The sequence below is a fragment of the Cibotium barometz genome, chromosome 51, assembly GCF_041138505.1.
Source record: "Cibotium barometz isolate CiBa-2024 chromosome 51, ASM4113850v1, whole genome shotgun sequence".
Classification (NCBI taxonomy): domain Eukaryota; kingdom Viridiplantae; phylum Streptophyta; class Polypodiopsida; order Cyatheales; family Cibotiaceae; genus Cibotium; species Cibotium barometz.
This window is the reverse complement of record NC_141096.1, coordinates 18,768,247-18,912,425: the sequence shown is the minus strand read 5'-3', so window position 1 is coordinate 18,912,425 and position 144,179 is coordinate 18,768,247. Positions and strand designations below refer to the sequence as shown.

Genomic DNA, 144,179 nt, shown 5'->3' with positions numbered 1-144,179 from the left:
AGATACCAACCCTTTGTGGTTCATGAATGCCCAAACCTTGGACATATTGATTAATCTAGGAAGGGGGGTTTCCCAAGGACTAAACTAGGTCTTAACCACATTTGCACCCACACACGGCCTCAATGACTCATCCAAAAATACGGCCGTATAGATTTTCAAAATCACGGACAAGTACGATGGAACAACTGATCATGTTCAATTCATGCAAATGTTTGAACAGAGATGTGAAGCCTTTGGAAATCCAAACTACCCCACAAATGTACATGTGCTTAGTGGGAAAGGCTAGTTGATGGTTCATCACATTGATGCCTACGATTAAGACAAAATTCAAGACCTTGAAAATAGCCTTTATCCATGGATTTTCAAGACAAGATGATCGATGGAGTGTAACAAGAGAACTCTATTCGATTAAGGCAAAAACAAAACGAAACCATTAGAGATTGTATCTTTCGGATAAAGATCTTAGACTCACAATGTGAGCCATGGGAGAAAGTAAATGATGCTCAATTGAAGAGATGTTTCATAATGGGCATAAAGAAAATAGCTTACACAACTCGATCATTGTATCCAATCTAGAAACATTTGATTAATGTTGTAAAGAAGCAATACGTTTAGATGACAACATGATGGAGGATGATCATGATATGAGATGTTTCTCATTTTACCCGAGTGAAGAAAAGGCTAAAGAAAAATTGATCTTGAAATTGTCATTCCCTGAATTTTATTTTCTACCCACGTTTTGATACCATTAAGATACCTTGATCTTGGCTATCATGGTGGAGTTTTTTTTTGGATGAAGTGGAAGGTTTGGGGGTCTCCTTCACATTGGTTGGCACTGAGGCTGCGGGTTTAAGACTCATGAGCATTGTTGTCGATGAGGTTGGAGTCTTGTGTGGAGTGGTGTCTGCTGATGTTGAGGCTTTTGAGCTTACAACCTTCTCTTGTGGTGATGTTGGTTGATGAGGAGTTGTTGAGGTCAAGGCTTTTCCTTTGAGTTCCTTTCTAGAGATATATGTTGCGCTTGGGAGACTTCTTTAGAAATAGCTATTGATTGTGATGTTTTGGCATTGGAATTTGTTGGTGAGAATGGAGTCGAAGGGGTAGATTCTTTGTGTTATTGGTCATTTGACATAGAAGGTATATTTTCATGTAGAGGGGCTTTCGAAGAAGAGGCTTATAGCTTTTTGTGTTCAGCATCATAGAAATCCCTTAGGGTTGGATCTTCTTCCTTGCAATATGGTATTATCAACTTTGTGTCGTTGACCATCATGATGACCCTATTGCTAGCAAAGCATAGTGGTGCTTGGGTAGCAAAAGCCCATTTATGCCCCATCCAACACATACTCAGCCACAAAAAACTTGCAAGTAAGGGGGTTAGATTCTATATACATTGTTTGTTCAAAGCACCCCAAACATGGCATGTTGATGTCTTTTGTGAATGGAATTTTCTTTGGATTAGATTTTAGTGTTAGTTGACCTAACAAGTCCCATAACTCGAGAGTTATGAGATTGTGTTCTTGTTGTGGATAAAGCTATGCTTGAAGTGTTCACTTAACTACTTCCTAAGCAGTTTCTACCCTTTGAATTGTGTTTGTTTGGGGCACGGGAGATTGAGGTTTTGAGGTAATTGTAGGTAAATAGGGACATTGGGGTGTGTCTTGACCAAAGTTTTTGCAATGTATGCAGTACAAAAGGTTAGACCTAGGGTATGCACATCAGGGATTGGGATGGACGTAGTGATGGCAATGAACAAAAGGCATTTCGCTCATCACTTTGAGAGGCTTGGTTTTGAGGGAGCGCATAATCTCTTTGATAGTTTGGTTCAAGGATTTGAAGTAAGGTTGTAAATCATCTTCCTCAACGCAAAACTCAAAGGCCAAGGAAGAATAAAAGTACCCACGACGTATTCCACAAAAGCCTATGCGAGTTTCTCAAAGAACTCTAGCCACTCAACAAGTGTGGGTACCAAAAAGATTACTGCAAGCTCAAGGGTATTACCAAGTTAATACCAAAGCTTGGATTCCCAAGCACATCAAAAAGTCACCTAAGCCTGCACAAAGAAAGAAACCTCAAAAGCATCAACCAATCAATTCATAATGTTCATCAAAGATGGGTGCCTGTGCATGTGCTGCAAGAACAAGGATATTATGATGAAAAACCCATCATATGGTTGCTAAGATCAAACAAGGTGAAGAAAGCCTCATCGTCGACTTCAATTCCAAAAACTTCACCTAAAGTTTGACAAGAATGGAGGCCCAAGCAACACCAAGCAAGCTACTCAACCCCTCTCGTGCAGAAAACACATACACAAGAGCTTGCATGTTTGGTCACCAATAATAGCAACCAACCAGAAGCTGTACCTCCCGCCTCGATGACAATTAAGCCACAAATTCAAGAACCAATCCCCATGTCTGCAAAACGAAGACTTATGAGCACATCAAGGATAAACTTACAATGCTCTTTTCACCCCTCCTCACACGATGAGAATCATGAGTGCAGAAGCTACACGGTAGACAATGGAACCTACTCTCTCACAGTAGCCACAAGAACCTATTGCTCACAAGGTGGTAACAAAAAAAGAAAAGATAAAAACACAAGGGAGTCACACAAATGGCCTACCTAAAAATGGTAAAATATTACAAGAACCTCTCAACGATCTTCAACTAGCCAATACATTTTTTTAAAGCTTATAGCTTACTATTCTTTTGGCTAAGTTAATGTAGCAATTGCATGAGTACATGTCCATACTCATGCACTGGGATGACATTTGTACAAGAGCCTCACCATCGACAACTTTCCAGGTACATCTCTGGATGGGGAGCTCATGGTGGGCGAAAGCCTGGTCAATGGTACAACCCATTGCTTTGTTTTTGGCAATCATAAGTTAAGAGATGTAAGTTGGGAAACTAAGAGATGTTAATAATGGGGGAGAACAGAAGGAAGGATCCGGAGGAATGTAGACAAAATCATCAGAACGAGATTATGATTCTCAGTTCCTCATTTGATTCATTGAAGCGACGTTCATCACCTGAAGAATTTTGCCTTCGATGATGTCCCTTTTTGTGGCAGGTTTTCAAATAATATTGAGTAGAACCTAATCCTGCATGATTCTTCCCATGTGCTTTTTATACTTTTATGTATATTTAAGTATTCTATGAAATAGATATACATGAAGTACAAAAAGTATTCTTATTGAGCTATTTTGCTTGTTGAAGTAACCACTTATTTTGGTGAGGCATGAAAGAATTACATTGACTTGTAACTTCACTAAGGATTAGAGATCAATGAGTTATGAAAATTTAAGTTTTTGTTTGGAGAGGTTTGCAATTTGAAGGAAGATTTCAGGCGTACCATTGACCAGGCTTTTGCCTACCATGGGCCCCCCATCCAAAGATCTACCTAGAAAGTTGTTGATGTGGTGAGGCTCTGATTCAAATGTCTTCCAGTGCATGAGTATGGATATGTACTCATGGAGCTGCTGCATTAACTTAGCCAAAAGAATAGTAAGCTAGTATTGGCTATTGAAGATTGGTGGGAGGTTCTTGTGATATTTTACCATTTTTAGGTAGACCATTTATGTGACTCCCTTGTGTTTTTGTCTTGTTTTTTTTATATTTGTTACCACCTTGCAAGCAATAGGTTCTTGTGGCTACTCTCCTTTTTGAGAGAATAGGTTCTTATGTCTGCTGCGTAGCTTCTACTCTCATGTTTCTCATCCAGAGGGGTGAAAAGAGCATTATAAGTTTGTCCTTGATGCGCTCATAATTCTCTATTGCAGACGTGGGAATTGATTCTTGAATTTGTGGCTCAATTATTGTCGAGGCAATAGGTATATCTTCTGGTTGGTTGCCATTGGTGGTGACAAAACACACAAGCTCTTGTGTATGCGTTTTCTACACGACAAGGGTTGAGTAGCTTGCTTGGTGTTGCTTGGGCCTCCATTCTTGTCAAACTTTAGGTAAAGTTTTTGAGTCAGAGGTGGTGGTGAAGGTTTCTTTATGTTGTTGGATGTTGGAAACCATATGATGGGATTGTTATCATAATACCCTTGTTGAAGCACGTTCACATGCACCCATCTTTGATGAACATTAGGAGTTAATGGTTGATGCCGTTGAGGCTTCTTTCTTTGATCAAGCTTGGTGCACTTCTTGATGCGCTTGGGAATCCAAGCTTCAGCATTACATTGGTAGTACCCTTGAGCTTGCAATAATCTTTTTGGTACCCACACTTGTTGAGTTGTTGGACTATTTTGAGGAACTCACATAAGATTTTGTACGATGTTATGGAGTACTTTTATTCTTCTTTGGCCTTTGAGTTTTGCATTGAAGAAGAGGCTTTGATGATCGAGACACCCAAATTGGATTGGCGCCTTTGTAGTAGACTTGAGCTATAAGTAGTTATGCTTCTCCACCCACATTTTTATACCATTGAGATATCTTAATCTTGGTTGTTGTGGGATGCATATGATGCATTTGAGAAGTTGAAGGTGGCACTACTACACCTATTTTTTAGTTCACCTGATAGGGGGAGAGAGTTTTGGTATGCATAGATGCTTCCTTGTTTGCATGCAGTTATTGGGAGTAGTTTGAGCAAAAAGTATGATGACCATCCTATTCATTTTGGTAAGTCGACAGCTCATACCAGTAGAAAGAAACATTTTCACACTAAAAGAGAATCTCTTGCTATTATCTTTACTGTGAAGAAATTTCATGATTACCTTTTGAGAAAACAAGCTCATTGTTGTCTTAGTGATCAAAGGGCCTTAAGGCTTATTTTTAATATGCCTAAGCCAACTAGTCTTTTGGATATAGGCCAGGGTCTAAGCATACCAATGAAGATTCTTTATCTTGAGCTAATGAGATATAGGAGATAAATCAAAGGATGGTGATTTTCCTGATGCTAGTCTTATGTCTATACATGCTCCAGAGGGTTTTCAAGAAATTTAGGTTATCTTACAAAGGGAAAAACTCCTAATGATGCAGATAAGAAGAAGAAGCAAAGCATTGCACATAAAAGTTGACCTAGAAGTCAACCTTATATAGTAATTAGAAATAATCTTTATTTCTAAGTTGGTGATGGGATTTTTTGTAAGGTGGTTTCTCATACAGATGGGAAAAATCTCCTTGAGGAGTTTCATGAAGGATTATGTGGAGGCCATTATGTCGGCGAGGTCATTATGCCAACAAGGCTACGCGACAAAATCCTCAAGGTCTTATTGGCCTTCTCATTTTAAGAATGTTTTTGCCTATTGTCATACTTGTGATATTTTTTAGACCTTTGCAAACAGGTCTACACACGGACCACTTCATCCTATCCCTCCTCTTATTCTTTTTAAAAAATGGGGGATAGGCATTGTTGGGCCACTCTTTATTACAGTTAAAAGGAATTAGTTTATTATGATAGAATAACTAAATAATATCTTACCAAATGGGTTGAGGCAAGACCTATCAAGAATGAAACAAGGCAGGAGATTGCATGCATCATGTATGAAAGGATCATTACTCGCCTTGGATGCCCAAAGTTTCTAATCAAGGTAAGAACTTTCTTGGTGATATACTCTTGGTGATGTAGTGGAAGCTTTGACAAATAGGTTTTCTATTAAGCATGGTGTCATCAGAGCTTATAAGCCTAGCATAAATGGATTGTTTGAGAAGACTAATCACACTTATAGAGAATGGTTGCTAAGGATTCTAAGCTCTTAGAAGGTAAAAGCTCATGGGATAAGAAGGTTCATGCTGCATTGTGGTCTTATAGGTGTACTCCTAGCTCTTCTACGAGCTAGGAGTACACCTATAAGTTCAAGGGATGCTTCCTATTAAGTATGATATTAAACTTGGAGGAACTCAACCATAGAGTATTTAGGATAGGAGAAATCTCTTAAGCATTATATTTTGGATTTGCCTTATCTTGATTAATGTTGTTATGTAGCTATGAATAATGTTTTGAAGGCACAAATCAAGAAGAATAAGGCATTTGATGCAAAACTGAAGATAGTTGTTTAAGAAAGTTGACTATGCAAAGGAATTTGATGCCAATTGTCACTCATGAAGAGCAAGTTACTAAGAAGTTTTTACCTCATGGTGGTTTATCTCTTACCTTGTGAAGGAGGCACACTATGAATTGGAGAATCTTGATGGGACATACTCACATTGGGTGAATCAGGATAAGTTGGCATTATTTCATGCATGTGGATCTTAATGGCATATACTTGAACTCTGAGGATAGAGCTCCATTTTGGTCTGGGGGAGATGTAATACAAGAAATTTCTTTTATTGAGGCTTCTTTATTATAATGTAAAATAGATATGTGTGGTGATTATCCATGCGAGACCCAAAATTTGGCATACCAATAATGCTTACCGCCGCGAGAAGGGGCTTGCATAAGAAGCTAAGCTTATGTAAATACTTTGTCACAAGATTTTAATGGCAACTTGGGAAGCTTGTATGAGAAGTTGGCAGCTTGGCGGCTCATCTTCAACGGCTTTATAATGATTCAACTCCAAATATTTTGTTTCACATGAAGGATTCCAAGGATTTCTACGTAATATTATGTATTCAATGTGAGAATGAGTGGAGTGTTCATTGTAAATACCATGCGTATGATTTATAAATACATTATTATGGATTAAATTACTTATAGAATGGATGATGAGTCATAAAATAGGAGTGGCCTTGATGTATATATGGAATGGTAATTCTAATAAAACAAGATGCATAACACATGCCAAGCTTGTGGAGGTGTGTGGAGAGCATGTGGAGGAGTGTGGAAGTATACATAATAGAGAAGAATCCTTCTAGAAGTCCTATGTGAACTAAGGAGGCATTTAATGTATGTACTGGAGCGGCATTTGTGTGGGCTCAAGGTGGGGTTGAGCCTATCTTCCAAGTCATCAAATATTTAAATTAAGAAATCAAGAAGACACATGTCAAGAAGGACATATGATAGTAACATCCGTGCTTAGGCAATCCAAAGTTGAATGCTTCTTCTATCTCTTAATGTAGTTCTTGAGAAGAGGGTAAGAAATCTTATATATAAGGAGCCCTCTTATTCACTTGTAATGCATATTGAGATACATTGGGGATGTGACATATAGTAGGATATTAACATATTAAGCCATAGAGTTTCCCTAGATATTAGAGCTACCCTCACTCTTGTAGTTTATTGCTTTCCTACTTGATGTGTGTGTTAGTAATGGAATTCTAGTTTCTTTGTGTCTTTATGGTGATGTTCTAATTTAGTAAGTTTGTCTACATATATATGTGAAGTGACTCATACTTGTGTTTGTGTTCTCTCTTGTGTCTCCTCATTAACTCTTCTAGTATTTATCCAATTGAGTCTTGTTCCTCACTTCTCATGGCACTTCAACAATTGCTCACCTAACAAGGTCACAAAATGAGGAGCGCTAACATTTAGATTGGTAAGGAGCCCTAGTATTTAGATTGGTGAGAGTGCATAAACACAATCAAGTAGATTAATCTTGGGATTGAATATTTATTTATGGTCTGTAAATCTTTTGTCTACCCCAGCTTTGTAAAGAAAACCAAATAGCTTCTCCCTAGAAATATATCGTCTCTTCAATTAACTCTTCAACATCCTCTAACTGCATCGTGTGTGAAGTAACACAGTAAACCTATGTTTAAACAAATATTATATGTTGTTTATATCTCTTTATTGAAGAAGTGTCTCATCATTCATTGTCTCTAATTTAAAAAGCCAAATCGTGATTAGAGAACAAGAATTGCAATTTAAAAAGTTAAAATCATGAGATCATAATCACAATTTAAAAAGCCAAATCGTGATTAGAGAAGAAGAATCATCATTCACGAAGTGAGATTAATAAAGCCAAATCATGATTTAACAAGTAAAATTGGTGATTTCAAGACGTGCGATCAATAAAGCCAAATCACAATGTAATAAGTACATTCGGTGATTCAAGATGTGCCATCAGTAAAGTTGAATCATGATTTATCAAGTATAATTAGTGGTTCAAGATGTGCAATCGGTAAAGCCAAATCATGATTTAATAAGTAAATTTGATGATTCAAGATGTGCGATTGGTAAAGTTGAACCAAAAATTCAATATGTGCGATTGGTAAAGTTGAATCGGCAATTCAAGTTGAGAGATCAATAAGGGAGAATTGCGATTTAGTAGAATCAACGATCTGAATTGTTTGTCAGGAGTCAAATCACCATGATCCAAGAGTTGGTGAACAAAGAAGTTAAATCGGCAATTCAAGTTGAGAGATCAATAAGGGAGAATTGCGATTTAGTAGAATCAACGATCAAGGAAGCTGAATTGTTTGTCAGGAGTCAAATCACCATGATCCAGGAGTTGGCGAACAAAGAATTTGAATCATTCAGGAGTTGAATTGCCATGATCCATCAAGTTTCACAACGATCAAAGAAGCTGAATCATCTAGAGTCGAATCACCATGATCTAAGAAGTCAAATCATGTTGAATCGTCAAGGATGTGCAATCATATGATCAAGGTTCTTGTTAGATCACAATTATTGATGATGTGGCACCTGGATCAACTCATGCCTCATGCCTCACGCCAAAGAAAATCCAAAGCTAGATCTACATAGAAGTCATGAACCCAAATCTACATCTAGAGATGTGTCGAGAGAGAAAGCTAGGTGTACATGAGGGGATAACCCCTTGGTAGCCTAGGTAGAGACAAAGAGCCAAGGGCGATTGGAGAGGAGTGATCTATGCCTTGGTCTGATTGGCAAGAGCCCAAGTAGATGGCAATGTAAGAGAAGACAACATCCATTAGAGTGATCATAGAGAGAGGAGCGATCTATGCCTTGGCCTTGGGCAAAGCCCAGGCAGATGGAAATGTTAGAGGAGACGAAATCAATCTGCATAGTGTAGAGTGATCATAGAGAGAGGCAAGAGTAGATTATTAGGAGCATATCATTAGTCGTTTGTGCACCATGACCATACAGAGAGGTGAGGGCTACAATCATAGAGAGGAGAGGGTGTTATGGCAATGATTGCAATGAGAGTCAAACCTTGGCACCTACAACAAAGAAGCATAGAGAGTCATGCCCTGGCCACCTGAAGCAAAGAAGAAGACAAGTTGTGTCAGTAGATCGTGGGGCATCTGAAGCAAGAAGTAGACAAAGTTGACCCTTTGGCACTTGGCAAACAAAGAAAGAAAAGGGTAGATTGTGGCCCTTGTGCACCAGCAATAGACTAATCAAAGAAGATAAGGGTAGATTGTGGCCCTTATGTACCAGCAAATCGATCGAAGAAGAGAAGGGAGTGCTTCACATGCATGCAAGGGAAAAGATATGCTTCTCTCCCTACTTGCTAGTGTATAAGCTATCAAGGGCATAACCCTTCTTCCTCTTAGATTGTTGGAGGCGGTCGCAATCTGTTGTGGGCGTAGCCCTTCTCTTCCTTAATTTCTTTGTTGTGTTGGTGTATAAGGGCCACAATCTACCCTTCTCTTCCTCAATCAATCTGCTATTACTGGTGCACAAGGGCCATGATCTACCCTTCTCTTATAAGTGTGTAAGGACCACGATGATTTCTGTTGGTATACAAGGGCCATGATCTAGGAGGAGCAAAGGATAATCAGCTTGTGCTCTCGGCCATGCCTATGTAGAGAGAGTAGGCATGCATGTCCCGCATTGCACTATCTTCAAGCACATCCATAATGGTTTACTAACACCATATTCTTGAGGTCAGTGTGGTGGTCAAGCTTTTACATGTTTAAATAGAGGCCGACTTCTCGATCATCTTTCCTAAATAAACCCTAGTCTCTCTGCCAACTATAGCACACAAACTATTGGCTCTTTCCCTCGGGGATTCACAAGCCATATCTTATGGTATCACATGATTGTAAGGGGGGGATTAAGCCTATAAGTTAGGGGGTGAGGGGGATTTACGATGGCGGGATGGAGGAGACAAGGGAGCAGGGGAAAATGAAAGTAGGGGTTTCGTTTCTTCTTGTAGTTTATAATATGTGATCTAGTGGTGTAGTTTGAAAACTTGATTAGTTTATTACTTTTTTAAGCTAGCCATATATGGAATATTTTTTGCAGAGTACATGTAGGTCTTTGTGCTTCTAGCATTTACATCCATGCTACTTACATGGGCAACAACTTGTCACATGTATAGCTTTAATATCTGCTATTTGATTTTTAAACCTTAAATATGGGGTACTTGACTTTCATAATTGGGACTCGTATGCTTAGAAAGGGGTATATATTATTTTTTAGAGAAACTTAAATAGGGAGTTTTTAAAAGTTTCATGCACGTAGGTGACACCCCCTTTCTATGGAAAGTGAATTCCCTCGGGCTCTTTCTAACCACCGGCCAAGCATCAAGGCCACACTATTATGGGCACAAAGCTATTGGCACACACAAATGCTTTCATTTGATTGCTATTGCCATTGCCATTCTAGCAAGTATGACCAACATAATGCCAGCATCCCAAGTTCTTCCTGAGAAACTAGTAAGTGCAGGTAACCCCTTCACCTTACTTTTACTTTTATTTGCCCACCACTATTGAGCGGGTAGAACGGTCCCCACCACGAAGGTAGAGTGGATAATACTAGTTGTTTATAGAAATTACTCTTCTCAGATAGTCTAAAACACCTCCTCGAACACATGCTCACTACATAACAACTACACACTTACCATTGAGTGGGTACAGTGCTCCCCACATGGAGACAGATTGGATACAACTGGCTATTTACAACCGATACTCTTCCTAGACAGTCTAAAACACCTCCATAAACATGCACTCACTACATAATGACCATGCACTTACCTAAAACCTAAGGGATTACGCACAAAGAAAGTTTGCCCACACATCATGGAACCCAGTTTGCCCACACATCATGGAGGGTTCCACATCCACCTCGTCACCCCTCCATTGCATTAGGAAGCCCTAAAAGCAACCTTTGGATCTTTTGGATCCATTTACCAAGATGTCCCTGACCATTAAGGATAACTCTTGCTCCCTAGACTCGAAAATGCTTTGATCCTCCAAGGTTGCCTCCTCCTTGCCTAGGTCAAAACCCCCTCTGTAACCTTTTTAGGGTTGCCTTCCCCCATCAATCGAGTGCCACCACACCATACTCCAATCACCAGAAGTAGCCCCTTTTCTTAACAAGGTTGACCTCATGGCCTTCAGAAATCTATCCCATGGGGCTCGAATCTCCCTCTTACCCTCCATTACATCGAGTCCTACCACAATACATACAATTTTGGGGAGGTTGAGATGCTAGATGGGTCCCTTTGCTAGATCTTGCTCATCAAGGATCTCATGCATAGACCCCTTTATATCCTAGTCCATGTATGTAAGTTGGAAAGGAGACATGACCGAGGTTTGGCACCTCATCTCACTGAGCACCTAATCACTGAAAATGACTACCTCAATTCAAATGGTGCTAAATTTGATGATATAGTCGTCCCATAATGCGTGCTCCAGGCCTGTGTTCTCACCTTCCTTATTTATCAAAAGACTCAAGATTGCCATAACATGGTGCCCGATGATATGCCTAGATAATACCCTATTGGAAGGCTAGACATGCTTCTCCCATGGGCTATCAACCTCAGCACATTGCCAACCATGAGCCCATCTCCCATGGATACCTTTACCCTCATCAACCACACCCTGACCCTATACTTGTTTTAGTTCAAGATCTTTTTATTGGACCCTATCTCTACCCCCACCTTCTACAACATTTTAGCTTGCATCAATGCCATGCTTCAACCCACCCTCTTTACCTTGTTCTTCTTCGACCAAGCTATCTCCTTCAAGGACACTACATTGCTATACTCCATGGAGTCCCATCCACTTGTATAACCTCGCCACTTGGTGTCATCTATTCATCACTTCCACACTTTTTACTAGGAAGACTATTTCCTTGACCTCATGGCACCACCGGCCTCAACTACCCCATTTATGTAGACTCACTTCACTTGGCCTTATTAACCATGAAAACTCTTATTTGTCAAGGAGTGAAGTCTACCTTCCTCTAGCTATGTAGCATGCCCAACCATCAATATTACCTATATCATCTAGTCTACTCTTACCTCACCCAAGCCCTCATCACCAGTAATACCACCATTCGGACGCTTTGTGTAGCTTACACACAAGACATTTTTGTGGATGAGGCTTGGTAGGCCTTCGTCTTTTTCTGAATCCATATGCATGCAGATGAGTAAAACCTCAATAAGTTCTCACAAGGAACCTAGGGTAGGCATGAGAGTGTAGAAGCCCACCTAGCCACCCAAGCCCCCTATGCCACAAAAACTCCCCTAGAGAAAACCCCAACCACCTCTCTAACCAAACAAACTCCAACTCCTACCCATAACACCCCCCCCCCCTTGTCAATAAGCAATCCACAAATTCTTGGATGGGAGCCTCCTCCTCTTCCACCGCTCAATATTCTCCACCGACTTAACCCCCTTAACCGCATCCATGAGCCCCCAGTCCTTGAATCATGCCATGAGGGACTGGATCTCAATGAGGAACCATCGTAGACTACCTCGGAAGAAGCCAATGAGACAATGGGAAGGACCCATGGGTTTCCTTACCTGTCCATGAACATGGTTGCTAAAACTGTGCAAGATTTCACTTTCCAAAACAAATTCTATAGTCACTTGGATACCCCCTTTAACTTGGTTGTAATCTGCTTGATGAGCCAACGCTTGGATTTCACTTTCCAAAAAAAATTCCATAGTCACCTAGATACCCCTTTAACTTGACCGTACTTTGCTTGATGAATGAACCATCACTTGGATTCGTTATTTGCCTAGTGCAAGATCAACCACCCATGGCACACTAGTGGAGGCTAGCAATTTGTTTACCCTAGGACTACCTAGCCGGATCACATAGGAATCCACAACCCGAGTGGCATACACCCTATCTCCTCGGTGATCACCAAATGTGGTGAGGATACATGGACGCACCTAGAGAAATACACACCCAAAGAAATCTACATTGACCCCATGTTCATGCTAATCAAAAGGTGACCACCAATTGTGGCGAGGATACATGGCCGCACCTAGAGAAATCTGCACCAGAGAAATTCGCATCATTGACCCCAAGTTCATGTTGAAAGCTTAGCTTTAACTTTAAGGAGATAAAGAAGGTAATTAGTACAAGATTATGCCTAAAATTGCATAAGCACACTAAGCTATGGTCCTTTCTTGATCTTCTTCACTCACACCATTACTAAAAGGAGACATGATTGCACACAAAGCTTGGTAGAGAGCAAGAAGAAAGAAAGTGGAAGAGAAGGTGAAAAGAAGAAACATTCCTCCAACCACCCAAACCACCTTTTCTTGATACTTTATTCAATTTTAAAAACATACATCTTTTGCTTCTCCTAAGGTCAAAAATTGAGGCTTTATTTTACTTCTAATACTAAGGTTTCTATGCTACCAAAGAAAGGAGAAAATGTTTAAATGTGTATTGGCTTTACAAATTTGCGGACCCACTATTAAAGCCAATCACTTACAACGTGCTCATAAAATATTACAATGAATTTTTACAGCAACAAAATTTCCATGATAAATGATAAGAATAAATATATTTTCTAATGAAGAACACCTTGTTGATGTAATTTTTGTACCAAAAATAGGGATTATCATTCCTCATTGTGGACAGATGTGAAGTGTCCCCATGGACACAAACTTCGGAGAAACTCCTTTGCCATTGTGAAAGCACATCACATTAATTTTCAAACTCTTAATGCCATTAATACATCCTCTTCTTCTCACACTTCTCACAAACACATTCTTCTTCTATCAAACGCCACACCAACACTATCTCCTGATACACCTCAAAATGATAAGGCAAAATAACAACTCCAAATACAAGCAAGTAAACTCCTTAACCAAGCATAAAAATAAATGCTAACTCCACCATGAAAGCTCATCACCGAAAATGCCACTTTGAAAATCCAAAGTACACTTTAAAAATCCATAAAAGATATGTCTTTGAAAAACTCCTTCACAAAAGATCCATCTTGAAAAACTCCACCCACTTGACTCCCATGTCTTTTTAGTATTTTATTGAAAAAGAAAACTAGCCACTTTGAAGTGCCAAAGTACACTTAAAAAACCCATAAAAGATATGTACATCTTGAAAAACTCCACCCACTTGACTCCCATGTCTTTAGTATTTTATTGAAAACGAAAACTAACTACTGCCTCAAAATTTTATTAAGCATAGTATGTGCGGATTCTGAATGGGTTTGCAGATGCCCGCAGCTCTGCTGCCACTGGCAACATGTGCCATCTCGGCTACACCGACTCGTCTTTTTAACCGTCGTCTGTAACAACCGGGGTTCGAGTCCAGCAGCAGCCAAAACTAGACGTGACTGGTGTCGCGCCTTTGTTGCCACTGGCAACATGTGCTACATCGATTCGCTCCTATTAACGGTGGAATAACTTGAATTGCAGCTTCGGACAGTTGCTTGCAAGGGACATATTCCACCATAATCTTTATAGCTTTTTGAAATAAAGTTTGATGTAAACCTTATCTTCTTCATGATACATTCATTGGCCATTTCGAACCTCTGCACGCAATAGACTAGCGTGGCTATTAAGAAATTGCACACTCAGGCGATGGGGCAACGTGTGGCTTTAGCAGAAAGAGGTCGTTACTAATTGTAAGCTATGTTTGTGCAGAGGTTGTTTTGTTATTATCTAAAGCCACCATCATTTTTCCTCTGTTATTCCCTGAATAAGTCCACTTGTAGCCTCCATGATCTGCAGAGGTTGTTTTGTTACATTCGCTTATCTGCAATGGCCGCCTTTCTTGGTGTGTGAAGGGCTGTGGGAGGCTGACTGCTCGTCCACGCTGGCAATCAAGGTATCTCTCTCTCTTCCTTCACGATCTGCTGGTGATTTTGGACCACATCTAAAGCATTGGCTTTTACAAATTTGTGAAACCACTATTAAAGCCAATAACTTACAAAGTGATCATAAAATATTAAAAATATTTTTTTACAACCGCAAAAATTGCCATGATAAATGATAAAAATAAATATACTTGCAGGTGAAGAACACCTTGTTGATGTAAGTGCTCATAAAATATTAAAAATATTTTTTTACAACGGTAAAATTGCCATGATAAATGATAAAAATAAATATACTTGCAGGTGAAGAACACCTTGTTGATGTAATTTCTATACCAAAAATAGGGATTATTACAATGAAGGTCCCAACTTTCGTGAGCACAACTTGACCTTTATGGCACGGTCAAATACTTCCATGGCCATAGAAAGGTCACCTTCAGAGACATGACAAATACAAGGTTTTGGAAGCCCTTTAAGATCATGCATCGATCCGACCAATGGCTTTTTCGCAAGCCCTTTGTCACGTCTATTTGGTACCAATATGGGTTGGTAAGTATCAACCCAGAGTAAGCCCAGCCCACTTCCTGCTGCCTAATCTTTTATGGGCCCACTTTCAATACAAAACCCTTGTCCAATGATACTAAAAAAAAAGGGGGAAGAAAAAAGAGAAGAGTGTCAAAAAAAGAAGAATGCAAAGTGTCAAAGAAAGCAAAGTGTTGGATTTTTCACCAAAAGAAGCTTCTAGACAAGGCCCACGTTTTGCCTAATGCCCATGCACGCATCTACAATATCCACAAGCTTTGTATGTAATAGACACATAGGCACTATTCTTTCATGGACCTATATTAAGCCTCATCATCAATAGCTATCCACGTATATTTCTAGATGGGGGGACCATGGCAGGCATGCATGCTTGGCCCATAGTATAACACAACGCCTAGACCTTTTTACAATCATCAGCACAACCCTTACGTACCTTCCCAACCATTCAATACATCCTACCTCTATCCCACACAATCTCAATGCCAAGTTCATGGAGGGATAAAGGTCGCCTTGCTCCCTTGTAGTAGCTGATGTGGGCAACACTACTATGCACCTTGCCTCTAACAAGCTACTTATCTTGACTCCTCAAGAAAAGAGATGCCAAGTAAATGTTAAAGCAAAGAGAGTCAAAGAAAGTAGAGTATTGGAGTTTTCACCGGACAAGGCCCATCTTTTATCCAATGCCCATGTGCATCACACTTGCACATCCATGGGCTCTATATATCATAAACACATAGACACTGTTCTTTCATGAACATGCATTGAACCTCATCATCAATAGCCATCCAGGCACATTTCTGAATGGGGGCCAACAGGCGCAAACTCGGACCATGGTATAACCCATTACCTGGACCTTCCTAATCAAGAGGATTTTTCTTGGGCTCATATTTGACCACCCCACTCATTTAATCCACCCTGCCTCTAGCCCAAGCGCTTCGCAAACGGCAAGTCGATCAAGCCACAAAGGTCGACTAGCTCCATTGTTAGCTACGGGCAAAGCCATGTGTAAATCCACTACCATGCCTCTAATAAGCTATTAATCTTGACTCCCCACAAAAAGGGATGTCAAGTAGATGTTAAAGAAAATAGTTGTGTTAGAGAAGTCCTTGTTTTAGAGTAGTGCAACCACATGTGCACCTTTCACCCATTGCCCATGCACATCACGTGCATATTTTACAAGGGCATCATATTTTTTTCACTTTTCATATCTCATGGCGCACATAAACACATGCACTTGCAATTAACCTTGTCAACACTAACCCTCTAAGTACTTCTCTAGATGGGGAGACAATGGCAGGGAAAGATTGGCCCATGGTACGACCCATCACCTAAATCCTCGATTTTATAGGTCCCTCTAATGAGCTTCCACGTCTATATCCTCTTCGACTCCATCACCTAAACCCTCGATTTTATAGGTCCCTCTAATGAGCTTCCACGTCTATATCCTCTAATGAGCTTCCACGTCTATATCCTCTTCGACTCCAATTCACCACCAACAAAACCTCACCTTGGCTAACGTATTCATTAAGAAACAACCCATCTGGGTAGTATACCCTATCATGCCAAGCTATCTCGGACCTCCACCTACCCATGCTCATCATTACATGGGGTCTCGGCACACTAATGTCACTACTCACATAAGGTGTGGATTACTTGTCGCGCAACTACCTCATGTTGAAGGGTCCACACCACTTCCACAACAAATGTTAGCTTGCCACCTCCTTGACAAGCTATCTACCATTAGGGTTGCCCAAAGTTTCCCATCACTTTGCCCTACATTTGGAAGTGATTTGGTCTTGAGCCCATACTCTTAGGGCATAGTAGGCGCCAAGGAGAATAGATATTTTTGGTATTATTTCTAGTCTAGGCCTTATCCTAAATGCAAGTTAGATTGCTCTTCTATAATCGGCCACCACTCCCCACCCCAACCCATATAAGAGAGCTATGGCATCCATGGTTAAGCTCATGTATACACACCAATGCTATGGAAAAGCAACATAGCATGAACTTCCAAATAATCTTTGCTTGCCAATAACTCCATGTTATATCCTGGACATCCACACCATCCACTTCTCGGTAACAGTAGCTCCATCGCCAACTTGTGTGATGCAAGGACACGGTCCACCATTGGGAAGGGAGGTATGTTAACCACTCTGTAGGTTAACATGGTTTCGATCACCCGAGCTACCGTAAGATGCTTTGCCGTCTTACCCATGCTAACGGGCACAAGATGACACTGCAACATATAAAGCAGTCTTACCATGAGCTTAACGTCAAATAGGGAAAGTTACTTAACTTAGTGTACATAATTTCTTAAGACTAGTATTATTTTTAAGAATGGTCGACCTAGTGTGCGCTATTTTTGACAATAAGCAATACATAATCATTCCCTTACAATACTCTACTTGTGATCTACGGACTTAGTGTACATAGTTTCTTAAGATAAGTACTATTTTAAAGAATGGTCGGCCTAGTGTGTGCCATTTTTGACAATAAACAATACACAATCATTCCCTTACAATACTTTACTTGTTGTGATCTCTTCCTCTTCCCTCTTCTTGCTTGTTTGTATGCTTTTGAATCTTACTTGCTTAATGGATACATGCTAGATAGGTTTGATTCTAGGTTGTCTTCTTGCAATAGCTTCTTCTTCTTTCCTTGCCTTTGTGAGAGAGAACCATCGTGAAGGATCAGCTCTTCTTACCTCCATCTAGGAATTGAGAGCTCTTCCCTCACCTCTTTAGCAACAAGGAGCATTCTGGTGTTGTGACAAGGAAGTGATGTTGAGATATCGAACTCAACTAGTGTTACGATGGACATTGATGACCCACCTGGGTGACAGCTTCCACACTTATGCCACTGGCATGGTTGGTGATATTATGGGTGATATACTGCTAGTGGATTACATGTTGTGTAGTAGCCACTTTGGAGTACTAGAGTTATGGCATAGTTATAGTGCCACCTCATATAGTCGGGTTCACACTATAGACTGATTATTTTGTATGTTGTTAGGAGAGTACTTTCCCTTTATGTATGTTGTTAGGAGAGTACTTTCCCTTTATGTATGTACTCTTAGCTTTTAGTTATACGGTTATAGAGAAGAGAAGAAGATAGAAGAAAATTCAGCCATCCATCTCTCTCTTATGTCTTACACTCTCTTGTGTGTGTGTGTGTGTGTTTGCTTACAAGAAACTCAAGCTCTCTCTCTTCCCCAGATTCTCTCCAGGTTCATGTGAGACCTAAGGAGGCAAGCAAGAGGCAAGAACAACCAAGGAAAGAAGCAGTACACAGGTAAGAGCATCATCATCTCTTTCCCTTCTTAGTTTAGGTACAATACCCCTCGGTAGCTCTGGGAGCTACACATCTTCGATTGAGGAGTTGTCTTCGCAGGCTTGGAGGTGCTTGTGTGGTACGTGGCTAGAATCGCGTTTCAGATGCGTTTGGGTCTCCGTTTTATTTTTGGCAATTTCAGGAAGTTCTGGTTGAGAACTGTCTCTGGTCGAAATCTGGTTATTGCAGTGTAGTAGTGCATTTTAGAACTGCAGACAGTGTTTGCACATGTATTGTTGAATTGGGTGTATGTACATGTACTTTGGTCGAATCTAGTGACCTATAGGTTGTGCTAAAGTACTGCTCTAGTAGTCACATAAGATACTACTGTGTTACAAGCTGCATACCGAAATTATCTGTTGTAGTTTTTTTTATTATTGCAAGAAAACATGTCTGGTTACGGAATCAATCAGATTATTAGTGAGAAGCTGGAGAGAAACAACTTTCATCCTTGGAATTTGAGAATGACTAAGTTTCTTATGGGTAAAGGATTTTGGGACTATGTCGAAGGAGATAATAAGGAGCCTCCTGTGTTGTCAAAGAGAGAATGCCACTCTAGCAAACATAAAGGCATTCAAGGATTGGAACCAGGGTGCAAGGAAAGTCATGTATTGGCTTTCAATTAGTGTCACAAACACCATGATAGGACACATACAGGATGCCAACACTCCAGCAGTTGCATGGCAGAATTTGGTGCAGATGTTCTAAACCAACACAAAAGGTAATAAAATTGCAGCTAAAGCAAGAGCTACATACTCTGGTAAAGAAAAGCATGTCAATCAATGAGTATGCTTTAAAGATCAGTTGCATTGTTGAATCCCTTGGGTCTATCAATGTATCAGTGGAAGATGATGACTTGGTAAGTGTATGTTTGAATGGGCTTAGCAAAGAGTACAAGCCATTCAAGACCTCCATTGCAGTCAGGGAGAATATTCCCCAACTTTCGGGACTTGGTGTCTATGCTGATAATAGAGGAAAAGACACTAGGTGAGGAATCTTCTTCACAAAAAGCAAGAACACATCGGAACATGCTTTTTACTCTACTTTAGGTAGAGGCAAAGGTAGAGGTCGTGGTGGAGGCCAAGGTGGTGGCCGACAAGGAAATTAGAATTTTGGACAACAACAGTCTAATAATTCACAGTAGCAATCATACACAGGTCGAAGAGGCCAGTCTAGAGGCAGGGGGGAGCCAAAGAGGCTGAGTTGGTTGGTAAAGAAATCAAAATGCAAATAGCATAGAGTGCTATTATTGTGGCAAACTAGGGCACATGGCAAAAGACTGCTATAAAAAGCAAAATTGATGATACTGCACATCCCATTGCGCATGTTGGTAAAATGTTATTGTCTATGTAGAATGGCAAAATAAAGGACTTTGTAGATATACTTCATGTCACAAATATTACAAAGAACCTTGTTTCTATTGAACAGATGGTTGAGTGGGGTCTGCAAGTGAGGTTTAATCCTCAAGGATGTTTTGTGGAAGATTTTAAAAATCAGTATCGCTTGGTTGCAAAGGGTAACAAAAATGGCACAATGTTTACTTTAGATGTGAACATGCTTGAAGTAAAGGAAACCATGTTTGCACATGGAACAGGCGTCCTTAAAGATTTTGACATATGGCACAAGCACATTGGTCATGTGAATGTACAGCGACTCAAGTCTATGCAAGCCCAAAATATTATTGTAGTTTTGCCAAAGTTTAAGGTTGATGGTATGCACAAAGTATGTGAAGCATGCTAGCTTGGTAAGCAGGGCCAAACATGCTTTCCTACATGAAAAGCATGTCAATGCAAGAGCGACCAAGACTGCAACAATTGCAGGTTGCAGGTATTATGTTACATTCATTGATGACCACAAAGTGTGGGTTTACTTCATGAAGGAGAAAAGTGAGGTGTTTACTCACTTTCAGAGATTTAAAGCCTTGGTCGAGAAGGAAAAAGGCATGCAAATAAAATGTCTGAGGTCAGATGGTGGGGGAGAATATTTCTCCAATGACTTCAATGATTTCCTGAGGAAGCAGGGAATCAAGAGACAGTTTACATGCAGGTACACTCCACAACAAAATGGTGTTGAAGAAAGAAAAAACAAGAAAATTACAGAAGTGGCACATGCCTTGATGGTGGCTAAAAAGAATATACCACATTATTTTTTGCCAGAAGCAGTAGAAACTGATGTGTACATTATGAACAGGACACCCACTGCAGTTGTTCATGGTATGACGCGTGAATAGAAGTTTACAGGCATAAGATCGGATGTGTCTCACTTGAAAGTGTTTGGGTGTATTGCATATGTGGATGTTCCTAATGAAGTGAGAATAAAGTTGGATCCAAAGGTAGAGATCTTTATTGGTTATAGATGTTATAACCCTACCACTTGTGAGATGCCAGTAAGCAAAGATGCTGTCTTTGACGAGATGAGTAGCTAGTATGCACCAGCACAGTGAAGGCAACCGAAGATGAGATGTCAGAAGTGCTAATGCAGCATCCATGCAAAGAAGCGGTACTGCTTAGTGGACCTAGAGAGTCCTCTAGTAGTGGATCCAATGTTAGCCCATGGTCAGGCAGGCTGAGGATAGATGTAGGTACACATGTATCACGCAAAGGGAAGGAAAAGATGGATCAACCTTTTGTGCTTGATCTGTTAGCAAGTCACTCATCTGTGGATGGTGACTCTAGCGGCACTGAGCAAAGCCTTGATGAGGATCTTGGCATTCCATCTGTGGTTACTTCTTGTGTAAGGAGAATGAGGGATGTTTGGAGGACACCTGGCAACAATCTAGCTGTACGCAGGTCTATGAGGGTTAGGCACCCTGTACGCAGGTCTATGAGGGTTAGGCACCCTGTATAACACAGGTCTACGAGGGTTAGGCACCCTGTACGCAGGTCTACGAGGGTTAGGCACCCTGTACGACGCAGGTCTACGAGGGTTAGGCACCCTGTACGCAGGTCTACGAGGGTTAGGCACCCTGTTGATAAGTTGTGATATGTAAGGAGAATGAGGGATGTTTGGAGGACACCTGGCAACAACAATCTAGCTGTACGTAGGTCTACGAGGATAAGGCATCCTGTATGCAGGTCTATGAGGGTTAGGCACCCTGTACGACGCAGGTCTACGAGGGTTAGGCACCCTGTTGATAGGTTGTGATATGATGGATATACCACCCATCATTATGCTTACATGGTTAAAGCAATACAGGAATTGGAGCCCACTTATTTTGAGCAGTCACTTAGAAATAAGAAATTGGAAGGTGCCATGAATGAGGAAATGGAAGCATTGGATTGTTATGGCTCACCCTAACCCTCCTGTGAAACACATCCAAAAAGATATTACCTGGTGAACCGTAATTGTCATGAGAATCTTTCCAATGGCTGAGCTCGTAACCCTTGAGGTCTCCAATCTCTACAACTCCTTGAGAAGCAATTCCACCACGTCTCCTGCGACCGAGCGTTGTGACACCGCCGCGTTGCACTACGGGTCCTCGTTCCTCCTCACCTCACTTCACTCACACACACTCACTAGCTTGCATTAGGGAGAGAGATTAGCAAGAGCAAGACTCAATTACACAATGGGAGAGTATCTTGTATTATGAGAGAAATTCACTTATATACATGGCCATAAGTGTTCACACTCAAACTATGGTCGACCGAGCACTTTAGGCTCATAAGAGGCCTAACGCTATTACAATGACTACTCTCATAATATATCCATGAAGTACATCACTTAGGACTTCATCCTAACTTACTACCACATGCTCTTGAAGTGGGAATCGCCATAAATACTCCGTCACACCATTACAGGTACCCGTCCAAGTTATAGCTTTGGATACTATTGCTTCATATCTTGAATGTATGACCCTTTGGTGTATCTATCGTGACTCCTTGATGTAAGATAACGGCGGTAGCTCTTGTTAATCCTAGAGTTGGATTAACATTTCCCCCTTCCTGATGGCGATTACGTCCTCGTTCGCATTGAAGACCTTTGTGTGGGGAGAATGAACAAGCTTTGGCGATAGCTTTGATGTTGAATGATGTTCAATGGTCTTTGTTCCTCTGGAAGAAATAAGAAAAGCTAGTTAATGAATGAAGAGGTTAGTGGTGTATTGGTAATTCCTAACAGGGTGGGGGGTTGGGGTTTTTTGCGAATGATTACATTCTTTTAAAAATATATTTGTGTGTCCCCTTTTTTTTGCTCAATTTGTTTTTGGCAATCATCAATTTGTTTTTGTGGCAATCATCAACAAGGTTACATGTGATATTTGTTAGTGGGGACACTAAGAGAGGTTAATAAGAGAGAGAAGAGAGAGAAGGATCCGGAGGGACATAGACTTAATCATCAGGAACGAGATGGTGATTCTCAGTTTCATATCACACACATATAATCAAAAGCAAGGGAAACGGAGAAGGGCTACTTGGAATCTCAAAGGTTTGGGGTTTGCAATATGAGACCAATTAGAAGCTGCAAAACAAACAAAAAACCCCAGCATGTTAGCAATGAAGAAAGAGCACACACATACACAAAATCAAAAGCGAGAAAGAGTTGAGGGAGGGCTTAGGTTTAGGGTTTAGGGATGGGGGAGGTGAGAGAAGAGAACTTGCAAAAATTGGTGGATAGAATAGAACTCGTAGAATCTTTGAAAACACTATAAGTGAGGCGCAACGGTTCTGTTAAAAATTTCCCAGAGTTGAAATAGCCGTCGAAATAAGCGTTAAAAAAAACGTTGAAGTTTGGCTTGTGTTTTCGATGATTGTTTCGACGTTTATTTCGATGCTCGCTTTAGTTCACATTTTATTTCGTTGCCCACTTTAGTTCACTTTTTATTTTGTTACCCACTTTAGTTCACTTTTTCATGTAAATTCTCATTCACATTTTGAATTTTTTTGCGACTCGACACATTTCCATAAAAAAAATTAGAATATACTAACTAGGCCATGCATGAACTATAAAAGAAGCTCCACCTCCCCCTCATTTAAACCCAAATTCACATGCGTATTGAACATACATGGAGCCTTGAGTGCTATGAAGCTTTCAAATTTTATCGATTTAGAGGAGAAAACGTTGTGTCCATGGAGTTGTTGTTTTGCAAGTACCAAGTTGTTTTGCATATTGAACATACATGGAGCCTTGAGTGCTATGAACCTTTCAAATTTTATCGATTTAGAGGAGAAAACGTTGTGTCCATGGAGTTGTTGTTTTGCAAGTACCAAGTTGCCCGACGTCAAAGAATTTGCAACGAGCATTCCAAAAAATGGGGCCTATTTCTAGTGGAGCACTTGCAACATCTACTTACTAGCCTCAATGTTCACGCAAACAACAATCAACCGGTTAATCATGTGGATATCCAACCTGAGCAGAGAAGAAGAGCAAGGGCAGAGACAACCTCGATAGGATTGGAACCCGAGCAAGCTTTGATGTACTTGGATGATCAAGTTTGAGAACATGACATGGACAACATGATAGATGCCCTACATGACATAAGCCAGAGAGTAGACGATCATGATTCGGAGCATACAATAGACCAAGAAGTAGAAGATATCAGATGACGTGTGGAGCATGTTTCTTGAGAGGAGAAAGAGCTACGTAGACTTACCCTTCTACCACTTTACCATGGAGCACGTGTTTCAGTTTTGCATACTTGCCTCTCCATATTGAACTTGCAATCAATATATGGGTGGTCTGATACGAGCATTTCAAAACTTATGGGTATGTTTCCCTTCCCATCTCTATGTTTCACATGCTTGCATGAATGTCTTGTCTTTCTCCTTTACTGTTTGTTCTCTTATATCATACAGGTTATTGAAGGATCAAATTTCACTAGAAGACAATGAGATGCCTTCAGACCGTGCATGAGAAAAATCTATAACACACACCATGCTTGTCCGAATAATTGTATTCTCTTTTGGCAAGAGTATGCAACTCTTCACGAATGTCCACAGTGTGGTTCATTGAGATATAGGCAAGATGTCCAAGGACAAAGGGTCCCTGCTAAAGTCTTACAACATTGCCCCATCATTCCACATATTCAAATAATGTTTAGATGCAAATCCATTGCATCTTTGATGACTCGGCATTGGAACATTAGATCCACTGATGACGTTATGCGTGTGTTCGGTGATTCTCCAGCATGGAGGCATATCGAAGAGAAAAGGGTGGACTTTGGGAAAGAGCCTTGTTACATTCGTCTTGGACTGGCAATGGATGGAGTCAATCCATTTGTCTTACGAAGTTCATCATGGAGTATATGGCCTGGCACGATACTCAACATTTTTAAGCAAGGTTGTCTTCGAGGGCCACAAAAAGTATCTCCTCGACAACCATGAGCTACGAGAGAGCTTTCTAGGGAGGCCTCCTCATGTGCTAAAGCCAAGACTTAGTGATCAAGGAGGAGAGCATGGGAAGTGGATCCAAATTATTCACCCCCTTGGAATGACGCGGCTATCCATCTTCCATCTACTCCCATACTGGAGTGATCTTCTGTGTCATCTTCTTCTTAACCCTATGCAGATTTTCAAGAACATAGCCGATATGCTTTGGAAAACCATCACAGGTGTTAAGGAGAGCAAGGCACAAAGGGATAATCTACAAGAGCTGGATCGCACACAATACTTATGTTCATGGAGAAAACCTGATGGGAAGGTGATTCTCCCTAGAGCACCTTGGGTCTTAACCAAACAAAAGCTGCGGCATGTAAAGAATTGCATCAGTGAGTTTTGTACTCCCACTGGTTATATGCATTGCTTGAAGAGAACATTCACAAAGGGTGAAGAGCTTAGTGTCTTGAAGTCTCATGATTGGCACAAAATATTAGAGTTTGTGCTACCAATAGCCATTAAGGATTGCCCCAGTGAGGACATAAGAGCGATAATATACAAGATTAATGTAGTTATATGGTGGATATCAAAGAAGGAGATTAGAAGAAATACGTTGAAGCAGCTCGTCTAAACTCCATTGAAATAGTTACAATGGTGGAGAAATTCTTTCCAACAAGTTTTTTGACCATTCAATTGTACCTACTCGTTCATGTGGTTAACAAGGTTGCTATAGCAGGTGTTGTTCATAGCCGATGGATGTTTTTTCTCGAGAGATTTATGAAGACACTAAAAGGTTTTGTTTGTTAAAAAGCTCGCCCTGAGGGAAGTATGGCAATGGGATGGCTTTTCAAGAATCTCTTGTATACATAACATAATTTCTTAGTACGTAAGACCCAGATATGCCATGACTGTGGACACAAGAAGAGAATGATCGGCGGCTCGTTGGGGAAGAGCCTCAAGGACAAGGCCTTCAAAGAACAATGGATATGGCATTGGGAGAGAAGATTAATAAGTTTTTCATCCTCAACTCATGTGCTAGAGAAATGGATCGAGAGGTATAACCTAACAAAGAGAGAAAGAGACCAAGACCGTTTGAATTTTAGAAAGAGTCGATCAGCGCATTGCCATACCCATATTCACTCACTCAACTTCCATAATTTTCTTCTAGTAGATGGCTTTAACAAACCATACAACAAGCAAAACACAGCACTTGGCGAGGTAATAACGACGAGGAGGAGGAGCTTGTATATGGTTATGATTACCATGTAAGTGAGTTTTTTAATTTACACAAGAAACCGTAAGACATAGTCTTGTATAAGTTTTTATTCTTGATACAATTTCATGATCTTCTTTTGCTTGCATTATCACAAGTTTGGTGCACTTTAGTCACCCGGTTGTCACTTTTGAGTGGAGCGAATAAATAAGAAGAGAACAACATTTGATTGCGGTGTTAAGGTAAATTTCATGCAAGTCGTTCAAGTGCATGTAACCTAAGTAGTGAAGTTGGCATGCTTGATTACTGTGAAACAATACAAGACATTATCAAGGTGGTGAAGTGGTTCAAGGTGGCGGCTCAAGGACCACAAGCAACTATGCATAGAGGTAAGAGCGGATTTGTTCAAGTAGACTCCACAAAGGTATGGACAAACCAAAGGGAGACATTTGTGCTAGCAAATCATTATGAGCAGGTAGTCTTCAAGGTGGACCTGAGAGATCATAGATGGTTGTTAGTAATCCAAATTGATCCATGCAATAAACAAATATTTGAAGATATGGAAATATCAAATGAAGTAGAGATTGAGGAACCCAGCTAAGACGCACAAGAAATAGATATTGATCCAGTTGAACAATTAGAAGAAGGATCAAATGAAGGTATAGTAATTCAACAACTAGAATTTGAACCAGAAGCAAACACAACAACTAATCCGAAATTCGAAGAAGAAATAGAAGAACAACTTTCAACACAACCATCTCTAATACCTGAAATAAAAGAAGACGATATGGATGAACTACCTTCTACTTCAACAAACGAGGCTACACCCATTAACGAAGATGCAGATGGAGAGGTCTTTCTAGAAATAGATGTATTTGGAGCCATGGATCTAGCTGAGGATAACGAGTCAATGATGAGCTATAACATCTTATTTCATTTTTATTTGTCAAGAAATACTTGGTTTTTGTAATAGTTTTCTTGTTTGGGACTATTAATGGGGGCTTTAGCAGACAATTGTCATAACTTTTTATAAATATTGCTACATATATCCTTGTATTTGGGATCATTAGTGCAAGATTTGGCAAATAAATATTGGCTTATTAATTTTTATAAATATTGTTACATATCTTTGTATTTATTTGAAAAATAACTAAAAACTGGGTTGAGAAAGACTATGAGAACTAAAAACTGGGTTGAGAACTAAAAACACTTGAAAATTTTTTAGAAGTCATACAAAAAAAATTAAAAAAATTTTGATATTTTTTCGATGCTTTTTCGGACCCTCATTTCAACTCAAACATAGACGATTTTTTTGATGTTTATTTTGACACTCATTTCGACGACGTGAGAGCACCGTTGAAACTAGACATCTCGGAAATATAGGATCTTGTACTAGTGTGCGCAGGTGTGTGAATGTTTGCGATTAAATACTGGTGATTACATGTTATATACTAAGCTACTGTTATTGATGTTTATGTTTGTGGTGGCGCTAGCATGATCATGGGTTGTTGTGTCGATTCCCATGCTCCACAATCGCTTCTTCAAGTGTGTTCTCGTCCTAGTTGTCTTTTCTTCCAGGGAGTTGAGCCGCTCTCGTAGACCACATGTTCATGATCTATATGCAACAAATAATTAACCGTTAAAGAGATCGGGAACACTAATTAAACCATCATATCAATTATAATCCAAGGTTCTAATCATCAATATTAACGCCTGAAAAGAAAAACACTTGTTTCCTTCCAGGGCTTGCAACTGAACCATAGCTTGCGGGCATGTAGGGGTCGAATGTATGCCGTTATAACTGCCAGGCCCATGATTGTCCTCTTGTGGTGTCCATGAACATCAACACATAGGCCCATTTTCTTCCTTTTTAACTCACCATTACACCCTAAGTAAATATGTTTTTTTAAAACCAATAGTATTTATTTATATTAACTCACAATAGGCTTTTTAAACTCTCAAAGAATAGGTGTGATAGAGAGATTGTGGGGAATATTTTGGATGAGGATGGTAATCCTGTGAATGATATTAAGTAAATATGTTTTATCCACATTCTCTTAACCCTTCTACTTTCTTATCCATGAATTACGAGAGCAAAAATGAATTTCCGAAGGAGGCAAAGAATTCCCAACATCAAGTGACAAAACCCCATACATCAAGATTCTTTTTAACGAAGCTTGACAAACCCAAGGGCAACAACAATGATAACAATGCCTAGAGGGTTGATACATACTTTCACCAAGCCTAACAAAGGGAACTCTAAGCCCCTTGTTATTTGATGTTGCAGGTGTAACAAAGAAGACCATGTTGCAACAGATTATCCAAAGAAAACGTGGCAAAGCTACTCATGGTTGAGGATGATGAGGAAGATGATTCATTCAAGAAAGAGGGTAACAACAATCATGAGTATTCCAACCATGATTCATTCATGAGTATTCCAACTATGAAGATTCTCATTGGCTTTCAAGAGTGAAAGGAACTATTAATGTCGGTAAAGATGTTATTATTCTACATACACACATGACTTCATTTCTGAAAGAACTATTAGATTGCTTAACCTGGAGTCTGTTCCCTCACATTATAAGCTAAAAACTGCTTTCACTAGCACAAAGTATGATTGTACTCATAAGGTAGTGAAAGATGTAGGGATTGCATCAAACCCTATGAGGAGTAAAGGGATTGCTTATGTAGGAGGTAGACATCATATTAGGTATTCCTTGGAGACATAAATATAACCCTAAAATTGACTATGATACACATATTGTGTGGATTACCAACGATGGTAACGGTTTGTGTTGTCAAGGGAGTCAAATGAAGGAATAGCTTAGCCCTTTGCTTAGTAACACCCAAGCTAAGAGAGCTTTGCATATGGTGTTGGTTAACTTTAGGGTCACCAAAAAGATTAACAATCTTGCATATTGATTAGATCTTCCATTACACCACTACTACATTCACAATTTTTTCCACATTAGTTTGTTGAAACCATTTAGAGGACCACTTCCTTCACATCCTACTTTTGAAGAACCACCTCTAATTGTTGATCAAGAGAAAATACTTGAACTTGATAAAATCATTGATCATTAACACACTTCCACACATAAGAGAAACACATACACCAAGTATCTTTTGACTTTCAAGAATTATCCTATAAAAGATACTCGGTGGGATACCTGAGTGATATTTTTTGCACTTGTCTAAACCTCATTCACTCATATAAGCAAACACGTAATTGAGGACAATTACAAACTACAGTAAGAGGAATGTTAGCTAGACCATTCCATGGCAAATTGGAGACACGTGAAATACCATTGCACCATGCTGGTAGTTGGTACCATGGGTGATTCTATAGGAAATACTAATGGGCTAGTGTTATTATTGTATACATATTTGGGGCCATGCTAGTGTTATTGGTATTGCAAGTGATTCCTGTTATATACTAAGCTAGTGTTATTGGTGTTTATGTTTATGCGTAGTATCATATGTTGTCATGTTAGGATTGATTGTGGAGAGTCCAATTGATTGTACACAACTCAACATGCTTGGTTGTTGGCATTGTTGAGTAATAGGTGATAAGCACTACAATGATGGATCCGACTTGGGACGTTGTATGTATGCAACTGAACATGGTTGGTTGGCATTGGTAAATAATAGGTGATGAGCATTACGACGACGATGGAGTCGACTGGGACGTCGTATGGATGCAAGGTTGTGCATAGCGTGTATTTATCGTTTTCGATATTATATAGAGTTACTTTATTTATTCGGTCACTCGGTGATATTTTGATATTATATCGAGAGCCTATTTTCTATAGTGGGTGTGCTATATTTTGTGCACATGTGAGTGCAATTATTTATGGTTGTAACCTTGATTGTTGCAAGGCTTATGGTTATTTTTGTAAAACACAAGCTCAATTTATTTATTTGTAAGAAAAACTTACGATTCAATTTGTAAAAAGCTATTTGGCAAAGTCAATTTGAACGCCAAAGTCTTTACAGTTCCATCTCCCTCGCAACAGAAGTATTGGGAATGCTACGCACTTGATCGACTCTGCAGAACCCTAATTACACCCAATTCAAGCTCTAACTCAGTTCCAATCACAAACCAGAGCTTTACATGGTTTTTCAGGCAAGCGTCCTCTTCACATATCATTTCTGCATAGGATTTTCCCATATCTGCACACCTTTTTTTTCCCTCTTCGCCATCTATGGTGACACATTTTGATCCATCTTCTTGCTATTGATTTGCAGTTTTCGGGGATTGTAGGAGGCGTAAGAGGATAAGACGACGGGTTTTGGCGATGGTTGAAGCCTTGCGCACTTTTTAGCTATGGCGCACAGGCAGATTGTTTTTGCACGGCGAAGAGTTTCCCCATCAGGTACTCGTCACAGGATCCTTCATCATCAATCATCTACAAGCTTAGCTGGCTCTACTAGCCAACATCTGTCGGATAGCAGTGCCAATACTACAGACATCAGTGGCCGTGGTAGCAGGCAACGGGCTTTGTTAGAGCATGGAATCAGGGTTTGGAGAGGGTTCTGTTCTCCTGTCTCAACAGATTTTGCGGTCCAGCATGCATCCGATAGCAGCTGTAGCAGCGAAAACGTTTCCGAATTCAGAGGTCATGGTAGCAGGCATGGGACTTTGTTAAAGCATGGAAGGAGAGGTTTAGGTTCACCTGTTTCAACAGATTTCACCACTTGGTGTGCAGCCGATAGCCGTGAAAATGCTACTGATTCCAGAGGTCATGTTAGCAGGCAAGGGGCTTTGTTAAAACATGGATGTAGGGTCTGGAGAAGGCTAGGTTCACCATTACCTGCGTTGGATAGCTGTGAAAAAACCACAGATTCTAGAGGTATTGGTATCCAAGAGCCTTATATAGATCAAGGACTTAGGGCATGGAGACGATTGGCTTTAAATGATAGCAATACAATCATGGCAAAGGGGGGCTCACACATTCAAAGGATCTCACACTTCCCCATGTTTGCTCGACAATCATCTACGTCTGCTTCAACAGTGCCGAATGCTGTTCAGTATCAGGAGGATGAGACCGACCCTGAACAAGGTAAGAAGTCAAAGAAACTGGAGCCATCTGCTGAAGAATGCGATCAAGCAGTGGTAGGCTTGAGCTCAGCTAAAGCCAAGGCCAAAAAAGTGCAAGAAGAGCAGAGCAAAGGAGTAGGCATTTTGATGAAGGTTTGGAGTGGATTGCTGGGTGTTGGACCAGCTTTGAAGGCTATTGCCGCAATGAGCAGGTATGCTATGTTCCTTGCCCAACGTTGCATCTCGTGTAAAAGCATTTTCTTACATGTCTTGCTTTGCAGGGAGGACTGGGCAAAGAAGTTGGGTCATTGGAAAGAAGAGATACGGGATACTTTGAAGCACTATTGGGTGGGGACGAAGCTTCTCTGGGCAGATGTTAGGATCTCATCCAGGCTGCTTCTCAAGCTTGCAGGTGGGAAGAGTCTTACACGGAGGGAGAGACAGCAGCTCACAAGGACAACTGCAGATATCTTTCGCCTTGTTCCTTTTGCAGTCTTCATAATTGTCCCCTTTATGGAGTTTTTGCTTCCAGTGTTTTTGAAGCTGTTTCCCAACATGCTTCCTTCCACTTTTCAAGACAAGATGAAGGAACAGGTATGCTAACTTTTGTTGTTAAAAGTGATGCCAGCCTGCATCAGTGCCTTTCCAACACCACCCCACTCCCCCTTTTTCGCAAGTCCACCGCAACAACACCACCACCACCACCACCCTCACACCAACCTGTGTAAGGAAATGTGAGAATCTTATTCACTTTGTAATTAAACAGGCAATATACTTTAGGATAGAACGATATATTCACATGCAAAACAAATGGTTTAATTGATTTTAATTCTTTTTCTCTCTATGAAACAAATCAGAGTGCAACTCATTTGTTACGTTCTGTGAGGAATATGTTGTTAATCCCTCATGTTGTGTACTAGTTACTACTTAAGTACTTAACTTAGAACAAGAACCTTCAGGAGAACACTTGAGAGAAGATTGAATTGACTTGTTGTATTAAACTGAGTACAATAGGTCTCTTATATAGGAGATGAAGAGACACATTTGAAGAGGCATGTCCTTTGACGAAAGGACATGACCTTAGACGAAAGGGTACAACTTTAGGCTAAGGGATGTGTCTATTCGATGTAGAGGCACAACCATTCATCAAGGGATACAACCATTCGTTGAAGGGATGTGGCTATTCGATGAAGAGGTATATCCTTTGGCGAAGAGTCGCAACCAGTTGAGGGTAGGGGTTCCCTTTGGTTGGTTACTCTTTGCATCTGCAACAGGAATCAGCAATGAAGAGAGAATCTGATACATAAATACGTCACAATCGTGACATTCCCTTCCATTTAAAATAAAACCCATGTGTCAAATGATAGACATCCGTTTGTCAAAGAACTCCTGAAGAAGGTTAGGGTACTGCTGCATTTCTTCATCTGTTTGCCGAGTGGAATCAGACTCATCCAAGTCCATCCACTTCACAAGAAATTCTGTAGTCAACTTTCTTCTTGTTTCCTTCTGTCGTACGTCAAGTATTACTTCCGGAACAAGGATAATATGGTCATCTTCAATTTCTGGTACATATGAAGATAAGTCTGGAACAGGTGAATCTCCTTGAAAATACTGTTTGAGCCAAGAAATATGAAAAGTCGGATGAATCTTTCCCCATCATGAAGGTGGAAGTTCCAACTTGTAACTGACAATTGAATTTTTCTTAAGAATCTTGAAAGGCCCATAGAAGCGAGGTCGCAACTTTGGAAAAACTGACTCCACTGTTTTGTAGCGGTGAGGTGTCACATATAACAAAACAAAATCTCCTTCTTGAGCGATCAGAAAAGAACAGCAACTCATCCATGATAATGTAGGTTGCAAACATGTTCATTTCTGCAGGTCTGGAATTAGAAGATTTGAGAGCACGGAACACATCTCCAAAATCTCTATCAGTCAAATACTCATTTTTGAAACAAGCAAGGATTTCCATTTGCACATATGTGATGGCAAAATCAATGGCTCGAGGCATGCGGCTCAAAGCATCTGCAACCACATTCTGAAGACCAGGAACATACTGAATAATCATGTGGAAATTAGCCAAGAATTCAACCCATTGGCCTTGTCGAGAGTTCATAACAGTGAAAATGTACGTTAGAGATTGATGATCTGTACGTACAACTGAATGTGCTCCAAGAAGATAATGTCTCCAAGTCCGATAAGCATGCACGATTGCCAAAAACTCCTTATCATACACAGGATACGTGCTTTGAATGGCTGAAAACTTCTTGCTATCAAAAGCAATGACACGATCATTCTGCATCAAAACTCCACCAGAAGCACGATCTGAGGCATCTGTCATTACATCGAAGGGCTGGGTGGGATTTGCAATGGCCAAGACCGGGGTTGTCGTCAAGGCATGCTTGAGATCATTGAAGGATTGCTCAGCTTCCGAAGACCACTGAAGTTTGTTCAACTTTGTCAATTCTGTCAAAGGGGCAGCAATCTCTGAAAATCGATGCACCTTGTTGTGATAAAAGTTAGTAAGTCCCAAGAAAGATCGAACATCTGAAATGGTGAGAGGCAAAGGCCAATCCACAATCGCCTGAATCTTCTTAGGATCTACTGCAATCCCATCAGCAGAAATGATGTGACCAAGATATTCTATATGGTTTTTGAAAAATTCGCTCTTCTTTTTGTTGATGTATAGCACATTGGTGCGTAGTATTTCAAAGACAATCTGTAAATGCTCTTTGTGATCGACCATAGATCGGCTAAAAACCAGAATATCATCGAGATAAACGATCACAAACTTGTCCAAGTACGGCCCAAAAATTGCATTCATCAGGGTCAATAAAGTGGCCGGGGTATTGGTCAATCCAAAAGGTATGTCATAATGGCCATATTTTGTTCGAAAGGCTGTCTTATATTCATCACCATTATGGATACGAATTTGATGATAGCCGGACTTCAAATCAATCTTGGAAAACACCTTAGCACCAAGCACTTGGTCGAACAACTCATCGATGCGAGGAAAAGGGAATTTGTTCTTGATTGTTAGCTTGTTGAGAGCACGGTAATCAATGCAAAGCCGCATTGATCCATCCTTCTTTTTGACAAGCAAAACCGGGGCTCCGAAGGGACTTTTGCTGGGACGGATGTGACCTTTGTCCAGCAACTCCTGTAATTGCTTTTGTATCTCCTGAGATTCAGAGTAAGAAACACGGTATGGAGCTCGGGTTGGAGGAGGTTGACCTGGGATAAGATCAATCGGGTGATCCACAGGACGACGAGGAGGCAATGTCGTCAGAAGATCATTCGGAAACAAATCCTGAAAAGGCCTGAAGAAGGGTTGCTCCAAGTAAGCAGTTGTTGATGACGAGGCTTGAGATTGCTCACTGGTTTCTGCTTCAATCTCCCGTAACATGACCAGGGATGTTGTACAGTCACGTTTGCGGACGAGGCGTTTGACTTGCAGGGCAGAAACAACAGTGATGGGTTTGGCACTGAAAAGGCCATGAAGTTCCAGCTCTCGACCATCATGATATAGTTGGATTGAATGGGAACGAAAGCTGATCACCGGATCATATCGATACAGCCAAGATTGTCCCAATATCATGTCATAATGTGACAACGGCATCACTGAAAAATTAAGGTGATCTTGGTAATCTTGAATCAGGAATTGGAGCTGTTGCACCTTTTGGTTACAATTAAGGAAGGAACCATCAGCAAGCTCGACTTGAAAAGCATCCACAAAATGTCGGGTCTGTAGGCGAAGCTTGTGAACCAAAGAAGTGCCCACAAAATTAGTGGAACAGCCACTGTTCACCAGCACATTGATGGGATGGTCGCCAATGAAGCCAAGAAGACTAAGGACCTACTTGGAAAGATTCACCGGAATAGGGTTGGTACTTTGGCCATTAAGCATCAGGGTACTGACAATCTCAGAAACGCGAACAGAACAAGCTATCTGTTTGTTCTTGTCTTTCACAGGAGGCGGGTCATGATCAGCATGGTGGCAACTGTCCACCTGAGAATTGCGCCGAGTGTTGGGGGGTTTAGGGCGCTGAGGACATTCATACCACCGGTGATCGCCAGAACAAATTGTACAGAGGCTTGGGCGACTAGGTTGGGATGACGTGGCAGTTGATGAAGAGATTTGCTGTCGTGAAGAGGTTTCTCGCTTGAAGTTGCGCCGATCATTGCTGCGATGGTCCTGTCGACGATCTTGGTTTCTGCTCTGCTAGAGGATTCGGTCTGAGAGGATCTTGCATTTGACACGGGAGCTTGCCCGGAAAAGCGCGGCCAGAAGGAGTGGTCACAAACCCCTATATTCTAGGGACATGCGGATGCGTGTCAAGCCTAGAAACATGTGGATGCATGTATGTATCATACCTGGGCATGTGTATGGATCATATGAGTGGATGCATATGAGTCCAAGGACATGGCAGGACATTTGTGGACTTTCGGGCGGTGCCCGTGTGGATTCCGGCCATGCACACATGGTGTGTTATGATGGCAGGCGGAATATTTTCAAGTACAAGAGTGATGATAGGTGGTTCTCCAAGTTTACATGTGCACAATGCATAAATGATGCATGCCATAACTTTATTTTACTTTGTGTGACATTGTCTTGCTGCCTGGACAATGCTTGTTATTTTGGCTTGTGAAGTCCGAGGGACCGGGGACGACCGGGCACCTTGTGGATACGTGTGTGCACTCTTGTTTGGGCCTAAAACTGTGGGCTTATGGGTTTTGCAGGTGGTAAGTGCGTCCACACTCAATTTACAGCTTACTTCATTTATTACTAAGGTATATTGGTTTGCAGGTCCACACTCATTAATAAGTGGCCGGACAACTTATAATGCGTTCGCATTTGGTTGGACCAAAATTAATGAAGTCCGGACAGCTTATGGCCATTTCCCATTTGGTTGGACCTAAACTTATAGAAACAGGACAAATGGAGCACTATGGGCTGGACACCTTATGGGGACACATGTGAGCCAGCATGTGTACCCACCAGGCCCCTGAGGTGGCACCTGAAAAAGGCGCCTCCCTCAAGAGGCCCTTTTGGGCTGTTTTACTCATTATTCAACATATTGGAGAGCTGGTTGGAGCTTTGGGAGTTGCTACAGGGCTGGTTGCTTGCTTCCTGGACTCACACAAGCTTGGACAACGATCCCTACACTCTTCTAAAGGGCTGGTTGGTAAATTTCAGACCTGCAATTTCTGGTTATTGCGAGTTTTGGGCTAGTTACAGGTGTCCAAAGTCAACTTGGACAGTAGAGGACAGCTCTAGGGACCTCCACAGGGCTGTAGGACCCTTTATAGGTGGATTTCTCGCGACAAAAAGTTGCTGTTTTGGACTGGTTATTGCACAAAACAGGCCGGACAACAATGGAATATGTGAGCATGGATGTGTCTCAAGGATTCCTGGTATAGCAGGTGCTTAGGGCAAGCATTGGGGACACTTGCTCGCGGAGAACACAGGTTTCTGGATCAGTTTCTCGCGTGGAAACAGGGCCTAAAGATCCATTTACATCTTGTGCAGGGCGGAGTACCTGTGAAGAGGCTTGTACAGGGCGGATGTACCTGTGAAGAGGCTTGTACAGGGCGGATGTACCTGTGTGTAGGGCGGATGTACCTACAGATTCTCTTGTTTGAAATGTATTCATTCATAATGTATTTGGAAGAATCAGGTGCAGGCTGGTGGTGAATCCCCAGGCACCCGTAATCTTGTACTTTGCAGACTCTTTTGGTAATATAACCTAAAGGGGGGGGGGGGGGGGGTCAGCCTATCATCGGCCCCTTTATGTGGTGTACTGTCATTTTCAGCTTTGTGGTTGTAATGCTCAAGTGTTAAGTGCTCAGAATCTTGTTCACATTTATACAATTCCAATACACGCGTCCGTCTCCCGCTACATTGGTATTAGAGCTCAGTTTTTCCCCTCATTGGAAAACGGTCTGAGGCTTGGAATCATAACTGGTGACCTGATTTGAGTGTCATGGACAGCCACATTTCTGACAGTGTGGAGAACACACAGGACCGTGAATTTCATGGTACAAGGGATGCAAGAGATGCTGCAGGCAATGATGTCTATGGAGATGCAGGTACTCATGACACTATGCATTCTGATTTGGAATCTTTGAGGCGTCAAGTGCGACGCTATAGGGCTGAAACCAAAGAGCTCAGGTCATTGAAAAATGACCCGGATGTACAAAGGGTGTTGGCTGCGAAGGCAAAGGCTTCGGTCCATGAAGTCACTTTTGAAGCAATTGCAAAGGAAATGGATGTTGAGAAACCCCGAGAGCTTGCACTTGCATACCTAATGGTTAAGGGTGATGTATACACCGAAGCAAATGGTAGATTGGCTTTCAAGAAGCCACCCCTCATGGCTGCCCGTGGTGGTGCACATGATGCACAACAAGCAGGAAGAGCACAGCAAGTGCCAAATGCTGAAAGGACAAGAGTCCCTGGTGCTAGGCTTGATGCAGGTCAAGAGAAGAGTAAGGATGAGGGATCCTCTACTCATTCCCGCTTTGCTCCAAGAAGACATATCCGTTCTCGTGTTGAGTTTTCCACTCATTCGGAGAGTGTGGCTCAAGAGAGAACGAAGAGGGATCGTGAATCTTCATCGCGGCATCATCACCATGGAGATGAATAGGATGTACATAGGGATGCACATAGAAGGAAGAAGCCTCGAGAGTTCAAGTCCGGTGACAAGGATGTAAAGTTTGAAAACTTTCAGGGACGGATGGACTCTACCAAAGCACTTGCTTTCATTAGACAGTTTGAGATAGCTTTTTGCAATGAAGACTTTTCGGAAAAGTCTATGCTCAGGCATGTGGGAATGCATCTCAAGGATACGGCAAGTGATTGGTGGCTTGCAAAAATACTTGATGGAAGTGCTGCCCCAACTTGGTCTTCTTTCAAAATTCAGTTTTATGATCAATTCTTACCACCAAACTTTGCAAAGGATGTACGCAAGGAGTGGGATTGGCTGTCCCAAGATGAGGGAGAGTCCGTTGCTTCATACATAGCAAAGTTTTGGAAAGTCCTTCTCAAGGTTACTTCCTTCATGAAGATTGGAGAGGACGAGAAGAAGAGAAAGTTTGAATTGGGGCTCCATCACATCATCCAACAAAGCTTGGGAGTGTACCCAAATAAGACCATACAAGAGCTTATACACTCAGCCATGATTGGGGAGAACTTGCACATGAAAGCACCCACGAATAAGCCATTTGCAGGTCAAAACAAGAGCAAATTCAGGGCTGGTTATGACCAGAAAAAGGGTGGACAGCCACCTAAGAATGCTCCCAAAGATGGCCGAGATGCAAAGGATGACTCCGAAAAGAAGCCGGGGGGTAAACGCCACAATTTTGGGCTCTCAAAACAGCAATTGGAAGAGTACAGGAAGGCTGGAAAATGCTTTAAGTGTGGCAGTAAAGATCATATATATCCTAAATGCCCACAGAATCCTAAGAATGCTGAGCCTAATGTGGAAAAGCCTCTTGTGAATGTTGTACCCGATGTGCAGGGTAATACAGGGCATGAGCCCAAGAGTAGAGTCATATGCAAGGCTTGGGGCAAATTGAAGGATCAGTCCGCTTTGTTTCTTTTTGATGATGCTTCCACAGATAACTTTATATCCGTACAGATGGCTGCCGCCATAGGTCTCAATGTGGAAGATATGGGAATGCAAATGAATGCAGATGCCGCCTTTGAGGGCAAACAGGTTGATGTAACTCCGGTCATTGGTAAGCTCAGTGTACATATACAGGACTATCTCGACCATGAGAGCTTTTTAGTGGCTCCTCTTACAGGTTGTGATGTTTTGTTGGGGATGCCCTGGCATCACCGTTTAGAGCCTATTAAGGCTTACAAAGAGAAGAAAATCAGCTTTGTACATAGAGGCCGTGAGCACTCTATAGATGCTGGTACTACTGGAAGTACCATACCTCTTGTAAGCCATGTACAAATTAATAAGGCAATAAAGAAATCAGCTTGTTCTTACTTGGTTTTTGTACGTGATACCATTGAACATTCTAGTGTTGATGTTAGTACATTAGATCAAGACAAGCTTAACTTTTTGAATGAGTTCAAAGATTGTTTTGCGAATGCTTTGCCAGCAAGGTTGCCACCTGAGAGGCCGGAAGATCATTGCATAGATCTAATTCCCGGTAGCTCTCCACCTAATAGGCCACCATACAGGGTGAGTGCTAGTCAACAAGAAGAGATTATGGCACAGGTGAATGAACTTTTGGAAAAGGGTTTGATTCGGCCTAGTTCCTCGCCTTATTGCTCGCCGGTACTTCGGATGGCACTTACAGGATGTGTGTTGATTACCGTGCCCTCAATAAGATAACCATCAAGAATCGGTTTTCGATTCCACGCATCGATGACATCTTGGACAAGCTTGAAGGTTCGGCATGTTTCAGCCGAATAGACCTCAAGAGTGGGTATCATCAAGTGAGAGTGGCAGCTCAAGATGTACACAAGACTGCATTTAGGACAGCCTTTGGTCTTTATGAGTTTTTGGTGGTGCCTTTTGGCCTTACAAATGCACCCGCTACCTTCAACAGGATGATGGACAGGGTGTTCAGAAAGCATAGAAAGTTCACGGGTATATTCTTTGATGACATTATTGTATTCTCAAAGAATGAAGCCCAACATCGTGAGCACGTGGCTATTGTGTTTAAAGAGCTTAAGGAAAATCAGCTCTACATAAATGCAAAAAAGAGTGAATTCTTCCTCCCAGAGATTCACTATCTTGGTCACATTGTATCAAAGGATGGTGTGTGCATGGATCCCGCAACGAAACAAGCCATGCAAGAATGGCCAGAGCTGAAATCAGTCCACGAAGTGAGGAGCTTCCTTGGTTTATGTGCTTACTACAGGAGGTTCGTCAAGCATTTTGCTTTCATTGTCGCTCCGTTACATGAGTTAACGAAGAAGAAAGCAATCTTTAAATGGACACAAGAAGAGAGAGATGCCTTTCAAAAGTTGAAGAGTGCAATCATCTCGGGACCGGTACTCATTATTCCGGATTTGCAAAAACCTTTTGTGGTGGAATGTGATGCATGTGGGGACTGCATAGGGGCTGTTTTGAACCAAGAAGGACATGCCATTGCCTATGAGAGCAGACGCTTGCAACATGCAGAGCTTCACTTATAGGTTTATGAGAAGGAGTTGTTGGCTGTAATTCATGCCCTTACTATTTGGAAACACTATCTTTTAGGGGCTGATTTTATGGTCAAAATTGCTCATCAAAGTTTGAGATACTTTTTGACTCAAAGTAAGCTCTTAGAGAAGCATATGAGATGGGCAAATTTCCTCTCAATGTTTCATTTTCAGATTTTACACACTCCAGGGAAAAAGAATGTGGTGGCAGATGCCTTATCTAGACGACCACAGGTTCATGCTATTACAGTTGCATACCATAAGAACTTATTAGATATGCGTAATACTTATCATCTGGATGAGGATTTTGCACATGTATGGGTTGATTTGCAAGAGGGTATTGCTATCCCATCTTATGTCATAAGAGATGGATATCTCATGATGCAAAATCGTATGTGTGTGGTAAAGAACCTTCGCCATAAGGTTATGGATGAGTGCCATGCTCCTCCATATGCAGGTCATAGAGGCATTTTGGCCACAGCACAAGCTTTGGAGAGGTATTTCTTTTGGCCAGATATTCGCAAGGATATTGAAGCATATGTACGTGAATGTATGGTATGTCAAAAGTGTCAGAATATGCAGCGGAAATGATAACCAAACTTGGGTAGACAAGAGCAAGTAGACTGCAGAAAATAAACAGCACAAGAAACACAGAGAGAGAGGTGTGTAAACTCTTCTCTATACACAAGATCCCGGAAAAACTGAATGAGGAAGTGGTGGGGGCTGAGGGGCTATATATACATCCCATAGAGGGCAGTTGGCCAGCAGGAAGAGTGCGCACGACTGAAGAAAAAAGTCCCACGACTGCATAAATGCAGTCGGCCAGCATACAGATGCCCACGACTGATGAAAACCAGTCGGCCAGCAGCCCTGTAGCCCACGACTGATGAACATCCAGTCGGCCAGCACTGGGGTGCTCCTGGCATCATCTGGCAGCCCTCCCACCACTAGGAAAAATGGAAAAAAATAGGAAAAAAATACGGGGAGTGTGGAAAAATGATAAAACACCTCATAAGGGCGGGCACACCCACAACAAAGGCCCTGGTGTATCAAAATAGACAGGAGATGACTTCTAACACCCCCTCTCAGCTCCTGGCTGTGAAACCAACCCAAGGGAGCTGGAGTGCCGCCTGAGCGTAGCCTGAGGTAGAGAGTTGGTGAAGAGGTCCGCCGCATTGTCCTCCGTCAAACAATAAAGTAGCAAGATGTCACCCGCCAAGATCTTCTCACGTCAAAGTGATACTGTATCTCTATATGCTTGGTCCGGGCATGGAAAACCGGGTTCCGAGCAATAGCTATACAACTTTGGTTATCGCACTGGATGATTGTGGGCTCCCTCTGTGGAAACCCAATCTCGCCTAGCAGCCTCCGCAGCCATACAACCTCAGAAGCAGCACGACAAGCAGCCCGATACTCTGCCTCTGTCGAAGAAAGAGCAATAGTAGGCTGCCTCTTGCTGCTCCAAGAAACTGCTCGTGAGCCGAGGGTAAAACTGTATCCTGAAGTAGATCTCCTCCCCAATCTGAGTCACTCCAACCTTGGAGCTTGACTCCATTCCCTCCTGTGTAAAAGAGTCCCAGATCCTTCGTACTCTGCAGATACCGCAAGATCCGCAATCCTGCGTCCCAATGAGACTTCAATGGCGTCTGCATAAAAGAGCTCAATAGCCCCACGGAGAAGCTCAAGTCCAATCTGGTGTTCAGCAACCAGATCAATGAACCAACCAACTTCCGGTACTGCGAGGCATCAACTGGCTCACAAGGATTTGTAACGGTTAACTTTGTGTTCGGGTCCATCGGCGACGTAATAGGCTTGCAGTTCTCCATCCCAAAGGCCTCAAGCAACTCATGAACATACCGCGTCTGAGAGACGAAAAACCCCCTCTGGGTCTGCCAGATCTCCAATCCCAAGAAGAAGTGGAGTAAGCCTAAGTCGGTCATCTCAAACTCCTTTGACAAGGCAGCCTTCGTCACTCCAATGTGCTCCACATGACCGCCGGTGAGAATGAGATCATCCACATAAAGGATGATAAGTGTGACCAAGCCGCGTTCCCGAAAGAGATACAGGTTTGGATTTGCAACCGATCTCTGAAACCCAATCCGAATAAAGAAGGAATCAATCTTCTGATTCCAAGCCCTGGGAGCTTGCTTAAGACCATACAAGGCCTTACGTAACCTGTAAACCATCCCTTCCGATCCTGGAACAATAAAGCCTGGAGGTTGCTCAACGTACACCTCCTCCTGCAGGTCACCATTAAGGAACGCAGATTTTACATCCATCTGGTACACGGGCCACCTCTGAGAAGAAGCTAGGGCAAGAACGGTCCGAATCGTGGACATCCGCGCTGTCGGTGCAAAGGTATCCTCGTAGTCGATGCCTGGCCGCTGAGCATAACCTTTAGCCACAAGCCTGGCTTTGTGTTTGTCCACCGACCCATCAGACACGTATTTGGTGTTAAAGACCCATTTGACACCAATGACTGACCACTTCGACGGCCTCGGTACCAACTCCCAAGTGTTGTTCTTCTCGATGGCATCAAGTTCCACCTGCATGGCTTTCCTCCAAGTATCCTGTGAAAGGGCTTCCTTTACGGAAGTGGGCTCTTTATCCCGCATGATACGAGACATCAGAGCATAGTTCACCTGAAGAAGCTCCGCCGTGTTGCTTTTATCTCGGACTCGATGTGATCTTCGAGGGCCGTCGTCTGTGGTCCACTCGGAGGGTAGCTCCGTGACACGTGACTCTCGAAGGGTGTCTAACAACCACCTAGGGATGTTTTTGGCACAGATATTCAAACACCATGGCATGCCTAAATCTATTGTGGGGGATAGAGATCCTAGAACCACAAGCTTATTTTGGCGCGCATTGTTTGACAATATGGGTACAAAGCTGAACTTCTCATCAGCTTACCATCCACAGACAGATGGGCAAAGTGAAATAGCAAATTCAGCCGTCCTCGACTTGCTGAAATCTTATGTATCCGATCGCAAATCGGATTGGGAGAAGTATTTACTACTTGTGGAGTTTGCCTATAACAATACGGTACATACTTCTACGGGCAAGGCGCCCTTTGAGATTATCTACCCATCCTTCGTACAAAGGATGAGATTTTTGCAACAGATGAGTATGTCAGAGACTTGGATACTGCATTTGCATAGGTACGGACAGCCATAGAGAGGTCTCAAACCAAGAATAAAAACGCAGCTGATAAGCATAGAAGGGATGTACAATTCAAACAAGGTGATTGGGTCTTGCTGAAATTTGAAAAGGCACGCCTTCGGAAGAGGCCAGGGAAAGAGGGAAAGTACCCTAAGCTTTCCAACAGGTACTATGGACCTTTTCAGATCTTGGAGAAGATCAATGATGTTGCATTTTGGCTTGTACTTCCAGATCATTGGAACATGCATAATGCTTTTCATGTGAGCCTATTGAGGCCTTATGTGGGACCGACAGCGTTTGAGCCGGTTTTGGAAGACCCACCCGAGGTGGATGAGCTGGAAGAGATTCTTCAACCTGAACAGATTGTTTTTCACAAGGAACGAAAGCTTGCGGGAGGCAAACTTGTTCGTAGGTACCTTGTGAAGTTCAAGAATTATTCAGCTTTGGATGCGAAATGGATGGATGAGGCCTACTTCGAGGATTACCCAGATCTTTTGAAGGCCTATCTGGAGGCTTTTCAGTTGCGGTCAACTGATTAGAAGCCGGGGGGATGTCACAAACCCCTATATTCTAGGGACATGCGGATGCGTGTCAGGCCTAGAAAAATGCGGATGCATGTATGTATTATACCTGGGCATGTGTATGGATCATATGAGTGGATGCATATGAGTCCAAGGACATGGCAGGACATTTGTGGACTTTCGGGCGGTGCCCGTGTGGATTCAGGCCATGCACACATGGTGTGTTATGATGGCAGGCGGAATATTTTCAAGTACAAGAATGATGATAGGTGGTTCTCCAAGTTTACATGTGCACAATGCATAAATGATGCATGCCATAACTTTATTTTACTTTGTGTGACATTCTCTTGCTGCCTGGACAATGCTTGTTATTTTGGCTTGTGAAGTCTGAGGAACCGGGGACGCCCGGGCACCTTGTGGACACGTGTGTGCACTCCTGTTTGGGCCTAAAACTGTGGGCTTATGGGTTTTGCAGGTGGTAAGTGCGTCCACACTCAATTTACAGCTTACTTCATTTACTACTAAGGTTTATTGGTTTGCAGGTCCACACTCATTAATAAGTGGCCGGACAACTTATAATGCGTTCGCATTTGGTTGGACCAAAATTAATGAAGTCCGGATAGCTTATGGCCATTTCCCATTTGGCTGGACCTAAACTTATAGAAACAGGACAAATGGAGCACTATGGGCTGGACACCTTATGGGGACACATGTGAGCCAGCATGTGTACCCACCAGGCCCCTGAGGTGGCACCTGAAAAAGGCGCCTCCCTCAAGAGGCCCTTTTGGGCTGTTTTACTCATTATTCAACATATTGGAGAGCTGGTTGGAGCTTTGGGAGTTGCTACAGGGCTGGTTGCTTGCTTCCCGGACTCACACAAGCTTGGACAACGAGATCCCTACACTCTTCTAAAGGGCTGGTTGGTAAATTTCAGACTTGCAATTTCTGGTTATTGCGAGTTTTGGGCTGGTTACAGGTGTCCAAAGTCAACTTGGACAGCACAGGACAGCTCTAGGGACATCGACAGGGCTGTAGGACCCTTTACAGGTGGATTTCTCGCGACAAAAAGTTGCTGTTTTGGACTGGTTTCTGCACAAAACAGGCCGGATAGCAATGAAATATGTGAGCATGGATGTGTCTCAAGGATTCCTGGTATAGCAGGTGCTTAGGGCAAGCATTGGGGACACTTGCTCGCGGAGAACACAGGTTTCTGGATCAGTTTCTCGCGTGGAAACAGGGCCTAAAGATCCATTTACATCTTGTGCAGGGCGGAGTACCTGTGAGGATTGTGATACTCTTGTGCAAGGCGGATGTACCTGTGAAGAGGCTTGTACAGGGCGGATGTACCTGTGTAGGGCGGATGTACCTACAGATTCTCTTGTTTGAAATGTATTCATTCATAATGTATTTGGAAGAATCAGGTGCAGGCTGGTGGTGAATCCCCAGGCACCCGTAATCTTGTACTTTGCAGACTCTTTTGGTAATATAACCTAAAGGGGGGGGGTCAGCCTATCATCGGCCCCTTTATGTGGTGTACTGTCATTTTCAGCTTTGTGGTTGTAATGCTCAAGTGTTAAGTGCTCAGAATCTTGTTCACATTTATACGATTCCAATGCACGCGTCCGCCTCCCGCTACAACTGTTGTCCAAAATATGGTCGTCGAGAGTTGGGTTGTCCAGAATTGGGACGCTGGGGTTGGCTAGTCCCATTGGGTCGATTCCGTTGGTAAGAACGGGCGCCGGAGGATAAGTTCTTGGGAGGACCCCGGTAATCACTAATGCGCTCGACATACGAGATTGCTTTATCCAGGGTGGCAGGATTGTACTTATGGACTTCGTCTTGGATCGTGGGTTCAAGCCCGTCAATGAAGCTGTGAAGCTGGTCAGAGGGGCTGAGTGTCTCTATCTCCAGAGCATGTTTTTGAAACTCTGAGATGTACGCGGCCACGGAGCCAGTTTGACTCAGGCGGCGGAGAGAAGACCTGGGATGAAAGTTCACATTTGCAGGCTCAAAAGCCTTGCGAAGAGCACGCCGAAATTTATCCCACGTTGGAGTAGACTTGCTATCTGAAATCCTGGATTGTACTTATGGACTTCGTCTTGGATCGTGGGTTCAAGCCCGTCAATGAAGCTGTGAAGCTGGTCAGAGGGGCTGAGCGTCTCTCGCTCTCGAGCCAGTTTTTGAAACTCTGAGATGTACGCGGCCACGGAGCCAGTTTGACTCAGGCGGCAGAGAGAAGACCTGGGATGAAAGTTCACATTTGCAGGCTCAAAAGCCTTGCGAAGAGAACGCCGAAATTTATCCCACGTTGGAGTAGACTTGCCATCTGAAATCCTGTGTCGCCACCAAAGGAAGGCGGTATCTTTCAAGAGGGTACTGGCCAATGCCACCTTTTTATTTTCGGGCAATTCGGTATTTGAGAAATATACCTCCATCTTGTAGAGCCAGTGATCGATTAATCGCTTATCGCGGCGGCCATTGTAGGGCTCAGGTAACTTGATATCCATCTTTCTTGTTTGTGCTGTGGTCATTAATTTATACAAAAATTTAAGTTCAACATTGTCTACCTCGGCAGTCGGATCGGGAGGAGTTAAGGGATCGTCCTGCTGGCCCACCGAGGATGATGATGATGATTGTGGAGAACGCGAACGATGCGCTCGCTGTGACTTCCTGGATCCCTCGCGCTGATGTTGGTGCCGTTGTTGCACATCTTCCATTTGTGATCGCATTGATGCCATATCGTCGAAAAGGACACGTTGCAAGTCTTCCATCTGTTGTTGAAGAGTGGTCATCTGCAAGGCCTCCATCTGAGGATCGGCGGGTGGCACGTTGTCATGCGAAGTCGACATCTGGAGAACTTAGAGAGAGTACTGAGGTGAAGCAGGAAAGGTCCACCCGAAATGTAGGATGGAAGAAATAGCTGCTGGAGAGGCAGTAACAGGATCCCCGTACTCGAAGTCGGGGTCTTCCACTTCCTTGGGATCGTCCTCGGAGGTTACTGCGTCTGCTTCCACTTCTTCGTTTGGTTCCGCCAAAGAATTGGGCACTGGAGATAATGGAGTATAATCGGGGACGGAGATCTCGCAATAGAATGTCACAGGAGGACGCGTGGAGGAGATATTGCGGAGGCCATCCACACTGCACTCTGGAAGAAAGTGTGCCAACTCAGGGTACCGTGACAGAAAGTACTCGAAATGAGTAAGATGCAGTGGCTCGCAGGTGAGGAAAATAGTCCAAATCGCCCAAGTGTCGGGTTCGGTTACATGCGGGCTGCTGACATGTATGCGGTACACCTGAGAGGCCGAGGATACTGGGATAGGAGATATCGAGAGACTTGGAATCCACCCAGCATCGGCGGGAAGTGGCACTGGTTCCAGAGTGGGGGCACGAGGAGGGTTGTGTTCGGGAAGAAAAGCCTCGGGAATCTTGTCGATGTAACTCAGGTAAGAGATGTGCATGTCGGGTTCCTCCGGAAAGTTGTCCATGAAGCATGCAAGTAGAGGGCGAGAGTACACAGATTATGTGGTGTGGGCAAATCCAGGAGAACCCACGAACAGCCGGGAGGGTGGTCGCCGAATCGCTGGGAAGAGGGGGGCGAACAAGAAGAAAGCGACATCCTAACAGCGCCGGGGGGGGGGGGGGGGGGGGGGGGGGGCGGGTGGTGGTTGCCGAATCGCCAAGTGGTGGCGGTTCACACCAGCGCACGCCCGTTGGTTTTTTGTTTAAAAAAAAAAAAAAGAGAGACCCACGTGGCAATGCACGTATTAAAATTTTGTGTTTTTTTTTTGAAGGTGCAAAGGTGACGCGTCGCCGAGTGGAAGGGGTGCGCCGCTTCGAAGGCATGGATCGTGTCACCAATTGGCCGACCATTTGGTCCATCTCCAGTTTTTGCGTCTCGTTCACTTGAGGCCAGGCCGGTGTCTCGTGTGAAGAGGCCAGTATTTTGCTGACATGGACGGGAGCCAGACTGGTGCCACCCGTGTGTTAGCAGGATGGTGTCGTATGGACGAGAGCCAGACTGGTGCCACCCGTGTGTTAGCAGGATGGTGTCGTATGGACGGGAGCCAGACTAGTGCCACCCGCGTATGACCTGGACTGTGTTCGACTCATGGAATTGTCACGCCATGGAAGAGCCAGTATTCGTGCCGTGTTTTGCCTATGGGACTGTCACACCATAGGGAGACTCGTGCCTGGAACTGTGTTTTACCTATGGGACTGTCACTCCATAGGAAGACCAGGTTTTTATGTTTTTATGTCGTGCCAGTTTTGTACCGACAGATATTTTGTACTTGTTCCATGAACGGGAGATATGTCCATGTTACTATTTGCACATGCACACATGATTTGCATGCTTGAAACTGTTTTCGCATGACTTGTATTTTTGTGTTTGCCTGCTTGACGTGTTACTTACTGAGTAGGGACGCCTGCCAGTGAGTCGTGAAGTCTGCTCTGTATTCTGACGAGTTTTGGTGCACGTGAACAGGTGGTAAGTATGTCGCACATGTTGTTTTTAATATTTTATTCCTAACCTTTTGTTTTATAAGGTTAAGTGTTCACATTCATTTAAAAGTGGGCACCCCCTTTGGGCACCCACTTAGGGGCCAAGGTGGGGAGCCCCACTTAAGTGAGTGTGGGGGTGGGCATGGTCACCTACCCACACTAATCACCCACATGCAAGCGTGGAAATCACTAAGGCTAAACCCCACTTTAATTTTATAAAAAAAACCTTCTCCTTAAGCGTGAGGATCACCCGGCGAATCGCTTCTACTATCCTTTGGCGACCATCTGTTGCGCTCGTTCTCCAACCGGCGGCTGTGTACTCTCTTTGCTCCCAGGCGGCTGAAGTTTGCTACGCATGCTCCTCTGGTGGGCTGTGCGTACCATCTGCAGCAAGAATCTGCAGCAAGACTGCTGCGCATGCTGTTTTTCCCACTAAGCATGTTACCTCTCCCACAGGCGCATGCTTTTACCTTTACCATAAGCGACTGCTTCTAAGGCTGCTGGCTGCCCTATCCTCTGCACTACAGGCGGCAGCCAAAGCACCTCCCCATGCTTCTCTACAGGCGACTGGCTACTGTTCATGCTTTTCTACTGTCTATGTAACTGCTGGCTGCGCATGAGCTTCTACAGGCGGCTGGCTGGCAGACAGCAGGCGGTTCTTAGCAGACGGCTGCACTTCTCCCAGGCAACTGCATCCCCACCACCTATAGGCGACTGTGCACAGCATCACCACCTGCAGGTGGCTGTGCACTCCATCTCCAATAAGGCAGGAGGCTGTGTACTCTAACTCCAGCAAGCTGCTCATTCTCCCCACACAGCAGCCAGGTCTCTCTCCTCCCTTGCAAGTGGATGCTTCTTCTCTCACAGTAGGCGGCTGTGCCCTTTGTGGTGATTCACCACGAGGCAACTGTTTCTTCAACAAGGGTGGCTACATCTTCTCCACTGGCGTTCTACAAGGGGACTTTGCATCTCCTAGGTGGCTTCATCATTCCACGAGTATTGGTTTTCTATCAACCATCTACAAGTAAGTGAATTTCAGATTTAAGTAAAGTATTTTATGTTTAAATCTGATTCATCCCGCTCGGCCAACACCCGTTCGGTGCCGGGTTGTCCAAGCTCTATTGGAGAACCTCGGTCCAAAGGTGCTGAGATGGGGAGAGCCAGGCGTTAGTACGAGAGCGCCTGTTTGTGCGTGGTCTCGGAACACCAGTGAGGCGCTCTCCGCGGAGTCCAGTGAAAGCACAGGACCGTAGAGATTGGACCACACTAGTGGTCGTACTGCTTCGAGTTTCTACATCAAGTTTCGACTTCGAGCATATTTGTTTGGTACTGTTTTCATATGTACATGGACATTATCTGGTTCTTGGAACCCATGGAGCATTGTATTCATTAAATACTCCCAATAAATATATCATATATTGAGGGGGGGGGTCGGCCCGTTCGGCCCCAGTGCTGGTGTCCATCTTTCCATTTCATTTCATTTAAATTTCAAGTTGTATTAAGTTGTCCATTTCAAATTTGTGGTTTTAAAGTTGTGCTATTAAGCGTGTGGGTGTCCAACGGAGTCTTTCCCACTTGACGGGATCGGTTTCAGATCGCGTCGCCGACTGGAGGGTGCGTCGCTTTGAAGGGTGCTATTCGGCGGCGAGGGCTCAGGGCCGGCAGCTGCATGTATCAACGAGGGCTCACAGCCTGCAGCACACGAAGCGAGGAGGGGGGCGAGTGTTCCATATTTGGCAGCGAGACGCCATGCTGCGAATGCCTAACACCACCGGGAGCAGGGAGGGAGGGGAGTCCAGGTATGCAGCAAGAGTTCCCTCTCTGCAATACACCCGATGCGTGTGTATGGGTGTGAAACCTTTTTTGTTTTTGTTTACATCACTATGAGCAAGGATTTACGCCAAGTCCACCATCGCTTTGCTTCTTCCATACAACACTGAGAAGAGGGAGTGCCGCGGAGAGGGTGAGGGCTTCACAACCCATGGGTAGGAAAAAAAATTGCTCTGATACCACTGTGAGGATTATGTTGTTAATCCCTCATGTTGTGTACTAGTTACTACTTAAGTACTTAACTTAGAACAAGAACCTTCAGGAGAACACTTGAGAGAAGATTGAATTGACTTGTTGTATTAAACTGAGTACAATAGGTCTCTTATATAGGAGATGAAGAGACACATTTGAAGAGGCATGTCCTTTGACGAAAGGACATGACCTTAGACGAAAGGGTACAACTTTAGGCTAAGGGATGTGTCTATTCGATGTAGAGGCACAACCATTCGTCGAAGGGATGTGGCTATTCGATGAAGAGGTACATCCTTTGGCGAAGAGTCGCATTCAGTCGAGGGTAGGGGTTCCCTTTGGTTGGTTACTCTTTGCATCTGCAGGAATCAGCAATGAAGAGAGAATCTGATACATAAATACGTCACAATCGTGACACGTTCTCCAGCTCAAACTCATACATGCATTGCCATGCTAGGCCTACTAGTTAGGGTTAGGGTTTAGCAAAGGAATTATCAGCCCTAATCTATAAAGGACAAAGAGGCCAAGAGTTTGAGGTGGGGTGCCAAGACTCTAGATCTGGCCACAGCACTACATAGAGTGATGTCCCATACTCTGTGGACCTCACCAGCAACACAGACATCAGACCTAGCTTGAAGAGAACTTGGAGAGGCACAGAGCAGGCACAGAGCCACCTTCCCATGCCCAATGGATCTACGGTTATGGGCCTTCTAGAGGCTTCTCCCATGCTTGATATCCTTGATGGCCCCCTTTTGCTAGCGGGGGGTTAGCTTCATAGGTTGTATGATGATGATGGTCCCATTTTGTATCATATGTTGGATTTTACATTCCCAGCTCATAGCTCTCGTTGTTTTCTTTTGTACCATGATGAGATCACATGGACACTATTGTATCACTTTTGGTCTTATAGACCCATTGGGTCTTTTGAAGACGTTAAATATAACCTTCTTTCACATTGTGAAGTTTTCGTCCGAGTTGCGGCCAGTTGATATTGTGCTAATTCTTTCTATCTTTAGCGGTGCATTTGCTCTATCAACTACTTATTTGCTGTCCTAATTCTTTCTATTTGCTACTTCCCTTAGTGCTAGGCTTCATTATGGGGCCGAGTTTGCCCTGCATCTTCGGAGGTTTGACAGAAACTTAGGACGAAGGGCCGTGTGTGAATATATGCTCGTATGTGTGTGTGTGTGTGTGTGTGTGTGTGTGTGTCCGAGTTGCGGCCAGTTGATATTGTGCTAATTCTTTCTATCTTTAGTGGTGCATTTGCTCTATCAACTACTTATTTGCTATACTAATTCTTTCTATTTGTTACTTCCCTTAGTGCTAGGCTTCATTATGGTTGAGTCTGCCCTGCATCTCCGGAGGTTTGACAGAAACTCAGTACGAAGGACTTTGTGTGAATATATACTCTTATGTGTGTGTGTGTGTGTGTGTGTGTGTGTAGGTGTGGTGTGTGTGTATGAGAGCATATCTTGATACAGAGTTCTACACCCACTATTGGGCACTGATGACGTTAGTGGGGATGTCGTAGTATCTAGTCCATACTATGCATAATGGAGTTGATAGTTATATGGTCTTGTGGGTTGACTACCATGAGTATATAACATGCACGTTCCTAATAGGTGAATTTGGGCATGTTCCTGGATTCATCTAGGTATCTCTCTCTCTCTCTCTCCCTCTCTCTCTCTTTTCGTAATAGAAGATATATTACCAAAAATTACTTTACAAATGACCACATGGCCGATGTACTAGCTTTCCCTCACTAATTACTCCGAACCACAGATGTAGCTTGGAGTACCCTCATCCAATATATAGCCGTGTCATTCTCCACCAAATGAGCTGACCGCAAGGAAGAGACTTGCCACAATAGTAGCCCTTTTATACAACCTATGTGAGCTATAAAACCAACTTTTGCATCAAATATGAAGGCATTCCTAGTTAACCAGATATGTCACAAACCTGTCCACCTGAAAAAATGAATGTTTTGGGTTATCCGACCCATTCGAAATCTTGCTAAAAATCTAGTCTTTAACCTTTACGGGCCTATATGTCAACGGAAGCCATACGCGAGAAAGGAAATCCCACACCTTCTTTGATACCGGACATGAAATGAAAAGATGCGGGCATGCTTCTAAGCATGTAGTACAAAACACACAATTACTATAAGTAATTCACCGCTTTTGCAATTGGGGGCAGTGGAGGCATTGTTCCAGACGATCTCCTTTATATACAGGATGAGGGAGATGCCCACGGAGAGATTATCCCGCCGAGCTTTTGAGGCATCCAGACAGCTGGCCGAGGCTAGACACACTAGATCTTGGTATGCACAGATGCTACAGTGGTTCTCACATCATGGGATAGACATTGAGCGGTTGCCACCTTTTCAGTATGATCAATCTGCTCCACGGGGTTACCTCTCTCTCAATGAGAGGAACAGAGTGATGAGACAGGACATATGGCAGCACTACATACAGGAGACATGGACAGCACCAGAGAGCCCACTACCACTGAAGATGCTGTATTAGAGAGACCACTTTATGAGTATCTCAGGGGATGGGTTTGTACATCGACCGCGGTACATGGATGTATACATGCCACAGAGCTCTCGCGTTGCTATTGGACAGCTACGAGTCTCATCACATCAGCTAGAGATAGAGGTTGGGAGAGCGGCACGGGTTCCTAGAGCTGAGCGGATATGTAGATTGTGCCGCGAGGAGGTGGAGACTGAGGATCACTTTGTATGTAGATGTAGAGTTCACCAGGGGGTCAGAGATAGATATGCAGGATTGTTTGAGGAGCACTCTTCACTACATCAGTTGATGGAGGCCTCGGACCAGCGACAGCTTGGCAGACTACTACTAGAGCTTCATAGTTCTCGAGAGAGACTCCTCCAGACACCCGCTCCCACTAGGGGTGGGAGACAGTCCCAGCTCATAGATTTCTTCCAGAGAGCTATGCCAGTGTCAGCTGATGTACCACGTGGGGTGACCGCACAGAGAGCAGAGGAATTGAGAGCCAGGAGGAGACTTAGACAGACTAGACATAGAGCACCCCGACTCCGTCATCGAGAGATAGCAGCTATCCGAATGAGACACCAGATGGAGACACAGGAGAGGCTAGCTCGCTTTCAGTCAGACTCAGGGTACATGTTCACGCCATTCACAGCCTCAGCATCGGCGATGTATGATATCTTATATCCCTCTTATGGCACTGGATGGAGTTAGACATAGATCTGCATAGCATGCTTGTACTACCCCTTCAGCATATAGAGATGCATCTTGCCTTAGCACTCCATCCACATCCCCACCCCCCCTTATATTGTTTGTATATGGGCTCCACCGATCCATGATGATTCATAGTTGTATCCAGACACATGCACACTTTTTCTTTTCTTTCTTTTCTTCCGATGACCGGAAGAACACAGTTGTATTATTTTTTGTCTCAGAGGCCGACTTTGGCCTCTCGTAGACGTTAATCTCTCTCTCTCTCTCTCTCTCTCTCTCTCTCTCTCTCTCTCTCTGTGTGTGTGTGTGTGTCTATGTGCACACGCACATTGTTACATGATGAGGTAGATCGTAGTAATCACAGCCTTAATTAACTTAATTACTGTAGAGATGAGTTTAGATGAATGCCAATGCAAATATATTACTGATGCAAATGATGCAAATGATTACAACTGAGATGAGATCTGTGAATAGATCTATGCTGTCGATGCTTCATACTAAATGATTGATGGACTGGACTTGAGAATGACTTCATGCTTATATATTAGGTGAGGGTGCTGGTCGGCCAACAACAAATCTTGTTGGCCAGCTACTGGACAAATACTGGAACATAAATTCCCTTTATCTGGCCGCGCTTCACTTCAATGCTGTCCCTTGTTTTGGCCTTCATGCTGATGATAACCGATGCTGCCTAGACTACCTGCTGGCTGCTACTACGACAGGTCCTCCCGACCCTCATGGTGATGAAGATTATGTTAATGATGTTGATGATGATGATGATGTGCTGCTGCTGTTGATGATGATGATGCCAACTTGTCACCGTGCAACCCGAAGGGCGTGGACGTGCCACACAACATTCTCCATAGCTAGGCTTGTACTTGTGCAACCCCTAACCCTTTTTTGAGATGCTTAAGATCTGAGAAATGAGTGAAGATAAAGGGTCCTCTTTATAGGCACAATTTGCCTAGGTTGAGTACCTTTAGGGTGGTCATGGAGGTGATGGGCTGCAAAATATTAAACGTGGGATGGTCGATTGCAATAAATGAGTCGTGAGATTTAATTGTTGATTAGTGCTCTCAATATTAAGGATTTTGCTTCTCGTGTGGGTGCCCAAGGTGAAAGAGTGCACAGAGCGGAAGCAATATGAGCACTAGAGTGTGCTGATATGAGAAGTGCAAGAGAGAGAGATATGAAGCTAATAAGCTGAATATACTGCAATGAAAGCAATCCCGAGCAAGAGACAAACTAGTCTCATAAGTGAAGGATACAAAAGGTGAGAGTGTGTCAACACATGAACCACACAGCAAGTGATCAATGAATGAAAACGATATGAGAAGTGCAAGAGAGAGAGAGATATGAAGCTAATAAGCTGAATATACTGCAATGAAAGCAATTCCGAGCAAGAGACAAACTAGTCTCATAAGTGAAGGATACAAAAGGTGAGAGTGTGTCAACACATGAACCACACACCAAGTGATCAATGAATGAAAACGAGGAGAGACTAGCCCACTTATATATAGGTCATATGGGGCTGGCCGACTGGAGCAAAAGAACCTGGCCGACTGGACATGAAGAGTTGGAAAGCCAAGTTCTCTCAATAATCTCCGTAACCAAATTGCCTTACAGGCAACATAACAACTTCATGATACTCCGCCTTGGTAGAGGAAAGTGCCATAGGAGGCTAACCCCCTCTCAAGGAGGATATAAAGGTTCGAATCTGCATGAGAACGGTGGAGGCCAAGCTTCTGAAAGAACTCATCAATTTGCTGGTGCCAAGGAGGATAACAACTAATCCCCTATAAAGGGTCGAATCTGCAAATGAACAACAAAGGGCTTCTCACCATGGAAAGCCTCATATGGAGTTTTATCTGGAAGAGCAGCAATAGGAGACTTGTTCTGAATATAGACAGCTGTAGAAGCAGTCTCAGCCCAGAAACGTCGAGGTAAAGAGGAGTGCTTAAGCATAGCACATGCCATCTGAAGGCAATGGGTGTTAGGGTTAGGGTTTACAGGAGCTTCAAGCAGGCGTGGAAACCAAGAGAGAGAGAGAGAACACGACTTTAGTCTATTGCTTGATGATCAAAGTGAAGTACAATAGCCACATAATAGTGACCCTAAAGATAAGTGTCCACATGTCCGGCCATAAAATGTGCCGGGTGGACCAAAACACTTATAAACCGCATATAAGTGAAATTGAACTAAACTGGGGGAAAAAACCTCCACTAACTGAAGTAAAAAGTGCCCCAGTAATCTACTGATGATCACTAGCACTCCTCTGGGTGCATACACAGCATAAAACCCAACAAACCCCCCTGGAGTGATATGTGATCACTGTACATCATCCACCAAAAGGAAACAAATTCAAAGCATTGCGGAATGCTTCAAATTTTGGACGTGGTAATGCCTTGGTGAAGATGTCTGCCACATTCTGATCTGTAGGACAGTAGATCAGACTGATATCTCCTGCCTGGAGTCTCTCCCGAACAAAATGATAGTGAATCTCAATGTGTTTCGTGCGAGCATGAAACACAGGATTCCTGGCCACAGCAATGGCACTCTGACTATCAGTATAGATAGGTGTAGGCTCCTCCACTGAAATATCCATATCAGTCATGAGACGACGCAGCCAAACACACTCAACAGTAGTAGTGTAGGCTGCTCTGTACTCTGCCTCACAAGACGAAGTGGCCACTGTGGTCTGTTTCTTGCTTAGCCAAGAAATGCATGAAGAGCCAAGAAAGAAACAATTTCCACTAGTGGAATGTCTGGTATCAAAATCACCAGCCCAATCTGAATCACTGTAAGCGTATAACTGCATGTCACCCCCCTCAGGATAAAACCATCCAAGAGACAAGGTACCCTGCAAATAACGGAATACACGCTTCACAGCTTGCCAATGTGACAACCGCGGGCTGTGCATGAATCTGCTCAACTGAGAGACTGCATATTGAATATCTGGCCTTGTATTACACAAGTAAATAAGGCACCCAACAGCCTGAGCATATGTAGTGGCATCAAAGGAAACACTGTCATCTTGTAGTGACAGTTTCATCCCAGGCTCCATAGGAGTACTAATAGGCTTGCAATCCTGAAATTTAAACTTCTCCAGAAGTTTAGCAACATAACGTGATTGCAACAACCCAATGCCTCTGTTATCCTGCACAAACTGTATGCCCAAATAGTAATGTACAAGCCCCAAGTCAGACATGTCAAATGTCTGTTGCAGTATCTCCTTAAAAGCTGCAATTTTGTCATCATTTGATCCCATGAGCAAGAGATCATCCACATAAAGACTGATGACCAGCAGATCTGTCTCTTCTTTCTTTACATACAGAGTGGCCTCTGATGGACTGTTCACAAATCCCTGAGTGAGTAGAAAAGCATCTATTTTTGCATACCAAGCTCGTGGAGCTTGTTTCAACCATACAAGGCCTTTTTCAGCCTGCAAACTTTCCCCTCATGACCATGTTCTGCAAATCCCATGGGCTGAAATACATAAACTTCCTCCTCGAGGTCCCCATGTAGAAATGCAGTCTTTATGTCCAACTGGTGAACAACCCAACCACGATGTGCAGCCAATGCAATGACACACCTAAGTGTCGACATACGGGATGTAGGAGCAAATGTCTCCTCATAATCAATGCCCTTCTTCTGTGCATAGCCCTTTGCAACTAGATGGGCTTTGTACCTGTCAATGGATCCATCTGCATGTCTTTTCAACTTATAGACCCATTTAGTACCAATTGCTTTCTTGCCTTTGGGCAGATCAACCAAATCCCATGTTTGATTCCTTTTAATAGAATCAAGCTCATCCTGCATGGCTTTGTTCCAATGCACATTATCTCGTGCATCCACAAATGAATCAGGCTCATCATCATCCTGTAAACTGGCTGCCATAACCAGATTCAAATCCATGATGTGTGCATGCTCATTGGTCCTTGTTTCCCTACGAGTACGACCAGCAAGAGGACCCTCTAAATGGCTGTCCTGTAATGTCCTCAAATACCATCTAGGTATATGTCTGACCTGTGGTGCCTGCTGCCCCATATTTGGTTCAGCTTCTGGCTCATTTGGCTGCTGAATTTCTGCACCACCTACATCATTTGCTGGCTGTCCTGTACCCTCATGAGTTGGATCACCAACTGTGGAATGAAACTCCATGGGTAGTAGACCTTCAAACACATCATTTTCAGCCTGATTTGCCTCATAACCAGCCATGGATATTTCTGATTTTTCATCAAAAATCACATCCCGACTAGTGAATATCTTCCTGGATAGTGGGTCATATAACCTGTAGCCCTTGCTCTCACGGCTATACCCAACAAAAATGCATTTTGTGGCTTTATCATCCAGCTTCCTCCTCAACTCTTTGGGTATGTGTGCATATGCAAGACACCCAAAGATACGAAAATGCGATACAGAAGGCTTGCGGCCATGCCAAGCCTCAAAAGGAGTAATAGAAACCAATGCCTTTGTGGGACATCGATTCAAAATATGACAAGCACACATTACTGCTTCCACCCAAAAGATATGTGGTAGCCTTTTTGCCTTTAGCATACATCTGGCCATCTCCATGAGTGACCGATTCTTCCTTTCTGCAACCCCATTCTGCTGTGGAGTGTAAGGAGTAGTATACTGATGTTTTATACCTCTACTCCCAAGAAAGGAATTCAGCATATGTGACATATATTCCCCCCCTCGGTCAGAACGGAGAGTCTTCACCTTGCATCCTGACTCTGTCTCAGCAAGTGCTACAAAGGCCAAAAATGCATCATATACCTGTGATTTCTGTGTCAAAGGATAGACCCAGCATATACGAGAGAAGTCATCAATAAATGTTGCAAAATAGAAGCAACCACCTAATGACTTCGTCTGCATGGGACCACAAAGATTACTGTGTATAAGTTGCAACTTTGCAGTTGCTCTTAGAGCTTGATCACGTGGGAAGGAAAACCTGTGCATTTTTCCCAAAATACATCCTTCACAAATGTGATTTGGAGGCTTCTCCATGAGAGGTAGATCTGTAAACATGTTATGTCGCTGCATAAGCATAAGACTACCAAAATTTACATGCCCCATGCGAGCATGCCATAACTCCGCATCAACCATAGCTGGAGTAAGAGTGAATGCATGATAAGCAGACTGATCCACTGGCTGAAATGCATCCAACTGATAAAGTCCATGACATAATGTACCAGTAAGCATCAAGGTCAAGGCATTAGCTTTGTCTCTGATCATGCATTTATCATCATCAAAGTGGACTTGCATACGACAATGTGCTAAAGAAGAAATGGACAACAAATTCTTCTTTATCCCTGGTACATATAAGGCATCTGTAAGGCGGAGAATGGAGCCATCAATGGCTGTAAGCTGAATCTCCCCAATGCCACGAACTGGATATGAAGCATTGTTGGCACACTGAACAGTTTTGCCAACAGGGGCAGGGCCAACATGACTAAACAAATCCCTGCGAGATGTGATATGCTTTGAGGCACCACTATCAAAATACCAAGTACATGCATGCTCTGTCAAACTGAGTGCCTGTGAAGACCAAGAGGCATCATAGCTGCATGTATAAAAACAGTAATCCCTGTTCTCAACAAAAGAAGCAGTCTCTGGAGGAGCTTTAGAAGCATCATTAACAGACATCCCAGCTTCCTTTGCCTTCTCTTTGGCAATCCTCTTTCTACATTCCGTGATGTAGTGACCTGGCTTCTTACAGTAATGACATTTGCCCTTCTTCTTGGGCTGCCCATCACTTTTCTTGGTATCCTGTGAAGAACCACCATCACCTGAATTTTGATTTGCACTCTTTGGCTGAGTTTTTCCTTTCCCTTTTTGACCTGTAGTAAATGCTTGTTCAACATTTGTGTTCATATTCATATTCTTCCTCATTTGCTCCTCGTAGTAAGAGAGCAACAAGTTCCTGATACTTGAGGGGTTCAACAGCATTCCTCATGCTGAGGTTCAAAGAGGTATGAAAAGCCAAGTAAGATCTTGGCAAAGAGTGCAAGATGGTGGACACAAGCTGTGTCTCAGGAATAATCTCATCCACATTGATGAGTTGCTCTCTCAAATCCTGCAGCTTGTTTAAGTGGCTAGACATATCATCTCCTTCATTCATTTTTTGATTTTCCAGCTCTCTTTTCAAAAATGAGATTCTAGCCTCATTACGAGCAGCATACATCTGCTCCAAAGTCACCCATGCATTCTGTGAAGAGCCAGCTGAACGAATATGAGGTATAATGGACCTGTGTACTGACAATGCAATGAGTGACAATGCTTGTGCATCCCTGGCATCCCATGTCTTTTGAGCATTTGTTCTTTGAACAGGCAATGGCTGTCCTGGAGCCTGTACGTGTTGTCCTCGTCCACGAGCACCCCCTTGGGGAGGAGTCTCTGGAGCCAATGGACCTGGACGTGGTTCATCACCACTAACAAAATCCCAAAGACCTTTTGCCACAAGCACATTTTTCAGCATAAAACTCCACAAGGAGTAGTTCGTGCCATCCAATTTGTCTTCCTTAGACAAATATGTGAATACATCACTTTGCTGTTGATTTGCCATTATGCTTACGCACAATGTTGTACCTGTTTATCAAAAAACCCAATAGCAGAAACCCTGAAAATAACTGTACTCCACTGAATACAGTTCACCCAAATATGCCTGCACTCTCAATCCTCTGAATGTGCAGCTCAATGCACCAATGACTGAGTAGAGCAGCAAATGGCGTACACAATGCCAAAATGCCCCAAAAATGCCCAAATTTGCTGCACCCAAACTGTGCAAAAAACCTGTATAGTTCTTTGCTAGAAAATCTGCCTGTTGTGCCTGTATATTTTCACAGAGAAAATAAAAATGCCCAAAAACTGAATTTTAATGCTTACCATTGAATGACTGAGTAGCTTGTGGTATTTCTGCAGGTACAGTCCACCAATGTGCAAGTACAGTTGACTGTACTTCACAGGACTGATGATGTGGAAGTACTGTGCAGGTACTGTGATCGACGCTTGAAGGTACGGAAGTTTGAAGGCGGCGCTTACTGTACGGGCAGGTACAGTACTTGAAGGCGGGTACTGAACAGGTACAGAACGCCAAATACTGCAGGTCGCCTGTACTGACAGCTGTACGGCTTGTCTACGCAAGTGTGAACAGAAGCGCTGTCTGTGTACGGAGCAGACAGTGCTGTACGGTGCTGGGCGAGCAGGTACACGTCAGCTGCTGAAGGTACAGTACGGTGCTGGGCGAGCACGTACAGTACGGGGGTACTGAATGTGGCGCTGCAACAGTAGTGTACGGCGCACAGATGTACGGCGCACAGGTGTACGGGCAGCAGCAGCAAAAGGTGTAGGTGGTGTACGGGCAAGGCAGGGCAATGCTTCAATGCTCTGATACCAAATGAAGGCAATGGGTGTTAGGGTTAGGGTTTACAGGAGCTTCAAGCAGGCGTGGAAACCAAGAGAGAGAGAACACGACTTTAGTCTATTGCTTGATGATCAAAGTGAAGTACAATAGCCACATAATAGTGACCCTAAAGATAAGTGTTCACATGTCCGGCCATAAAATGTGCCGGGTGGACCAAAACACTTATAAACTGCACATAAGTGAAACTGAACTAAACTGGGGGAAAAAACCTCCACTAACTGAAGTAAAAAGTGCCCCAGTAATCTACTGATGATCACTAGCACTCCTCTGGGTGCATACACAGCATAAAACCCAACACCATCTCCATGATAGTCCAATTCTTCCTCTCTGCAACTCCAATCTGTGATGGAGTATATGCTGTGATCCTTTCAATATTGTTGAAACTTTGGGATGTAAACTCACCCCCTCTGTGAGTCCTGAGAACCTTGACCGAAGAACCGGTACCTTTTTTCCACCTCAATCCTACAATCAAAGAAGTGTTGAAAAGCCTCATCCTTGGACTTCAAAAAGAAAACCCAAGTAAATTTGGAGAAGTCATCCACCATCACGAGCATGTACAAGGCCTTACTCAACTCATAGGACCACATAAGTCTGCATGAACAAGAGCAAGTGATGTTGAAGATTTGTGTGTTGCCTTCTTCAGAAAGGTGGCTCGGTGTTGCTTCCCTTGTAAACAAGAGGAACAAACAGAAGTTGGAGCCTTGATGATCAGTAAACCCTCAACCAACCCATTCTTTGAAGCTCGCCGTAGAAGCCGATAGCTCAAATGGCCAAACCGAGCATGCCAAAGAGCTGAAGAAGAACCAGTAGAGAGCAAAGTGGTCAACTTGTACAAGCCACTACCCTATAGACTCCATGAGCCAAGATGCTATCAGTCTCCTTATCACGAGAGAAGATCACCTCCGCACCTTGAGCTATAAGAGCACTCACTGACAAAAGGCTAAATGCCAAATCTAGAATGTATAGAACGTCAGAGAAGTACCTCTTGTCCTCAGAGGAGCGGAAGATGGGGATGGTGCCACGTCCATGAACTGGCACGGAAGAAGAATCACCCAAAGTGATATTGCTTGTCCTGGCAGTAAAGTCCTTGAACCAATCCCGATGAGGTGTCGTGTGTAGTAGCACCAGTATCCACAATCCAAGACTGAGACTGAGAAGTCACGAGGCAGTATACGACCAGCACCGGCTAATAAAAGAATACCATCATCCTTATTGGTATGGGACACCGCTGTAGAGGTAGAGTCCTTTGCTTCTTCATCCTGCTTCTTCTTGTAACATTGGGGTTGTTTATGACCCTTCTTGCCACAATAGTGACACTCCACGTCCTTGTTTTTAGAAGATTTATTTTTGTCTGTCTTTATCTTTGTTGTTGTCCTTGGAGTTCTTGTCAGAATCCCTTTTCCCTTTCTTTTGTCGATTCTTCCCTTTATCTCGAGCAACCAAAGCTCCATCAAAACCACCAGAGGTGTCAATTTGCTCCTCAAAGTGAGACTCAATCTGCATAATGGAGGGGAGAACTTCCTCCCAAGTGACTGGAACAGGATGAGGAGAAGAAACAAGAGACTAAAAGAAAGCATCAAACCTTTCTAGGAGCTTGGAGAGAAGCCGAATAGCCATATCCTATGTAGAGATATCCTTGCCACATACAGCAAGCTCGTCCTGGAGATCTTTCATCTTCGTAATGAAAGCAGATAAATATGGAAAGGTAGAAACTGAAAGATTCATAAGCTGCTTTTCCAAAGCCAAAATCCGACCCGGAGACTTAATCTCGTAAAGATCTGCAAGTGCCCTCCATACTTCATGTGGAGCATCTACTGCATGCACATGAGAGAGAACATAATCTTGACAATTCAACAAAAATACGACTGTCATTTTGTTACATGCACCGAGGTTGATCGTGATAATGCGCAACAGGGCCTTCTTTATACCTTTATGTGGTGAGAATATGTAGCATCAACTTTAGAGAATAGGGAGAGAGTAGCTAACTGTAGTCGGCTGCCTTCAACAACCTCACGACTTGCAATAAATGCATTTAAAATCTGTCGGTTACTATTAAATTGCTGTTGGCTGGTGCTAACAGCCCTGACTTGATGCTTTAATTGCTCTAAATGCTGATGATGCCTAATGTGCTGATGTTGGTGCTAAACAGCCCCAAACACATGTTTGCATATGCTAAAAAATGCCTGAATAATGCTTACATGTCCTGCTTGATGTTTATGCATGCTTCATGATGCCATGTCACTTGTACACCTGATGGGTGTGCATGTGACATTCCCCTCTGCTAAACGGTTGCCGGGTGGTATACCTAGCAACCTTTCGACTCCTCTGCTGATCCTCCTCCTGAAACCACTGCCCCATTTCCTCTTCTGTCGGGATTGAGGTCGACTGTAGGAGTTGAATCCTTTGAGCCAAAGACTTGTCTACTATGGGAATGTTGGAAATTATTTCATCCCCAGATGGACTTTCCCATGCATATTCATGCTTGTATCTGGCTCCATATGAAGCCTTGCATTGGCATATCTTAGGAGAGATTATTTAGCATTTTTTCTACCATTTTTTGGTATTTTTAAGGCATTTTATAGCATTTTTTTTTGCTAACAGCCATTCTGACGGCCTGCTACAGCTAGCTGAGGCCCTATAAAAGGGCTGGCACCCTTTTCCCTGAGATCATCTCATTTTTCAGCTTCTGCAGTGATAGGCAGCATCTACGAGACCTCCCTCATGCTGCTCCACATGATGTACTACCTTTTCTGGTGATATTCAGCAGTGATCTTCTTTTCTCCTTTATGCTTGCTGTCCATATACAGTGTTGTATAGTTCTTGCAGCATTTCTTTGTGGGTATCATAGCATAGTACCCATTCTTTCATGGTATCAGAGCGGGTAACATCTACAGGGACCTGTCTTTTCTATTCCCATGCTGCTGTTGATTGTTTACAGCATATGGGAGTTGTTCACTTGCTGCGTTTTCTTCATCAGTAACCTGCGTTTTCTTGTGGAGCTGCGTTTTCACTGGGGACTGCCTCAAGTGCTGCAATTTCTTTCTACAGAGCTGCTTTACAACCTTTACCACTAGAGAGTCATTCTATTCTCTTCTCTTTCTGGTTCCCTCCCATGCACCCTCTCTTCTAGTCTATCTAAAGGAGGCTTGGGCTCTTGGAGGTGATGGCTTTTCTTGCTGTCTATGATCCCCTTGTTCTTTCATCTTCACAGGAGCAGGATGAGTCCATCCTGGTGGTCACACAGGAGACTTTTGATTCAGAAGTCAGTGCCCTAGAGGATTATTTACAGGAGTTTCTGACAGAGACCTTATCAGTTCTTCTCATCCCTTTGGATGAGTATCTTCCTTCTCTTGTGATGTTTCATGTTGATGCTATTATTGCAGATTTTCTCTCCTCTCTTTTAGAGGAGGATAATGGTTCTTCTACAGAGCAGGTCGATGATTTTGTTGAGATATCCTCACATATTCTGGAGCTTCCTACTTTGGCAGCTTCTCTCCTTGCAGTTGCTTCTCCTTCTTATGTTTCAGAGGAGGCATCTTCCACTATCTTGGAGCCTATTCCTACTTCGAACCTGGCAAATTTAGCTATCACTGATGATCAGTTTGTTCCAGTGGTTGTTTCATTTCCTCCTTCTTCTTCAGAGGACGATTCTACTTCGGTCCCAATACTTGTTGCAGATGCAGTAGAGGTACCACATTTTTCGGAGCCATCTATGGTTCCATCTCCTGAGGGCTTCTCTCTCCAGATTGATCCTATTGTTTCGTCTTCGATATCTCTCGATCTTCTCGTGGCTTTTTCCGGAGACCTTCTCGGTATTCAGATGTACCATATCTTTGCGAGCTTTGTGCCTCATATGAGGAGGTTGTTCCTTCAGACTCTTTGAAGGATTTTTTGTAGCGTGGTGAAGTTGGTCCACCCATCTGGCGCTGAAGAGGAGGTGTTGGAAATTATTTCATCCCCAGATGGACTTTCCCATGTATATTCATGCTTGTATCTGGCTCCATATGAAGCCCTGCATTGGCATATCTTAGCAGAAATTATTCAGCATTTTTTCTACCAATTTTTGGTTTTTTTAAAGGCATTTTATAGCATTTTTTTGCTACAGCCATGTGAGTCCAACACCCAACATTTGGTATCAGAGCTGGGAGTTGCCTGTGGATTTCTGCCCCAAGAAGAACTACTGCTGACTGTGGAATTCCGTCGTCGAAATTCCGTCGAAAACTGTCGTTCCGTTCGTCGCCTGCGTTTTTCCGTCGCCGGACTGCCTGTTTCCATCGGTGCTCCTCCGTCCGGCCACCAGAAACGGGCGGCACTAGTGGGGAGCCCACCACCGCCGTATACAGCCGGCGTTTTTTCCGTTAGCGCCCCCCCTCCGGCTGCCCAGAGCCGTCGACGGGGAGCACTGTTCCGTTCCGGCCTGCAGGTAGTCGCCACGCCGTCCGTCCTGCTGTTCTGTCCACGCGGCGTCCGTCCGTCCGCTGCTCCGACCTCCGCACTCAGTGCCGCCTCCGCCCAGGTGCGACTCCCACCTGCCGTCCACCCGTCGGTGCTCGGTTCGTAGCGTCGACTACGTTCCGGCCAGAGCCGTCGACGGTCCATACGTCGCCCCTCCCGCTCCGGCCTCCGTCGCTCAGCTTCGACCATGCTCTCGCCGTTCCGTCCCATTTCTCCTGACATCGCCCGTTGTTGTTCCGTCGACTCAAGACTGACGACTGCAGCGCCCTGCGCCCGTCTCTGGGTGACCCGACACCAGCGCCCGCCTCTGCTGGTCCGCCACCGCCCAGAGCGCATCTATCCTCTGCACTCCTCGCTGGCTGCCAGGTACACGCACCCACCTGCAGCTCCGTGTCCTTCTAATTGTTGAGTCTCCGCCTGCAACGACTCCCTATAGACACAGCCAAGTCAGTGCCAAGATGGTTGCTGAAAACTTTGCAAGAAAGCAAACTTGCAGCTCCACTCATAGGTAGAACAAGGGCTAGTTCCAGCCATGCTTTGAATGTACATCGTGGGGAGTTTGCATTCGCAATGGGTGGTCTCTTTGATTCAGAAGAGCCTTCTTCTTATGACGAAGCACATGAGAATGAGCATTGGTTGCAAGCTATGCAAGCTGAAATTTCTTCTATCATGAAGAACAATACATGGGATCTTGTGGAATTGCCTTAAGGCAAGCATGTAATTGGAACAAAGTGGGTGTACAAAGTCAAAAGAAAGTCTGATGGTACTATTGACAGGTACAAAGTAAGACTTGTGGCTAAAGGCTACTCCCAGAAAAAGGGAATAGATTATAAAGAGGCTCCTACTTCGAGAATGACCACAATAAGATTAGTGATTGCATTGGCTGCTTATAAAGGATGGAAAGTGCATCAATTGGACATCAAAACTGCTTTCTTAAATGGGGATTTACAGGAGGAAGTATATGTAAATTAGTCCATTGGTTTTGTAGTTCCTGGTGAGGAACATAAAGTATGCAGGTTGCACAAAGCATTGTATGGGTAAAGCGAGCTCCAAGAGCTTGGTATGATAAGATACATGCTCATCTAACCAGCCAAGGTTATGAGAATAGTCCAGCTGAAAGCACATTGTATGTGAAGAAAACCGATGCCGATATTCTCAGTCATCTTGTATGTAGATGACATGCTCATTACAGGTACAAGGAAAGCACAAATTTCAGATTTCAAAGCTGATTTGAAAGCTGAATTTGATATGTCAGATTTGGGGCCTTTACACTACTATCTCGGCATACAGTTTATGCATACAGATGATGGCATTGTTATGGAGCAAACTAAGTACATAAAAAGTTTGCTGAAAAGGTTTCACATGGATGAAAGGAAGCCTATTTCTACTCCGGTAGAACCAGGTGTACGGCTTACTATGCATGATATTGGAGAGCCTTTTGAGGCCGGCATTTACAGCCAGGCAGTGGGATGCCTCATTTTTCATTTACTTGTGTAACACGAGGCCAGACATATCTTTTGGAGTGTCTTTGTTGAGCAAATTCATGCACAGCCCAGGCACAAAGCATTGGCAAGCAGTCAAACGCATTTTTCGTTATCTTAAGGGTACCCTGGATCTTGGTTTTTTCTATCCCAGGGGGGGCAGCTTGCAGCTTTATGCATACAGTGATTCAGATTGGGCTGGTGATTATGATACCATGCAATCCACTAGTGGGAATTGTTTTTTTCTTGGCAGTTCATGCATATCTTGGTTGAGTAAAAAGCAACCCATTGTTGCTACATCTACTTGTGAGGCTGAGTACAGGGCAGTCTTTACAGCTATTGTAGATTGTGTATGGTTGAGGAGACTATTGGCTGATCTTTGTGAGTGTTAGCAGACACCCACCACCATTCTCACTGATAGCCGGAGTGCTATGGCTGTGGCACGAAATCCAGTATTTCATGCACGTACCAAGCACATAGAGATTCATTATCACTATGTCAGAGAGAGGCTACATGCAGGGGAGATCAGTTTATCTTATTGCCCTACACAGGATAATGTTGCAGATCTATTCACAAAGGCTTTACCTCGAGAAAAGTTTGAAGCTTTCCGCAAAGCTTTGGGCTTACTCTTATACAGCGAGTGATCTGCTACCTTGTACAGGTTCACACTTCCACTACAGGGGGGATTTGTTGGCATATGCTCACTTATGGTAGTGCTATGTGTGAACAGGGCCTAACCAAGGGCACTTTTTCCAATGTGGTTTTTCCCCTTGGACATCAAGTGTGAAAGGACACTCTTAACATAGAATATTTTGTACTTCTATATTATATGGATGTGGCACACATGCAAGTGTTGACTTGCATTTTGTGGATACCACACTTTTGGCTCTCTCTCTCTCTCTCTCTCTCTCTCTCATTTCTGTGTGTGAGCTTCTCTACCGTGCACCTAACCCTAATGTGCAGGTTTGTGTGTGTGAGTGTGTGAGTCCAACACCCAACAAGCCATGCGGTCGGCTTGCTACAGCTGGCCGACTAGCATACTGAGGTACTATAAAAGGGATGGCTCCCTTTTCCCTTAGATCATCTCATTTTTCAGCTTCTGCAGTGGTCGGCAGCATCTACAGGACCTCCCTCATGCTGCTCCACATGATGTACTACCTTTTCTGGTGATATTCAGCAGTGATCTTCTTTTCTCCTTTATGCTTGCTGTCCATATACAGTGTTGTACGTTCTTGCAACATTTCTTTGTGGGTATTTGTCAAATCCCCATAGGATCTCCTCGTAGAACACTCTTGGTACGAGACTCGAAACCTGCAAACAAACCAAACAAACAAGAAGGGGGTGCAGGCTTGACTTACCTCCTAACCACGATAGCCGTGGGCAAGCCTACAGACTTGGCTGTCCCCACACGGAGCCACGCGTTGAGCTAACTAGATGGACGTACCGACCAATCTCTACCTCGTGACGTCCCATACCGCCACGAAGCTACCCTCGTGGGCCTCAAGACTGCTGCTAGATCTAGCCAATCTAGGGCTTTTCTCCGACGCCTGTCCACCCAACCTCAACACTGGATGTGCGTGTAGCACACGGTAGATACACACTGTGCACATGACAGTATCACAGTATAGTACCCATTCTTTCAGGGAATTGAATGGCAAATTTTGCTAAAACTGCTTGGAAAGACCTGAGTCACCCCTAACCTGTCTGTGGAATCCTTTCACACCATCTTCGTCGTTCTTGAACCTCTGAACCTCTTGAGGCGATGTTGGAGAAAACTTTCGTCTTCTTATGTGGAAGAGAACTCCCTGTTGTTGCCATTTGAAGCCCAAAACTCCATTTACTCCTTTGATGATGGATGTCATTCTTCTTTTGTCGGGACTGAGGTCAACTGCAGGAGTTGAATCCTTTGACCCAAAGACCTATCTACTACGGGAATTGAATGGCAAATTTTGCTAAAACTGCTTGGAAATACTTGAGTCACTCCTAACCTGTCTGTGGAATCCGTTCACACACCATCTCCATCGTTCCTGAACCTCCGAACCTCCTAAGGCGATGTTGGAGAAAACTTCCGTCTTCTTATGTGGAAGAGAACTCCCTGTTGTTGCGAGTTGAAGCCCAAAACTCCATTTACTCCTTTGATGATCGATGTCATTCTTCCCCAGAGAACTCATGGGCAAAACCTGTATGCCTTGCAGATGCAAGACACTACACTGACTGCTAGGATATTTACTATGTTGATGCAAGCCTTGTGCAATCCTAGATGTTGTGTAAGAATGGAGATGGATGGGTTACTGATGCATGCCTAAGGGAAAAACTCTAAGGGTGGCCTGCACGATCTTGAGAACTAGATTTAACTGAGCGGAAGCGACTAACTCTAAGGGTGGCCTGCAAGATCTTGAGAACTAGATTTAACTGAGCGGAAGCGACTAACATGATGACTTATTGAATGACATGAAAATTATCCAAGGCTGGTTACCTTGTAACGCTCTGATACCAATGTGAATGTGAGGATAGATCGTAGTAATCACAACCTTAGGCTACACTAAACTTCACTTAATCATGCTTAAGAGAGAAGACAAAGTTGTCAATGCAATGCAATGCAGCTATATTAAAATGAATGGTTACAATGAAGATCTATAAATAGATCTATGATGCTGTCCTAGATGAAGATCCTTCTCGGGATGAGAGGGGTAGGCTGAATGCTGATGATGAGGACTGAATGTTCCTTGCTCCAATGTTGAGGTTCACCACTTGAATGCTGGCTTCCCTCTATGGAGGAGGTAGGAGATGGACTGGATGTTGAATATGCTGTCTATACTGCTGATCTGCTTCTCTCTAGCTCCATGGATGGAAAACGCTGAGGAGAGATGAGATCTGATGCTGCCTGTATGCTGTACTGTACACCTTGTCTCCTAGGAAGGAAAACGCTGAAGAGATCCATATGATCCTGCTGAAGTGATGTGATTGCTTATATATGGGTGACTACTGCTGGTCGAGTAGCTAATTGCAGTCGGCTGCCTTCAACAACCTCAGGACTTGCAATAAATGCATTTAAAGGCTGTCGGCTACTGTTAAATTGGTGTCGGCTGGTGCTAACAGCCCCATTCTGATGCTATAACTGCTCTAAATGCTGATGATGCCTAATGTGCTGGTGTTGGTGCTAAACAGCCCCAAACATATGTTTGCATATGCTAAAAAATGCCTGAATAATGCTTACATGTCTTGCTTGATGTTTATGGATGCTTGATGATGCCATGTCACTTCTACACCTGGTGGGTGTGCAGTTGACATTCCCCTCTGCTAAATTGTTGCCAGGTGGTATACCTGTCAACCTTTCAACTCCTTTGCTGATCCTCCTCCACTGAAACCACTGCTCCTTTTCTTCTTCTATCAGGACTGAGGTCGACTGCAGGAGTTGAATCCTTTGAGCCAAAGACTTGTCTAACATGGGAACTGAATGTAGGCATATGCTCACTTATGGTAGTGCTATGTGTGAACAGGGCTTAACCAAGGGCACTGTTTCCCATGTGGTTTTTCCCCTTGGATATCAAGTGTGAAAGGACACTCTACATATAATATTTTGTACTTCTATATTATATGGATGTGGCACACATGCAAGAGTTGACTTGCATTTTGTGGCTACCACACTTTTGGCTCTCTCTCTCTCTCTCTCTCTCTCTCTCTCTCTCTCTCTCTCTCTCTCATTTCTATGTGTGAGCTTCTCCATCCTGCACCTAACCCTAATGTGCAGGTTTGTGTGTGTGAGTGTGTGAGTTCAACACCAACAATTGGTATCAGAGCTTCAGTCCATGCCCCGCTGGAAGTTCAGACTTGGCCCTGTAGCTAACTGCGGATTTTCGTCGGACAGATCCGTGGCCTGTGGATTTCCGTCGAAAATCCAATTTTCGTCCGTCGCTTGGCTTCCGGCGCCCAACTTTGTCCACCTAGCTGGCGCTCTTAGTGCGCCGCCGCCGCCGTCGCCGCCCGGCCGGCGCTCTAACTACGCAGACAGCCGCCGCTGGCCAGTCCCGCCCACCCAGCCGGCGCTCTTAGTGCGCAGCCAGCCGCCGCCCGGTCGGCGCTCTTACTGCGCCGACAGCCGCCGCCGCGCCGGCTGCGCTACTGGCCAGGTCTCTGCCGCCACCGGGTTCTTGGCGCAGCTGCTCCTGCTAGCGTCGCCTCCGCCTAGCCTGTCGGCTCTGTGCGCTACCGCCTCCCCGCCCGTTGACTCTGTGCTACAGCTCCGGCGGGGCTGCCCTGCCGCTCAGACCACCGTGCCACCGTTGGCAGTGCATGTGGACCTGCACTAGCTTGTCATGACATCTTCACCTGCGCGCCTGGCTGCTGGTACTCAAATGCTGGCCTCTGCATGCCTATGCCACTCTTCTCCACGTCTGTGTGCTCCCCGACTGACACCTGCAATACACGTCTGTACCATCCGTACTGTCCTCGCCTACACGTACTCTTTATACAGATTTTTATTCACATGCAAATACAAATTTTTCAACCATTTCAGGGCAGGTCAGATTCAAACAAAATTCTAGGGGTTTGCCAAAAGTTACCCTTTGCCAGAAAAATTGCAGGTGGTGCCATTCATATTGTTTGGTTTGGAATTTGGGGGTTTTCCAAATTGAGGTCAAAATCAGCAAATTGAGCCTCTTTCAGTTGCAAAAATTTGGGGTTTTTGTGAATATTGGCCAATTAACTGAAATTTGGTGCAAGTGTAAACCTGCACCAAATTGTCCAACTACACATTGTGTAATTGGACAATTTGGTGCAGGTTTACACTTGCTTCAGTTTGCAGGCAAACATTTGCAGAGGACATTTGGTTGCCTGGTAGTGCACATTGGTGTTTGGTTTGCTTGCAGGTATATTTTGTTGACATGGCTCAAAATGCTACAGATGTATTTGGTGTGCTCACCTAGGAGGACAAGTTGGATGGATCTAACTACTCTCTCTGGAGTTTCATGATCCGTAATTTGCTGGTAGCCAAAGGGCTTTGGGGCAGGTGATGACACACCCCCACTTACCATACAGCCAGCCACGCCTCAAAGGGGAGGTGCTCAAAGAGCTCCTGATGTAGAACTTGCTCCCACACACAAGAGCAAAAGAGATGGGACTCTAGGGATGCACAGGCCATGTCATTGATAGCCCTTTCCATGTCAGTGAAAAGGACTATTATTCCGCACATTCGTTCTTGCAAGACATCGAAGCTTGCATGGGACACATTGGAAGCAATGTATCAGGTACGCAACGAGGCAAGAGTTGCCTACTTGAAGAGGCAATTGGATCTTCTTTCTATGGATGAGGGTGACTCCATGGTAGATCATCTCACCAAAGTGTGAGATTTGTAGGAACAATTGCTTAACATTGATGAGGTTATCATGTATGTGGTCCAATGCAGACACTTTCATAGGGGGGCATCTTTACTTCGTCACATTCATTGATGACTACTCCAGGTTTGCTTGGGTTTACCCTTTGAAAGAAGCGAAAGCAGAGGTGTTTCATGCTTTCGACACTTTGTAGCAATGGCTGAAAATATGTGTGGATGTAAAGTCCAAACACTCCGCTCAGATAGAGGTGGAGAAAACATGTCAAATGCATTCAAGGATTATATGTTTCAAAAGGGCATCAAACACCAATGTACTGTCCCTTACACACCGCAGCAGAATGGTGTAGCTGAAAGGAAAAATAGATCTCTCATGGAGATGGCAAGATGCATGGTAAAAGCACAAAAGTTGCCTCACAATTTTTGGATGGAAGCCATAATGTGTGCAACTCATGTGTTGAAGAGTTGTCCAACAAAAGCTTTGAAAACCATAACACCATTTGAGGCTTGTATAGCCGAAAGCCAACAGTGGATTATATGCGTACATTTGGGTGTTTGGCATATGCACATGTGCCAGAACAACTCCGAACAAAGCTAGATGACAAAGCAATGAAATGCATTTTTGTGGGCTACAGCAATGAGAGCAAAGGATACCGTCTTTATAATCCAACTACACGAAGGATTTTTGTCAGTAGAGATGTGGTATTTGCTGAAAATTCAGAACAGCCCATGTACAGCTTGTATTAAAGTAATGATACAGGCATATAGGACATGTTTGATGGACTATTACCCATTGCAATTAGGGGGGATTCAGATCAGCCAGCCCCTACACAAGAAAATCCTCATGTAGAACATGTGGAACAGCCAGCCATTCAGCCCCCTTCTATGGAAGAAGTGGAAGATCTTGTCAGGGAAGAGCAAAGAGCCATAGACACAGCCAAGTTAGTGCCAAGATGGTTGCTGAAAACTTTGAAAGAAAGCAAACTTGCAGCTCCACTCACAGGTAGAACAAGGGCTAGTTCCAGCCATGCTTTGAATATACATCGTGGGGAGTCTGCATTAGCAATGGGTGGTCTCTTTGATTCAGAAGAGCCTTCTTGTTATGAAGAAGCACATGAGAATGAGCATTGGGTGCAAGCTATGCAAGCTGTAATCTCTTCTATCATGAAGAACAATACTTGGGATCTTGTGGAATTGCCTAAAGGCAAGCATGTCATTGGAACAAAGTGGGTGTACAAAGTCAAAAGGAAGTCTGATGGTACTATTGATAGGTACAAAGCAAGACTTGTGGCTAAAGGCTACTCCCAAAAGAAGGGAATAGATTATGAAGAGACTTTTGCTCCTACTTCGAGAATAACCACAATGAGATCAGTGATTGCATTGGTTGCACACAAAGGATGGAAAGTGCATCAATTGGACATCAAAACTGCATTCTTAATGGGGGATTTACAGGAGGAAGTATATGTAAATCAGCCCATTGGTTTTGTAGTTCATGGTGAGGAACATAAAGTATGGAGGTTACACAAAGCATTGTATGGGTTAAAGCAAGCTCCAAGAGCTTGGTATGATAAGATACATGCTCATCTAACCAGCCACGGTTATGTGAATAGTCCAGCTGAAAGCACATTGTATGTGAAGAAAACGGGTGCCGATATTCTCATAGTCATCTTGTATGTCGATGACATGCTCATTACAGGTACTAGCAAAGCGCAAATTTCAGATTTGAAAGTTGATTTGAAAGCTGAATTTGATATGTCAGATTTGGGGCCTTTACACTACTATCTCGGCATACAGTTTATGCATACAGATGATGGCATTGTTATGCAGCAAACTAAGTACATAAAAAGTTTGCCAAAAAGGTTTCACATGGATGAATGTAAGCCCATTTTTACTCCAATAGAACTAGGTGTACGGCTTACTATGCATGATATTGGAGAGCCTTTTGAGGCCGGCATTTATAGCTAGGCAGTGGGATGTCTCATTTACTTGTGTAACACGAGGCCATTTATGTATACAAAAAGATACATTTAACTATATTTTCTCTTAAAAATTAAATAAAAATCTTCATTAATTTCTTTGCACTAGAAATTATACGTTCCTTATTTAAATATTTGAACTTCAATATGGTGGGAATTCCTCTTTCATCATAAAAAATTGTCTATACAAAAAGATAAATTTAACTGAAATCTTTCATAAAATATACATTATTTTAGCATTCTATCTTTTTTTCTCTAAATCATTGAAATACATGGATTTCCAATGTCATGGGGATTACTCTTTTAACATAAAAATAAATTACTAGAAATTTCTCTTTTTCTAAATTTACTAATTATGCATAAACGTAAAAATCAAATTTTTCATGATTATAATGAGAATCATTCAATTAATCTAGGATGATAATTCCTAGAATATGGTAGGAAGTCCTCTTTCCATATCATGAATGAAAATGTTTTGTGTGTTTATTGTACAAAAATTTTGTCATAGCTCCGTTGCTATTATTGATAATTCTCAATTTAATTGAAAGAATGAAGTTTAATATTATTGATATGATTAGAATGACCACTAATTGGATCATTATCCAATTATGGATTGATTCATAATTTCTCTATGAAATAAATATCATAAAAGCATTAAAAAGTCATTATTTTGACCTCCAATTAGACAAGCATAGAAATTACTTTTGGATTAGAGAAATGCTTCATGGTGGGAAGCTTCATTTGGATTGAGAATAGGTCATAGGAATGACCTTTCTTTAGGAGGAGAGAGAGAAATGCTTAAAAACCATTAAAATTAAGCATAAATGAAAATTTATGTGTTTCTTTATTACAATTCATAAAAGAACTTCAATAGTAATCAAAAGCCATTTAAATTAAAGCTTCTCAAGCTTGAGACGGGTTGAGAAGAGAAGCATGTGGAGTTTTAATAAGAAAAAGACAATAATCCACACTTTATCTTCTAATTTACTTGATTCTTTGATCATAGTAGAGGTGCCCAACCAATCAATTGGTTTGGTATGTTGTAGGAGTCACCAAGGAAGATCGAAGAGAGAGAGAAGCTCCAATCTCTTCAATTTTGTAGAAGTTTTTAGAGGATAATAGAAATTAAGCTTAGTTTAGAGTAATACCGACGTAGTTTAGTTCACAGATAATAATACAAAGGAATGAGGGTCTATTTATAGGAGAGGGAGGCCACTAACTGAGTCCAACTGAGTTCTAGAATTTTTTAGCTTCAGTTTGGTTGAATTTGGACAAGATTTGGACCAGTTTGGCTCCTTTTTTGATTTGGTTTGATTTAGGAGAGAGGAGAGATAAAAATATCCTATTATTTTAGAGTTTTAAACTCATCCAAGTATGTGAAGTAGGCGCCTCCTTGAAGGTCTCTCTTTTCCTTACACGTGTCAAAAATGAATGATTACTCCAAAATATCTCATTTTTTTATTAATACTTCATAATTTTTAACTAATAAACTTAGTACTTGGTCAACTCTCATCGTACGTGGGCATTTACTCATTTTTGGGTATTTTCTTTTATTCTTTGGATTTATCTTGTCTCAACACTTGGATTAATCTTATAGGTCCATAAGAACCTTAATTGGACCATAATCAATTTTTTTCGAAAATCTGGACCCTAAGGCTAAGGTCTTCTGAATCAATTGTAATTAATTCCAATTGCACCTTGGAAAATCTATTTTGATTTTTTGTTTCAAGGAAACATTTTTTTGATATTTGTAGAATTTATTTATCCAAAAAATATCTCAATTTTGATTTACCACTCTCTAGAACTTTTTATCTCACTAGGCAAAACAAGGAAAAATGATATTTTCTTGTATTCAGAAACATAGAATGATTACAAGGGATTGAAGTAGAGGCTTATTTGATATTCAGGCTGAGAAGAAAGCTTACACGGGTGATGATGGCTCTAATCCATCGGTAATGAAGCGGCTGTGGACGAGGTCCTGTGGTAAGTGTGGGCGTCTCGCTCGACAAAGTGCTATGGCTCTGTCAAGAAAGGACGTCTATGTTTTGTATGACTCTCTGAGGGAGTAGTGGAGGTCCTAGTCGTATCTATCGGGGTGGTCCTGGCCCTGAAAAAATCTGTCATGGCTTGCTGCCGGCGTGGATCCTGGTGTGCTGTCCTGGCTTGTAGGAGAGCCTCTCGATGGCGTCTGAGCTCCAATAAGGAAAGCCCCAAACACCTCTGATCCTCAAACTCCATCACATGTCGTAATGGTCCAAAACCCTCTCGAAAGAGACACCAGTATCTCCCTCGTATCTCATAGTACACAGTATATCGGCATATGTAGTGCTCCTCTGACTCCATTTCCTGGTGACAGTGTGTCACGTGCATCCGGCATTGGGATGCCACGTAGACATATCTGTACAGAAGGTGCATGACTTGGGATGGTAAACTGGTCGCATGCGAGCCCAGTCCGGGATGAGTCAGCCAAGGATCCATCCGAGTCGTCGGAGGTCAGGTGTGCATTGTCCTGCACATGAGACCAAGGTCAGGTGTGCACTGTCCTGCACATGAAACAGTGCCAGTTCGCGTTGTGAGTCTCCCTCTGGAATGATGTTAGTGATTCTGTGTACTGGATGCTAGATCATTATGTAGGTAGTTAGGGTTTGCTTTTAGGAAAAGGGGCCAGCCCATAGGGCTACCCCGAGTCTTTGTGTGGGCATGGGGATAGTGTAAAACCACCCCCATGAGGGCCAGGAAGGCCTTGGCTGAATCCACTAGCCATGGAGGCTGTAGGATAGCCCTAAGGGCATGCCAGGGGCAGCCGACAGCACATCTAGCATTATCATGGCTGTAGGGCAAGTGTGGGGCAGCCCACACAGGCTGCCCAGCCCTCAAAACAGAAGGGATTCAGTACCCAGATCTGTGGAGAATCATGCGCCTAGTGTCCAGCCATCAAGGGAAATGATGCGCAGATTTTATGTGATTTATTCAGCATTTAATGCTGATTTTACAATCGTGGGACAGAATTAGAACTGGCCGCCTGGATTAATGCTGGCCGACTGCTATTAATTGGGAGTATAAATAGGTGAGCCCACAAGTCATTGTGTTATCTCATAATTCACGCTCAAGCAACCAAAGGGCTAGGACAGCCAAGGGCTTGCTAATGCCAAGGGGTGAAGGACTGCAGGTCAAGGGCAGAGATTTCTCAGCCAAGAAAGGTCAAGATTTTTGTATTGTCTTTTCAGATTTACATCATTCTAATAAAGGAAATACACCATTCGTGGTGGGGGCCCTACAGAGGGCATTTGGGATCCAATACTGTGTCCTCTCCTCTCCCCCCCTCTCTATTTTTTGCACATCTTCATTCAGTTTTGTGCGTTAATTCTGTCGCGAAAAGTGTGCTGATTTCTGAGCATTGAAGTTACCGATCTCCCCCAAAGCTTCTGCACGTTACACATAGATGACAAATGCGGTCTTCTGGCTTCATCCCCTCATATCTGCTAGTCTCTACCCGTAGTTGATGTGATGAAGTGCAGATCTGTCCAATGGCAATGCGAATGCCATGTGAGAGATGGGTGTCCATGTATGTAGACCGTGTCACAAAGCCATCTGGGGAGAGATGTAGAAAATGGTCTTGATAGTGGGCCATCTTCGTGCCTAGTGGTAGGGAGGGGCTGGACCATGTCCTTTCTGTATCTAGCCTCACGATGTCCATCCTGGTCACCCTATTCTGCTCAGAGCGACTAAGGTCCAAGAAGGGGCAATCCAGGCTGTAATCAAATGGAGGGAGTGCATCAATCGTCATGCCATGTAATCTCAGCCAGGTACACGTGGGTGTACCAACATTGTGTATCGTCGTCTGCTGCTAACTGCTTGGAAGAGATAAGTGCTAGGTGTGGGTATCTTGGTCTGGGGAGCTCCCATATCCTCTGCAAAAATGTCACTGATTGGAACAGGGCTTCGGTAACCACTGGTGCGGCTCCTATCTTTGCTCTGACAATCTCATGAGGTACCGATGGTTTGCTCCGAATCATGTGTGTGATCATAGTCACCAGTGGTTTCTCTAGTACATGCCATCCATCATAGAAATCTCTCTCTGGTCCCGACCTGGCCGACAAGTGGCTCCCTCCTCGTGTGGTAAGAGGCTGGTTCTCCATATGGGTGAGCCATATGAGAGTGTAGGTGTGATCAATGTGTCAAACAACCAGAGTTTGGTGGGCGGCTTGAAACCGGCCTTCAGAAAGCAAAGGGCGGTGAAACAAACACTCGCACATAAAACACTTCAACGCCATTGAGGACCTAGAAAAGGAAAACAAACAAAGGGAGCTAGAGTGCTCCTACAAATAGTACACGGACACCGATTGGCCCCAAATCGCAGTGGCGCCTCTTGCGGTATTTCTTTAATTGATTATAAGAGCTTTGACCACAATATAAGGCTGGGAACTCAGCGGTCACAGTAGAACTCCTAAAGCCTGCAAAGAACCTGCATCATGGCTTCTTGTCCACTCGGCATCCACAAACAAGTCCAGCCATTGTTCACATCCCAAAGACTCTCTCACATTGAGTCTGCATACAGAAGCTTTCTCCCATAATCAAGGCTGCCACAACTATCCATAGCCTCTCACACTATGAACAGCATCACACCTTGACACATCCAGTGCTTCTGCATCACAACACAGACTCCCAAACTGTCTCTCAAAAGAGAACTCGTATCACAGCACAACATACCATACAGTCGACACACCTGTACCAACCCTCTCTACCTTCCAAGGGTACTATCCATCTCTGTCATGGATTCCCTGTCCCCTGTCCAATCAGTAGCAAGGCTGTACCAAACATGTGTCCATTCTTGTACCTTCTGCCTGCATGTGACCTCTCTCCTGGAGAAACCCAAATACATGTTTCCTCGAGAAACCTACGACCTGTTTCCACATGAAACCCTTAGGCCTGTTTCCCTTTGAAACTTCTGTCTTGTTTCCATATAGAACCATTCATGGCACCATTCAACAACAGTGCCAACAACGGCATACATCTAGTTACCTGTTCCCTCATGAAACATCTGGAAACATAGAGATGCCCATAACTGTAGGTCCCTCTGTTCCTTTCTAGCAGGAAGAAAACAATCTGCTCCATGAGCACGCAGCCATGCGAGCTTGCATCACTACCATGCCAAGAAACATAACCAAGTGACCTGTACTTGCAGCCATAAACCCAAGCACATAGCTGAATTTGCAGCCAAACAAAAACAGTCCATAAACAGTCCCGAACCCAAAGCAAAGAGAAGCTGAAAGTTCCATCAGTTGAACGCCATCGACATGATGTCTATGTTCATGAAAAACCAGCCCTTGTCCTCCTTTATGTCCAGAGAAACCAGCCCTTGTCCACCTTTATGTCCAGAGAAACCAGCCCCCTGTCTTCTGCAAAAACACGCCCCCTCCAAAAAAGCACCAGTGCTATTGGGCGTTTCATAACAAGCAAGAGAGGGAAAGAAGCGCATCTTCCAAGAGCTAGAGAGAGAGAGAAAAGGAAGGCATGTGTCTCTGTTCTGTAGCACAGCACAGCAGCCAGCCCGTTACTCTCCCAAAAGCATGCCGGTGGAGATATTCAGCTGCGCCTACAACTTCTGAAGCACAGCCTGCCTGCTGCCCTTTCCAACAAGCCAAAGCGATTCAGCTGCTCAGACCCGCCTGTACCTGCTGGACAGAACTGTCCCTGTCCGCCTGCATGTACCTGTTCGTACAGATCTGCATCTGCACAGTAGGCGCCTGAACCTGCAGCACCCGTACCAATCTGTACAAGCCCTTTTCACAGCTACTGTACGGTACCGCTATCCTCCACGCAGCCAACCAGCCTGTTTTCTCTTCTCCTCCACGCAGCCAACTTCTACGACCTCTCCCCAAAAGCCAGAGAGAGAGAGGCGCACTTTTTCCCAAAAGTAGAATAGCCTCTAAATATTACCTAGGGGCCTCCAAAGGTTTGAAAACCTTTATAACATTAATTTTTTGGCCACCAAAGGTTATAAAACCTTTTTATTTAATGTCTCTTTGCCCCCTTTTACACATGGGGTTGTCCACACATGGGCTTACTTTTTGACTCCAACCTGATGCCATTCACACTGACTTTGGTCCTATATCTAGACCCACACCCAAGAGGGAGTGAATGAACAAAACGATGAGCAAACATGCCTATTTATAGGCCTTGAAGTGACCATGTGGAGTGAATGAACAAAACCATGAGCAAACATGCCTATTTATAGGCCTTGAAGTGACCATGTGGAGTGAATGAACAAAACGATGAGCAAACATGCCTATTTATAGGCCTTGAAGTGACCATGTGAACTGGCTGACTGCTGGTCGGCTAGCTCCTGGACATAATTAAACGTATGTTGCAGCCGACTGGATCCTCTTCTTCTGTGTACTAGCCGACAGCCACCATGTCCGCTACTGGTCAACTTTCCTTGCCAAAACAACATACAATGCTCCAAATCTGTGTTTCTAATGAGTCTTTATCATGTTGCCTCCAGGATTAGCCCTGAGATTACCATGTACATGTGTGTGCACTTGACATCCCCCTCTGCTAAACTTGATGACGGGATTCCAATCTGCTTCTTGGATGACTGTCATCATCCCATTCTATTGTTGGAGTCCCTCTGTCATCCTTCCTACCCTGGCAACCTTTTCACTGAATACCCGGCCCGGTCTCCAAATCCACTCTGAAGAAGATCTATGCATCTGTTCCATCCAGTCCCCAATCCGTTCTTGCCCTGTCTCTGAACACCGTCTTGGTCTTCATTCTTGAGAAATGAGTCTGGCACTCTCACTCCACCTCTTGGAGGATCATCCTCCCTTGGAACTGTTGCCCGAAAGCCTTTCCTGGCTCACAGGATTGTCATCCCCTTTGGGCTTTGTGGAACACCACCGACCAAGCTCTTGGGAGTTCTTCCTGGTCTTGTGTTCCTTGCCTTGGGCCTCTTTACCTGTGCACTTTACTGTACCTTGGATTTGTACACCTTCATATGGGACTGGTCACTGAATCAGTGTAGCCTTGCTGAGCCTGATGCTCTGATACCAACGTTACATGCAGAAGCTCTGAGAGTCTGCTTTCAGCCCTAAACACCATCTAGAACATGCTGATGCAAAAACGCAAACAGAAGGGAGAGTAGAGAGAGAGAGAGAGAGATAGCTGGAAATTCAGTATATCATATGATACAAAAAGGTACATAAATCCTTGCAGCCATGGGCTGCCTTCTGGAAAAGGTAGAAAACCCTAACTCTGGTCCTATATCTAGACCCATGGGCTGCCTGGAGCCTCTTGAGTGTGTGCCTAGAATATTGGGTAAGGCAGCAGAATCCGGTGACCATGTCTTCAAAAGTTTGATGCATCTATCAAGGCAAGCATCGACAACGATGATAGTAGTATATCATGACTTCCTCTGTTAGGCCTAAATTCATGTTGAAGCAAAGAATCTGTGTGTCGTAGCCTTGACATGTTTCCTTTCATTGGGTTGATAAGAAATGCTTATATCAGCTGCTTGGTATGGTGCCCAAGCTGCTTAAAACTTGCTTGAGCTTGAAATTAGGGTTTCCAGCCTGATTTGTGTCTTGCAGTTCCTATGACAAACTTGCATCTATGTCTGGTGCACGGTTTTTGGCTTAACAAGCAGTTTGTTTGCTTGGGCTCACAATATGCTCAGTGCTCATCAAAATGCTTATGAACTGTGCATTTTGTAGAAGTATGTCCATGTGGCACCCTAGTTAGTGGGTGCACGTGACAGCTTAAAGAAGCTACAAATAGATAGCATACATGCTGAAGTTTATGACAGGCATGAAAGAATTGCAAATATCAGTAGTCTCGTTTGCAAATATTAGTCTTTTGCGGACAGCATCACTTGGTTACTTGGGGTTTAAATCATGCATCTATTCTTATTCAGCCTATATGTTTTATCCTGCATGCATTTATGTGCATAGATGTGCTTGGCTATATTCCAATCTTTTGAAGGTATATAAACATGCATGAATGTGCTTTTAATCATGTGTGCATCTGTGCATGTATGTATGTGATTGCGCAGCTACATTAAGATTCAGTGCTGATTTTTCTCCTCAATGATTTGTTGAATAGTTGAAACACTAGTGTCACAAACACTCTAATGATTTTCAACAGGAGGCGCTGAAGCGGAGGTTGAATGCAAGAATACAATATGCAAAGTTTTTGCAAGAGACTGTCAAGGAAATGGCCAAGGAGATCAAGACAACGAGAAGTGGGGAGGTTCAGAGAACTGCAGAAGACCTTGACCAGTTCATGAACAAGGCAATACCTTGTCTTGAATGCTTTTAAAAATCCAAAAGGGGCTAAGCCGAACTGCTTTCTGCAGTGTTGTTCTTGTGTACTGACTTCCTATGAACATCCAACAGGTTCGCAGGGGAGAGATTGTGTCCAACGATGAGATTCTAGGTTTTGCTAAGCTGTTCAATGATGAGCTCACGTTGGACAACATAAGCAGGTGCAATCAAGCATTTGAAACTTATTGATGACCTTCCAGATTTCATTTCTTTTATCTGACATACATTGTGTTGTGCAAATGATAGGCCAAGACTTGTTAGTATGTGCAAGTACATGGGAATCAAGGCTTATGGGACTGATGCATACCTTCGCCACATGCTGCGTTCTAAACTATCTTGGTATATTGTTTCACTTGTTTTAAGTTGCACACAACATTACATTAAGAAAAAACAGCAAAGTAGATGTCATATTATTATTCTTCATATTCTTAGTGGGCATGATGTGGAGCTTGCCAATTGTTTGTGTTTTTTTTTCTCTGGAATTTGGATTTATGCAGCTTTTTTTTTGTTCTGTAAGCTTTGAATGCTCCTTGTCTTGTGCTATGGTATCCTAACAGTTTTAGTTAGTGGAGTTCCTCTTGTCTATATACGTAAAAAATGGTGATGCATTCAACTCGAGTGAAAGTCACATGCCCAACTTAGTGGTGCAAATTTTTGTCTGCTTACAGTTGTAAGTCAAAAAGTGCCTTGTGCTCTTTGTAGCGTTTGTTTGTAAGTGGGGACTGCATGCATTTGCTTTAAATGCAGTTTGCATTCACTCAAAGACGCTGTTCCTGTATATACAAACGATGTAATCAATATTTTTCTGTTAAGAGTTAAGAGTGTCTGGACAAAGGTGAGAATTGAGCTTACCATGATTCTCTGATTTGGATCAGGATAAAAAATGATGACAGAATGATCCAGGCTGAAGGTGTCGAGTCTCTTTCAGAAGCAGAGCTGCGGGCAGCATGCAGGGAACGAGGAATGTTGGGTCTTCTTTCGGTGGAACAAATGAGGCAACAGGTGGGTTCAACCCTTTTCTGTGTGGAAGCAGGAAGCATTTCTAGGCGATGATTTATCTGACTCAGATTTTGTCAATAAGTTAGGTTTTAATGCTGTTTTCTGAAATGTTTTTTGCAGTTGAAAGATTGGCTTGATCTTTCATTAAATTATTCTGTTCCTTCCTCCTTGCTGCTTCTCTCGAGGTTTGTCTTTGGACATTCAACTTTTGTCAGTACATAGAAGACAGTTCATTGAAGAGAATTTTGAACAATGAGAAATGTTTGGAGCCTGAACAATCTAGCTGCATTACCTCCTCCTAACACTTTTCAAGTTCTTGTGGGAAATAACCTGAACTTGAGGTTGCAATGAAACAATGTGCAAGGCACAAGTCAGGTTTTGATTGCCTGCAAGTGAAAAAGTAGTGCAAGGATACAAGTGAGGGGGACATGGCAAGTTACTCCCAGCTACTGCTGTGTTATGAGGGCTTTGGTATGGGGAGCAGTCTGCTTAATATTGCACTTAGGAGCTGAGGTTATTTTACCTCTATAGCGGCAGCCAGTTGCTGGCTACTCTTGTCGAGAGCAAACTAGGGATGGTGTAGAGAGTAACCTGCTTTTCAAAGTATAATACATACTGAGGGTGCTCTTCCTTTTTGCTTCATGGGTTAAGTTTGAGCAGGTCAATAACCTGATCCTAATTACAATCATTGGTCTCTTTCTAGCTGTCCTAGAGGGAACTTCCCTCTCTCTTTTTGTTGAGCATTATTTTGTTTCCTTTTCATGATTTACAAACAGACTGCCTTCATGTGGCTGACTTCATATAAATGCTGGAGCAGCTGTAGCTACATGTTTTGGATCCTTAGGATTTTAGTGTGGCATCAGAGCGGTAAGTTCAATGGGAAGTGTAAATCTTTTCTATCGAACTTTTTAAAATTGTGAAGTTAAAACCAAGCACGTCAAGCTGCTTGTGACTCTCAAGAGAAAATAGCCTTAAAGAGGGAAGATTAGCAGATGTTTAGACTTTGAAAAAGCAGAGAAGTAAAAAAAAAAAACATAAAAAGGGCAACCAGTGTAGCTGATATCAAAAGATAGAGTCACGAGTTCGTGAGTAAAGAAAGAGTATTTGAGCAGCTCTTATGGGGTTGTTGTTTTCGCAACACTATAGGAAATGCTCTGACACATGGGTCTCCCTATCCCCATCCCTGATTTTCCATAACTATATAGTTGATCAAAGTAGCCAGATGAAAGATATCCTAATGAGCAGGTTACACATGCATTTTTTTCTGCAATCACCTTGCATTGCTTTTTTCCCCCCCTTTCTCTTTGGATCTTATGAACAAGTCTAGTGGGAGGCCCCGCAAAGTTGTGTACATGGGAAGCTAGCTTTCTAAAGAAGCTATTTATTTTTAAGGTCCCATAGTGTGCTATATTTAAGACAAGATACATGTCAGGGATAGTTGACTGCATCTTGTTTCATTGTACCATAGTGGGTTATATTTAAGAGGCAATGGGAACAAGATACATGCTAGGTATAGTTGACTTCAGCCTATTTCATTTTCTCCCAAAGCCATAAGTTGCAGCATGCGATGCCCATGACCTCAAGAGAGGGAGGGTCAATGTGCCACTTCTGTCCTTGACGGCCCCCACGATGCAGACCCGCTGGAGAGGAGTGGGGCAGTACCGTTGGAGAACTGATGTGAGCAGATGAGGCTGCTACCTCCATGGTGATCAATGGGAGGCCTTGGGACCCTTGGGAGGAGGCCATCCAGGTGTTGTCCGGGGGGTTGACATGAGGAAGAAGCCAGTTGGAGGGGATGGCTGAGTCGATGGCGTGGCACATACTGGAGACACTGTGTAAACCCTAGAGGTGTTGCTGCTGGGTCTGCTCGTGCCTCGGGGAGACGACGGACGTGCCTGCAGGTCCCCAAAGTCTGAGCTGGGCTAGAGCAAAGTCTAACCCAAGAGTAATGAGATTGGGCCTTGGGAGGCTGAAAAGAGGGTTCCAGGCTATGGGCTGGGGATTTCGGTCCTCCTCAGTGGATGGGGGAGACTAGATCAGAGCTGGGTGGAGGGCGCACAAAGTGCGGAAGAGGCTGGCGACTAATCATGAAAGAACGCGGAACAGCAGAGCACCACGTGCAGAGCAGAAGGCCAACAACCGGCGGGGTCTCCCCCCACGTGAAGATCCCGTGAACCACCATAAAGGTGGGGGATGAGGGAAGACCAATGGGCATTTAGCCCTATATAGAGGGATCAAGTTGACCCCAACCCACTATGTGGGATAATACACTACCACATGGCAGCATGAAGAGAAGGAGGGCAAGAATCCATTCCAACACCTCCCCTAGGTACGAAGCCCGATGCCATTTAGGAGCTGACAAGGCTCCGATACCATGAAAGAGCGCGGAACAGCACAGAGAGAGAGAGAGAGAGAGAGAGAGAGAGAGAGAGAGAGAGAGAAAGATTTTATTAACGTCTTCCAAAAGACTGAACTCGGCCTATGAGACAAATCAATGTACTTGTATGGGGTATCCTCTGTCATCCCAACAAAATGAAAAAGTACTGAACTTAAAAAAGCTGAATCTGGGTGTGTAATAAGTACAATGAGTGAGTGGGGGAGGGGATGGAGCTCTACTACTAGGAGAATGCAAAGCTATATGCATGGAGTATACAATCATGATATGCAACCTAGCTAGCTCCATCCTGTACCATACTGAGAGAGAAAGAAAGAAAGAAAGAAAGATATATTAACGTCTACGAGAGGCCAAAGTCGGCCTATGAGACAAAAAATAATACAACTGTGTTCTTTCGGTCATCGGAAGAAACGAAAGAAAAGAAAAAGTGTGCATGTGTTTGGATACAACCATGAATCATCATGGATTGGTGGAGCCCATATACAAACAATATAAGGGGGGGCGGGGATGTGGATGGAGTGCTAAGGCAAGATGCATCTCTATATGCTGAAGGGGTAGTACAAGCATGCTATGCAGATCTATGTCTAACTCCATCCAGTGCCATAAGAGGGATATAAGATATCATACATCGCCGATGCTGAGGCTGTGAATGGCGTGAACATGTACCCTGAGTCTGAATGAAAGCGAGCTAGCCTCTCCTGTGTCTCCATCTGGTGTCTCATTCGGATAGCTGCTTTCTCTCGTATGGGGTCCCGAATTACCCACTGAAGGGCCCCGTATCCCGTTACGGGAATAGTATTTGCTTTTATTACTTTGAAGAGAATGACTTTGGACTGACGATAAGCCAAATGCAAGATCTTAGAGGACCAAGAGTCGGGCTGAACTGTACACGGCTATAGAAGCACCAATAATGACCGATCTGGAGCCTATGCACTCTTCCCAATGGAATGTAGGAAGGCTGCAAATCTGAGGTTGAGATGTGGATTGTTTGGGCTGTTCTAGGCTATGTATGAATGCTGTAAATGAATGAATGCATGTGGGTTACCTTCACCGGAGTGCTGTAGAGCGAAACGATGATGATATGAATGCTGAAAACTGGTTCTATGCAGAGAACGCAAGGTCCCCTGAGGGCTGAATGCTGTTTGCTGCTGCGTTTTACTGTTGGAGTGCTGTAAGCTCAAGCGTTTATGCTCCAATAGCTGAAGGATGAAAACGCTGCTCCAAAACGCTGATGCTGTTGGGATGTATGGGCTGAGTGTTCAATCATTTTATGCTCCTTGTGCTGAAGGCTCAAACGCTTGACTGCTTGATGGCTGAATTATGAGATATATATGAATGATGGAATGGCTGAACTATTTATATGCTCAACATGAGCAAGTCGGCTGGCTGAAACTGGTCGATTGCTTCGTCTTGCCAATAAATGCATAAAGGTGATAATAATATGGAAAAATGCTAAATAAATACTAATAAATGTGGAAAAAATACCAGATAAAGTTCTAATGCTTTTGCAATGGTCTAGATGGTGTAAATGCATATGGGAGGTATGCTATGCAAAAATGCACACATGTCTTGATGCAAACTCTAAGGCTTCTATGACATCTATATGCATGAATGATTCTCTCCAAGTGGGTTAAGGGACTTTAATTGACTGACTGACTCACTATGGCTGAGGAATGACCTACGTAGCTCGTGCCTGACATATCTTGGACTGAGGATTACAATGGGGTCACGACGTACGACAAATATCAATCCTAAAGGGTTCTAATTGTTGGATTTACTTAGTTAGTAAGCTAATCACCAATAGATGTAGTGATAGCTTGTGGCAACACTAAGTTATACAGCAACACATGACTAAGTTAGAGAACACTCAATGATGAGCCAAAATGGTGACAAGAGCCAAAGTTCACAAAGTAACACTAAGCTTGAATTAGACACAAAGTGCATACAACAATGCTGGAGCTCTCACTAGAGAAGGTGTAGAGACCATGCTTTTATAGGCCCTGAGAAGGGAGGTGCCTAGATCAAACCCACTTGCCCACTTGCCCCTCTCATGCCACCTAGATGAGGTGCCTTGAATGATGGTCAATGACCATGGGTTACAAGCTAACTCATGGTTTACACCTTAGTCCATACACTAAGCATAAATGTATCTAAACCATGGATACACAAAGTAATGGATGTAGATCAACATATTCTCAACACCCTCTCTTGATCTACATACATACCACGCAGGGTGTGTAGATTAAGGAACCATATAGGCACTTAGTACCACAAAGAAAAATACTTTCACAAAGAAACTAACTTTCACAAAGGAATTAAAAGGTTCAATCTGAATCAACAACCAGATTAGCTCCCTCTTCAGATTGGACTTTGCCTTTGTCTTTGTCTTTGTCGGTGTTGGTGGAGGTTCGTTTCTCTTCATCCTTTTTCTTTTTCCTACAATCTTTGATCATATGCCCCCATAGTTGTCACGGTACGAAAATACGATACCGTACGGGAATATTCGGTACGATATGAAATTTCGAGATACGGTACGATAAAATACGGTTTTTTAAATTAAAGAACACCTACAAACATAGACATTTTCAATTTGGAAGGGTAGAGTCTAGAGAAGTTGTTTCAAACCAAAATATCATTAAAAACAACTAAACAAGTTTGAAGTGACAAACAAAAGTACATAAAGTATAGAGGTGCGATGCGATCATGCGCGCTAGGCTAGGCGCGAGTACAAAAAGAGAGGCTAGAGCCAAGGCCCAAGGAGAGACTAGACAAAGGCATCACTATCAGAGCTCTTGCTGAAATCAACCTCATGAGAAGAGGATACATCAGTGGCCTTGCCGAAGTCGCCATCGCTAAGAAGGTTTCCCTCATCATCATCGAACTCGGGCTCTCTAAGCTCATGTGAGAAGCCAAAGGGAGCATCCTCATCTGCAAGAGCGAGTGTGGAGCTACCCGATCCACGCTGCACATAGGTATGCACTATGTCCCTGGGAGCACCGCGAACCGTGCATCCACGGCTTCCTACTTGCACTCCTCTGCCACTACCTCCACGCCCACGACGAGTGCGAGTAGGTCGTCGATCAAACGACTCGAGCTCTCGATAGATCTCTGCATAGATCCTCTCCTCCTCCTCATCCTGCACTTTGTTTACACTCTGAAGAGTGTCCCCTGTGAGCTTGAATGCATCCACATTCACCTACATTGTACAATGATCAAGTGACAAGCAATGTATTAGAATTTGGTTCCAAATTTCAATAAACATTGAAGTTTGAAATTTGAATGCTTATAACTTATAACTTATAAGTTGTAACTTATACCTGTCTCGCCGATTCCATCTTTTGCATTGCGCGCAGCATACGCAAGTTAGCACGGCAATACACTAGCCGCTCTAACTGTTGCGTGCTCAAGCGATTACGTAACTTCGTGTGTACAAGTGAGTAGGAACTCCAGCTCCTCTCACATGCACCTGAAGAGCAATCCTGAGCTAGGATTCTCAAAGCCACCTTTTGGAGGCTTGAGAGCGCATACCCAAATGTCTCCCACCAAAAGAGGGGCTTCACAAGGGATTCCGTCTTCCAACAGGTAGTAGATGCAAACGCGGCTCCTCCCCTTTGGTCATTGTAGCTTATGAGCTCCTCAAGGAACTTCCCATGGTGATCCTCCGGCAATGCTTTGGGCAAGTAAGCATCTCGGGCTTCAAGTAGCTCCACGTTGGTGAAGAGGGCGGGTGATTTGTAAGCCGGATGCAATAAAGCGGCAAGACCATGGATAGGTCTTCGCATCCACTTCCATCTCTTCTCCACAATGGCCAACATACCATCGCGCTTCTCCTCGTGGATCGAAGGAGAAACTCGTAACTCTGCTATGGCCTCTCTCATGAAGTGAACAAGAAGGCCCATGGTGGCTCCCTCCATGTCGGTCATCCGCAATACCCTATAGAAGGGCGTGACCGCAATGACAATAGTGCGGACCGACTGCCAAAACTCCTCCTTTAGGCAAAGCCGTTGCATGGCTTTGGCCTCCGTCGATTCTCGCTCATCCCACTCATTCCACATTGTGGAGACCACTGTTTGGCGAAGGGAGGATTTCACATCGTGGAGGCGCTCCAAGAGGAGCCACATGTAGGCGAAGTGTGTAGATGAAGGCTTCTTCAATTCCAACTTGCTATGTTCGCGGAACATGGCAAGCACCTTCACCTTTGTGGTGAAGAAGGTGACAATAGAGATAGCTTCGGTCATTACTTCCTTCATCCACACTAACTTGCCCATATCCTCCATGAGCAAGTCAATGCAATGGGAGGCACAAGGCGTCCATACTATGGAGGGATAGTCCTCCTCGAGCAACTTCCCCATCCGACGGCAATTTGAAGCGTTGTCGGTGATGACTTGCACCACATTCTTCGATCCAACCTACATGTCACAATGCATATGAATGGATGCAATGAGCATATGCGGTATGAGACTTGAGTCATGACTCATGATATAGCCACATATGATCATATCACATATACTAAAGCCTAAACTTTAAAGACTTTAGTGCAATTTGAAAGTTGAAACTTACCTCCATGATGGCTTGCTTGATATGGCGATATATGAATGCACCCGATGTTTTCCTCCCCGCCTTTCCGGAATCCACGCCCCGCACAAAGTATGTGCCAAGAGGGCAAGAGACAAGTATATTGATGATGCCTCTCTTCTTCCGGTCACTCCATCCGTCGGAGAGGATGCTACACCCATACTTGGACCATGCCGCCCGCACCGGATTGAGAGATCTATCGATTCTTTCCCTCTCGTCCACAAGCCTCTTCGTGCGCATGTCATGATAGGAGACGCCGGTCCATCCTTCACATGGGTCCACATTTGCAATGGCTTTCACCATTGACTTCCATTGATCTACCTTGAGCACATGGAATGAGAGATTGCACTCAATAATTGTGCGTGCAATCTCTATATCCGCTAGCCGTTGCCGTTCTTGGAGATGTGATAGAGAAGAAGAGAACCCCCCGGTGGCTTGGGCTAGAGTGGCTTGCCTCATGGGAGACTCAAGCCTTTGTCCCTTTGAGGAGGCGGAGGCGGCACCGATGGAGGCGGCGGGGGAGGATGTATCACAAGGCGGGGAAATGACCTCATCATCCGCCCTTGAGCTTCTACCACTATCATAGTGAGCACCCAATCCACCCTTGATCTTGTTGAAGATCTCATCGGATATAGCAAGGGGGACTTCCTTGCATGGCGCAACTTGCCCCCCCACCTTTCCAACATGTTGGAGAAGCCTAGTAACTCCACTTGTGTATTGTTTGCCACAATACTTACAAGTCCACCTATATGACTTGGACTTTCCATCGGCTTTCTCTACATGGATAGCATGCACATTGAAGGCTTCATTCTTCTCCCTTGTCATTGTAATAGAGAGAGAGAAGTTAGAAGATTCAAGAGATGGATAGGCTTGAGAGAGAGAGAGAGAGAGAGAGAGAGAGAGAGAGAGAGGCTTGAGAAAATGAGAGAGTGAGGCTTGAGTCTTGACTCTTGAGAGAGAGAGAGCCTAAAGGCTTGAGAGAGAGAGAGGCTTGAGAGAGGGCCTATGGGGGAGAGAGTGGCTTGAAAGTTGAGAGTTGAGAGAGAGAGAGAGAGAGAGAGAGAGAGAGAGAGAAGGGGGCTTGATGGTCACTTGAGCAAGACTCAAGAGAGGGGGGGGCTTGATGGTCACGACTCACTTGAGTAATGAGAGGCTAGAGCTTTGAGAGAAGCTTAGGGGGTGGGCATTTTATAAGGGCATGTAGCATGTCCAATGGGCCAAGCAAACACATGGGCCACAAAGCATGCCCAAAACGGCCAGCAAACAGCTACAACAACGGGTATAAACGGCTGCAAAACTGCGTAGTCGGCGGCGGCGCAACGGCTAAAAACGGGCAGATCTTGCATATCATACCGTACGATATCGTACGAATTCGTACGGTATCGTACCGTACGAATCGTGCCGTACGAACAGGTTCGTATGCGTACGAGAAACAACCATGTATGCCCCCTTTTTTGTAGTAGTAGCAGATTCTGGAAGCCTTCTTTTTATCCTGGCCTGCAATCAAAGCCTGTTCACCCAATAGTTGAGGTGCAGTTGAAGACAATGAACTTTCCTCCATTTTTGTTTCCTCTAAGATTAAAGAGGATGCTGCTGAAACAAGTGTAAGGTTAGGTTGATTAGAAATGACTGAAATACATTGATCAAAATTCAGAAGCATACTACATAGAAGCACAAAGACAACTTTTTCTTCTGAGATTGTAACTCTTGCTCCAGAAAGTTGGTCGATGAGACACCTAAGATCATTCATAAGCGTGGCAATGGATGTCTTCTCAGCTTTTTCTAAGCTATAAAGACGTTTCCTGAGAAACAGTCTTGCTGTAGCATTGGTCTGACCAAAAATTATTTTTAGTCGAAACCAACCTTCATGAGCGCTAGATGCTGAGCTGACCTGATGGATTTGATTATCGCTAAAACCACTTATAATGAATGATAGAACTTTCGCTCTCTTCCCATTTCTGTACTACCTCCGGATTTCTTGTTGTGGGTTTCCTTTCAGTCCTACTTGCAACACCCCATAGATCTTTATCTATTAAGGTCATTTGCATTTTGATGGTCCACGTGTGATATTTGGTACCATCAAAGCGGTCATTTCTATCAAAGAACCGACCTTGGTAAGTTGACATTTGGCCACAAAATCCCTCTCTAAGACAAATACCCTTTATAGTTTTAGGGTTATTACAAATATGTTGTTTTTACCCAATTTCACTAAGTACCTTCACCATATAAGTGCATATTTTCAAATAGAAAGGGTGAAAATCCCAAAGTTTTAGCTAAGTAGTAATAGTGAGATTTGTATGATTTTTTGATTTTGGGTTTTTTAATTTTTATCTTTTTGCTTTTGCGGTTCCTTGACTCACTAGAGCTAGGCTTCGCATGAGTCCTTTATAGTGATAGGACTATTACAAAAGATGTTCTCTCACAAAGGAACCCTTCCACTTAGTTTGAACTACGTAGCATAAATGAGGATGTATACAACTGCATGTGCACCTCCCCTTAGTTAGATGTAAAGCCTTTAGTGAAATGTAAAGGTTAATAAAAAAAAAACTTTCAAGGCTTAAATTAGTAGTGTCTTAGCGCTGGTTGAAGAAGGCTGTTGAAGCCGCGTGGAGAAGATTGATGACGGTTGGTGAGGCCACGTAGAGAAGATTTGGCCACTTCTCCAAATTAGCTCTGGTTCTAGCTGGCACAGCAAGGACTTCGGTGACGGCGGCCCACTGAGATGCACCTCAGAGCTGGCAGATAGGATCTCACCTAGACAGAGTCGCCTTCAGTGCAGTGGCGCAGCGCAATACCCTTGGCACCGTGGAGCAGCACCTTCACCACTGTAGCGCGACACCATTAGCACCTTCAAAGCTTGATTGTGTGGAGAAGGAAGCAATAGAGCCGCCACGCTCGTCTTCTCTATAGACAGCACCCTTTGCACTTCAAAGTCGCAGAAGAAGACTGCATAGGTCTACGCCATCACAGCTTTGGATTCTCACACTACCAACAGTTAGGTTACTGTTACACAGCCTTAGGCAGCAGGCCGCAAGCTAAGGATTGCTAGTAGCTCAGGTAAAACTAGTAGTGTAGAGGAGACTTTGCATTATTGATGAGAGAAGGAATAGCTTCAGACTCACTTGAAGCTCTGCTTGCAGATCTCACTTGTCACACAGGAGGAGGTGTCAAGAAACTTCACCTTATGCTTGGGAGTTTCTAGAACACAGTTAGCACTTCTCTCTCATTAGAGCTTTTGATAAGCTAATATGATACCACAGAGTATACTATCTCACTCTCTCTTTCTCACTTAGAATTAATAGAATAATCACAAAGGAGTTGCTTTCCACTCTCTTGTGCAACTCATGTGAGTGAAAAATGGAGAAATCTCTTCACAAAGTGACGTTGCTCCCTCTCTTCACAAAGTTATGTCGTCTTCGCAAACAATGGAAACTATCTCACGCTTTCTCTCTTGCTTGTCACTAGCATTAAGAAATGAAGATAAATCACTCAACCATTAAACTTACTAATGTGATCATCAACACCCACAATGGTGTTTCCCAACAAAACTCTCTCTAATGACTTTGCTACTAGTCAAAGATATAAAAGAGAAATGTTGCTAAGCACAAAACTTATTGCAAAGGTTAGCACCTAGCTATTAACAAGTCTTCTCACCACTCAAGTAAGAATTCCATACTCACAAAGATGCTCCTACTCAACTCACAAGTAAGATGCACTCCCATGGAAAGGAGTTCTGATACCAATTGTTGGATTTACTTAGTTAGCAAGCTAATCACCAATAGATGTAGTTATAGCTTGTGGCAACACTAAGTTATACATCAACACATGACTAAGTTAGGGAACACTCAATGATGAGCCAAAATGGTGACAAGAGCCAAAGTTCACAAAGTAACACTAAGCTTGAATTAGACACAAAGTGCATACAACAATGCTGGAGCTCTCACACACTAGAGAAGGTGTAGAGACCATGCTTTTATAGGCCCTGGGAAGGGAGGCGCCTAGATCAAATCCACTTGCCCCTCTCATGCCACCTAGATGAGGTGCCTTGAATGATGGTCAATGACCATGGGTTACAAGCTAACCCATGGTTTACACCTTAGTCCATACACTAAGCATAAATGTATCTAAACCATGGATACACAAAGTAATGGATGTAGATCAACATATTCTCAACACTAATACTGTACAATGTTGCACTGATGATGATGAGCCATCTTGTCACCATGCACTCCAGTCCAGAGTGCATGTGACAGCCCATCAAGAGGTGATATACCACATGGTGGCGAGGAGGACACGATTGGACACAACAGCCCGGCTGGTGAGGGAAAGGCGGATTGTGCTCCAGTATAGAAATTTCCTCCGAATGCTTACTCCGTCGTGATGTCTAGCCAACCCTATAGGGTACCCAAGGTAGCGTACTGAGGTGCTTGGAGGAATCTACTGAAAACCTGTATATTGGCCTCCAAGCCGGTGTTGGTGCTCTACTGACCTAGAAACCACATGACTTGTATTAGTTGATCCAAGCTCCCGAGGACCGAGGTGAGGCATAAATCCTCGACCGCTGCTATGAAATAACGAAGGTTGCCCTCTGATCCTCAAGGTATGTTGTAGTATCATCAACGAATTCAGAATCAAGGAGCTCCTCGAGAGTGTGAATGGGGAGATGAAGACCCTGGAGTCCCGTATCCTGTGCTTGGAGGTAAAAATGTATGGCCTCTGCTACAAAGAGGAAGAGAAAGGGTGCTAGCGGACAAGCTTGCCGCACCAAACACGAGATGGTGAAGTGGTCCCCTCGCCCGCCCTGTATGAAAACGTGACTGTGAGCATTGGAGTACAAGGCAAAACCCCCCTGAATCCAAGCTGGAAAGAAGCCCAGGGGGAGCACGGTCCCCTCCAAAAAAGCCGAATCCACCCGATCATAAGCCTTCTCAAAGTTGAGAAAGAGCACGGCTAGGTCCTCGCCTTGCATCTTGGCTATTGTTGTGGCCTCCCAAAAGGTGAAGATGTAAGATGCTCCTCGTTGGAAATTTCGGAGTTAGTCTCCAGTCTGGTCAGGTGTTCTTAGTAGGTGTGAACACCCTCTTATTAAGAGTCATGATAAGACCCTTGTGCCTGTAAAAGCATGGTACATGGTGGTTGTTTTATCACTCAATAATACAATCATTGTGTTGCTATGCAATCTCTTGCTTGGATGCTCTCTCTCTCTCTCTCTCTCTCTCTCAGGGAGGAGGCTCTGGGGTTGAGCTATCAGGTATTACTGTCCATGTTATGCTTTATGCTGATGACATCGTCTTGGTATCCGACACGCAGGTTGGGCTTCAAAGACACCTTGTGGCTCTTGATGACTTCTGCGCACAGCAGGGGCTCACAGTGAACCTTGGGAAAACCAAGGTTATGATCTTCCACACTTCACCCGCAGTCAGGAGCCACACTACTCTCACATTAGCAGGAGGGAGGGTCGAGGTGGTGAGCTCTTATGTTTACCTTGGCATCACATTTACTAGCTCAGCTGGACGCTTCTCCATGGCTCAGGCAGTCCGAGACAGAGTGACCCGGGGGTATGCAGCTCTTGCTGGCCTTGAGCGTCAGTGTCATCAGGCACATTTTCAGGAACCCCGCATGAAGGGGTGGCTCTTTGATACATTAGTGACACCAGCCTTGATGTATGCAGCAGGGCTTGCAGCCTCCACATGGGTACAGCTGGAGAGACCACAGATCTTGATGCTCTCGAGGATGATACGCAGCAAACCATCCGTCCCGCACGACATTGTTCGAGCTGCGTTTGCTGCACCACCTGTGGCAGTGGAGGCATTGTTCCAGACGATCTCCTTTATATACAGGATGAGGGAGATGCCCATGGAGAGATTATCCCGCCGAGCTTTTGAGGCATCCAGACAGCTGGCCGAGGCTGGACACACTAGATCTTGGTATGCACAGATGCTACAGTGGTTCTCCCATCATGGTATAGACATTGAGAGGTTGCCACCTTTTCAGTATGATCAGTCTGCTCCACGGGGTTACCTCTCTCTCAATGAGAGGAACAGAGTGATGAGACAGGACATATGGCAGCACTACATACAGGAGACATGGACAGCACCAGAGAGCCCACTACCACCGAAGATGCTGTATTACAGAGACCACTTTATGAGCATCTTAGGGGATGGGTTTATACATCGACCGCGGTACATGGATGTATACATGCCACACAGCTCTCGTGTTGCTATCGGACAGGTACGAGTCTCATCACATCAGCTAGAGATAGAGGCTGGGAGAGTGGCACGGGTTCCTAGAGCTCAGCGGATATACAGATTGTGCCGCGAGGAGGTGGAGACTGAGGATCACTTTGTATGTAGATGTAGAGTTCACCAGGGGGTCAGAGATAGATATGCAGGATTGTTTGAGGAGCACTCTTCACTACATCAGTTGATGGAGGCCTCGGACCAGCGACAGCTTGGCAGACTACTACTAGAGCTTCATAGTTCTCGAGAGAGACTCCTCCAGACACCCGCTCCCACTAGGGGTGAGAGACAGTCCCAGCTCACAGATTTCTTCTAGAGAGCTATGCTAGTGCCAGCTGATGTACCACGTGGGGTGACCGCACAGAGAGCAGAGGAATTGAGAGCCAGGAGGAGATCTAGACAGACTGGACATAGAGCACCCGGACTCCGTCACCGAGAGATAGCAGCTATCGGAATGAGACACCAGATGGAGACACAGGAGAGGCTAGCTCACTTTCATTCAGACTCAGGGTACATGTTCATGCCATTCACAGCCTCAACATCGGCGATGTATGATATCTTATATCCCTCTTATGGCACTGGATGGAGTTAGACATAGATCTGCATAGCATGCTTGTACTACCCCTTCAACATATAGAGATGCATCTTGCCTTAGCACTCCATCCACATCCCCACCCCCCTTATATTGTTTGTATATGGGCCCCACCGATCTATGATGATTCACAGTTGTATCCAGACACATGCACACTTTTTCTTTTGTTTCTTTTCTTCCGATGACCGGAAGAACACAATTGTATTATTTTTTGTCTCATAGGCCGACTTTGGCCTCTCGTAGACGTTAATATATCTTTCTATCTTTCTTTCTTTCTTTCTTTCTCTCTCTCTCTCTCTCTCTCTCTCTCTCTCTCTCTCTCTTTGTCTCTTCCTCTCCATCTCTGCCCATCACCATCATTACCATGGGTTGAGCTTCCATCTCCACCTCCATATCTCTCCATGATCTTGGCACCATGGAAACCAATATGGTTGTAACATGCGCAAGCTTTGGGGGAGATCGGTAACTTCAATGCTCAGAAATCAGCACACTTGTCGTGACGAAAATAACGCACAAAACTGAATGTAGATGTGTAGAAAAATAGAGAGAGAGAGAGGGAGAAGAGGACACAGTATTGGGTCCCGAATACCCTCTGTAGGCCTCCCACTACGAATGGTGTATTTGCTTTTATTAGAATGATGCAAATCTGAAAATAAAAGACTGAACCTGAACCTTCTTGGCTGAGGAGGATCCTCTGCCATCTGGAATCTGGGAAACGGAAGGAGAGGGAGGAGGAGATGGAAAACGTGGAGCTGGAGAACGGGTGCGCTCTTCCAAAGCCAGTATCTGCGCCTTCTGCTCTTCCAACTTTGTACTCTAGTCTGCAATTGCTCGCATCATCTGTTGGAATGTTTCTTTAACACTCATGCCTGATGCCCTAGCTGGGCTGCCTGGTGCACTTAGGTCCCAAGGTTCTTGGCTTGGTCTCTCTCATCGTTGAAGCTCGCCATAGCAGGAAAATGCACCTCCTTTCCAGAGTGCAATCTGACCAACCATCCACTATGTGTGCGGGAGACCTCCGGAGGCTGAAAACCAACCGTCCTTCGAGGGACAGGAGTCACTCCGAAAGGGGTGGTCCACCGGAGTCTGAAAACCAACCACACGAGCGAGAAAAAAATTCTGGTTTCTTGTTGAATCTTTACACTTGAAGTAGGCTCTGATACCACTGTAACATGCGGAAGCTTGGGGGGAGATCGGTAACTTCAATGCTCAGAAATCAGCACACTTGTCGCGATGAAAATAACGCACAAAACTGAATGTGGATGTGCAGAAAAATAGAGAGAGAGAGAAAGGGAGAAGAGGACATAGTATTGGGTCCCGAATACCCTCTGTAGGGCCCCCACCACGTATGGTGTATTTGCTTTTATTAGGGTGATGCAAATCTGAAAATAAAAGACTGAACCTGAACCTTCTTGGCTGAGGAGGATTCCATGCTGCAGTAGTGCATTTTTTTTTTCCCTTTGTGTGTTCTCTCCTCTTTCGCTAGTCATCATGTTGCAGAGGTGCGTTTCATTTCCCTCTCCCACCGTTTCAGTATAACATAGAGGCTTATCATCATTTGGCCATTTATATGGTTTCTCCTAGTTTCTCATGCCCAAATGTGGCCAGTTTCTCGCATTCAAATGTGGCCAGTGTGTGGATCCAAGTGTTATGGTCCCAATTCCGGGCCTTCGGATGTGCTAGATTCGTGCCTGGAAATGCCAGTGATGTACATGTTCCATGACTGGGAGATTTGTCCATAAATCAAGTGTACATGCACGCATGCTCGACATTGTTTTCGCGTGACCTATATTCGTGTGCTTTGCCTTCTATGAATGTCCAGTTCATGGGCCTAGGATGCCTACCCGTGAACCTTGCAAGTGCCTTGTATTTTGTGGCCTGTGAACAGGTGGTAAGTATGCCCGAAACCTTTGTTTATTGTATTGAGCTGTCATAAGGATCTTAAGAGTTCAAGTGTTGCTAGATCACGATACGGTGTCCAATACGAGCTTACACATTGAGGGGTGTATTACATTGGTATCAGAGCACAGTTGATTTCCCTCTCCTTAGTGGGGTAACGATCATGTGGGATTGGACACCGCGTTGATAGCACACTTGATACTGTGGACAGCCAAGCAAGATGTGAAGAAGTGTCCAACTCTAGAGGGTACTCTAGTGCTACACATGCCTCAGATGCATCTCGTGGTCGATATGTGGCAAACCATCGTGATCCGAATGTGGTTTTGGTGGGACAGCCGTCTCGTGGCAAGGAAAAGGTTTATGAAGAGGAGCCCGATGCATTGAGGGCTGAATTGTATCGTGTGAAGGGGCAGTTGTTGCAAGCAAGAGAAGAGGGGTTGAAGCTTCTTCATGAGAACCCGTAGGTTCACAAGCTCATTGAAGCCACCAAAGCTGAATCCATGGTGGACCGTACTTTTGACTCCATGGTTAGGGAATTGGGAGTGAAGCCAAGGGAGTTGGCCCTTCTTATCTTATACGCAATGGAGATGTAATGGAAGGTGAAGTGGGTGTTCTTAAGTTCAAAAAGCCTCCTCGCATAGAGCCGGGTGGTGCCATTTCCCGTTGTCACATGTGGAAGCTCTGGGAGCCTTCTTTCAGCCCTAAACACCATATGGAAACATGCTGATGCAAAACGCATGCAAGAGAGAGAGAGAGAGAGAGAGAGAGAGAGAGAGAGAGCTGAGTATTCAGTATATTCAAAATGTACAAAAAGGTACAAGTGTCTTTGCAGCCATAGGCTGCCTTCTTGAAAAGGCAGAAAACCTAGTTTAAGATCCTATTCTATGACCCAGCCAAGCAAGGGCTGAATGATCAAAACAATGAGCAAACTTTGTCTTTTATAGGCTGGAAATACCCTATGGACTGGCCGACTGCTGGTCGGCCAGGTCCGGGTCCAAATCCATGTGATTCATGTAGCCGACAGGTTCTTCAAGTCTCTCATATTCTGGCCGACAGCAACACCACATGTTCCATCATGTAAATCCTTGCCAAAAAAGCAACTCATGCTCCTAAACTCTAGTCTTCATCTGTCTTTATTTGGTTGCTCTCCTCAGGATTAGCTCTAAGCTCAGCCAATGCATGTCTTGCACATGACATCCTTCTCTGCTAAACTTGATGATGGGATTCCAATTTGTATTCTTGGATGACTGTCATCATCCCATTATCTATTCCTGGAGTCCCTTTGTTATCCTTCCTACTCTAGCAACCTTTTCATTGAAAACCCTACCCGGTCTCCAAATCCACTCTAACTCTGATGACGAACTATGCATTTATTCCATCCAGTCTCCATTCCGTTCTTGCCCTGTCCCTGAACACTTTCTTTGGTCTTCTTTCCTGAGAAATGAGTTTGGCACTCTCACTCTACCCCTTGGAGGATCATCCTCCCCTGGAACCGTTGCGTGAAAGCCTTTCATGGTGTGCACCTGACAGGATTGCCATCCCCTTATGCTGTGGAACACCACCAATCAACCTCCTGGAAATTCTTCCATGTCTTGTGTTCCTTGCCTTGGGCCTCGTACCTGTGCACTTTCTTGTACCTTGGACCTGCACACCTTCATCTGGGACTGAATTAGTGTTTAGCCTTGCTGAGCTTGATGTTGAGACAAAGTTGCCTGATTCCCACACCACCACAAGATCAAGACACAGGCGATGGTTTCATCCATGCACGATCTAGTAAGGGTGGGTGGGACATGGGCGGCAACTATATCTTAGAATCAGCTTGAAGCTCCGATACCAATGTCATGTGTGGAAGCTCTGGGATCCTTCTTTCAGGCCTAAACACCATCTGGGAACATGCTGATGCAAAACACGTGTAGAAGAGAGAGAAGAGAGAGAGAGAGAGAGAGAGATAGCTAAGTAAATTCATAATGTACAAAAAGGTGCAAGTGTCTTTGCAGCCATAGGCTGCCTTCTTGAAAGGGTAGAAAACCTAGTCCAAGATCCTATTCTATGACCCAGCCAAGCAAGGGCTGAATGGTCAAAACAATGAGAAAACTTTGCCTTTATAGGCTGGAAATACCTTGATGGACTGGCCGAAACCTACTTGAACTTCTATAAATTGCTCACTCTATCTATATGGGGAAAACCTAGAACCAATCTTGTTTGAAGAGTTGGTTGGCTTGTTGCTACAGGAGGAGAAGAATCGGAAGAACAAATCTTCTAGCATGCGCGATAGTGATGGGGCTTTTGTTGCCCAAGACAAGGACAAGGGAAAAGCCAAACACAGTTTTCAGCCAAAGGCTTATTCGGGACAGCCTTCACAAAAGGCTAAAAATGATGGAGGCAAGTCCAAGAGAGAGGGCAAATGTCACTACTGCAAGAAGCCAGGTCATTACTTGAATGAGTGCAGAAAAAGGCTTGCAAAGGAGAAGAAAAAGGAAAGCGCAATGGTTGTAGATTCTAATGACAAAAGCGTTTCTCTATTCGAGTGTCAGAACAAGCTTGCTCGCTTCTGACCCTAGCTCCAAAGAAAAAACATGGTTGTGGATTCTTCATCACCTACAGGGAAAGATGATACGTTAGTAAATCTTGTGCAAGATGAGTGGACTTTTCTTACTTGCTGTTATGATGCATCATTGGAGCATATGTCTCTCAGAGTCAATGAAAGACACGACACATGGTATTTTGACAGTGGTGCTTCTAAACACATTAACTCACGGAGGGATTTGTTTAAGAAGCTTATGGCTGCTTCTGAAGGCAAGCGAGTAACATGTGCAAACAATTCTTCTTATCCAGTTCAGGGTGTTGGTGAGGTGATCCTCACAACAACAGATTGTGGAGAATTATGTCTTCCAAATGTATTGTATGTGTCGGGGATTAAGAAGAACTTGTTGTTCGTCTCCTCTTTTGCTAAAAGAGGATATGCAGTGAACTTTGAGGACGACAGATGCACAATGAAAGACTGTGAAGGTGGCTATGCATTGGTCATTTTCGGCACATTGTACCATGGGTTATATCAGCTTGACAGGTTTGACAGGAGAGAGCATGATGCTCATGTGGTTACCACTCTTACACCTACCATGCACGAGGCAGAATTGTGGCATGCTAGGTTTGGGCAGTTTGATGCTATTGCAAAGGCATAAAATGGTACAGGATATGTCTCATGTAGAGCTGCCACCAAAACATGTATGTGAAGGGTGCATATTGGGTAAGATGCACATAAATGCAGATCCTAGAGAGGGTACACGGGAGCCCAGCTTGCAGTTGAGGATCCCAGAGAGGGTACTTGCAGATCCCAGTCTCGCTGAGGACATTGAGAGGATCTGGCATGATAGTCAGTGCTCTGACCAGGATGCAGCGGGCCAGTGTGCCCAGAGACTCATTGATCTTAGCTCTTTTCTACACGCTGCAGCTTTGACACGACTGGGAGAGATTCGCGAGCGGGAGCAACGGCTGAGACGCAGCCTTGCTTCGCTACAGCGCCTTCAGGAGCAGCAGCCTGCATGTGAGTGGGTGGCGTCCCAGCTGAGCCAGGCACGCCAGGAGGTTAGAGAGGTAGAGGAGCAGAGACATGAGTTTTACTATCGTCGTCAGGCCTCTCAGTGGACGCAGCTTGGTGATAGAGTGACTGGGGAGTTTTTTGAGATCACTGGACCCCATCATGCGCGAGCAGAAGTCCGCCAGCTTGGTAGACCGGATGGATCGGTAGCTACTGAGCTCGGGGAGATCAGAGCCATTGCCATTGCTTTTTATAGTGACCTGCTTTCAGCAGAGCCAGCCACTGAGGATCGAGATGTTTGCAGACAGACTGTGTGGGCCCATGTGCAGAGGAGGGTCACAGACCATATGCGTACAGTTCTAGGTGCGCCTCTGTTAGAGATTGAGCTTGCCGAGGCCTTGAGGGTCCTACCGCGACATAGTTGCCCAGGGGAGGACGGACTGACGCCGGCCTTTTTTATGCGCTATTGGGACCTTTTGGGGCCAGGCCTCCGCAGGGGCTTTCAGCATGTTTTGGACACTGGGGTGATGCCGCAGAGCTTTTCAGAGGACTTGATCTATCTTATCCCCAAGGGGGAGGGAGTATCAGATGACATTCGGCATTGGAGGCCTATTACGATCCTCAATACTGTCTACAAGGTCTTAGCAAGGGCCTTGAGTTTGAGGATCCAGCCCTTCCTGGGGGAGTTGATTCATGCTACTCAGACAGGATTTGTCAAGGAGCGCAGTATCCTTGACAACATCTTTACTTTCTGGGAGGCGACGGCCCGAGCTAGGTTTCTTGGCGAGGACTTGGTCGTGATGCTTCTCGATTTTGAGAAGGCATACGATCGAGTTGATTGGGGATTCTTAGAGGGCACTATGCTTCGCCTGGGCTTTGAGCCAGGATGGATCAGAGGGGTGGCAGCTCTGTATTCCACAGCTCGCAGCCAGGTGCTGATTGCAGGAGGTCGGGGGCCGAGTTTTGAGCTGACCAGATCAGTCCGTCGGGGGTGTCCTCTCGCCCCTTTCCTTTTTCTCTTCTTTGCGGAGGCTATGAGTATGTATTTGACGGCAGAGGAGGTTGGTTTGAGAGGACTTCAGCTCCCAGTCCGGGGGGAGGATTTGCTTAATGCTGAGTTTGCAGACGACACGGGCTTATTTTTGCATGGCCATGAGGCCAATCTTATTCGGGCTGAGCAGTCGCTCCAGGTTTTTAGTGCTGCTTCGGGAGCATTGATCAATTGGCGCAAGACAGTGGCCTTTTGAATCAGTAGTGCTCCCACTCCGGCATGGAGCCCGGACCCCGGTTTTAGATGGATTCCTCCAGGCACAACAGTGCGGTATTTGGGGTGCCAGATTGGCCTCGATTTGTCACCTGAGCAGCAGATTGCCCCGCTTCTTCTGAGCATTCGGAAGAAGCTATTGTATTGGAGTACAGCTCGACTATCCTTGGCTGGGAGGGTGGTGGTGGCAAATCAGGTGCTGTTAGCGACCATGTGGTACATTACGTCTTGCTGGATTTTCTCGAGCTCTTGCATCAGCCAGGTACAGAGGCTGATCAGGAACTTTCTGTGGTCTGGACGGGACGGTCAGCCAGCTCGGGCAAAGGTTGCATGGGCAGTTATTACACTTCCGCTGGCTCAGGGCGGTTTGGGCATTATAGATCCAGTCGATCAGAGTAGAGCCTTATTGGGGAAGCTTATTGTTCGGGGGTTGCTTCCAGGCGCTGAGCCTTGGAAAGAGCTCCTCTTGCAGCGACTGCAGGCTCGGGCGCCCCCTGCAGGGGGTACTTGGACACCAGAGATTCGCTGGATCTTCATAGAGATGAGGAGGACAGGCCTCAGTAGAGGATGGGAGGACAGATTTGCTTTGAGTATCCTGAGAGCTTGGGAGCTGCTGAGACCGGGGCTCTCTCAGCGGCCTCCTTCTTGTGTTGAGGAGCGGGCCAGGCAGCGGCTCATCTGGAGCCCAGCGGTTCGTACGGAGCAGGGTCATATGCTGGGTTCTCGGCCTCGTCTAGCTTGGGGACCTTTAGCGGCAGGCCCAGCTCGTAGTTTTGGAGACTGGCAGGCTTTCTGCAGTCTACCAGAGGAGATCCAGGTGGAGAGGCTGAGTCACTTCAGAGGGGGGTTGATTATGAGGGATGATATTCAGGAGGCACTTACAGAGGAGTGGTTCACACCTCTCGAGCCAGTGGCCCCACGGTGGATGGGAGCCTTTACACAGTTGGAGATCCTGATTGCTGTCAGAGCTAGCACTGAGGATGGCAGGTGCCTCTACTATGAGATTCAGGATGAGGGCAGACTCCAGAGAGTGGAGGTGGAGTCGCCTTTGGTTGCAGAGTGCACCTTTCAGAGGATCCGGGTAGTGGCTGCCGCTTCTCGGAAGTGGCATATTGACCCCGACCTTGCTGATGTGCTCCCGGATTGGCGCATATGGGCATATGCAGCGCGCCCCTTGGCCCGGCTACAGTGGGACCCCGGGGAGTACGAGTGGCATGATCCTTATGCATCCCTTGAGGCCACAGAGATCACCTTTTTCCAGTATACTGTTCGGCTGGGACGGCATATTTTGACGGCGAGGAGGACGGTTTCTCCAGCGGCAGCGGGGCATTGGCGATTGCAGGGACTCTCAAAGGAGTTCCTGGAGGATTTCTGGGCTCGGCTCTGGGCTAGTCGACAGGCCCGCAGGATCTCGGCTTTTCAGTGGCTGGTCGCCCACAGGGGCTCAGCAGTTGGCACTTGGCTTGTTTACAGTGGTCTTCCGGCGGCCTGCGTCCGATGCGGCCACCCTATGGAGACACAGAGACATTGCCTTTGGGACTGCCCTCAGGCACAGCAGATTTGGCTGCGGATGCTGCGTATTCTGGCCCCCCTCTCTCCAGAGGGTATGTTTACGTGGGGTGCCGCAGCTTGGTCGACTTCGTCAGGGCCTGCTATGGGCTATGAGATGGAGCAGGGCAGTCAGGCCATCAGATTTATTAGGGGCCAGCCTCGCCTGGTTCCGGCACCGGATTTCTCGTCCGCCAGCTGGACACAGGAGAGGGATTTACGATGGGAGCTCCTCAGCAGCCTCACCATCTGGTTCACCTGGAGGGCCCGGTGCTTTACGGCCTTCGAGGGGATGTCACTATTTGGGCATTCTCTGCGCTTCAGGCCTATGGACGAGTTCTGTAGGATGGACTGGCATCTTATGGTTGGGGACTTATGTCTACACCGAGAGCCAGTAGGCTGGATATATGGGTTGGGATTGTGTATCTGCGCCCAAATCCAGAGTGTGGTACCACGGACTACAAGCTAAATGAATAGGGAGACTGTTCAATGCATCCTTGCATAACATGTTTGCAAGTTAAAAAATCCTGTCTTTGCATGAACTATTTGATTGCATGCAAGATTTGTTTGTGTAGTTCACATGTAGGGGACGCCCTCTTGTGAACCGTGCGAGTGAAACTGTATTCTGACCTCGTTTGTGGGCTGTAGACAGGTGGTAAGTACACCACTTTACTTTTTTTTATGAGTTAAAGCAATGTATTCTTTGTTTTGCAGGTCCACACTTTAATAAGTGTGTCCGCCCAAGTTATAAGTGAGATTGGGCGTCCACACTTCATTAAAGCTCGGGCGGACAAACTATAAGTAAGAATAGACTAGAATTTCCTTCCGGTCGGCTAGGCGAGTGTCCAGGCACCCTTCCCACTAAATTTGTGTGGAAAAGGGATGGTTATGGACTGGGTGGCAGTATGAGGACCTGCCACCATGCTATTACTCATTTTGAAAATTACCTCTCTCTACACTCTCTCTCTAGAAATAGGCGCCCCCCTTCAAGAGAGCCTATTTTTGTTATTCTCTCTAACTTTTTGCTTGGTGAGAGTGCTGATTTTCATTCCCTCTTGCTCCCAGCTCCAATGGAAAGCTTGAGGATTCTTCCTTTCACAGTTAAGCCTCCAGTTGCTCACCTTTTCACTCTATCTCTCTTTTCTAAATGAATATGGAGTCTCCTAACCATTCTACCGCCCCCAAATTCTGCTGAAACCCTAATTTTCAGAAACCCTAATTCTGCAGAAACCCTAATTTCAGAAACCCTAATTTTGGAGGAAACCATACCAAGCTGTGCCCCTTACTCATAGGCATCTAAAGAGCCCAAAATGCCCAATTTTGGACTCATATAACCTGCTTAAAACCCTAAAAATCAGAAACCCTAATTTCAGCCGGAAGTGGAAAACGGTCTCATTCAAGCTGTAGTTCGTCCGCACGGAGGTGGAGCTCGACATTGATCGTCCAATACTTGGTAAGAGCATTTTGCAAGCAATTTTCAATTTGAGATTCGAATGCTTTGTCAATATGGTCTCCTATGTCTCGGTCCTGGCACACACATGTGTATGTGTATGGATGCCAGTGGAGCATAGCTGCGTTTGACAAGCTTCAAGGAATCAAGGAACGAAGCTACTCTCAAGTGAAGCTATGGATTCCATCGTCTACGACAAATTTGTTTGCAATGCTGTTTTCATGATCATGGATGCACTTGAACAGTTTGGCATGTGAATGCCCGTGAGGCTTGTAACAGTTTTCCTTGATAATAAAACCTATTACAAGGGGGGTCGGCCCTTTCCGGCCCTAGTGCAGTGTGCAAAATAAAATTCAGCTTCTTACTCTATTATGTTGCGCCATTTAAAATTGTTTAATTATGTTAATAGCTTAAGTGTTTGCCAAGATTGTGCTCAACCCCGACCGGGGGAATCTCAGGGGAGATTAGAGCCACCAGCAGAGACTGTTCGGGGGATTTGGCAGGAGTTGATCCACACCCTGCGTGGACAATACGACCGCATCCGGGGAGACTCGGATGAGGCGATCTTACGGCGCCAGGCCTTTCACACCACTTGGCGCTGCGGCCCGTTCTACACCCTACACACGGGATCCCCCCGTTGGCACTACAGGCCACCTGTTTGGCTCTCCCCCCCCCCTATTGTATGATTTAGCCGCTCAGTTCTTTATACTGATGCTTGTATTTTGCAGCACCTAGGGAGAGTCTCCCGGGCTGCCATGATGTATTCACTGCTCTTCTCTCTCTCAGGAGCAGGAGAGATCTTTTGTAGCCCTACGGGCGCTTTTATATAACTAATGAAAGGATCTTTTCTCGGAAAAAAAAAAATGCAGATCCTATGCGGACACCATCTATTGGAAAGCATCTATACTTTGTAAACTTTATTCATGACTACTCTAGATTTGCTTGGGTGTATCCCTTGAAGGCAAAATCTGATGTATTTGCATGTTTTCAGCATTTTGTGGTACAAGCTGAAAATCAAACAAGTTGCAAAGTGTAGACCTTGCGTATAGATCGAGGGGGGGAATACATGTCCATTGCTTTCAAAGCATTTATGGCAGAAAAATGGTGTTGCTTAGAGAAAGAACAAGTCTTTGATGGAAATGGCTATTTGCATGGTTAAGGCAAAGGCTTGCCTCAAATTCTAGATGGAGGCAATAATGTGTACTACACATGTGTTGAATAGATGCCCTACCAAAGCATTGAAAACCGTAACGTTGTATGAGGCCTGGCACGAAAGGAAACCTAAAGTTCATCACTTTAGAGTTTTTGGATGTATAGGTTATGCACATGTACCTCAGCAATTGAGAGGTAAGCTTGATGACAAAGTAGCTAAGTGCATATTTGTGGGTTATAGTAGTGGTAGTAAAGGCTACCGTCTCTTTGATCCTTCCACACAAAGGATTTTGGATAGCAGAGATGTTGTATTTGCTGAAAATTCAGACCAGCCATTGGCTGAATTTTTTGGACAGCCACCTTCGGGCCCACTTAACATGTTTGAAGGACTTCTCCCGTTGGGAATTGATGGCTCAACAGATCAACCATCAACTTTGCCTAATGGACAACATTTGGGTGCTCAAAATCAGCCCATGAATGAGCTCATTACACCTCAAAATGTGGGGGAAGCAGTGGAGCAAGAGCGGATAGCAACGAAAGAGGCTAGAGTTGTGCCATGTTGGCTGCTCCGTACTTTATAAGAGAGCAAACTTTCAGCTCCACTTGGTAGCAGGACTCAGGTTGGTTCACGTAATGCAGCAGATGTTGCTTGCATGAGTATACTTTGTGATGCAGATGAGCCAGATTCATTTGAAGAGGCTCATGAGGACGAGCATTGGATGCAAGCCATGCAAAATGAGATGAATCCTGTCCATAAAAACAGCACATGGGATTTGGTAGACTTGCCTGCAGGCAAGAAGCCCATTGGCACAAAGTGGATATACAAGTTGAAAAGAAAGTTTGATGGTACCATTGACAGGTACAAGGCCAGGCTCGTGGCCAAAGGTTATGCCCGGAAAAAGGGCATTGATTATGATGAGACTTTTGCACCTACTTCTCGTATGGCCACAATTAGATGTGTTGTTGCATTGGTTGCCCATCATGGATGGAAAGTGCATTAGTTGGACATAAAATCAGCTTTTCTCAATGGGGATTTGTAGGAAGAAGTGTGTGTAAATCAGCCCATTGGTTTTGTGATGTATGGTCATGAAAACTAAGTATGCAAGCTTTGAAAAGCACTTTATGGTCTCAAACAAGCTCCTCGAGCTTGGTATGAGAAGATACATACTTATTTGACCACGCAGGGATTTCGCAATAGTCCAACGGAGAGCACCCTCTATGTGAAAGAGGATCATGGCACTTTGATTATGCTCATTCTTCATGTGGATGATATGTTGCTAATTGGGAATGATATGGATAAAATTTCGACATTCAAAGCTGAATTGCAAACGTCATTTGAGATGACAGATTTGGGATTGTTGCATTATTATTTGGGCATACAATTTGTGTAGACAGATGTTGGGATTTATGTACACCAATCAAAGTACATTCAAAAGCTGTTGCACAAATTTGGGTTCCAAGATTGTAAGTCCATCTCTACTCCGATGGAGCCATGGCTGAAATTGAGTGTGTATGATGTTGGAGAGCCTTTGATATAAGTGTTTATAGCCAAAAAGTGGACTGTCTCATATACATATGCAACACACGCCCGGATATTTAGTTTGGGACTTCCCAGTGTAGCAAATTTATGCACAGTCTAGGTACAAAGCATTGGCAAGCAGTGAAGTGGATCTTCTGCTATCTTTAGGGCTCCTTGGATCTTGCGTTGGTATATCCTAGGGGGGCAGCTTTTAGTTACATGCTTACAGTGATCTCGACTTGGTTGGTGACTATAATACACGGCAATCCACCCGTGGGAATTGTTTCTTTTTGGGGCATTCATGCATATCAGTCAATTGTTGCCACATCTACTTGTGAGGGCTGAGTACATGGCAGCCTTTACAGCCACAATAGATTGTGTATAACTGGGGAGATTGATGTGATTGATTTTCGTGAGTGTCAACAGACATCCACCACCATACTCATTGACAGTCAAAGTGCTATAGCCATGGCACGAAACCCAGTGTTTCATGCACGTACTAAGCACATAGAGATTCATTATCATTATGTTAGGGAGAGGATTTATGCAGGGGAGATCTCATTATCTTACTGCTCTGATACTGGTGTTAGGGTTAGGGTTGCGGTTCATTTTCTGTGTGTCTTTCTGTGGTGCAGCCCTAACCCTAACATGCTGAAATTCTCTTGCTATATGGGTGATGAATATGATGAAGATCCAGCTTATGGTACTCATGCCAAAGAGTATTCCCATGAGCATGGTGATGCAACAAGAAGAGATGTATCTTTGCATGCAAGTAGGCCATTGTTGCCAAGGCCACCAATTCAGAGGGCGCATGCCACTGTGCCTTATGTATCTTGCCATATATGTAGGATGCCCATGCATCTAGGGTTGCTCCATTGGATAGGGGTAAGAGAAAGAGGGAAGAGCAAGAGCCCAATACAAGAAGGCTCGAGGACTTTAAAGCAAGTGACAAATCCATCAAGTTTGAAGCTTACCACCGGGAGTATGATGCTTTTCATGTAAGCTTGTTGCGGAATTATGTGGGGCCAGTACCGCAAGAGCCTGTTGGAAGAGCTGCTAGAAGTTGATGAACTCGAAGAAATACTTCAACCAGAACAAATAATCTTCCACAAGGAGAGAAAGCTAGCTGGAAGCAAGCTTTCCAGGCAATACCTTGTGAAGTTTAAAAACTATCTTCCCATCGATGCAAAGTGGGTTGACGAGAACTTCTTCACCGACTATCCACAACTTCTACAGGCGTGCCTTGATGTCACATGCACTCTGCACTGTAGTGCATGGTGACAAAATGGCTCATCATCAGTGCATTATTGTACAGTAGTAGGACCCTTTAGGATATGATTTTGTTGAATGCCATGGCCCCATTGTAAGCCTCAACTCCGTAGGTCTTTGCTCAGCCATAGAAGGTGTCACATGCACTCTGCACTGTAGTGCATGGTGACAAACTGGCTCATCATCATCAGTGCAATATTGTAACAATATTAGTATCATTCAGGATGATATTTGTCGTACGCCTGTAATCCTCAGTCCAGGATAAGTCAGGCACGAGCTACGTAGGTCATTCTCAGCTATAGCAAGTCAGTCATTCAGTGTAAGTCCCTTAACCCACTTAAAGAGACGCATTCATGCATATACAGCCAGTAGAAACCTTAAGGTTTGCATCTGAAAGCATTTTGCATATTGCACATCATTCACCCATTGCATCTAGACCATGGCAAACACCCCAGATATCATCTAGTATTTATCAGGATATTTACTAAGATTTTTCTGGTATTTTTCCCATCATTGTCAGCATTTTACACATCATTTAGGCATTTATGGTGGACATGAGCAGTTGGCCAGCTCAGTAGCCAGCCGACTGGCTCATGGTGTCCATATAAATAGATCACTTGCATATTCAGCCATTCATTCATCATAGCATTCAAGCGCTTGTCATCCTCAGCACTAGGAGCATAAGCGATTGCAGTTTCAGGCATCTTCTCTGAGTGTTTTCCTCCTATAGCAATAGGCGCATCAACGCATGAGCATTCAGCCATCTTGCATCAACAAAACGCATCAGTTCAGCATTCAGCCTACAGTCCACCGTGCGTTTTTTGCATCCATACAGTTTTCAGCATTCAACAACTCATCGTTTTGCTCCAGCCACTTGGTGAAGGTAAAATGCAGCATTCATATTCATTTACAGCATTCATACTCAGTCTAGAACAGTCCCAATGTAGCTGTCACACAACCTGTCATCCACTGGCGGCATATCAACCATGATCTCACCAATCATGCCAGTGGCGTAAGTGCGGAAGCTATCACCTAGGCAAGCCATCAATGTCCACCATAGCACTAGTTGAGCTCGATATCTCAACACTCTCTCTCGAACTCAGCTCCACACACTACACTCCAAGTAAGCTTCTAAACCTATGAAGCTTCTTTGTGCCCAATGCCTTTGTAAAGATGTCAGCCACCTAATCCTCTATGCTGACATTTACCAGATCTACATCACCTCTGCGTGCTAGAACCTTCTTCCTCACAAAGTGATAGTGCACCTCAATGTGCTTCGTTCTAGCATGGTATACTATGTTAGTGGCCAACTGTATGCTACCCATGTTGTCACAATAATCTCTCAGCCCTAGCTTTGCATCCCTCCCTCATACCATTGGGAAGAGTGCATAGGCTCGAGATTGGACATCTTTGGTGCTTCTTTAGTAGTGTACAGTTTAGCCCAACACTTGGTCTTCAGAGGTCTTGCGTTTGGCTTATCGTCAGTCTCTTTAAAGATAATAAAGCAAATACTATCTCGGTAACGGGATAGGGAGCCCTTCAATGGGTAATTCGGGACCCCATACGGTGTACAGTTCTCATCTCTCTCTATATCTCTTTAAAGTTTGAAGTCATTAAAGTGGATTGCTGAACTCGCGAAACTCAGGATACAGAAGACGGTGTGAGCATTTGTGTGACAGGATCCTCCAATACGAATACTTCCGCTGCATGTTATAGAAGGTTAGTCAGTCAGTCAAGTCTGTTAACCCACTTGAAGAGAATCATTCATGCATAAAGAAGTCAGCAGAAGCCTCAGGGTTTGCATCAGGTCATGGTCTGCATTGCATAGCGATTTCATCATTCATTCATTCAATTATCTAGCATTCAGGTATTCAGCAATCAGATCATCAAGCATAGAAGGCTGAAGCACATCCTTCTCTGCTCATCTATTGCAGAGAACACATCTTTTACGTTCATCCCTCTGCTCATTGCTTTTGCAGAAAACCCAGCTACCATCTTCATCCCTTCTCCTCCAGAAACACATCATACTCAGCCTACATTCACAGCCAACCATTGCTTGCATATTCAGCATCTCACAGCCATAGAACAGTTCCCAATTCAGCCCTTCTCTCAACCCAAATAGCAGTCCTCCTACAGCCCCTTGGAAGAGTGCATTTGCGTCGAGATTGGTCATCATTGGTGCCTTTACAGCAGTGTAGAGTCAGCCTGACTCTTGGTCTTCCGAAGGTCTTGCGTTTGGCCTATCTACAGCCCCAAAGTCAGTCATACAGTCATTCTCTTCAAAGAAATAAAGCAAACTCCTAGCAATAGGAGGGGCCCTTTAGTGGGTAATTTGGGACCCAATAATGTGTACACTCAAGAGACTTGGATTACACCCAGTCAACCTCTACCGCCGAAGATGCTATACTACAGAGATCAGTTTATGCGTATCTCAGCGAATGGATTCATACAGAGACTTGGATACATGGATGTGTACATACCTCACAGTGCCTGAGTGGTGATTGGCCAGCTCAGAGTGTCATCACACCGGCTTCAGATTGAGGCAGGTAGGGCAGCACGGATCCCCAGAGCAGAGAGGATATGCATACTATGTCAGGAGGGGGTTGAGAGTGAGGAACATTATGTATGCAGATGCAGAGCATATAGTGTCATTAGAGAGAGATACACCACCATCTTCAGTGGACATCCCTCACTCCGCCAAATCATGGAGTTCGCAGACCAGTGCAGATTTGGCCAGTTCTTGCTAGAGACACTGCTATAGACTCATACCACTGGGAGAGGTGGGCGACAGCTCCAGCTCACTGATTTCTTCCATAGATCTATCCCAGTGCCTATCCTGACACAAGAGGGGGTTACACTTCAGCGTGCTGCGGACCTACGAGCCAGATGGAGACCGAGAGCACCAAGCTACCAGACTCCCAGACTACATCAGAGGGAGATCACAGAGATACGGGCTCGACATCAGCACCATATCCACGAGCAGCTAGCTCACTTACACTCACACCCGGAGATCATGCTCCGAGGTATTTTTGCCTCGCCATCGCCTATGTATCACATATTACACCCCCATTATATGGTACTGGTTGGAGCTAGACAGATCTGCATTGCATCTTGTATACCCTGCGCATATAGGTTGCATATTGAACCTCTAGCAGTAGTGCTCCATCCATCACACCCCCCCACTAGCTCAGTACTTTCATAGTTTATTTCATGTTCATTTTGTCCCTTTTTTTTTGTGGACATCTAGAAGACATTGATAGTTGTACATTGATTTGTATCATAGGTCGAGTTCGGCCTCTAGTAGACGTTAATACAGCTTTCTTTCTTTCTTTCTCTCTCTCATCTCTTAAAGTTTGACGTGATAAAGTGGATTGCTAAAGACTCACGAAACTCAGGATACAGAAGGTGGTGTGAGACTTTGTGTGATAGGATCCTTCATCTACGCATAATTCCGCTGCATGTCACATTGGTATTAGATTAAGCTTGTGCACACACACCACATCCTAGCATGGGAGCATCCTTGGATGGTCAACAAACTTCTCTTCGGCACCACCATTGACTTCAGCAAAATGTCTACAGATAAGAGTACACATCATCTGGAAGACGTCTCCTCCAAGGAGACCATACTCTTCCACCAACAGCAAATACCATAGCTCTACTTAGAGCTCAGAACCAACTTCTTATGGAGCGTCTCCAACACTTGGAGACCACCACAACAAAACCCACTCCACCAGCTACCTCCGACTTCATCTCTCTTTTCTTTCAGATGAACAACAAAGACGAGAAGATGAGGCCAGACGGTGGGAAGAAAAAGTTGAAGCAAAAGCAAATAAAGTCCAGGTAGCGGCTCTCCACCTTATAGGTGAGGCAGTCACTTGGTGGCAGCATTAGTGTAGTTCACATACAGATCGAACCACATGTGTCATAACTTTTTACTGGGACACCTTTGTCCATGACCTGAAGACCAGAGTTCTCCCTACCCAGTATATAACCAACCTGGCAGATGAGCTCTATGGACTTAAATAGAATGGGTCACCCGTGCTTCAGTTTTCCGGTAACGTTTATCACTGTGGCACAACAGTTAGGGATATTTGAGCGGGCCAAAATGGATCAATTCATTTGTGGATTGGATTCTAACATTCAGATCACAATTCACAACTTTGAACCCAACATATATGACTGGGCTTTGATTCTCGCTCAAACTGAGGAACGGAGGCAAGCTAAAACAACTGCAGTCTAGTACCAAACCCCAGCAACAACAATCTACTTCGCAGCTAGGAAAGGGTACTCTATCTTCTAAAGATGCTAAGAAGGACAACACGTCTTGCTCTAGTTCAAGGGGTAAGAAGGATAAGGAATCCAAACTTCAATTCTCATCGGATAAATCTGGTCCTCGAAGGCTGCTCCATACATGAAGACTGGTGTGACGAGGGTGTCAAAAAACCAACCCTTCGTCCTGGGCTCCTGGAAATGTGCCTGGAAGCACTACCGCTCAAGTAAGCTCAAGGCTGCATATCCCCGTGTCACTCTGGCATGTGTTGCAGGAAGCATGGTGAAGCGTGGGCCACTGAAAGTGACACCAAGGTAGACATAGGATGAGACAATCTCCACAGGATCCCCTCTGTATGTGAAGCTCAATTTGGGCGTGAAGGGGACGGAAATATTAAAGACCATTACCTTGGTTTTACGGGTTACCAAGGTTAATAGAGAGGTCCCGTTGAGTACAGAAGTGTAAAATCCTACGGATCTCCTCATAGAGCAATCCTGAAACATGACTTGAAACCTGCAAAACAAAGCCAAACAATGAAGGGGGTGCAAGCTTGACTCACCACCCAACCATGACAACCATGGGCAAAACCCACAAGTCTTGGCTGTCCCCACGGAGCCACGAGCTGAGCTAACTAGCAAGATGCACCGAACAATCTCTACTCCATGACTTCCCATACCGCCATGGAGCTATTCTCGCGGGCTTGGAGATTGCTATTGGCCTCGGTTGCATGAAGCAGGTACATGTCTGTACTAGATCCAAGCTCTTGACCATAGAGCTCTCGCAAAGACTCGCGAAACTCTATGGCCAACTGACTAACCTTGGCCACCCTTTTATAGGCTTTTGGCCGGGCACCGGGCATCCACACTTGGGCACCCGCCCGTCCACACTTGGGTGCCTGCCTGTCTATCCCTAGCCCCGCTCGCCAATTAGCCTGCCTAGCTTCAAGCTTCCCCAAGCCTCGAAGTTAGTCTTGTGTGCGTGTTGCACATGGTAGATACACTCTGTGCACATGACATACTATGTTTCCTTTAAGAGCTCACTCTTGAGCTTAGTAAAAACCCAAGGTAGTCCCTCTGAAGGGTAGTCAATGTCTCCCATGTAGCGTCCTCCTCAACACGATCCTTGCACTTGATCTTTGATTCCGTGAGTAGCGTATGCCACAATCGTCTTTCACGAAATGCATGGCGGTATGGGGCCCACGAGGGTAGCTCCATACCGCAGGCCTTGAGACTGCTGCTGGCCTCAGCTGCATGAAGTAGGTGCACGTTTGCACTAGATCCAGGCTCCTGACCGTAGAGCTCTCGCAAAGACTCACGAGACTCTATGACCAACTGACTAAACTCGGCTGCGTGATCCAGGTGCACGTTTGCACTAGATCCAGGCTCTTGGCCGGTCACCGGGCGTCCAAACTTGGGCGCGTGCCCGTCCACACTTGGGTGCTTGTCTGTTAGTCTATCCCTAGCCCAGCTCGCCAATCAGCCTGCCTAGCTCCAAGCTTTCCCAAGCCTCGAAGCTAGTTTTGTGTGCGTGTTGCACACGATAGATACACTCTGTGCACATGACATACATGGTAGATACACTTTGTGCACATGACAAGAAATCCTGTAAGGCATCCAATTGTCTCTGGAGCTCCTCGGCTGAGTCTGCGAGGAGGACGATGTCATCTGCATAAAGTAGTATGGGGATCAATATGACTGCTAGTGTGGGACCACCCCTGCTTAATCCGTCAATGAAGCTTGAGATCTCATCAATGTAGAGGCCAAAAAGAGTGGGTGATAGAGGGCAGCCTTGTTTCACCCCAATAGTGCTAGACATAGTTTTTTTCATACGCGTATGTTTGACCATGCAAACGTATGTATATGTTGACGTATGTTATGTCATAAGATACTCCACCTCGAAAAAAATGGGCGGCCAAAATTCAGGCGACCAAAAAAATTGGGGAAAAGTTTTGAAGGGCTAAAGTTTAGTGACGGGACTGAAATATATGATCATTGATAATGTTCTAATATGTCTTAATCATTGATAAAGTTCTAACTTCTATCTCTCACATTTTTTTTTTCTCCTTGAAAACTGACTTAGACAATTAGGGTTACGTATGTTTCATGCCAGGAGAAAATACCATACTTGAACCATACTTTCATACTCGTAGGCCATATGTTTGCCGTATGAAAAAACTATGGTGCTAGAAATCTCCTGCAGTGTACCTCCTGGGGCTCTCACTTGTCCAGTGACGGACTCATAGAGGGTGATGATGCTCCAAACCATGTCAGATGGGACTCCCATCTCCTGTAGACGGTGTAGGAGGCGGGCTCAGGGTACAATATCAAAAGCTTTGCAGAAATCCACAAAGCAGCAAATCCTATGATGTCGTGCTCTACCCTCCTCGATGATGCCATGGAGGGTAAAGCTGTGTTGAAGGGTGGAGTAGCTCCTCCGAAAGCCTGCTTGTCTTGAGGCTTTGCATCCCTGTCTCTCTTCAAATGGACTGAGCTTCGCCTCTAGCACCGATCCATAGAGTTTGGCCAATGTGTGGCCAATCATGATCATCCTATAATTATTAGGATCAAGTGGATCTCCGGCTTTGAGGATGGTGTTAGAATTAGTGCATCTCTGTGTTATTTGGCCAAACCCTATTTTGCGTATTTTGTGTATTTTTCTCATATTTTAGGAAGCCTATATCAGTTGGCCAGCTCTTCTTGGAATCGGCCTGCCTCCTTGCTTCACTATAAAAGGGGCCTCTCATATTCACTTGTATTCATCCAATCCCTTGCACATTGTTCAACACTTCTGTTGGCTATTGCCATTGTAAAGCTGTTTGCTATTATAAAAGGTGATCTTGTCCCCACGAGCTCTCTCTACTCTCTCTCTTGTTCAGTTTATGCTTCCGCCTGTGTATTCTCCAGCATGGTATCACTCGCTTAGGTTCAGGCTGCTCCATCATTTTTGCAATCTGTTCGCCTTTGTCTTCAACTGTCCTGTGCGTTCTGCTTCCATAGCTTCTCTTGGCTGTAGATTAGTCTCCTGTAGTGGCTGCGTTTCACTACCTTGCTGCGTTTTCTGGTCCAGCCATCATCTTCTTGCTGTAAGCCAGCTTACAGGCTGCTTTTTGCTTCACACAGGCATGTTGAGGTGTTGTGGCTGTGTTTTCTGCTCCAGCATCTGTTGGTGGTGAGTTTCTTGCATGTGGTGTTGCCAGACAAGTGGCTTTACATCTTCTTCTTCCTCCACGAGTCCCTGCCCTTCCGGTAGGAGGTTCCTAGTGGTTCTAGGACTGTTTTGCTATTGTCCAGCCTCTTTCTCTCTCAGATTTGAGAGGGGGCTGATTGGTTTTGGTGCCTTGCTTCGTTGGAAAGCACTTGAGAGGAGTTTTGGAGTGCTGAGATTTGTGTACTTTGTTGTTGTGGATATGGCTCCCCCTTGTACGAACAAGGGTGACAAGTTGAGCGGACCCAACTATGCCCATTGGAAGCTGCAAATGCCTATCTTGTTCATCCACAAGGGTTTGTGGGATATTGTTCAAGGCAGCGAGAAGAAGCCCGAGCGGCCTCAGATCAAGAGGATGAATTTCTTGCGGAATTACAAGACTGGGAGAATCGCGATTCGAAGGCGCATTCAGTGCTTGTGTGAACCATCACACGAGAAGTCTCACCGGCCGTGCAAACTCTCACTAGTGCTCATCAAGTATGGTCTAAATTGGAGGATGTCTTTGCTCGAGATTCGTCACTGAGGGCAGTTACAATGCAAGGATAATTCTACGGTTTGTTATTTCTTGCAAGCAGTTCTATGTAGTCGTTCCTCATGAAGGCCAAGGTTATCCATGACCAGTTATTGGCGATGGGTGCTGCTTTGTGCTCTGCTCAGTTGGCTACACTTATCCTCACCAAGCTTTTCCCAGAGTATGATGTGGTTTCTTGAGCTTTGCGGTGCCAGGTCACAACCACTCAGTTGGATTTTGATGATCTTAGCTCCCTACTCTTGGAGGAAGAGTCCATCCTAGTCTCATAGCTTAATAGTTCTGATTAGGCACTTGCTTCAGTTCAGAAGAAAGGTTGAAGTCGTTGCTTCTCTTGTGGGAAGAGAGGACATCTGTCCAAGGATTGTTTGTCCAAGAAGAAGGACAAGACCAAGGGCAAGTCTTCATCTCAAAAAAAGGGCAAAGACACGACAAACGACAGTAATTCAGATTCCTCTAGTAACACATCTAGGGCTCCCAGGGCGCTTTCGGCTCAGGAGGACCCATCTCTAGTATATATGCAGTTCCCTAATCCCAAAGGGTCAGGTATCCAGTTTGACAGGTTGACATATCGTGACTTTGCTATGCATTACGCATATATGACCTGTTTGGTGAAGCATGTGGAACCTACATTCTATACAGAAGCTATTGGGAAGCATGTATGGGACAAGGCAATGGATGTTGAGATGGATGCATTGGTTCATAAATGAAACTTGGGATTTGGTTACCTTACCACAAGGCAAAAATGTCATTGGTTGCAAATGGGTTTATAAGGTGAAATCTAAGGAGAGGGCAACACTTCAACTGATCAGCATACATGGATCTACCTGATATACATTTTTCAGTATTTTCTACTCAGTATCATCTTGGAGTCTTACAGTTCTGTTCTTATAACTGTAGGACAATCAGTTTATTGTACTTTGTAGTCTCATTTAGTTGTTCTCTTTGATGAGACACCAACTTCAGATGTACTTTTAGTTTTGGTCTCATAGGCCATTATGGCCTCTTAGAGACATTAATATATCATTTCATTTCATTTCTCTCTCCCAGAATTTTCTGATTTCCAGAATTTCTGATTTTCAGAATCTTCGAAATTTCATGCTTTATAATTTCAGAATTTCAGCTTTTCATTGTCATCATTCAAATTTCGTACTACATAGTTCAAAATTCAAGCTATATAATTTATAAAGTTTATAATTTCAGATTTGTAATGCGTGAAGACATCCAGGGTAGGGCTGGTTAGAGGGGGTATGTTTGGGGTGACGAATGATGCCTCAGGCTGAGGGAAATGTTTTCATACCTTTCATTCTTCCAAACACTTGTTTCATTCAAGCGTTTGATTAGAACTATTATCAACAGCATCAGGGCCAAGAACATACGCAGGGGACGCTGCAGCAAGGCTATTGAGGGTACTTTCACCCCTCCAGCCGAGTCTGTTAGCTGCATTTGGACGGATATTATCCACACCGTGCATGAACATTGGGATCGATTTGGCAGGTGATTCCGTCGGCAACGCCTCACAGCATTCCTGCGTACTTGGAGCTTTCCTCACCAGCAGGGATGGTGATATCACTTGGCAATACAGGTCCCCAGTTTATCCCTCCCCCGGCCCCAGGTTGTAGTTTCCCTCTAAGAGGGGCTTCTTTTTTGATCATGTAACCTTATTGTAGTCGACAAGCTGCACCTCCTTTTCCCTTGAAGATCCTCTGCTGTCCCACTTTATGGGTGCTTTTCTAATAATATAATGAATAATAGTTAATTATCTTGTACATACATAATAGTTAATTATCTTGTACATACTAAATACTTGAATTTTTATGAAAATCTTGTAGTAATGTGTGAATCATTGCTTTGTTGTACATCTTCTAAGTGTCCTATCTTGCTGTATCTTACTGCTAATCGCAGAGCTTATGAGGTTTGGTACAGTTTTGACTCTTGCCTCGGTGGGTTTGAATGCAGAGCATTCACAGTCTCAGGAAAAATGAAACCTGAAGAAGCTGTCCAGGCAACTCTCTCATCACTTCCGGATGAGGTGGTGGAGTCGGTGGGATTTACTGCCCTCCCGAGCGAAGATGCACTTGCAGAACGCATGCGCAAGTTGGAGTACTTGCAGAAGCAGGAAGAACTGATCAAGGTTGTGTGACCCCTTATGTCTCTCAAGCCAAGAATCCACGTCTTTGATAGAGCAGCCTGCATCAACAGACATTTAAACCTGTTTTTCGGAGTTGTTTCTGCATTGAAGGTCTTGAATCTGTGTTGCAAGACTACATTTGGAAGCTTGATTTTTGACATATAAGGTTGTCTGTTTGTAGGAAGAGACAGAAAAGGAAGAGGTTCAGCAAGGAAAGATGAAGAAAGAAGTTGAAACTGGTGGAGTAGACCATGCGCTGCAAGATATGAAAGCAGCTACAGCGCGAGAAGCTCAGGAACTGGCCGTTAAGAAGCCTTCCGGAAAGCAGGAAGATCTTTGCAAACTTAGCAGTGCATTAGCAGTTTTGGCATCTGCTTCTGTAAGACCTCCCTTAACAGTCGGTTAGGAAATCCCATTTCTTGTGTTCTTCCTTGCATGTAATCAATGTACTACATCTTTGGGGGCAATGTGTGTTGACTATCCCTGTTTAATACTAGTGCTTATTACTTCTTTATGACAAGTAGGCTTGAAATTTCTTTGTTGGATTTCCAGTCAGTCAGCAAGGAACGGGCGGAGTTTCTGAGGCTTGTCAATAAAGAGGTAAGCCCTTCAGCTCAACTTGGTTCAAGGATGGAGGGTATTATTGTGTGAAAGCAAACTACATCTATGTGACCACAGAGAGATAAAATCCATCAAATTTTCCTGGACAATATAATCCCCTTGTAGTACTCTAACCAGCTTTCCTTGTTGTACGAGTACCTGCACACCTCCCAATATGGAGGGAGGCTAGACCAACTCACATGCAACATAGTTCTTGTACACACACCATTAGCAGGTTGCATGCCTAGTCCAGGAGCACAGCAGGCTGCCCTTGTGAGAAGATGGGTTCCAGACAGCAGTCAGACAGTAGGTTAGGTGGTGAAGTAGTGTGGAGAGCCCTCTTTGATCCCAATAGTACTTCTTGTCTCACCCAAAAGGTTTCCTGATGTGGCCACTCACAGACTTGTATAGTGCCATCACTCCCCATGTCATCTCTGAGCTCTTGCAAATGACCCAAGAGTTGTGATCTTGGAACTGGATCAAAGGCCTTCCAAAAGTTCATAAAGCAGCAATAAACCCGCTGCTTCCATGCTCTTGCCTCCTCAGTGATAGCCCTATGAGTGACGATGTGGTCTAGTGTTGAATAGTTCTTCTCAAAGCTTGGCGGCTACCCAGTGGACAATAACTGAGCCAGTGTGACAGAGGATCAGGAGGAGTACGAAGATGTAGAGCTCTCTGAAAGAAGGGAGAGTTGTAACCATTGTGACACATTGTTAAGTTCCCGATGAAAAGTTGCGTCTTGTTCTTGTTTCTTTGTGAATGAGAGAGTTTTAGAATGGCACATAACATTTTTGGCTTCGTTGTCAAGGAGTACCATTTTGCTTCTATAACCTTGCAATTTAATTTGTTACTCTAGAGCCTTCCATAACACTGTCAAAATTGCCCCAATTTGTCCACATTTGTCCTTGGATCTTGCAAGTGGGAAGCATGTGTTAAGGTACGCACACGACATCCCCTTTTGCTAAACTTGGATCACCGGAACACATGATGCCCCTTTGCTCCATGCTTTTTTGTTTTTTTTTTTTTTTTGTCTTGTCCAACGGCACCTTTTCTTTACTGCGTCCAATAGTGTCTTCTGGAGCTACTACCATAGGAACCAATCATAGTTGTCAGGTACGAAACGAATGGTATGAAAATGGTACCGGTACGGGACTTTTTATTTCGGAAAAATAAGTTTGAAGGGCTAGATACAAACTCGCCTCCATGTATGGGGCGGGGATCAAAGAATCAAAAGGTGGAGAAAGATGCACGTCTCCTCCAGTTGGCTGCTCTATGAGGAGAAGGCTATCTCATACAGGGGGAGGGGGAGGGAATAACCACACAAGTGGTTTGTAATGCCAAGTGGAATCACCACCTCTATTTGTGAGAAAAGGGCCAGGCTGCCAGAGCCTCAAGAAGGCTTCTCACCGCTTTTGCATGCGGTCAAAGCCACCGTGCAACTTTCCCCACTGGCCGTGGAGGGTATGAATGATGTCGAGCCAAATGCTCCCGATGGACTCCGCAGGCGGAGTGTGGTTGTCTTCGATGGCTTCCTTGCATCGAGCTCTCCAGATATGCCAGGCTGCAATGCTGCTACAAATCTCCCATCTCTAGCACGAACCCGGAGATCAATAGATGGGGTTGGGACTGCGAACCTGGAGATTAGTATATGGGACTGGGACTGGTACTGGTACTGCCGAAATGCGAAGGTGAGAGACCTGAAGGGCTAGCCCCCCACCTTCCTCCTCATAAGCCATGATAAACTCAGCCTCTATGGCCCAAGCGACAGTGCCCCATGAAATGATACGAGTTGATGTCTTGTCCATCGTGAAAATGCGGAGAATCCGTTGCCAAACCTGCTGAATGTTACATGCACCGAGGTTGATCGTGGTAACACACAACATGGCCTTCTTTATACCTTTATGTGTTGAGAATCTTTAGCATCCAATTCAGAGAGTAGAGAGAGAAGAGAATGAGAGTGAAGTAGATGACACAGTATTGGGTCCCAAATACCCACTGAAGGGCCTCCCCTGCAAGCAGGAGTATTTGCTCATATTATTCTTTGGAGATTGCTGTACAATGCTTGACTAAACAAGCGATATGATTGGCCAACGCAAGGACGAGGAAGGCCGTTCGTTGGCTGAGTATCGACCAATCCGAGGCACTGCAGAAGAATCTTCGGGCCAGTGATGCAAGTCCAGATAGCTGTAGGACTGCATATATGCTGGCTGAATGTTGAGGAGGATCTTCACTATTTGCCTAGAATGAATAGGATGTGGAACTGCTGCTGTACTTTGTTGAATGATTGAATGAATGATGGGAACTTGAGCGCTTGCTTTTATATGCTCTCAAGGGAGCTGGTCGGTCAAGGAATGCTGTTGGCCAGTTTCTCTTTGACAAAATTAGCATAAAACGCTCATAAAATCAATGCTTTGCTAGATTGACCATGACAGTTGGCTGGCTGGCTGCAGATGGTTCACTTGCTCTGCTGGTGACATAGGGCAGCCTGTTCTGCTGGCCAACAAGGACTGCAACACCCCATATGCTGTAGATAATGCTACTACACTGATGACTAATGATTAGTCAGGGATTAAGACAGTTCCTGCAAAGGATTAGCCATGGCACGAGGGTGCACGTGACGTTCCCTTCTGCTAAACTTGATGACGGGGTGGACACTCTGTCATCCTTCCTCCTTGGACTTCTACTAACTTTTACTTACTGCCACTGACTTTAACTTCTTCGGACTTTGATTTTAACGGACTGATATTTTTGTTTGAACACCTTCACTCTTGAGTTCCACTTCCAAGTCTTGCTGAAGAACTGAGCACCTATTCAACTATTGTCCCCATTCCTGCTTTCCCTTAACCTTGACACAACGGTGGGTCACATGTTGGAACTGATCATGCCTGTTGCTAGGCCTTTGGACTGATTTGAGAACTTAATGATGAGTTATGCATACATACCCTCAGGGAATGCTTCTTGTGGCTTTGCCCATTGTAGACCACTCCATTCGCTACCCTGTTGCATCCTTTGTGCTGGAAACTGTGCACCTTTCTTGGGACAATGCTTGAATGCTCTGATACCAATGTTGCATGTGCGGAAGTCGTGTTGTACTGATCCACAGCCCTAAGCTTGATTAAGAACATTGATGTTGGATTAAGATGATTAAGACAAAGGAGAGAGAAGAAGGGAGATTGACTGTCAGGTTTTTCTTGTATTTATTATGGTACAAAACGGTTGATAAATGCTTGTACATGGTTTGGGCCCTTGGTCAGCCCCAAAGGGGTTGACCTTTGGCCCTACATAACTTCTACTGATGCTATCATAACTGATGAATGAATGAAACACTGAATGCCTTTGCTAAATTATGACTCATGCTTATATACTTGTGTGGGACACTAGTCGGCTAGCTAAACAATTGTTGGCCTGTTGTGTGGACATGATTAATGCCTTAAATCCTTTACTGACTGTTGTGCTTTACTATTTGTATTGCCCACACTCACTGCCCCTTGTTGTAGCCCCTAGCCGCTCGTTGCAAATACGATAACGTACGGAAATTTTTGGTATGATATTAAATTTTGGGATACCGTACGATGAAATACGTTTTAAAAAAAACACTTACAAACTATGGAGCTTCAAGCTTGAATGTTGGGGGGGGCACTTTAAGGAGTTGCTCAAGAGCTCAAGCCTGTAGCGAAGACGAGCCAAAAAAAAACTGTCGAAAAACAGACACAGGGGGGGCAGAAAATGAGCGAAAAAGACACTGTTGCAAACAGACAAAGGGGGGGCAGAAAATGAGCGGAAAAGACACTGTTGCAAACAGTCGAAATTGTGCCCAACGGTCATATTGTACCGTACGATATGGTATGGCACCGTACTGTACGAACCATACGGAATGAATTGGTTCGTATTGGTACGAGAAACAACCATGATGATGATGATGATGGTGATCTGATGTTGTAGAGAATGCTACTACACTGATTATTGATGATTAGTCAGGGATTAAGACAGTCCTTGCACAGGATTAGCCATGACACAGGCGTGCATGTGACATTCCCTTCTGCTAAACTTGATGAGGGGGTGGACACTCTGTCATCCTTCCTCCCTGGACTTCTATTAACTGACTTACTGCTACTGACTTTGTCTTTAATGGATTGATATTTTGGTCTGAGCACCTTCACTCTTGATCTCCACTTCCAAGTCTTGCCGAAGAACCGAGCACTTGTTCAACTGCTCTCCCCATGCCTGCTTTCCCTTAACTTGGACACAACGGTGGTTCACTGTTGGGGTAAAGGCGTTATGCCCACCCTTATAGTGTGTACAAGCCCATAAGTTATAGTACATAGTACACTTAGTACTTTTAATGTACTAAGTGCACTATGTGTACTAGTGCAATATACATGTGTGATAGGGGAGTCACACACTCATGCTTTTCATGAGTTGACTTATCCCCACAACTCTCTCTCTCTCTCTCTCCCTTGCTTCTCTGTGTATGTCTCCCATGAATGAACTCTAAACCCTAATTCAGGTTCCTTCTCCCATCAACTGGTATCAGAGCCATCTTGGTCCCTCCCTCAGTCTGTTCTGGTCGTATTCAGCTTCCATCAACTGGAGCAATTAAACGTGGTGAGCGCTGGCCCTTCAGCGTGAGATGTGTTGTGGCATCAACATTCGCAGCAAGGCCTGGCTGAGGCAGCACACGACCATACTCAGGCCTGGCTGTAGCGTGGCTGGGGCAGCCACTTCTGCATCTGAGCGTGGAGCGAAGGAGCATAGGATTGCTGGCCCTTCAGCGTAAGAGGCGAAGCGTGTGAGCGAAGGTGTTGGCGCTGGGCGTAGAAGGCACTAGGCGAAGGCCCTTCAGCGTATTAGCGTTGGGCGGAGCTCGTCTTGTAGCTGGCGCTAAACGAATACGTGGCAACAAGTAGCGCTGGATCCGACGGAGCCCGTCGACGTGCAACTGACTGCTGGGCGTGAAGCGAAGGAGCCAGCGCTGACTGCTGGGCGTGAAGCAAAGGCGCCAGCATTAAGCTGGTGAAGCGTGGAGTTCCAGTGCACGCACTTGGCGCCAGGCGCTCAGCAGCGAGCGAACCAGGCAAACACCAGGCGGAGCGATGGCGTGGCAGCTGGTAGGCAGGCGAGCATAGAAGAACGCCGTGCATTCAGCTGGTGATCTAAATCTGCAGCGCAGCCAACTCCATCAACACAAGCAGAATCAGTTTTGCCTCCCCCTTTCTGCATCAGTTTCCTGCAACAAAATTCAGAAATCAAGGTATTTGCTTCAATTTTTTTTTGGGGATTTGCAATTGAGCAGGTGCAATCATTAATTGAGCGAATACAGGCGCCGAATTGCTCAATTTTTGAGCAAAATTGGCAAAATTGGGTGACATTGGTCACAATCAGGATCAATTTGCAGGAAATTGGTCAAATCAGGATCAATTTGCAGGAAATTGGATGTCGAAATTTGGGGCTTTTGATGTAATTGTGCAATTAAGCACTCATACATGCTGTATGATGTGAAAAATCGCACATTTGGGCAAAATTGCAGCAAATTGCAATGCAAATCAAGGGGCTTTTGTGCCGATTTGGTTGATTTGCATGCAGGCAATCGCATTTGATGCTGTGGATAATGTGTTGATGCCTTACAAGCACTCAATGTGCCTGTAAATCAAGGGGCTTTCATGTATTTGATGTATATGTGGCCAGGGGGAAGCATCGTGAACACTCTGGATGCCTTCATGTGCGCCAATGTACCATGCATGATCAGAAATTGATCTCAAATCAAGGGGCTTTTCAAGTTTGTATGCTTGTTGAGCTTGGCAAAGCAGCAGGCAAGACATTTATGCCTTGAATCCTCAAAAATCAGCTTGCAGTCAAGGGGCTTTTGCCCAATTTCTGTTCGGGACTGTTTTATGCAGTGTACAGGACTGTAAAAGTCTGATTTTCACTCTTTTGGACAGCCAGGAGAGCATTTATTGCTATTGTACCTGCTGGTACAGATTTGGCACAGCTTTGTGCATGTTTTGGCATGGCTGTACACTGTTTTGAGTGATCAAAAGGTTCAAATTCAGCTGCTGAAATTGCCGGTACAGGTTTGGTACATCATTGGTGAGCACTTAGTACTGCTGTACAGTACTTTGGAAGGGCAAAAGAGCACATTTAAGGTGCTGTCCAAAATCTGCAGCAACCAGATTTTGGTGTTTTCATCACAAAAAGTGGGAGAAAAGTTGCATTCTTGCTTCCGCAGTGGGAGATAAAGCTTGGGAGAACATTTGTGAGCACTTTGTGTGCTTTGGGTGCAGTGTTTGCACATCTTGGGTGCAGTGTTTGCACATTTTGCAGGGAGTCAGGCATTAAAGGTTGCATATTGCTATGGCAACCACAGGTGAGAGCTCTTCATTGCTTCACATCAAGAAGCTTGAAGGCTCGCATAACTATGATATTTGGCAAACCCAGTGCTACAATGTGTTGCTCCAGAAAAAGCAGCACAAGCCTATCAAAGAAAGGGGTGTGATGCCCGCTTCTCTTACAGCTGAAGAGTGGGAAGATATGGATGAGCTGGCAAGATCTACTATCATGTTGTCTGTGTCAGACTCATTACTTTTCAGCATTCGTGAAGAGAAGACAGCTTGGGGAATGTGGCAGAGATTGCAGGACTTGTATGCCCAACAAAGTGCCTCAAGCAAAGTGTATTGGTTGAAGAAACTCATAGGTCTTCAGATGAAGGAAGGGGCTTCTATGACAGCCCATCTCAATGAGTTTAATGGTATTGTCAGCCAGGTCATTAATCAAAAGTTGGCAATGGACGATGAGTTCAAAGCCACCTTTTTGTTATGCACTTTGCCAGAGAGTTGGGACACATTTAGGACAGCCACTAGCAATTCGAATGCTATGCTGTCATATGCAGATGTTGAGGGTGCTCTTCTTCAAGAAGAGATGAACAGGAAAAACAACTCTGTTGGAAAGTCCAATGCAATGAATGCACGTGGGAGATCCCAGCAAAGGGGGAAAAGCCAAGAAAGGGGAAGGAGCAAGTCTCGCTCCAAAAAGGATTTGGAATGCCATTATTGTGGCAAGAAGGGACACATCAAAAAGCAATGCTACAAATGGAAAAATGATCAAAAAGAAAAGGGAAAAGGCAAAGACAAAGAGAAAGATGAAGCCAAAGATGTAAAGCCAAAGGGCAAAAGTGGAGTCAAGATCGAAGAAATCAATGTGTCACATGCAGGTGGCAGTGAGGATGAGGTCCTATTTACTTCTTCACTTGATGCCCATTCACTTCTTACAGGTGGTCATGGTATGCACTCATGGATCATTGATTCAGGTGCCTCCTTTCATGTCACAGGTTGCAGAGACTTGTTTGTCAGGTACACTGCTGGCAATGAAGGAGTGGTTTATTTGGGTGATAACCATGCATGCAAAATTCTTGGCAGAGGTGATGTGAGGCTTGTATTTTCAGATGGCTCACAGCTTATGCTCCATGATGTCAGGCATGTGCCTGAGATCAAGAAGAATCTGCTTTCTACTGGACAGCTTGATGATGCTGATTATGTTACCACATTTGGTAGTGGAAAGTGGAAAATTAGTAAGGGCTCACTGGTTGTTGCCAGAGGCTCTAAGGTGGACACTCTTTACTTTATGCATGCAGGTGTTTGTCACCATGCTAATGTAAATGCAACCGAGCTGCCGGAAATCTCTATGTGGCATAGCCGGTTGGGACACATGAGTGTCAAGGGAATGGAGCAATTGTCTCGTTTGGGTTACTTGCCTTCTCTAAAGTCTTCAAGTTTTCAGTTTTGTGAGCATTGTATATATGGTAGGCAACTACAGTGCCCCCACAAGAAAGCTCTTGGACAGAAAGATGCTCAGTTAGAGCTTGTGCATACAGATGTATGTGAGATGCCTCAGCTTTCTTTGGGAGGGGCAAAATACTTTGTGTCTTTTATAGATGATGCCACACGCAAGGTGTGGGTTTATCCTCTTCGTTTGAAGAGTGATACATTCTCAGTGTTTGAGAAGTTTGTTGCTCTTGTTGAGAATCAAACTGGCAAAACACTGAAGGCTTTGCGTTCCGACAATGGTGGAGAATATATGTCCAAACAGTTTCAGGACTTTTGTGATGCTAAAGGCATCAAGAGGGAGCTCTCTACTCCTTATGATCCTCCACAGAACGGGACAGCAGAGAGGATGAACAGGACCATACAGGAGAAGGTCCGTTCTATGTTGTCACATGCTGCATTACCTCATGGTTTTTGGGCTGAAGCTGTTATGACAGCCATTCACCTTATAAACAGGTCACCTAACACGAGGCTTGGTGGGAAAGTGCCAGAAGAAGTATGGACAGGGAAGCCTCCGTCATACAAGCACTTGAGAGTGTTTGGTTGCGTTGCGTACGTGCACATACGCAGGGAAATGCGCACCAAACTTGATCCCAAGTCTCACAAATGCATATTCCTAGGATATGGTGACAGAGGTGAAATGGGGTATAGACTTTGGGATCCCATGAATAGAAAGATCATACGCAGCAATGATGTCATTTTTGATGAAACATGCATGTATAAGGAGCCTGCAAGGCAACAGGAGCCTGGCAGAGTCATCTTTGATGATGATGGACATCATGGACAACAACAAAGGGCTGTAAATCAGCCATTACAGCAGGAAAACCAGCCCTTAAATGGTGCTGAAAATGGTCCAAATGGACAGCCAGACATGGCAGAAGATATCTCTATGGATATACCACAGTTAGAAGAAATACCGGGCATGATATTTCAGCCTTATGGCATGGAACAGGAGCCACCAATGGGTGATATGCAGGCTGGACAGCAACCTGCAAATGATGGTCATTGGGTACGGAGGTCCACTAGACCCTCCAGAGCCCCTGACAGGTTTGTTCCAGGGGTTGACTACTTGATGCTCACTGACTGTGGGGAGCCCTCATGTTACAAAGAGGCTTTACAGAGGGCAGACAAAGCTCTATGGGAGCGTGCCATGAAGTCAGAGATGGATTCTCTGCACAAAAATGGAACTTGGAAGTTGGTGCCTTTGCCTGCAGGCAAGAAGGTTTTGCCTTGCAAGTGGGTATACAGGCTCAAAGTTGCACCAGATGCAAAGCCAAGATACAAAGCCAGGTTAGTGGCTAAGGGCTTCAAGCAGGAATATGGTGTGGACTTTGATGAGATCTTCTCTCCAGTGGTCAAAATGACCACACTTAGAGCTGTGTTGGCTTTGGTTGCGCATGATGATCTGGACTTGATTCAGATGGATGTGAAGACTGCTTTTCTTCACGGTGATCTCCATGAGGAGATATATATGCAGCAGCCAGAGGGTTATGCAGTAAGTGGAAAGGAGAACCTTGTATGCAAGCTGAAAAAGAGTCTTTATGGGCTCAAACAGGCACCAAGAGAATGGTATCATAAATTTGATACATTCATGAAATCTCAGAAATTCAGGAGAAGTGACATAGATCACTGCTTGTATACCAAGAAAGCTTTGGATGGCAGTCTATTGATTCTCATTTTGTATGTTGATGATATGTTGATTGCTGGGAAATCTCGTAAAGAGATGGATGCTTTGAAGCAGAGGCTGCATCAAACCTTTGATATGAAGGATTTGGGTGATGCTAATCACATCTTGGGTATGCAGATACTTCGGGACAGAAATCAGCATGTGTTGTATTTGTCTCAGAAGGAATACATTGGCAAAGTCTTGCAGAGGTTCAATATGGACGGGGGGAAGAAAGCTAGTACTCCTTTGCCTCCATATGTGAAACTCAGTGCTATGGACAGCCCACAGTCAGATAGAGACAGGGCTGATATGGCCAAGATTCCGTATGCTTCAGCTTGTGGCAGTCTCATGTATGCCATGGTTGCTACTAGGCCGGACATTGCATTTGCAGTGGGAGTGGTTTCTAGATACATGGCCAACCCTGGCAAGAAGCATTGGGAAGCAGTGAAAGGTGTCATGAGATACCTGAAGGGCACACAGGATTTGTGCATTTGCTTTGGCAAACAGGATGCATTAGTGCATGGTTACACGGATTCGGATTATGCCGGTCATCCAGATAACCGAAAGTCTACTACCGGTTATGTATTTACATTCACAGGAGGTGCTGTGTCATGGATATCCAGGATGCAGAAGTGCACTGCCTTATCTACTACAGAGGCCGAGTATATTGCAGCCACAGAGGCTTGCAAGGAGGCATTATGGCTATCTCGGTTAGTGGTTGATTTGGGTTATACAGGGGATATTCCATTGTTGCATTGTGACAGTCAGAGTGCCATTCAGTTGGCAAAGAACCCTGTCTTTCATGCAAAGACGAAGCATGTAAATGTGAAGTATCACTTCATCAGAGAGGTGATAGAGAACAAGCAAATTCAGCTTGTTAAGATTCATACGGATGACAACCCGGCTGATCTGTTGACGAAGAGTTTGCCTCCGGAGCGGTTTGCTCATTGCAGACACTTGATGGGCATTGGATGAGGCCATTTTCAGCCTTGATATGGCCTTGTATATTATCATGTACATGCTGATTTTTTCTTTTCCTTTCCTTAAGGGCACTTTGCCTTTAAGTGGGAGGTTGTTGGGGTAAAGGCGTTATGCCCACCCTTATAGTGTGTACAAGCCCATAAGTTATAGTACATAGTACACTTAGTACTTTTAATGTACTAAGTGCACTATGTGTACTAGTGCAATATACATGTGTGATAGGGGAGTCACACACTCCTGCTTTTCATGAGTTGACTTATCCCCACAACTCTCTCTCTCTCTCTCTCCCTTGCTTCTCTGTGTATGTCTCCCATGAATGAACTCTAAACCCTAATTCAGGTTCCTTCTCCCATCATTCACCTGCTGGAATTGATCATGCCTGTTGCTAGGCCTTTGGATTGATCTAAGAGCTTAATGATGTATTGGTTATGCATGCATACCCTTAGGGAATGCTTCCTGTTGCTTCGCCTGTTTTGTAGACCACTCCATCTGCTACCTTACTGCATCCTTTTTGTTGGAAACTGTGCACCTTCCTTGGGACAATGCTTAGTGGTTGAGCCTGAATGCTTTGATACCAATGTTGCATGTGCGGAAGCCTTGCTGTATTGATCCACAGCCCTAAGCTTGATTAAGAACATTGATGTTGAATTAAGATGATTAAGATAGAGGAAAGAGAAGAAGAGAGAGATTGAGTGTCAGGGTTTTCTTGTATTTATTATGGTACAAAAAGGTTGGTAAATGCTTGTACATGGTTTGGGCCCTTGGTCATCCCCAAAGGGGTTGAACTCTGGCCCTACATAACTTCTACTGATGCTTGAGAGACTGATGAATGAATGAAAGACTGAATGCCTTTGCTGAATTATGACTTATGCTTATATACTTGTGTGGGATGTCAGTCGGCCAGCTAAACAACTGTCGGCCTGTTGTGTGGACATGATTTATGCCTCCTTTATTGACTGCTGCGCTTTACTATCTGCATTGCCCACACCTGCTGCCCCTTGCTGTAGCCCCTGGCTGCCTGCTGCACAAGACCTGTTGCCTGCCGACATACCTTCATGTAGTCCCATGTCGATGCTGTTGATGATGACGATAATGATGATGATGATGATGATGATGATGCTGATGATGCTGATCTGAAGCTGTAGATAATGCTACTACATTGATGACTGATGATTAGTCAGGGATTAAGATAGTTCCTGCACAGGATTAGCCATGGCACGGGTGTGCACGTGACACTGAGCCTTTGGGCAATCTCAAAGACAATGTTGTTGAGACTCCCGAGGGTGGCCGCACCTTGGACAAGCTGCTGGTCGACTGCCGATGGCTAACCTCAAGCCAACCGCCATACTCCTGTGTGCCAGTAGCCAAAGAAAGAGGGTGATCTTTGGAGGCCGAAAACTGTCCGAGAGCCTCTTCCAAAATCTAAGAGAAACCGCTGTGAGAGGCCCTGTGATTTCCAGTGTACTGCTGCTGCCAGGGTGCCCTTGACCTCAGGCATATGGATCCTGTGGCCTAGCCGTGCGGTATATGCGAAGAACAGGGTACATGAATGACCTCCCTTTACATAGGGGCTTGATGGCAAGTCGTATGCCGGTTGGGCATGAGTTTTCAGGTTGTGTGCCGGTTGGCCACAAGTTTTTAGGTCCCAAGAACATCATCAAAAAGGTCATCAAACATGTTTATATTGTGTCCAATAAATGTCTTGACCATTTTGTATGTCCTCGGCACCTCCAGGAGCCTGCAGGGCTGTAAAAACTGCCCCAATTTCTCCAGATTTGCTCTCTGATCCTTTCCAAAAGAGGGCTGCAAGTGGGAAGCATGTCCATTTGCACGTGGGTTAAGGTATGCATGTGACAGTCTTGACAGTGTGTTTGAAAGCAGTTTCTCTCAGGGAGGGCTAAGGCTATTATATCCCCTAGTCAATCTAGCCTGGGCTGCCGAAGGCATGGTGAAGATTGGGCTAGAGAAGGTGACTCCCAGAGATATATAAGAGTTGACAGTGTCCACTACTGGATCTCCCGGGTAAGTGAATTGATGCCTAAATGCTACTGAGTGAGAGGCACTCAGGCATAGTTGTCACAATATGAAAATACGATATCGTACGGTATGGTACCATACGGGATTGTACCATACGAACTGTACCATACGAATAGGTTCGTACTGGTACGAGAAACAACTATGGTGAGAGGTAGACCTTTGTTTTCCCAAGGTTGACTGTGGGGTCCCGCTGCGCACATAAGGTATATAATACTTTCAAATGTCTCTGCTGAATTTGAATCGAGCGCTATATCATCTGCATATAGTAGGAGAGGGATCAAGTTGCCTGCTGGGAGGGGAGAACCTTTGCCACATTCAATGAAGTCAGAGATCTCGTGGATGTAAAGCCTAAATAGAGTTGAAGAGAGGATTTTAAAATTTCTCAGTTGCTTTTGAAGTAATTATGTTACTTTTGTTGCTCAAGAACAATATTTGTTGGGCATTAACACTTTTGATGTGACTATTTTGGAGTTTATAATGGGGTGTCCTGTCATATGCCAGATTGCACTATACAATGAAATGGTGGAAAAAGAAGGAACTGAAGGTGCATTGGAGGCAAGAAAAGCATACAAGGCAGCCCATGAAGATAGGGAACGCTCTGCATCGGAGACCAAAGTTTCAACTGCCCTTGTAGAAAGGGTAATCCTTCTTGTCATGAACTGATGATGAATCGAGTCTGGAAAAATCTTGCTTGTGGTTTCGCACTCCTGATTATGTCATTTGTGAAACCTGTAGATTGATGCGATGCTGCAAAATTTGGAGAAAGAACTCGACGATGTTGATGCTGTGATTGGAGATCGTTGGAAGCTGCTTGACAGGCAAACATCTCTGAATGTCATGCCATGTGCTCCATTCAAGCTTCATTTTTTACCAGCTTGTGGAATCAATCCAAATAAAAGATTGGTTGTGTGATTTTTTATCATTAACAGGGACTCTGATGGAAAGGTTACACCAGAAGAGGTTGCTGCAGCAGCCATGTTCCTCAAAGATAGTCTAGGGCAGGAGCCTGTTCAGGAACTTATCAGCAATCTAGCAAAAGATAAAGGTAAGTTTGTACCCTCAAATCATTCATCATTAGAGGATCAACCAATGTTTTATATCAAAGTTTTGTGTTTTGCCCTCATCTGTCTTGAATGTGATGAAAGAGTTAACAGGAACAAGTTATCGTTATGTTAACAATGTTTGGTTAGTGAGGAGAGGGTCTAACAGAGTGAAATGTGTGGATTGCAGAGGGGAAGATTCTGGTAGAAGATATTGTGAAGCTAGGGACTGCCATAGAACCAGAGGAGACTAATGAGGAAGGTGAAAAGCAAAATCAATAGCAGGCTGATCTGCTTCAAGCCGAGGTTATTCCTTTCAGTGCTGCATCAAATCATGTATCCTATATGTATGGTTATCAGGTGAACTAGGTGGCTTGCCTAGTCTAAAGCCTAATCATGACTATGGGCCTGGTTCTTGAAGGAGCTTGGACTCCACATTTTGCGTATTCATTGAGGTGAGCAGGGCCGCTTCTTAGGATGCAAGGAGAGCCTCAGATTATGCTTGGATGCACAGGATTGCCATGCAACAAGTCCTAAGCTGCCACTTTTTAGAGAATCCGGTTCTCATTGAAGCCTGCAGCATTGACTTTATACGTTTTCAGCTATACAGAGCATACAGCAACATACTTTGTCCAGGAGAATGTGCATAATCTGGCTGTAATGCCATTACAGTGTACCCAAACTGTTAAAATATGCAACTTGTCTAGCCATACTACTATTTTTTGGCTGCTATTCCCTTGAACCGGAGGTTAGGCTCAGCAGTGACTATTGGCTCTTCATTGTGGCATTGATAAAACATCCCAGCGTGCATGACATGGCCTAAACAATAATCGATCACCATTAAAAGTTCACAAGAGCCCTACTGCTGAAAGACAACTTGCAAGTGTATTGGGAAATTGATATCGTATTCATGCTCATTAAACTTTCACACTTTTGTAACTTTTCCAAATCGATTTGTTAGAACTTAAACATGGGAGTAAAGGTAGCTGAAAGAGTAGATGACACATGCCGAGGAGGGGTCTCCTCCGAAAGACATCATTTCCAGGCATCAGCCCAAGGTAGTGCAGGGTACTTTGGATAAGGAGGCATGGAGGCTAACAGACTAAAGACACCGTCAAATTCTTGGTAGTAAATATCAAGAAGAATTATCTCCAATAGTCATGTCACTGAAACTATGGTGTATGTGAGCCATGCTTTGGTAGAGTGTCCTGCTTGCAAGGATACCATGAAAGAACACCTACTCGTGCTTGTTTGGCAGTACCTAAAAGAGAACAACGAAAGACAAAAATACTCTACATGTACAAGGGCCTTGCACTGCTGCAAATTGATCATAGAAAGGAAGGTCTTAAACTAGTGCAAGCAACAAGGGATCAGAAGATGTGAACTATATACCAAGATGACAAAGCTCGTATTGCTGAAAAAGGGGAGAACGAATATAACAAACCAATGTGTAGAAAGAGGGAAATCTAACAAACCAATTAGTGGTTTTCTGCTCATGATACACTAGGGAGTTGTAGTGGCACACTCAGGTTGGCACTAGGCGTCTTGCTTAGAGAGATCTAGGACTATGACATTACCTTCTGTATAGAGACTGAATAACTACAGTGATGAGATATGAGACATGTTTGTTATGTAGATCACATTTGAGTAAAGGTGTTGCAGGTGTACAAAGAGATGCACGTGCAGATGTTATCAGCTATTCTTGGGTGCAATAGCTCCCTTACACACGTTTCTTGCAAGGAAGAAATATTACCTCTAGACTTCAATGCAAAAGGCCAGTAGAGATCCTAGGCTTTGAGAAAAGTGTGTTGATATATCATGATCTAATGAAATGAGGTAGATATAAGCAGATGCTGTATTGAGATGCCATAGTCACAACGGTAAACATTTGACTAAGATGGGTACACCATTCAGTTTGCTTGTTTTTGGTGGAACAACATGCTAGCTTATATCAACTTGCCATCAACATGGAAATGATTGGAGCAATGCTGGCTATTTCTCTAGGTTTCCCAATTTGATCTTCAATCTATCTTGGTTTCCGTTATTGCATCCCCCTCATGCCAAGAGTTAATCATTGTGTTAAACTCTTGCAATTTGTGTCTGAATTCTAACTAGGTTGTCAATAACCATCAGCATGACTTCTTATCAAAGTCCACCTTGCTTGCCTTGAACAAGAATACACTGCGTTAATAAAACTCGAGCATGATAGGATAGATCATATGAAGGCCTACAAATCATGGTGGTTCACCCATCATTGTAAAACCCTTGCGCCAAATTTTTGAATGAACGGATTTGTGAAGATTTGCCTTAGTTATACTTGGTTGGAGAATATCGTACACCTGTTTACAAGGTGTAGGATTAAATTGTTGCTTTGGAAAGAACGACAGTGAAGGCTTGTTAGTAAGTGAAGACGATGATTGATGGAACATGGTAAATAGGTTTGATTGTAGGTTGTCTTCTTGCATTAACTTTCCCTTTGGCAAGGCTAAGATAAGCTGTTCACTTGAACATATTTGGTGTTATTGCCAAGGACTAGCCTAGGGCTTAGCTCCATTTATTAGTCCATTCTTAGCTACTATTGGGATTGTGATCACACTTCGAAAAACATACGATTTTGGAGTCATTGGATGTGTTTAATTATTGATTTGAAGTTTGTTTGAATCAGAGGATTAACAATTGTGATTAGGAGTTGAATCCACTTGGAAAACATGAGCATTGAGCTCCATTCGGTTGAGTTAGAGTGGGATTTGTCAATTTTGTTTCGTGCATTTTAAATTTTTTACATGCATTGTTGAATTGGTAGCCTAGAAGGATACAAATCCATCAAAAAACATTTAATTATTTGTATCACAATCATTAATCAAGATTAGGATCATTAATCACACCCTATCAACAAGTCTAAATAGTGACAAAAATCACCAAAACAGAGCCAAACGGACGCTCGGGTTGGGAAGCGAGTCCAGTCTTTCCCCAAAAGTCCTAAGTTTAGACACATGAGCCTACAAACATAAGCATGGACAAGTTAGCCGTGAGCCTATGTGAACCTCCACAAGTGAAGCTAGTTGGGGGAGGAGGGGGGGAAGGGATGTGTGGGACCATTTTCAAACTTGCACCTGACGCACTAAGGACCTTTGATGTGAATGTGTTCTACCTTAATTGTTGTAAACGACAATATAGTCGAGTATAGTGCATCAAACTACACTTTCTTAAACCTACCAAGCCCTCGATCTCAACAAAGACCATCGCTTAATATAGTGCTTCCTTGTTAAGGAGGCTAGACTCCTTTCGAATCCGCCTTAAGTGAGGCGCTTTGGGAAGAAATGAGCCAATGAACCACTGACGTGAGTTGAGAAACATCGGAACCCTTGGAAACGGGCCCTGCCACCCCAGTCCTCCGATCTCTAGATACACCAACTAGCTGTGTCAATAGTGCCCTAAATTTTATGAAGAAGGCATTCAAGCACCCTATTTTTGGGTAAAGCATAAGTGAAGGAGAGGGAGTAGGACCAGGAACCTCAAGGTTCGCTCCCAGTAGAAGATATTAGACCATGTAGAATGCCACAAGGTTTCAAACTTTTGTTGTCGATCTTGAGCCAAGTTTATCCCAAGAAGACCACGACCGACAAGCAATTCACAACCATGGTTATGACAATCGAGACCTGTTTCTTTACTGTCCACCAAGGACAAGTTTTCCACAATACACTTAACAGTAAGCGCACATAGCGGGAGTAGGAATCCCATTATCCACAATAGCTTATTATAGAAGTACCTTTACCACAAAACCAAGAGTTCTAATTCTTCTCCGTTTGGATGTGGAACATGAAACATAGGGGGTAAAGAGCCAATGTTTGGAACTACCTCAAACCAAAGGGATCCAAGAGAGCATTCTTATAATGTCCCTCAGCCTGCAAGGCGAGCGTTCAACCTCTAAGCCAGCTCGATGGAGGATGAAAACCATTGGAAAATGCTATCCTGTGCTATGAAACATAGGATTTTGCACAACCAACTCCTTATGTTCCACCACCACATGAATATGCATAAGACATGATTAGGATAGCATTTGAAATGGGAAGGGAGGTTGGCCACAAAAATAATATCTAGAGGCTCAGAGTTGAAAATAACAAAGCTAGTCCCATATCTCAAGGTTAATGACCAAATTTGATGAAATCGGAGATCTTATGTACCTAGAGAAGTTCGATCAAATTTGTGAGGCAGTGCAAAGAGCTTGAGATAGGGGTATGCTACTACTCTTGAAGGTTAGAGGTTGGAGCTTTATGCATAGGGACCAAGGGTGGGTTAAAGGCTCGAGGCTCTACTAAGTAGCAAAGGGGGTCCGGACTTCAGACTTTGGGGAGCATGAAGGTTCAAGGCTGGATGCCTGAGGGGGATTTGAAGGTTTGGGTCTTCAAGGATTTGAGCAGTAGAGGGGGTCTAGGGAGCATGAAGGCTCGAGGCTCCCTGCAGAGCGCTCAACGCTACATTTGTGCAAACTACAAAGTCTAAAGTTGAAGAAACACTAAAAGGCTTAGAGGCTAGGGAAAGACGTGGCCAATCACAAGAATTAAGGGGCCAAGGGCCATCAATTTTTAAATGCCCAACCCTAGGCCCCTATGCCACTTTACTCCATTTTATTGGTTCCTTACCATAGGATTCCTATTCAAGTGTGTGAGCCTTAAAATGACTTGTGACCTGTCACTTCAAAGTGAAAATGGTGGATTCAATGGAAAATGGATTCTGATAAGAGATTATTGATATATATGTAGTGTGCACATTGCATATTACAATTTACATGTTATGTTATTATGGGTGTGTGTGTGTGTGTGTGTGTGTGTGTGCATAAGTTAAGGGTGAACTTTTCTATGTATGTGTATATAATTTCAATAAGGACACATAGGAAAGTTAACCCTTAAATTAAAGAGACTATATATGCTCTTTACATATAATCTAAAGACTATCCATAGTATGGACCTTTAGTCTAAGGTCTATCTTAATGTTTTCCTTTAAAATCAAGGAAAGCCCATGATTTCAACCCTTAATTATAAAATGCACACCAATTTCTTAACTAGAATTTCTTGATTTCAGCTGGGATTTTTACACTATAAACTAAGTTTTGTGAGCACTACTCCGCACTACAGTTTCATATCAAAGGTTAAATGCCACATCTTATGCTTTGTAAATAAAGCTTCACTTTACAATGTAAATATACTTTAGAAATTTCTACAGAGGGCATGGTTGTTGCTAAAGTATATTTACATATTGTTGGGTTGTTGGCAGTCACACATTGTATGTCACAGTCCACTCCCTCTTGGAGTTTGTAGAGAGGAAAATGGCTTGCTTTTTAGTGTAGTCAGGTCAAAATTTCTTGCCTTTTAGTTATTCTATTTCAAAGGGCATGAGAAATGCATAGGCTTCTTCCCTTCTACTTGGCATTCACTAAGTGCTTTTCTCGGTCCCTAAACGGTAGGCAGGTGGTATGGGCCCTTTGCCTTCTCTCGGGGGCTTTCCTCCCATCGAAGATCTCACTGGTGTTACTTGCGGATGGTTGGGACTATAATAAAATAAGAGTTGAAAGACATTACTTGCGGATGTTGTCAATCTTCCATCCCTTATAGATAGGTAATTTGCTCTCTATAAACGAAAGGAGGGAGAAGTGGCACTTGGGACTGACCATGATGTGCCTATAGTAGGCATGGAGCATATCCACATTGATCTATGGAAACATGTTGAATAGGTCATGGGTGGTAACCCAACAAATACTTCGATTTGCTAGCTTTCAGCCTCATCTTTCACCATACAGTGTGATTGCCAACTACCCAACCGTACGTAAATATACTTTAGCAATATCCTTGTCCTTTGTGGCACATGCTAAAGTACATTGTAAAGTGAAGTTATATTTACAAAGGTTAAGATGTTTCATTTAACCTTTCACACACCCCCTTAAAATAGACTTTACAAAGTTATATTTACAAAGGTTAAGATGTTTCATTTAACCTTTGACACACCCCCTTAAAATAGACTTTACAAAGTTATATTTGCAAAGGTTTAGATGTTTCATTTAACCTTTGACACACCCCCTTAAAATAGACTTTACAATAAGCCAATGTAATTGCAATAGTTCTCATGTTTTGCTCTCGGAGTGGGCTTTGTGAAAGTCAGCCCACATGTGTGGTGGGAGAAAATTCATTCTCAAGAAGAGGAGAGTTATCTATAATAGGTGAAGCAAGGGGGGTACCCTTAAAGGGGCACAATAAAATTATGTGGAAGGAATTATGTTTGCGCCAATGGGCGTGTAGGACTAATCTAAACGCATTATTCATTGATCCTACTTACTATCTTGAAATGCCCATAAAATGTGGAGCAAGCTTGACTTTGGGGTGTTTCTCAACATTCTTGAATCATCATTTTTCTACTCTTAATAGATTAAGATCATTCTCCTTAAATTACGGTGGTTGACATTTTTTGTTGGCTTGCTTTGTGTATTTTTCTTGAGCTCTTTGAATAGCAATATTTACTTCAATGTGAGTATTTGTTTGTGGTTTTGAGCTAAGGCATTATGGGACTTCACTACTAATTCTAGAGGCAGGGGTAGGCAACTTTTACCATAGGCAATCTTGAATGGAGCTTTGTCTGTGGCCGAATAAGGAGTGTTGTTGTAAGCAAATTATAAAATATGCAAATGCTCATCCAATTTGAAGGTCTGTCTATAGTGTAAGATCTTAAAATATCCATGATAGTGCTATTAGTAGCTTCTATTTGGCCATTGGTCTCAGGGTGAAATGCAAAACTAAAGTCTATTTTACTACCAAGATTTGAAAATAATGCTACCAAAAGTGATTATAAAAGCGAGTCTCTATGAAAAATGATAACTTTTTTAAAGCCATGGTGAGTGAAAACGATTTTTATAAAAATAATTTGACAGCTAAAGGAGCATTCAAGGTTTTCTTACATGCAAAAAAGTATGCTTGTTTGCTAAATCTATCCATAATTATCCAAATCATGTCATTATGTGATGAGGTAGTGGGCAATCTCGTGATGAAATCCATTGAGATATCCTCCCAAGGACCATTTGAAATTAGCAAGACCATTTAGAATTGGCAAGGGCATCAATAAACCTTGTGCTAAAACTATGTTGATGCTTAATGCACTCATATACAATGCATGTTGAAACAAAGTATGTGACATCTTGGGACAAAAGAAGTACCCTTGACAAGTAGCTAGCATGGATACAATGCCACGATGTCCCATGTATGTAGGTGCATGAAATTCTTGCAAAGATATTTGCCTAAATGGTGCAGTTATGCATAATTGAGTGCCATGATATAGGAAACCATTAGTAACGTAAGAATAACCAGTTATTATGCATCAAAGCAGTACAAGAAGTGAAAAACTCAAGATCATCATGGCAAGTATCATGCATCTCATTAAAAGAAATGATTTGAATAATAGAAATATTATTAATAACAATTTTATGACTTAAAGCATCAACAACAATATTAGCATCAACAACAATATCAGCATAGCCAGGATGGTATTGGAGCATAGGGTGGAAACAATTTTATGACTTAAAGCATCAACAACAATATCAACATAGCCACGATGGTACTGGAGCATAGGGTGGAAACCTTGAATAAAGGAAGCCCATTTAAGTTGGTGGTCTGAGATAAAGGCTGACTAAGCAAGTGCTTAATGCTTTACTGTTTTGGCTTAATAAAAAATTTAGAACCCATGAGGTAGTGCTTCTAAATGCGAAGTGCATGTACGATTGCTAGAAGCTCTTTGTCATAGGTGCTATAATTAAGCTCATTAGGTTTTAACATTTTACTTTCAAAAGCTATGGGGTGGTCATCTTGTATTAAAATAGTGCCTATGCTCGATCCACTAGCATCTGTGAGGTCTAGAGAGTCAAGGAGCTGGAGGACACGAGCAGTAGTCAAGATGAATTTAAGATGATCAAAAGATATCTCCTGGTGAGTATCACCCTAATGAAAAACTATGTATTTCTTGAGAAGCAGGGTTAAAGGTAAAGCAATGAGGGAAAAGTTATGCACAAATTTTAAAAACTAGAGACCTAAAAGGATCTAACTTCATGCAAATTCTTTAGAATAGGCTAGTTTCTAATGGTAGCTACGTTCTTTGGGTCAACATGAATGCCATATTTAGAAACAATTTGTCATAAATATTCAATTTCACTTTGAAAGAAAATGATTTTATTAGGGTTAAGCATATAATTGATTCTCTAAGAAAATGAAAACAATGTCTAAATGATGCTCATGCTCGCTTTTAGAGTTATTAAAGACCAAACTATCATTAAAAAAACAATAATAAAATCTGGGTGATGCAAGAAAATCCTATTCATCATTCGACTAAAGGTTTCAAGTGCATTAGTAAGTCTACATGGCCTGACTAAGTGCGAAAAAAAGTTCTATAGATATCAGAACTGAGTCCATACAGACTTAGTGATAACCAAACTTGAGATTTATTTTATGAAATAGACTTGCATCATTTAATTTGTCAAGTAATTCATCAATTCTCTGAATATGATAATGGTTCTTTATGGTCACTTTGTTCAAGGTGTGGTAATCTATGCACATACGATAGGACTTGTTTTTATTTTTCACTAAAAGAACAGGGGA

General features: G+C 44.1%; 2 protein-coding genes across 3 annotated transcripts; one reads left to right on the top strand and one right to left on the bottom strand.

The window, feature by feature from the left end:
- Positions 1–30,168: 30,168 nt before the first annotated feature.
- Positions 30,169–136,474, top strand: LOC147609391 (uncharacterized). 2 transcript variants are annotated; one of them, XM_086787518.1, is made up of 16 exons: positions 30,170–30,349; positions 30,472–31,476; positions 31,546–31,858; positions 82,654–82,800; positions 82,905–82,993; positions 83,079–83,171; positions 83,708–83,834; positions 83,952–84,016; positions 121,234–121,408; positions 121,587–121,784; positions 121,958–122,005; positions 135,008–135,145; positions 135,242–135,324; positions 135,436–135,551; positions 135,737–135,852; positions 135,968–136,474. In XM_086787518.1, exons 2-15 carry the CDS (start codon positions 30,551–30,553, stop codon positions 135,826–135,828), a joined length of 2,610 nt encoding a protein of 869 aa, XP_086643644.1. In that variant the 5' UTR covers positions 30,170–30,349; positions 30,472–30,550; the 3' UTR covers positions 135,829–135,852; positions 135,968–136,474. The 2 variants fall into 2 exon arrangements, with proteins under 2 accessions (XP_086643643.1, XP_086643644.1); XM_086787517.1 differs by having other exon boundaries at positions 30,169–30,349; positions 135,737–136,474.
- On the bottom strand, positions 88,991–91,260 carry LOC147609392 (uncharacterized). The gene is made up of 3 exons (XM_086787648.1): positions 90,787–91,260; positions 89,544–90,635; positions 88,991–89,422 (listed from the first exon to the last, which is right to left on the bottom strand). The coding sequence occupies exons 1-3, from the start codon at positions 91,258–91,260 to the stop codon at positions 88,991–88,993; spliced, it is 1,998 nt and encodes a 665-aa protein (XP_086643774.1).
- Positions 136,475–144,179: the final 7,705 nt, after the last annotated feature.

What these genes read in the sequence shown, in the direction of transcription:
- LOC147609391 (XM_086787517.1), top strand. Translation starts at nt 30,551, where the DNA reads ATGGCGCACAGGCAGATTGTTTTTGCACGGCGAAGAGTTTCCCCATCA. An exon ending in GCTATTGCCGCAATGAGCAG is followed by an intron (nt 31,477 to 31,545) that starts GTATGCTATGTT and finishes CTTGCTTTGCAG; the next exon opens with GGAGGACTGGGCAAAGAAGT. An exon ending in CAACTGCCCTTGTAGAAAGG is followed by an intron (nt 135,146 to 135,241) that starts GTAATCCTTCTT and finishes TGAAACCTGTAG; the next exon opens with ATTGATGCGATGCTGCAAAA.
- LOC147609392 (XM_086787648.1), bottom strand. Translation starts at nt 91,260, where the DNA reads ATGAGGCAAGCCACTCTAGCCCAAGCCACCGGGGGGTTCTCTTCTTCT. An exon ending in TCAAGCAAGCCATCATGGAG is followed by an intron (nt 90,636 to 90,786) that starts GTAAGTTTCAAC and finishes TGTGACATGTAG; the next exon opens with GTTGGATCGAAGAATGTGGT. An exon ending in AGATGGAATCGGCGAGACAG is followed by an intron (nt 89,423 to 89,543) that starts GTATAAGTTACA and finishes TGTACAATGTAG; the next exon opens with GTGAATGTGGATGCATTCAA.